This window comes from Homo sapiens, chromosome 2, assembly GCF_000001405.40.
Source record: "Homo sapiens chromosome 2, GRCh38.p14 Primary Assembly".
Taxonomy (NCBI): Eukaryota; Metazoa; Chordata; class Mammalia; order Primates; family Hominidae; genus Homo; species Homo sapiens.
Window position 1 is genome coordinate 78878957 of NC_000002.12, and position 144179 is coordinate 79023135.

General features: G+C 38.5%; 1 long non-coding RNA gene and 2 pseudogenes across 2 annotated transcripts, besides 1 other annotated feature; 2 read left to right on the forward strand and 1 right to left on the reverse strand.

The window, feature by feature from the left end:
* Positions 3491-3596, forward strand: RNU6-827P (RNA, U6 small nuclear 827, pseudogene; annotated as a pseudogene).
* On the forward strand, positions 3672-3778 carry RNU6-812P (RNA, U6 small nuclear 812, pseudogene; annotated as a pseudogene).
* On the reverse strand, positions 21569-52190 carry LOC105374822 (uncharacterized). 2 transcript variants are annotated; one of them, XR_940276.3, is made up of 5 exons: positions 51821-52190; positions 40475-40569; positions 35842-35988; positions 30126-30373; positions 21569-21750 (listed from the first exon to the last, which is right to left on the reverse strand). It is a non-coding gene; the product is annotated as an uncharacterized LOC105374822 (long non-coding RNA). The 2 variants fall into 2 exon arrangements; XR_940278.2 differs by having other exon boundaries at positions 52114-52184.
* Positions 114441-115107: an enhancer, noted in NCBI's record as "H3K4me1 hESC enhancer chr2:79220523-79221189 (GRCh37/hg19 assembly coordinates)". NCBI's record gives its function as "activates a minimal SCP1, AML or CMV promoter by ChIP-STARR-seq in primed H9 embryonic stem cells {active_cell/tissue: H9 hESC(primed)}" and the evidence as "EXISTENCE:reporter gene assay evidence [ECO:0000049][PMID:30033119]".

The window sequence follows — 144179 nt, forward strand, 5'->3', positions numbered from 1 at the left end:
TGATTTCCCTGGTTCCAGCCACACTTTCCCACAGTTCCCCTCAACAAAACAGCTACAATGAGCCTTTTGACCAGAAGATAAACACTTTTTAAAGATACAAGACTGTCTTTCAGTTTTGAAATTATTTATTACATCTGCCTAAAATGTTTTTACCTCCTATGTTCATATGCCTAATTTCTTTATACCTCTGATGCCTTTGCTCAAATCTACCCTTTGCAATGAGACCCACTCTGACCTTTTAATACTACACCCTGCTCCCTGATGCTAGCATTTCCAATATTTTCTGCTTTATGTCATCACTTTTCTACAGCATATATTACCTTCTAATGTATTATATGTATTCATGATTTATTGACTCACCCTCCTTGCTTAAATGTAAGCAGCAGGTCAGGGATGTTTATCACTTTTGTTCAATGAGGAATCCCAAGCACTAGACCAGTTTCCTCCACATAGTATGCACTCAACAAATATTAGCTGAGTAATTAAACAATGGTAAGATTTTCAACTCACCTGGAAAAACACATTCTTAAAATGCAACAATAGGAAAAAGAATCAATCAAAACTCACTATCATAACTTAGAAGTCCAAACACAAACATTTAAGCATGTAAAAAAATAAGTGTTAAACAAACTTTAGTCTTATGAGACATGATGAAACACATAATACATTTATGTGCTGTCTCATGAGGGTGATGGCATGAGTCTCAGGCATGCTCCTCAGCCCTATCTGGGATTGAGCTGAGCACAGAGAAGTCCTAATACAGAAGTGCACTCAATTGTACAGTTTTACACAAGTAGGCATTCATGAGCCTGGATTTAAAACAAACAAATATAAACACAGCAGAGCTACACATTTCCTAATCAAGGGAACATTTTAATCTATTCAAGTTTAGACATGGAGATTGCAGGTAAGCTTTTCTTCTGAGGTCTTCACAAAACCAAATTCACTCTGGTACACTGATACACAGATTATGTAACTCCAATGTGTTAAAATATGGCAAATGATGTATTTGAGAGTGTTATTCTAAAATTACAGACTGTCAAAAATATTAAAAAGAAATGTGACTCAAATAATTACGAGACAGTTTTTTAATTGCCTGAAATAATAACAGACTTATATAATGATCTTTGCTGTCACGACAATAAGATGGGACTTTTAAGAACACCTTCCATATCCATATCCTCAAAAGCTGGTTGTAAATTCAAGCAGTCATGCTTAACACTGTAACTGGTGCATTTGTACTTGTGGCATATTGGCCAAAAGTATAGACACCAACAATGTCCTTCCCTTACCCTTCAGATCTTTCTTTTGCTTTGACAAACATCCAATGGCCAGTATCTACATCTAGCTGCCTGGAGTCTTTTTTTCTAGATCCTAGGAAGGCCCTTTGCCTACAGGGGCAGATCACACCCAATGGTTCAGGAAGCTAAGTGTCCTAGCTCCCTCATTCTTGGAGTAATTCTGACTCATATGGTGTACATTTCCCAGAGTTTCCCTCATGGGATTAAGCTTTCTATTGGCTTAAAATAACATACCATTTATCTTCTGCCAGTACCGTTCAGGCATCACTTGCCCATTCCCCTTCAGATGTTTCCTGAACCTCTCTCTCTCTTAAAAAAAAAAAAAAAAGAAGTATTTTCACTCAAATCCTCCAGTTAACCAGCTAAAGTGCAGCTGGCATAAAACACCACCAGTAGTTGACTATGACATTAAATATTTTATGATTATTTTTCTGTGCAAATTTGACACATTATAATGACATTGTACATATTTTATTCATGTCAATGTGTTCGATATCTTCATTTTGCCCCTCTAGATAGAGTCCCACCCTTTTACACCTTGTTCTATCCTGCTCCTGGGACATATTTGCGTGGAGTGCATTGATCGATAGGCTCCCTTGACCTCTGGCTTCTAAGCTGTCAGTCATGCGAGGAACCTGCAAAATATGACGAGTGAAAGGAGAATGGAGTCAGGGTAATTATTCCATTGGTGTCTTTCCTCTCTTCCACGTCACTATAGATTGGCTGTATTTCTCTTGCACATGCCACCTTCTTGTCAGGCTGTTCTATCCATGTACCTTATATAATATTCCCAGTTCTGGTGACCACTCCCTCCCATCCTTCAGACCTAGGAAGTGTAATGGCCCCTACTGTTACTAAGCCAGGATACAACACTATCTACTGTTTGTAGAGATGGAGAAACCAAAATTATAATAAATAATCCCTTAATTAAATGCTCCATTGTTTACTCAGTTTGAATATGCCTTCACTTCATGACAGGACTCTGACTTTTACAATAAATAATAAATGCACATGATAAAAAAAAATCAACAAACTCAAACTAAACAGATGGTACAAAATTCTTATGTTCTTTCCAATTATCATTCCTTAGAGGTAAACATCTTCAACTATTTCTCTCCAAATAATATATTGTTTTCCATATGTGTTTTTGGTTAACCAATATCTAATAGTAACTATGGACTCCTTACTTTGAAATACAAAAGTTTAGCTCATCTACATTTCTAATACCTCTCTTCCCCATGCTCCAACAGTCTTGGCAAGTGATATTAGAATGTTCAGATCACCTTCTATCTTTAGGATAGGTAATAAAATGCAACTTCTTTTTCTTAATCCATCAACTTCTACAAAATGTGTCTTCAGTTCCTGCCACAGAAAATTAAAAAAAAAAAATCAGTGGCCCCACATTCCCTTGCCTTTCTTTATTTTCCTCTCCACTTCCCAATTGTTTGTTAGCTCTAGCATGGATTGAATACTACCAGGTTAAATAATTGACTTTTTTTTTTTTTTCCAGAATTCAGACATCCAATTACTCAAACAACTTTTGGGTTTTCCTGAAATTTCAATGCCTTGTTTACATTTTTCCACTTTAAAAAAAAGATACTATGCCTGCACCATAGCACTAAGTTCATTCAGCTTTCAAATACATAATTTGTGAAAGTGAACACAATTTCACTTTGTGTTTTGTTGTGAATTGCTATCTAAGCCTACTGCACACCTTGTATTCTAAGCTTTCTTTTCATTTCTCTCCTCTCATAATTATACATTATTTTTTTCTTTTTGATTATATGTTTAGATTATATTTTAATATTCCTAGGACATATTCTTAATTATTTTTCTTGGTCAATAAGTGCATTAAAGGTAAATTTTGTGATATCTTGCATGCAGAAAATTCTTAATTTTGTCCTTGTGGTTAATTGTTACTCAGTTTAAATACAGAATGCTAGTTAAAATAATTTACTTTAAAAACCTTGAAGACAATACATTCAGTGTACTGTTTTGATTGAAGTTTTGCTAGAGTGAATATATTGCATTTTCTTTTTGTTCTGGCAGACTTTTTATTTCATTAAAGCTTTAGTGTTCTTTTGATTTCTCTTTGATAATCACATACTTTTAATTTCTAAGAATTTTTCTTATTCTCCTATTGCCCCTTTTCATTTATCATTCTACGTTTCTTTAAAAATGCAATATGTGTGTTCACTTCAGCTGCACATATACTAAAATTGGAATGATACAGAGAAGATCAGCATGACCCCTGCACAAGATGGCATGTAAATTCTTGATGCATTCCATTTTCTTAAAAAAAAAGCGATATCTTCTTGTGTAGCTGTGAAGAGACTAAGTAGATTATTTTTTTAAAAAAACATAACTTTTGTGCTCGCTTTGGCAGCATATATACTAAAATTGGAAGAATATAGAGAAGATTAGCATGGCCCCTGCACAAGGATGACATGCAAATTTGTGAAGCATTCCATATTTAAAATAATAATAATAAAACATATCTTTTAATGTGTGATTTATTCATTTTTTCAAGGTCTGTATTCTACTTCCTTGTCTTGGGCCTTTTCTGTTTTGCTGTTTCTGTTCCTTGCATACCTATTGCTCATTAGATATAAGTTCATAATTGTGAAGGAAGGATTAGATTGATTAAATTCTAGCAGGATTCCTCTTTTCCTATTAAAGTGCTTTCCCAACAGTCTTGTCATGAAAATGAGACTATTGACCTAAATTTAAATGTCTACTTGGGCATGTTATACGGATGGTCCCATGTACACTGGTTGGGCATGCCACATGGAAGGTCCTATGTACACTCGTTGGGTATGTCATATAGTAGGATTCTCTGTATGCTGCCCAGGTATATCACATGGAAGAACCTATATTCTCTGATTGGCAACGTCATATGGAAGTTTCTATGTATGCTGATCACGTATATCATATTGAAGTTTCCAAGTACAATGGTTGGGTATATCATATGTAGATTTTGTTTATCAATATGGGGAAGAAGTAGGTAAGCTGTGTTCTATAAAGCCAAAATTGAGGAGGGGTTTATTCTGTTGGATTGAGGCCAAAACCAGAAGTCCTAATCCTTCACAGACATATCATTAAATTTCTTCAAAACAACAGCGGGACTTTCAGCTTCTGGTCTTATATATAAGAAACCTGAAAGTTATCATTTCATCCTAATAACAAATAAAAAGCTGAACAAACTAAAACTTGAATACATTGTCTTAGATCCATCAGAGACATGAGGTCATAAGACAAATCCCTGTCCCCCAAATTAGAGAGACCAAGAGGAAAATAGAGACAATCAAAACTTACTAAAGCAGAAACCCTAGTGGAGACTTAAAAATGATGCCCCAAAACATCCTCTTTGGACTTCAAATAAAGTAGGAATAGCAAATAAAGGAAGGGCTTTCTCTGAAGTTACCCTCCCTGCCTAAAGACTGAATCTTTCAGGAAATATCCAATTGTTGTGATACCCTTCCTTAGATACTTCATTAATCAGAGGAAATCAATGTATATTCCAGGAAGGAAGACTGATGTGGACACCACACTCAGAACCCAGATGAACTTTGTCTCAGGCTACTGTTTGTTCTTTAGGCCCATTCATTTCCCCTAAAAACAATTGATTCTTCTTCTAAAAATTGCCTATATCCCCCACTTTCCTCTGTCTTATGAAGATGATATATAAGCTTCAACCATCTGGTCCTTTGTTGAGTCTGATATTTTATGGGACTGCTGTTCACTGGCACATAGTAAATTTCTATGCCTTTTCTCCTATTAATCTGTCTATTGACAGTTTATTTCAGCCAACTAAATTATCAAAATTTCAGGGGAAAATTTGAGCTTCCCTATACTCATGAGCTGAAAATCTGTGGAAACCAGTGCCAGGCAGCAAGTCCTGAACTGTAGTTGACACACAGTTGGAGGCTCAGTATAGACAAGTCTGAGATATAAAAACTCCAGGGGTGCTCAGTCATTTTGGAGTCCAGTCATTTGGGAGCTCCAGTGATTTTTTGAGTTTTTACCTCCTGGAGTTCTACCAGGTTCCTACAGAATAGAGAACCCAGAAATAAAGCCAAATATGTATAGTTAACTGATCTTTGACAAAGCATACAAAAACATAAATTGGGGAATGGGCATTCTATTTAATAAATGGTGCTGGGAAAACTGGCAAGCCTCACATAGGAGAATGAAATCGGATCCCTATCTCTCACCTTATAAAAAAATCAACTCAAGATGGATCAAAGACTTTAATATACGACCCAAAACCAGGAAAATTCTACAAGACAAAGTTGAAAAAACTCCTCTAGACATTGGCCTATGTAAATATTTCATGACTTAGACCCCAAAAGCAAATGCAATGAAAACAAAACTAAATAAATGGGACCTAACTCAACTATAAAGCTTCTGCCCAGCAAAAAGAATAATCAGCAGAGTAAACAGACATCCCACAGAATGGGAGAAACTATTTGCAAACTACACATCCAACAAAGGTCTAATATCCAAAATCTACAAGGAACTCAGACAAATCAGCAAGAAAAAAATAAATAATCCCATGAAAAAGTAGGCAAAGAATATGAACAGACATCTCTCAAAAGAAGCTATACAAATAGTCAACAATCATATGAAAAAATGATCAACATCATTAATCATCAGGAAAATGCAAATTAAAAGTACAGTGAGATGGCACTTTACTCCTTCAAGTATGGCCATTACTAAAAAGTCAAAAAACAATAGATGTTGGTGTGGATGAGGGGGAAAAGCTCATACGTGGCTAGCGGGAATATAAATTAGTACAACCTCTATGGAAAACAGTATGAAGATTCTTTGAAGATCTAAATGTAGATTCACCATTTGATCCAGCAATCCCACTACTGGGTATCTACTCTCCCAAAAGGAAATCATTATATTAAAAAGAAATTTGCACATGTATGCTTATAGCAGCACAATTCACATTTGCAAAGATGTGGAACCAATCTAAGTGCCCATTGTCTAATGAATGGATAAACAAAACGTTATATATATACACCATGAAATACCACTCAGCATAAAAGGAACCAAATAATGTATTTTGCAGTATGTGGATGCAGCTGGAGGCCATTGTTCTATGTAAAGTAACGCAGGAGTAGAAAACCAAAAATTCTATTTTCTCACTTATAAGTGGGAGCTAAGCTATAAGTATGCAAAGGCATACACAGTGATATAATGAACTTTAGAGACTTGGAAGGGGGAGGGTGAAAGGAAGAGTACAGATAAAAAAATACATATTGGCCGGGCGCGGTGGCTCACGCCTGTAATCCCAGCACTTTGGGAGGCCGAGGCGGGTGGATCATGAGGTCAGGAGATCGAGACCATCCTGGCTAACAAGGTGAAACCCCGTCTCTACTAAAAATACAAAAAATTAGCCGGGCGCGGTGGTGGGCGCCTGTAGTCCCACCTACTCGGGAGGCTGAGGCAGGAGAATGGCGTGAACCCGGGAGGCGGAGCTTGCAGTGAGCCGAGATTGCGCCACTGCAGTCCGCAGTCCGGCCTGGGCGACAGAGCGAGACTCTGCCTCAAAAAAAAAAAAAAAAAAAAAAAAAAAAATACATATTATATACAATGAACACTATGGCTGATGGGTGCACTGAAATCTCAGAATTTCCCACTATGTAATTCATCCATATAACAAGAAACCCCTTTTACCTCAAAGCTATTGAAATAAAAATTAAAGATATGTATGTGTATATATACATACATATTTACACACACACACAATAAAAAGATAAAGAGTCAGAAGATAAAAGAACACCCAACTATATATTGTCTAAAATAAATCCATTTTAAATATAAAACACACATAGATTAAATGTTAATGGATGAAGAAAATTATACCAAGCTAAAAACATGAATTGAAAGAAAATAGGAGTAGCAATATTAATTTTAGTTACAGCAGACTTCAGAGCATGGACATTTATCAGGGATAAAAAAGAGCACTACGTAATTATAAAGGGGTTAATTCTCCAAGAATATATAATAATTCTTAACATGTATGTGCCTAACAACAGAGTATTAAAATATGTGAAAGAAAACTAATAGATCTGTGAAGATAAATATATAAATACACTATTATAGCTGGAGACTTCAATACACTCCTATTAGAAAAGAACAGATCCAACAGACACAAAATTAATAAAGACAGTGAAATTCAACAACACCATTCATCAACTGGACATGATGGACATCTACAGACAACTTTATGCAACAATAGGAGAATACACATTATTCATAGATTCACATGGGATATTCACCAACATAGACCACATTCTGGGTCATAAAAAACACCGGAAAATTTAAAAGAATAGAAATCATACAACGTCTACTCTCAGACCGCAGTGGAATTAAACTAGAAATCAATAACAGAAAGATAGCTGGAAAATCCCTAATTCTTTGGAGATTAAACAACACTTCTAAATAACACATGGGTTCTCATTCTTATTAGATTAAGGGTTCACTTGTTACCCAGTTCTGATAATAAGACTTAAAGTTGAGATTCAGAGATAGCTCAGAATAAAGGGCTCTAACATTGCTTCTTTCTTATTTACATTAAATTGGTTAAAACGCTGCATGTGATTACAACTTTTTAGTTCTCTCTATGTATGTAGCACAACTCTTAGCATATAATGAGATTTTGTTATTGCAATCCCTACAACTTCACAATATTACATTGATGTCTTTCTTTTCTGAAATATTAATAAAGGTATCAAATTTTATTTTTCCTATTGAATATGTTTATATATAATTAGACCACAGAGGAAAAAATACTGGCATATGTTCTCATTATTTTTTAATAAATATATATTTAAATATTTTTATCATTTCAATACACTCAAAATGTTGGCATTTCAAATAGATGTCAGTTTTCAAGTAACATACACTTATAATTATACTATTTTAAATAATGGTGATTTTTTTTTTCTAATTGGCTAATGTTTTAATTCAACAAACCTGTAGAAAACATTGTCCTTCTTCAAAGAGCTTCATTCCTAACTAGAAAATATTTTGCCCTAAGGAATGAGAAAACAGCACAGAAAAAATGTCATAATCTTTCTCAGTAGCTGATATTCAGACAAAAAAATGTCCTACATGTTTATATCATTTAGTTTACATCCAAGATTTTGACACTACAATGAAAATTACAATATTGAGAAAGTCAAAAGCATCTACATTTGAATAAAATCAAAGAGAAGGGAGGAAAGAAAAAAAATAAGCAAACACACTCAGATCCTTAGCTTAGGTTTTTAAACAGCTTCATAGCATCAGTCCCTTCCACTCTAAACAGCAGCAGCAGTGGCAGCAATACAGACATTCAACCATGAAATGAGCATGATTTCCAGGTGGCCTTCTTCAATAAGAATAGCATTAAATGACTATTTAAATTTGCCAGGAAGTGAAACATTTCTCAAATAAGAAGCCTATACAATTGAAATTCTGTGCAGCACAGCTAAGGGAAGATTTGAAGCTGATACCTACCTACTACTACCACCATCAAGCGTTCCAACATTTTTTAAATGAGCAAACTAATGATAATGAAACTAATTTTACCACATCACCCTGGGAGAGGAAGATTTTCGATAAACTTTTGCTATTAACAGCTAGGATATTCTGAAAGTATTTACCATTAAGAGATAAGCACAATGAGAAAGGTAGCTTTTAATATACAGCAGAGAATGTGCAAATAAAACCACTGATATAACAGAATCCCAGTATAATAGCGTTTGCAACAGTCAACTTCATAGTTAAGGTTACAACTCAATTTCATATCCCTGCTTTACTTGCTCATAAAAACTTGGTGGAAAGTTCTTCAACATTAAAACTTTTCATACTTGGTCTCCAAGTAAATATGAATGATAAACATGAAGGTTTTTCAATTTTAATAAAAGATTTTTTCTTTCCCTTTCTCCAAGGACAGTTCCTTCACACAAGTACTCCGACAAATAGCATGAACAAGGGGGAATTTAAAATGCATGAATTTCCTAATTAAACTTCAAATGTTTATTATGGACCCTTTTCTCTTAAACAACACCTGAAGTTCAGGGAATTTAAAAACCTTCTGACAAAGCACTAGTCCTCTGGGAGGAAAAATACTGTCTAGGCTTCGAAAACCCATTCAATAACCTGAAACTTATTTAGATCTTAACTAGAGAAAATCTGAATGTGGTTATAGAAATTTTGGTGGCCTCAGATTATAGTAACACTCTATTAAAATTACATACAATTACATTTTTGCTAATAGATCTGCCCTGGAATTTTCCCCATTATATTGTGAATATGTTTTTAATTTACTGTATATTATAATTTTATTATAATTTATTTTAAAAATTCTATTGATATATAATAGTTGTACAAAACACATGTGATATTTTAATACCTGTATATAATGTGTAATGATCAAAGCAGGGTAATAGGACTATCCATCACCGCCAACATTTATCTTTCCTTTGTATTGGGAACATTGCAATTCTTCTCTTCTAGCTATTTTGAAATATACAATAAATTATTGTTAACTATGAATTCCCTCCTATACTATGGAATACTAGAACTTATTCCTTTCTATCAAACTGTGTTTTTATACCCTTTATCCAACTTTTCTTCCTCTCTCCTTCCCTTCCCATCTCATATTATCATTTGTAATTGGTACATAATAATTGTATATATTTATGGGGCGCAGGGTGATATTTTGATGCATAAATACAATGTGATGTTTTAACACATTAAAAAACCTTCTTAGCTGGGGAGAGACTGCCTCTCCCCGGATTAAGCCAATTCTAAGAGATAGTAAAGGACCCAGCAGGAGTATGCCTTTGATAAACAAAATAACCACCAGAGCCATACCTTCTCTACCTGGCCCACCACCCCAAGAGGTAACAGTCCTCTGCCTTAATCATCCCAGGGCCAAGTAGCAGGCAAGTAGGGGCCACCCCTATAGCCCAAAGCCTGCCAGTTATTCAAACAAGCCAATCCTAAATTATTCAACCTGCCCCACCTTGCCTTTCCTGCTGACCCCAACAAATGCAATGGCTGAAACCATCCTCTCACTCCTGTCTTCTGCCCTTTCACCACCCTGGTGTCTTTCCTGTGTGGCCCTGTGTGGCACGTTGTGCCTCCTTGTCTTCTAGGACCTGTGAGTATAATAACCTTCATTTTTTCCTGAACCTCTCCATTGTCTCCTCTTGTGGCCACACCTCACTGACCATCACATAAAAGAATACAAAACACCCTTCTTCCCAGATGTCACCTAATACTTTATTGGCAAGGATGCATCACTAAGTCTGACCAATAAATCAGACATGTAATATCTGACAATAAGATTTGTTTCCATTCCTTTTCATCTCACAACCTCCTTCAAAATCTTTCTGATATCTCAGGCAAATATCTAGCTCTGTTCCCATCAATAATATCTCTTTTAGAAACTGTGGACACCCCTCAAGACCTTCCCCTTCCTTGAAGGACTGCTTAACCTATCCAGTGGCACTAACCAAGAACCACAGCACACCTACCCAGAGGTGGTAGGAAATGTATGGAAATAGTACCTTGGGGAATAAGGTAGGGAAAGCATTGCTTGGCTTTTGTCGGTAGGAGCTAAAGATGCTTATTAATTATCTGGCAACATTCTGCAATGATACAAAATGAATTCTATGGTTCAAAATGTCAGCAGCACCTTGTTGAGAAATAATAGTGTACGTGATCTCTCACTTCAAGAAATTGGTCATCTAGGAAATCATTCATATTAGGCCTGCCCAGTCCTAGATGTCCTAGCAAACTAGAGCTATAGAAACATATTATGTAATTCACATCAGAAAATGGATACGATTGTTCCAATTCTTGAATAGATCTTGAGAAAATAACCTCTCCCTCCACATGAGTATGGAACCCAGAAATGGTCATTTGAGATTTAAATATTCTGTTTCTAAAGGACTTCGGACATTCATAGATAAAATGAAGTCAGAAATACAAATCCCCACACTCCAGGTCTTTATTATCTAGACTGACAGAGCATAAAAGTGGTGGTGGTGGGGGGTGATGTGGGGAAGGTGGTATAGGCACTGCAGCAATCTAGAAAAAGATGACTCAATACTATTCAAACACCAAAACCACAGGAAAGGTAAAGAGAATGTCCTTTAAGACTACAGACTTTCATATCCGACATTCCCAGGTCCGAGTCCTCTGTTTTGTTGCTTAATATGAATGACATTAGGTAATTGCTTCTAGAGGTTGGGACTTCTAATAGATAAAGTACAAGTAAAAATGTGGAAAGAAAGAACTAAAGACCAGTTTAGAATCTATCATCCTGAGTAAAGCAGCAGCATTAGGAAACAATAATAGGTAATATTTATTGAATGTTTATTCTTCATGAGGTGCTAATACATGTATTCACTTCATCCTTACAACTCTAAGAGGTTTTATGACCCATTTTGGCCACAAAGATTATGAAGGTTAGACAGGTGACATCACTTGAACAAGGTCACAGTAGCTTGTACATGGAAGAGTTAGGGCTTGAACCTAGGGCTTCTTTACTTGAAATCAAAAACTCTTAGCCACTACTCTAACCTTCCTTCTCCGACAGCATCATGAAAGGTGCAGTATTATGGTGGTAAAGACACAAAAGCAACCCCAGGACATCAAGACAGCCTCCTTGGACTTCCACTTTGCTAGGGAGAATAAGTAGCATTTGAAAGGAATGATGCTGCCAAGATTTGCTAAAAGCTATGCCAGGCAGAAAGCCAGTGGAAAGGTGGCAATCTCATCACTGGCACAGCACAGAGAAGGAGCTTGAACAAAGTCTCTGTGACAGGCATGGAAATGTGCCACTCAGCTCTTCCAAGTGGAAGCATAACTGACAGGCGGCCCCAGCAGCTGCCTTTCTGACTTCACTATTGTATTCACACCCATGAGCTCTTCCCAGCCAATGCCTAAGAGCTTCAGGAACACCAGTGCAGAGGAGACATGGGACTCCTCTGGCAAGCCACCTTGGCTTGTGGAATTCCAGTTGGCCTGGCTGACACTTACTTAGAACCGTGCTGCAGTCTGAGACTTTTCCTGCCCAAGCCTCCTTCCTTCTGTCTCTCCTTCAATGGGATCAGACCTGCATTAAGAATGTGGCTTGAAGGTTATCTCCACCTTCTTCAGCACCTTCCCATTTCTTCTTCACAGATGTTTTCTCTAATACATTTATTTCATGTGTAACCCCATATTGGGGTCTGCTTCTTCTTGGAGGATACAAACTAACAGTCACAGATTATTCATGACCCCTAGTTAGATGGCTTCTTCAATCTCAAAAAGCAACAGAAAAGATGTGATTTCCTTTGCCGTGATGATCAATGGCTATGTCTCCCCAAAAACTTACTAACCTCAGGCATCTGGGGTTACTAAAGCAAATGGAAAATTATGAAAAGGAAAGAAAATGGAGATAAGTAAGTTAAGAATCGCAGCATAAATCAAAGGACAATTAAATAATTAAATTAATATTTTTATCAGCACAAAGCATAACTGATTCCACAAAAGAGGCTTGATGATACGGAAGATCCATTGAAGAGCTCTCTCTAAGAAAGAGAGTCAAAATCCATGAAAGAGCATATCGCAAACTGAAGGACAGAGACCCAAGAGCCAACATGTTTAGTGATATGTGATCCAGAAGAAAAAGCCGGAACTAATAAATAACAAAGATAAAATAGAGCAAAATATTCCTGAGCTGAGGAAAGAACTAGTTGTACAGAAGAAAATGTTTCCCAAGCTACAGGATAAATTGATAAAAGAGCAGCCCAATTGCTCTAATTTTTCAGTCTAGTCTTTATCTTTCAAGCAACAGAATATTTTTACATTTCTGGAGACTTTGCTTGATCCTCCTTACATCCTTAAAGTGGGGTTCAGACAGTTTTTGTCAAATATTATGAGTTATAGGAAAACCAGCATCACAGCTCTGTGGATTCATTCTTTACCCACGTTAAGAGGGGCAAACTGATGTTAGTTACCAAAGTGCTCTCTCCTGCCCATCAACTATCTCAAATGCTGTTCTTTCAACCTGCTGACAGTCTGTTTTACCCATTAGACCTGTTGTGAACTTAACAGAAACACTGCAGTCAGACAACATATGAGCATGAGTTATTATGAGGGTTCTCCCTAGGATTTATATTTGTTCTCTACTGATTACCTCTGACCGACAACCCCCACAGTTAGGACTGAAATATGCTTGGAACATTTGCATCAGTTCAGGTTTCGGTCATAAGAGCAGGCGAGGAGATAAAGGGGAGGGAGGCACTAGAGGGACTAGTAAGGCACTACTGTCTTGAGAGAGCTCTCTATTTGCTCCTTTTTTTTCCTTTTTTCTTATTTATGCAACCTAAAGCTACCTACATCACTTCTCTACCAGGCACAATTGATATTTTGTTGTTGTTGTTGTTTTGTTTATGATACAGAACCTTGCTCTGTTGCCCAGGCTGGAGTGCAGTGGCATGGTCTCGGCTCACTGCAACCTCCGCCTCCCAGGCTCGAGCAATTCTCCTGCCTCAGCCTCCCGACTAGCTGGGATTACAGGCACCCGCCACTGCACCCAGCTAATTTTTGTATTTTTATTAGAGACAGGGTTTCACCATGTTAGCCAGGCTGGTCTCAAACTCCTGACCTCAGGTGATCTGCCCGCCTTGGCCTCCCAAAGTGCTGGGATTACAGGCGTGAGCCACTGCACAATTGATATTTTAAAGAGCTCGCTATATAAAGATTTCACTTCATGTAGCATGCCTTACCTTTGAGGGATACAATGGAGTGATTGCTTTGCTCAGCCACTGTTTGTGTGCAATTTAATGAGGTTTTCCTTTCTTCCTTTAAACATATAGAGATGGGCTCTTGCTATACTGCCCAGGCTTGTCTTGAACTCCTGGCCTCAAGTGCTCCTCCTACCTCACCCTCAATATATGAGTGTATCAAGCAAGTGTCTTAGTTGCAAACTAATAGAAGCTAGCTGATTAAGCATAAATGAAGTCGAGAAGTTTAAGTTGACATAACTATGGGAAGGGCTAGAGAACCAAGTTTAAGAATAGTCTTCTGTTTGTCAACTCTCGCCTCCCTAAAAGACCACTAGAAAAACCTGTGGATCATGGAAAGCTAAACCAATTAAATCTACATAAGCAAAGGATAACACAACCTTGAAAAATACTTATTTCAGAAGGGGGAAATCAGGGCAGATAGTTGTAGGGTATTTCAAACCCAGGCTGAATGATTTTCATGCCATTGTTTCAGGAGTGGAATTTCTTGGAATTGGGTATGGCTTATGATATAATAGCTTTGGATTGGTAGTCACAGTGAGGTGAGAAGTTTCTTGAAGAAGGAAAATATGATATATCCATACAATGGAAAATTATTCATTCTTAAAAAGGTAAGAAATCCTGCTCTGTTGAGGTTATAGGTGCACCAAAATCTCAGAAATCACCACTAAAGAACTCATTCATGTAACCAAACACCACCTGTTCCCCAAAAACCTATTGAAATAAAAAAAAGAAATTAAGAAATCATATCAGGGCTAGGTAATTAAGATTAAAAATTGTGCAACTACAAAATATGCATTGTGATATAGAATAAATAAGCCAAAAAATTTTTTAAAAAAGAAATCCTGGCTGGGCATGGTGGCTCACGTCTGTAATCCCAGCACTTTGGGAGACTGTGGAGGGTAGATCACCTGAGGTCAGGAGTCCGAGACCAGCCTGGCCAAAATGGTGAAACCCTGTCTCTACTAAAAATACAAAAAAAAAAAAAAAAAAAAAATCAAGCAAGCATGGTGGCGGGTACCTGTAATCCCAGCTACTTGGGAGGCTGAGACAGGAGAACCACTTGAACCCGGGAGGCGGAGGTTGCAGCGAACCGAGATCGCACCATTGCACTCCAGCCTGGGCAACAAGAGTGAAACTCTGCCTCAAAAAAGAAAAAAATAAATAAAAAAGAAATCCTGCCGTTTGCAACAAGATGGATGGAAACGGTAGACATTATACTAAGTGAAATAAGCCAGTCACAGAAGGACAAATACTATATTATATTACTTACATGTAGAATTAAAACAGTCAAACATATAGAAGCAGAGAGAAGAATGGTGGTTACTAGGGGTTAGGGGAGAGGGAGAAATGGGGGAGATGATGATTAAAGGGTATAAAGCTTCTGTTTTGTAAGATAAATATCATGAAGATAGATCCTATTGTCTGTGTGTATGTGCGTTTTTAACAGACAATAATAATAACAATAGTTGTTATAATTATTATTATGATAGAGGAGGCACAAGGAAACTTTGGGAAGTGGTGGGTATGTTTAAGGCCTTGATGGTAGTGATGGTTTCACAGGTGTATACTTATCTCCAAACTCATTGATTTGTGAACATTCATTAAGTAAAATTTTTCATGTCTCAATCAAATCTCAATAAAGGGAGGCCGAGGTGGACAGATCACGAGGTCAGGAGATCAAGACCATCCTGGTTAACACGGTGAAACTCTGTCTCTACTAAAATTACAAAAAAAATTAGCTGGGTGCAGTGGCATGCACCTGTAGTCCCAGCTACTCGGGAGGCTGAGGCAGGAGAATCTGCTTGAACCCAGGAGGCAGAAGTTGCAGTGAGCCGAGATCGTGCCACTGCACTCCAGGCTGAGTGACAGAGCGAGACACCCTCTCAAAAAAAAAAAAAAAAAAAAAAAAAAAAAGAAAGAGAGAAGGATATTGAAAAGAGAGTACATTGATAAGAATTGTGGCTGAAAAATAATGTGTCTAGCAGAAAAATTATGCATCCAGGATGTAGGGGAAAATGGTCTTGGGGGGATAAATTGTTTCCACCACATGAAGTGACTCAAAACTGTATTCCTGGATGGTGTGAGCCCTTAGTGATTCTGATATTTGAGTAATTTTTCATTACTTTTGACCAATGAACACAACTAAGCTAGAAGGTTTCCTCAGAAGTGCCCCTGGGGTCAAGACACACTATTTCCTGCCTTCACTGTGTGTCATCAATGTGTTTTGTCCATTGACAATCAGGCGCATTCAAACATGCCAGTCAGTTTTCTAAACTCTTTTTCACCCTGTGAATTATGTAGAATAAGAAACTCAAAGAATTCAGGTGGTAACCTCCATCTCCCAATTAATTTTTTTAATAATGAAAACCTTCCTGTCTCAGGGACCAGATAGCTAAGTCAGCAGAGCTGAGTAGCTGGAATTAGAAATCAAAATTTTATAACTGACTTACTTAATGTGATAGTGAAGGAAACAAGTCCACTTTCATTTTGTGTAACAATGGACTGCCTCTTTTGTACTCTTGATTTCTATATAAAAATATTAAATAAACACATATTAAAATATTAAATAAACAAAATAATCACACACTTAGCCTCTAGTCTCACCTGATAAATCCTCCCACAAAGTGGAGTGAATGGGTCTGTAATCTGTTTCTTTTCTCCTTCCCCCCTCTCCTCAAGTCAGTGAGCAAAGGCAACCCAGCTAAATGTTTTTCTAGAGGCCATCTTAACTCCTAGGCCAGTAGGTATGGAGTTAAAAGGCCTGTTATGTTTGGATGTTTGGCTTTCACTATAAGATGTGTCCTCCAAGCTGTATTTATCAGTCATAGGAATGACATGTTCCACTTGATCTGCAAATAGCATCTCCACTCTTCCACTTACCCATTTGGTGGGTTCTACCATAGACTGTACCCACTTAGTCAAAGCCACCCTCATCTCTTGTCTTGATTATCATGAAGTCCTCCCCTGGCCATGTACCCCACAACCTCTACTTGCCTCCAGGAATCTCTTCTTCACATTCAGCCAGAGAGAACCTTTAAAAACAAGTTAGGTCATAAATTCCTCTGTTCAAAAGTTCCTAGTGGCTTCAGAGCGCTGTATCATCAAGGCCTGATCCCCACCTACATCTCTTTCATATCTTACCTACTTTCTTTGCTCTGTGTATCAGCCATGCTAGCTTCTTTGCTCTTTCTGGAACATCCTAAACACTCCATTAAGTCTCCTTCATTTGCTGTTCCTTTTGCCTGGAGTTTCTTTCCTACACATAGCCACATGGCTATCTGTCCTGTTTCCTTTAAGTCATTCCTTGCATATCACCTTAACAGTGAGTCTTACTCAGACAGAGCTGTATTAGCTAACACCTTCCTCATCTCATCTAAGCATTTTTCAACTTTTGAAACAGTCAATTTCCATGTGTTAAAATTCTGGTTTCTCCCATTAAAATTAAAACTTGCTAAGAACAAGAGTGGATTTGTTCACTCTTATATTCCTAGGACAGGAAAAATGCCTGGCATATTGTAAATGCTCAATGAACATCGTTTGAAGAAATGAAAACCAAACTATGTCAGACTGGAAAACTGTCGAGGGTGACTGACAGGAACATTGAGGAATTTCTGCAAGATAGAGCCTGCATGGTGACCAGCACACAAGAATTGCCTGCAGATCACATGTCATTGTAAATAAAGGGAAAGCCCGGATTCCCCAGGACTGTTCCTCTGAATAACCCACTACAGAATGTCAGGTGCTTGCAATTTAACTGGCTTTCTGTCAAGGAAGCACTTGCCACATTCTCTCTCAATTGGCACAGGACTCAGGCAGGGAAGAGGGTAGCTGTTTACTGACTCCTTTGAATCTCAACACCCCTATAAGACAGACTCAAACCTTACAAAGGGTTGTCTTCTATCTGGCACTGTAACTGAGTCTTCTGTATGTCTTTCTACCCATATGTTAGGGTCATTTTGATTAGCTACAGTAAATAAATAATGAGATACAGATAAACTAAAACCAATGAATCTAATGAAGATCAGTTCATTGCCCCACTTTTTTCACTGCCTGAAGAATGTCTTGGGCAGAAGTAATAATAGGGTGATATCATGGCAATAAGTAAAGCATGCAAATAGGTCTATCATGGCAGTGTTTTAGGTAAATAGATTTTGTATGTAGAACAAAGGGTAGCTTGTGTGCCACATGACACTTTGAGATGTAGTGTTAAATCTGTGATTCAGTGTTTGAAAACTGAAATTTGACAATTGGGCCATAATCCATTCGGTTGGGTCATGAATACACTCCACGGTTACTTTATTATGTATGAAACCACTGAGCAAGCGCTGGGATAGCTGAGGAAAGAGGCTAAGTGACATTTGGGGAACAAATAATCTCATCCACATAACTGAGCACTTTCTATGCAGTGGGAATATTTCCATGTATTCACACATATCCTCACACTCTGGGCCTATTCTGAAAGATTGAACCACACCACTCTTCCCTAAATGTCCTTGTAACCAATTATGTCATCCTGCTTTATTCAAAACCTTGACCATCCAAGGAAATTATTTACCATTGTTGATTAATCAGCATATCTTTGAACTTCAAGCTACCTCTTTATTCCAGGCAGGGTGGAAAACTAGATTTGCTACTTGGCCGGAATGACTTCTGTTTCCTATTGTCTTTCTGCTACTAATGTGCCTCTCGCACTCATATTCTGAATGAGGCTATACTGTTGCAGTATTCTATTTCTGTGCATAACTGGGATGTGAGGGGTTGTCTATAATGTGGGCTCATTTTCTGCTTCTTGATAACTGATCCTGGGTATTGAGCAAAAGTAAGTCCATCTGGCCTCATTATAATTCCTAGGGTGCCATTTTTTCCCCCAAATAATTCTTTATCTTTCATATAAGAAATATAGAAAGGCTTTGAATTCAGCAACTCACAGCTACCCATGGATTTGAATTTTGAGTCTGTGTTTCAGCTATCTCAGCCCTGTGGCTAGAATTGATACAAGGTTCTTATCACTTAGACACAGAAATTCCATGATTTTCTATCTTTGCCTTGAATGTAAGACTTTGTGCTTGTCATCATTTTTAATTTAAGTTGTCCAGAACAGTTAGAAGAAACCATCTCACACTAGAATCCTTTAATTTCTCATGTCGTTCATGTCAGAATGTGTAGTGTTTAAGAGCATACACCCTGGAGCTAGACTGCCAGGGTTTGAATCTTATCTCTGTCATCAACTAGGTGTAGGCAAGCTGTTAATTATCTGTGCCTCAGTTGCCTCGTTTTAAAGAAGAGAATCGTAATGAAGATCAATTAAATAAATTTCTATGAAGTGCTTAAAGTTGGGTAAGACTCTGTAAACACTACATAAATGTTTAATCTTATCATTTTTTCTATGGATTGGCCACTAGCCATGTCATCATTAGTAACGTTGTTCAATCATTGTCTAGCTATAATTTATTTGGTTGTTTTGTCTTGTGCATCACACACTAACAAAGTTTCATCTCTTGATACTCATTGCATTTTCAGAGCCATCATCCTGAAGCAAGAGAGATAATCTCTTGAATAAACAATTCAAGAATTAATTTTATGAATAGTCAATAGTTTTCTTACAAGAAAAGATACTGACTTGAGTGGATTAATCACAAAAGATGCCTTTTTAAATTCGTTTACTTTGTAAGATAGTGGGTAGCTCACAGAACTGTTGAAATGACTGCCAAACTAATCTTGCCAAAATATAATGCTATCCTCAGTGTTTCTGGCACACTCAGTAGTTTTCCTGTCTAGTACTGATTTTTTTTTCATTTATTCAAAATGTATTAATTGAGCATTTACAAAGTGCCAGGCACTTCTGTTTCAGGACTACAACAGTGATCAAATCTGTCTCTGTTCTTAAGGAGCTTAGAGTTTAATAGGAAGAGGCAGATCATAAACACTTAGGAATAGACTAAAACTTGAAGGATGGTTCGATGAAATGAAGAAGGAAGATGCTGTCATATATTTTGGTCAGAGAAGGCCTCTCTCTGTGTGACTTGAAAGAAGCCAGGAAAATAGTCACGAGTTTATCTGTGAGAAAGGAACTCCCGGCAGAAGGAAGAGCAAATGGAAAGAGCCTTAGGGAAGATCATGTTTAGTCTATTCCAAAAACAGCAATAAGGTCAGTGTGGCTGGGAGAGAGAGGGCAAGAAAGAGCATGGTAGGTTGTGGCATCAGAGATGTAGAGGGGGGTCAGAACTTTAGATTGTGTTCTGAAGTCCCTGGGAGATTTTTAAAAGAAATATAAGATCTAACTTGTTTTTAAAGAATCACTCTGGCTTCTTGTGAAGAATGGACTCAAAGAGATGGTTAGTGGCAGTGGCAAGAGGTTATTACGATAGTCAAGCCAACTAGATTAGTACAGTCTGAGGTAGAGCCCATTGAATGAGTCAGTGGAAGAATGGAGATCCTACTTGCTAAAATGAGAATGAGTAGAGGAAAAGAAAGTTCATGGAAAAGGTAAGTTTGCAAAATGCAAGTGTTTTGGAGGGGGTCATATTAAATTGGATATGTCATTTATATAACTGTTGAAATATCAAGTAGAAAGGTAATAGGCGTTTGGAAATAAGGGGAGAAGCTCCTTTTTTATTATGTATGTATGTGTGTTTGTGTGTGTACACATATACATATATATAACATATTTCTGTCATTTCAATAGGAATTTGAGATAAAGCATAGTTAAATTATTTTAAAATGATTCCATCTTGAAATTGAAACTGAAATTTTATTAGGTACCAAGAAACAAAGTTAAGCAGAAATCATGGAAGGTCATTTTCATGTAGAAATTTTGTAAAGATTTGCTTTCTCGTATTTGATCTCTGGAAATAGCCTGGCTATTTTTTTCTAATTTTCTTGATGAAAGCCATGATTTTGTGTCTGTATATATATACACATACACACACACACAGATATGCAGACCTTTTTTTTCCTCCAGATTCATCTTATTTCAGTAGTTACTTTCAAATAAATAGGACTTGTGTTTGTGTTTGCATCTCACTATGCATATACCTCCTCCTAGGAGAACAATTTTAATTTTACAAAGAATGTGTCTTAGCAGAGGGTTAGAGGACATCTCCCTGCCAAAGTTAGTGGTATAATTAAAATGTGTATGAGGCAGATAGATGGCAATTGACTCCCTGCGGTTCCCTCTAATATAGATTCCCTAAATCACAGGCCTTGGTTATGACTTCAGCAGTATGTTGCCTTCTCCCTAACTACTTTCTTTACAATTGCCTGCACCATGCAGGGGATGTATTTTGCCTTACCAGCTGCAGAAAAGTGAGACACAGCACAAAGCCTGAGTATAATTTTGCCCATTTTCTTTAATTGAGGATATACAATAACATGAAAGCTTCAAATTCACGGAAGAGAAAAATGGTTTCCCATTTCCTATGAAGTAAGCTTTAGAGAGTAAAATGACAGTTTCTTCCAAACAAGCTAAGTGTACTCATTTAGCAAAGACAAGTTGCTTTGGATATCACAGTTTAAGAGAACATTGCCCATACTGAGGTGTGTCTTTTAGAGCTGTACATACTTAGTAGAAGACAGAATTGAGTATTGGTAATTGAACATGAGAATCGTGAAGACAGAATCACACAGGCAGAACATGAAGCTTAGGTCTGCAGAGAAAAAGAAAACTTTGAGTAAGTAATCAAGAAAAAAAAAGTATCACTATTTACTACAGTTGTATAAATGCATAATTGAAGGCTGACAATATCTACTCCCAAATATAATATAAACCCAGAGTAACCTTACTCGTCATAGCCAAAATACTGAAAACAACTTAACTATACATCCTCAAAAGAAGAGAGAAATCATGGTTTCTTCACACAATAAAATTATAAGTAGCTGTTAAGAGTCATGAATTAGCGCTGTCTACAACAATATAAATGAATCTTGCAAACATAATAGTAAAATTGAGAGAAGTTATGGGTTATGTAGGAAGAAAACAAACCCAAATTGTTTTTTCTATTCCTTCGCTCAACAACAATCAATAGAGAAAATGTCTGTGACCAAATGTGTGGAGATTTCTTCCCACCAATAAGTAGGCAATCAGTTCTGCAGTGGACACTAGCTAGGTAGGTGTCCTCCAATTTAATCCAGACACTATCTACCTGGAGACAGCATCAGAACCCACAGGTTGAGGGCTCAGTCCCACAAGACTGCCCCCTACATCTTATGCCAATAGTAGGCCTAGGTTGTTTTACCTGTGCTTCTGACCAACTGGTTATAGATTGAGGTTCCAACAACCCTCTCCCTGTGTTTGACTAATTTACTAGAGCATCTTACAGAACCCAGGGAATCACTTATTTACATTTACCAGTTTATTATAAAGGACAATACAAAGGATAGAGATGAAGAGAGGCATACGGCAAAGCATGGCAAAAGGGGCGAAGAGCTTCCATGTGTGCCAGAAACTTCCAGCTATTCAGAAGCTGTCTGAACCCAGTCTTTTTGTGTTTTTATGGAAACTTCCTTCTGTAGGCATGATGGATTAAGCCATTGGCCATTGGTGATCAACTTAACCTTCAGCTCCTCTCCCCTCCCCAGAGGATGGGGATGGGAATGAAAGTTCCAACCCTCTAACCCTCTAATTCTGCCTTTCTAGTGACCAGACACCATCATGAAGCTACCTAGGAAGTAGTAGCCATCAGTTAGCATCAGTTAACTCATTAGGATACAAAAAGACATCACTTTAGAGATTCCAAGGATTGGGACGAAGACCAAATAAATACATTTCACAATATCACAAGGTAAACCTTCGGGGTTGATGCCAGTGTCTATTTCTTGACCTGGTTGATGGGTATAAGGGTGTTTGCTTCAACATAATTCAGAAAGCTGTATGTTTTTGTTTTATTTACTATTATTTATGTGTGTTACACTTCAGTAAGGAAAAGTTTTAAAAGTTGAATGCAGAAATCTACCTGAAAGGATGAGTTAGTAAAGTTCTAGCTATCAGAAATTTTACAGGAGCCCTATTTAACTTTGATTGCTACTAAACACAAGCTACAGCGAAAGAAAAAAATAATATTCTCCTTAAGCTACATTAATACAAAATCACAGAGGGGGCAAAAACTAGTTTGTGACTGTTGTTAATTTTGCCTACTAGGGGAATGGAAATTCCTCTCTAGGAAAGATATCTTCTTTTTTTTTTTTTGAGACGGAGTCTCGCTCTGTCGCCCAGGCTGGAGTGCAGTGGCGGGACCTCGGCTCACTGCAAGCTCCGCCTCCCGGGTTCACGCCATTCTCCTGCCTCAGCCTCCCAAGTAGCTGGGACTACAGGCGCCCGCCACTACGCCCGGCTACTTTTTTGTATTTTTAGTAGAGACGGGGTTTCACCGTTTTAGCCGGGATGGTCTCGATCTCCTGACCTCGTGATCCGCCCGCCTCGGCCTCCCAAAGTGCTGGGATTACAGGCGTGAGCCACCGCGCCCGGCCAGGAAAGATATCTTCTAATTGAGAAAAAAAAATTGCTATTTTGAATGTAGAAAGAAGCCAGCAGTGGGAAGAGTGTGGAAGGAGACATCAAGAGTGAGCTGAATTGCTCTGCCTAGAAAAATACCAAGAAGGAAATTGGGAGAGATTAAAAACTGGCAGGTGGGATAGGAAGGTGGGCTTGAGAGATGCATCTGGGTACCTATCTTTTCTGTAAAGTTTAATGTGCACACCTTGAGCTGTGTTTCCATTTAGTTCTGCATAAAAATCACAGAAAAGGCAACAGCCGCAAGAGGTATGAATGCTCAATACTGAAAAAAGTTTAAAAAGCACAAACAGGAAATGCAAGGAGTGCAAGAAGTAACTAAAAGTAATGTTAGCCTTTTCAAAACAACAACGGATAAACCCTAGTAACACGAAGACAGACACGAGTAGTCCTTCATATGTGAGATGGGGTTCAGGCCATTTAATTTAAATTTTATAAGACAGGGTTGTTCCAGAAAGCTGAAATATTTAGGTACATCTGGGTGACATAAATGTTTGCATAGTATCTCTGTTAACGTAGCACTTTTCACATTTCATCCTCACCAAAATCCTTTTCGGTATTATTATTAACTCTATGTTACATATAAAGGTGCTGAGAATCAGGGCAGTTCATGCTACTGGTATGTGATGGAGCCAGAGAGATCAAAATAATTCTATTTTCTTTCCACTGAATCCCAGCAGGTCAAGAAAACCAATAGTTTTCTAAAACAAATTCCATGTGAACTAAGTTACCTATCATCTGTGAATATTTTATCCTGTAATTGGATCCAGGTATGATACAAATTTTGTTTCATCCTTTTTAAAAAAAGTGTTTTGGAGAACATATTATATTTGATGTTTGGAAAGCCCAGAAAATAATAAAGGAAAAATTCATTCATTATTCTCATTATTCAGAGATAGTTTATAAAGTACAGAAAGAGAAAGACTAGACTATCTATCACTCTAGGTCCCAGATTCCATAGCAGAGCTCTAAGAGAGCAAGAAACAAAAATATTAATATTACTACTGGAACTATAAATTAGTGAGAAAATTAGTCCTTTAAATGCTCAGTTGTTTAAGCAATTAAATCCCTTTGGGGGTGGTAACAAATTTAGTGAACTGTCACCTTAGAAATGAGTGATTCAAGCCATTTTTAGGAACATAGAAACTGCTGCAGGCTTTGGAACATCACAGACTTTGGTTGGAAAACTGGTTAGAATATCTAGTCTGTCATGTACTTTGTAACATTTTTTAAAATTTTAACTTTTATTTTAAGTTCAAGTGTACATGTGCAGGTTTGTTATGTAGATAACTTGTTGTATAGATTATTTTGTCACCCAGGAATTAAGGGTGGGGTTTGTTGTACAGATTATTTTGTCACTCAGGTATTAAGCCTACACCCGTTAGTTATTTTTCCTGATCCTCTCCCTCCTCCCAACCTCCACCCTCCAATAGGCCTCAGTGTGTGTTGTTCCCCTCTATGTGTTCATGTGTTCTCATTGTTCAGCTCACACTTATAATTGAAAAATGTAGTATTTTGTTTTCTGCTCCTGCATTAGTTTGCTAAGGATAATGGTCTCCAGCTCTATTCATGTCCTGAAAAGGGATATGATCTTGTTCTTTTTATGGCTGCATGGTATTCCATGGTATATATGTACCACATTTGCTTCATCCAGTCTATCATTGATGGGCATTTAGGTTGATTAAATGTCTTTGCTATAGTGACTAGTGTTGCAATGAACACGCACAAACTATATACATGCAAACTATAGCTTGCAGGACAAATCTGGCCTACCACCTGCTTTTGTAAATAAAGTTTGATTAGAACACAACCAAGTCCATTTGCTTACATCTCGTCTGTGGCTGCTTTCACACTACAACAGCAGAGTTCAGTAGCTGTGATAGAGACCATATGGCCCACAAGGCTGAAAATAATTATCAGCCGGCTTCTTACAGAACAAGTTCTTTTTTTTTTTTTTTTTTTTTAGAGGAAGTTGCCCTCTTGTTGCCAGGTGCAATCTCAGCTCACTACAGCCTCTGCCTCCCAGGTTCAGGTGATTCTCCTGCCTCAGCCTCCTGAGTAGCTGGGATTACAGGTGCCCTCCACCACACCTGGCTAATTTTTGTATTTTTAGTAGAGACGGGGTTTCATCATTTTGGCCAGGCTGGTCTTGAACTCCTGACCTCAGGTGATCCACCTGACTCGGCCTCCCAAAGTGCTGGGATTACAGGCATGAGTCATCACGCCCGGCCAGAAAAAAGTTCATTTATAGGGTATAAGGAAAGGACCTTGGCAGCTGGACTCTATAAATATTAGCTTTTGATATTAGAATATTGTATATAGAAGGGGCATTGCCAAATCAAGGATCAATTTCCGTTGCCTTGGCTTTTTAAAAGGGTTATTAAAGTTAGAAATAATCATAATCATTCCATCTTGCTATACGTCTTGCAAATTTTAGCCACTAGCATAAGAGAAGTCAGACGTTAGTTTGAAAAATCACGCAAAGTTATTATTATTACTGCAAAAACCCAAATGTACTGAGCATATAGAGTAATAACATAGGATTTCCTTTCTGTAAAAATCATGACCTTTGTGATTATGCAATATGATCCTTATTGGCAAAAGATGCATCATGAAAATAAAGACTACCATTTTTTGTTACATAAAGACATTGTAAAATATAAAAGTTTGCAGGTATTATTTTTTCATTACTGTTTAATTGCAACAGTGACAGTAACACTAAGCATTCATTAAATGCTTACTGTTTGCCTGATTCAGAGTTATATAGGCAGTCTATGATTTAATAGGTTCTAAGAGTTGGAATATGATCTGATATTTATTTTCTTCAGGTATCTTTATATTTTCTAAAAGTTTACAATCGTCTTCTGTGTTTTATAATTAAGAATAAATCGAAGCACTTTTTTACAAGTGGAAAGAAAAGCAAATCTAGCTACTGAAACTCACCAAACTTATACCTGCCTCAGCTTTCGTCATTAAAATTTGGGGGAGAATGCTAAAGGCAGCCAAAGACAAAAATAAACGAGAAAGGAGACCAATAGTGGAGTTACAGGTTAAAAAAAAAAAGGCAAGAAATAGGAATAAAAACAGCGGCCTAAGGAAACTGAAAATAATAAGCTAAATAATAATGATAATGACAATGATAATAAGCAGACCCAATGTGAGAAAAAGAAAAGATTTGAAGTCATACACTATTTCGAGGGCAATAACCAAGCAAAAAAGGAAAGGAAATACAATTCATACAAATCACAGAGTTTGAAGAAAGCCATGAAAACATATTTGGCTTCATCAGTAAGTGCAGCAAGAAGCTAAATGAAGGTAGAATAAAAGACTGTCAGAAATCAGTTTAGTAAGAACATGATTGATACAAGCAATCTGAAGTTGGAAGGGAAATATATTATTTTCCATGTTTGTATTCTAAAGAGAACTGCCGTATGGCTAGATGAATGGAATACAAGACGTGTAATATATAATTGAGAATAACTTTTATATTCCACACATCTGAGAGAGGAATGAAAGGAAGGTGGACAAATTCCATAAGCTATCATCAAATACCTTACCATTCAAAAGAAATCTCAAGTGGTTTCTTCGAAGTTGATGAGAAGAAAAAACAGGTTTCCACTGGCCACGAACTAAAGAAAAAATCCCCACCAATTATACACTGACGAACCAAAAATATGAAGGCAGATCTAATGTGGGGGACTGTCCTAGTGTCAGGGCTGAAAATCCTACTAAACCCTTCAGACTAGGGCAAACCCTTAGTAGTCAGGTCCTATTGCCAATACTCATACCCAGTCTTAGGAAAGAGACCCACTAAGCAAATCACCTGCTCATTAACAGGGACTATCATACCCACAATGCTCACTACCTTAATGCCCAAACATACAGATAACCCTGTCTTCTCCTAGTCAAAGGTGGCACAGATAAGGACACAGTAGTCATGAGCTTTTGCCCACAGTAAACTGGATGATTACTGAAAGAAAGGGAGGCTGACAAGGAGAGCCTGTGATTAAGGTAGAAAAGGTTTTCAACCAGGGCCCTTTCAAGCAGCACTGAGAACATTTCAGCTTCTTCCTTCCAGCCTTGGAGAGGAAAGTACACACACACACACACACACACACACACACACACACACACACACACACACCCTATCTTTTTTTTTCTTTTGACTAAAGACAGATGATGACATGGTTGACCAGTATTCACACACACTCAAAGAAGTTAAATGCTTTTTAGCTGACAGTCATCTCAAATCCTTCTAGAAAACAACACAAAATACTTTATGTGATTTGCTGGTCACTTCACTGTTTAGCCCTTGTAAAATCATGAACCAAAGTTGTGTCATACTTTCATCTTTCTTTACCTAAAAAGTAAAGTTCTCAAGTTGATCCACTCCTACCTATGATCAGGCAGAACCAGTAATAACTGAACAAGTATTTATTACCTTAACAGGAGTATGCTGTATACTACTTTCATTATTTCATTAATACATGCAAACATACACACACAAGAAAATAAATGTATTATAATTAATTGCACTTTACAGGGAAAGAGACTGTGACTTAGGTTAAATAACTTGATCTCCTTTCATAGCTAATAGAATTAGAAACAGAATTTGTGTCAGGTCAGCCTGGTTCCTGAAACATGTCTCCTTAATTACTCTGCCCTACTGTCAAAAAAAAAAAAAAAAAAGGAAAATATGTTTGCTTGAAAAACAGGAATTCTCAGATTCCTGACTGAGTTTCAAGAAGAAAAAAGTGAAGGAAGAATTTCTCCGTAAGATGCCTTAGACTTCATTATACAGTATTATGTTAATGGTACTTAGTAATTTATTTTCTAAAGGCTAAAGTGAGAGGAATTTGAATGCTTTTACTTTGTGAGAGGTGAAACTCATTACCTATCACAGAATATAAAAACTGTTATTGTTCCAAAAAAATTTAGAGGCATTCAGGAAAGTAATGAATTCTAATTCAACAGGTTATGCCAGGTAAAACTAAGAGGGTCCATTCTTACATGCATAATGATTGACTATATAATCTATGTTGTATAAAGGTTTGTTTAATTTTTCAATGAAGCACTTTTGACTCACAGTCTTCAGCACTTTATGTATGACAGTAGGGAGTTTTTTTTTTTTTTTAAAGAATATTTTTGTTTGCTTCAGAAAAACTCAAAACCTTGTTAGGAATAAAATATACTTGAGAAAAAATCTGAAGAGCAATTTTAAATCAACAATATGTGCAAATTAAGACAATCAGAATGCATAATATAGTCATTATACTAGTTGAAAAAAATCTCTTTTTAAAAATAACCACAGCATCGTAGGCAGTACAATATGAAATACTACAAATACAATATTCTACTGGTACCAAATTAATGACCTGCCACAAAATGAATGGGGAAAAAACTAACCAGTTCATGTTTTTGTTCAAGCACAATGAATCCTAGAACTGAACAAATATTAATTAGCAATTTAAGTCATAAAAAGCAAATCAGTTTTATTTGTCATGTTTGTAAAGCTTAATCTCTGACTTCACCATGTCCTGTAATGCATTCATCTTATCTAACCTCCAACTCTTTTGATAACCACATTATATTTTTGCAACACTCACATTAACATAGTTGCATCAATGGCTAAATTATTTCCCCTAGAAAGCATGACTCTCTAATGCTCACACTAATGCTCGTTCTAACATTTTCCTTACTCGAACTTTTGAGAGGTGTAATGAGAATCTCAGTAGATTCAATTGTGTGCTGGATGTGCAATTATTGGGATCTTTAGCATATATGCAATAAGTAAATAAGCACTGAAGGATCTTGCTGTGAAGGAATAAAAGTAAAATAAATGATGGAACCACAATTGAGGAAACAGATTATTTCTCACCAGGTGTTGTGGGAATATGGAAACACACTGTAATTTTTTTTTTTTTTTTACTGCTTACTCTTCGAAACAATTGGAAAATGCCCCAGGAATGACATTAAGACAAATAATTTATGCCACACAAATCATTAAACTATAAGAAACTTCATTAAGTAGCTTCCCATTGGTAGCCTGAAATAAAACAGCTGGCATGACTGTTGGATATTGAAGAAAATATAAAATTTCTTTTGCAATTAAAAAACCCCCCTTCTCCCAGATTTATAATGAGTTACTTTATTTAAAGTGACCTGAGGAAAAAAAACAGCCAAATTGATGCTGACAATTGGGGTCTGAGAAAAATCCAATGAGATGTTCGCTCTAAAAAGTCCCTGGATGTTTTATGGTAACAATGATAGTTTACATTTACTGAATGCTTACTATGTGCCAAATACTATTCTTAATGTTTTACTTCTATTAACTCATTTAATGTTCATAGCAACCCTGTAAGTATTATTAGGACTGGCTACATCATTCAAGAGGCCCAGTGCAAAATGGGAATGCACAGTCCTCTGTTCAAAAAGGATGAATCTTTTTTTCAGCATTTCTCCTAAGCTATTATGTTGTTTTTATTTGCAATTTAATGCTTTGCTCCTTTGTACCTGGAAAGCCAACTCTGAGTCTTGTCTTCATTTTAAAGATGAGGTAACTGGGGACAAGGAATCTAAAACATTCATCTGGACAAAGTCCACGGAGGGCACATGATGCAATCCGAGCCAATGACACATCAGGAGGCATCGCTGGGAATCCTGGGGCGAAGACAGACTTTTCTCATTTGACTTTAACATGGGAGGATATGATATGAGTTCTGGAGCTGCTGCCACCATTACCCTTTTGTATGAGGCTGATCCTAAAATCAGTAAAGCAGAAGACAGAACCAAACTGAATCTCTGATATGGTTTTAAATTATTGGTCAAGATATATTTCATTTGGTTTTCTCAATTACATTAGCCCCAACATCCCATCTGTGATTGATTCCAGCTTGAGTTGGGTTTTAGGTTTATTACAGACAGAAAAATGCCCCCCCATTCCACCCCACCCCACAAAGATGTCCAGGTGCTAACCGCCAGAACCTGAGACTATGTTACCTTGCACGGCAAAAGGGATTTTGCAGATGTGATTAAACAGGATCTTGAGATCAGAAGGTTATTCTAGATTATCCAAACGGACCCAAAATAATGACAATAGTCCTTATAAGAGGGAGGTACAAGGGTCAGGATCAGAGAAGAAGATGTAATGACAGAAATAGAGGTCAGAGTGATTTGGGTATTACGACGCAAAGAACAGGGAGAGCCTCTAGAAGCTGGAAAAGGCAAGGAAATGTATTTTCCCCTATATGCTCTAGAAGGAACCCTCTTGATTTAATTCAGATCTTTGACCAGAACTATAAGATATAAACTTGTGTTCTTTCATGTAACTTAATGTGTGGTAGTTTGTTACAGCAGCAATAGGAAACTAATATACCATTTATTTCAGAAAGAGTCCTAACCAACACATATTTATACCAGGATACTAGGTAGAAGATCATCATTTATTTAAATATAAAAGAAAAGAAGAGCTTTCTGTTGGCAACACAGACATAAATTTGTTTTCCGTATCCTATGTCCTTCTATCAAAATAAGCTGGTAAGAAAGTGGTTATCTTAATAGCCATTTCACTATTAGTATTTTATTATAATTTTGCCCAACACTCAAGGTTTTTTTGTTTGTTTGTTTGTTTGTTTGTTCTCAAGAATTTATGGCCTGTACTACTCTCAGAACAAGCTGTGATATCTGTGATTAAGTCACTATGGGAGCTTCTAAAGTTTCAGAAACAGACTCATTAGAACAGGCATTCTCAACCTTTGTTCAGCTCGCTACACCCCGGAGGGATAGTACACACACATCAGAAACAGTAAATTTCAAGTATGTGAGCCTGCTCCCATTGTGAATCTCATCATTAGCAATAACTGCCTTATTGTAGTCTTCGCATCAACAGGAGAGCAGAGAGCTGTAGCGTTCCATCTTTGCTAACTTGGCTGCAGAAGAAAAGTGCAGCATATTTATGTGTTGGAAACTTATCTTAAGTGTTAGCCATATTCCCTGCTGGGAATATCTGGAGGATTATTCCTGGAATCTCTGCTAAGAATATATTTGTATGAAGGATGCATAAGATTGCTAATAAAAACGTCATCTTCAGGGAAGAGCTCCCTATGAGTTGTGAGAGGAGAGAAGCAATTCTGATTATAGCATGGAGTGTGTCACTCAGATTTGTGCTCTAGCCCATCCCCATGGGCTAGAATCTGGTTCTGGAGATGAAGAAGCTACAACTCCAAAAAGATTGAAATGGCAAGAAGTATCTTTAGAGGAAATAAACATGAGAAAGTACTAAGATAAACTGGGGCACTGGGACTGGCAATGAGGATTCGGTCTTCAGCAGAGAGCCTTGTGTTACTGTTTTCCTACACTGATGGCTAAGTACCTTAGCTCCAGCAAGGATGGGATCCAGCTTCCAGGGGGACAAATAACAGACACCTCCAGAGGGTTGGTGGCCCTACTGGAATGCCCAGGGCACACAGCTCCGACAATGGCAGGATCCAAGACAGAGCAGGCAAAGAAGACAAGGCCATTCTTGAAGAGGACTAGGGGAAATGGATGATTTCAGCATTATCTGATGGAAAAAAGAGCCAGGAAAATACAGCTTCCTACAGTTTGTGTGTCTCAATGTTTACTTCCAAGGACAATTTAGGTTAAATAAAACACAATGGTTGATGTGTTTATTTTTATTTTATTCTAATTTACCTTTTCCGTATTCACACAAGTAGCCCAAGTCTCCTGCCTCTTCAATAACCCCCTTCCCCCATCACACACACACACACACACACACACACACACACACACACACACACTCTTATTTGAGTCCTTGGTTTGGCTTTTGGCCATTCATACTAGTTTATGATTTCAAGGAGAACTGGCATAAATTGTGAGGGGCAAGGAAGAGAACTTCTCTATCTGCTCCAAGGGTGGAAATGGATAAAGATTGTTAACAGTGAGGCAGGAGAATTTGTCCACATTTGTTCAGAGACACTTTACACATTTCAAGGCAGAGGGAGAAAGTGGCAATGAGTAGTTGTGTGTTGTTAAAGGTTGGTTGACGGTAGGGAGCAAAAAACGATGGGGAAAGACATATAATATATTTTTCCATGTGTAAAATAAATTTATTATTTTAGTAATAATGAGGTAACACCCTTGCTTGGTCACAGTCTAGTAGTACAACATGAGGCCCCTAAGACCATGTCTGTAGGAAACAAAGAGGTATCTTATCAGGCAGTGAAAAAGAAGAGAAAGCCAAGAGTAAATGTTGCCTGAGGACCCAAAATGGTGTCCTTTCCTCTCTGATTTATTAGTAAACTTTTATTTTCCTACATCTTGAGTGCTTAAAAATAGTTTTCCAAATGAAAAAAAGAGTGAGAGAGAGAAAGAGATAAAAGAAAAAGGAAGGAAAAGGAAAGTAGGAAGGAGAAAGGGAAAGAAGGAAGGAGGGAGGAGGATTAAGATGGCCTCAACATTCCCCTCAACTTGACTAAACTTTAGATAGGCCTCTTCCTGTCTATAGGTCCCAGATCTCCTTTTCTTACAGGATTTACTTCAGAAAACTTGCAGTTGTGAATAATTTCTCTGCACCTTTGAGATGTAAATCTTTTAGAACCCAGGAATGACTTTCACAAGAACCTGGGAGCCATCCCTTTGATATATAACTATTAAGAAAGATACGGCCCTTATCCTTTAGTCTCTGTTGTAAGGTAAGAGCCTAACTTTGATAAGAGACAACTAGCAAACACAGATAGTCTAATCACACTAACCAACCTCCTCACTAACTGTCCTGTAGCACTTTTCCATTAGATTGCCCAGCATTTAAACATCCTTCTGCTTTTTCTCTGAGCAGAGTTGAGTTGAATTTTTCTCTTCTATTTATTAGCCTTGACCCCTATTGCAATAGTTTTAAAGTCTTCTTTGCCTTGACTGTTCCGGTGCAGATTTTCTTTTATTAAAGGAAGAATCCTAATTCATAATTTAAAGGTCTGGGTTACATATTCCATAACTTTGGCTTTGTCCTTAGCTCTCTGCATTCAGTCTGCTCTCATCTAATTGAAATGTTGTCTGGGTTTAGTCCTACCTGTTTCTCTTAAAGGCTAAGTGAGCTGCATCTTTAGAGTGAGTGTAAGAAATAGAATTAGAAATAGGCAACATTTCAACCAAGCGGAGCCCTCAGGCTCTCCTTTGTTTTACCTTTTCTCTGGGTATCTGCCTTGTCATCAGCCCCCTTTCATTCATTTCTTTAGCAAGTATTTATTCATCATATGTTTTATGCCATTCACTATAATAAACATCAGATATCCTCCACCAAAACCTAAATAGGTTGACATTAAGGTACATGCTTTTGGGGATCAGGATATTACATAATCTCTTAAGGGTATATGTGTTTCTATAAAAATAACACATTCTTAACCAACAGAAATGACAACCTAACTGAGTTATTAAATCAGTCAAGGGATAGTGAATATTTGAGAGGCAGTTTGCATAAAATACCTGTCTAAAAAACACTGTGTACGCAGTCATGTGTTTGACCCTTTCATCAAAGGGAGACACTATTACCCATTATTAAAGATGTCTACATTAGTGACAAAAGGTCTGGAGGCATTTTCCTATAATGCCCTACTGTCTTGAATTTATTCCTCTTATTTTCTATGGCAAGGAAATGAGAGTGGTTATCAGCTTGGCATTTTGTTGATTAAATCAACTTTCCACAGCACTGTAAGTCAAAAATATTTCCCCCCAAAGAATACCTTTAATAGCCTATCATTCATGTGTAAGGAAAGAAATAAAGAAAAGAAAAAATAAAGCTACATTTTGTAAGAGGAAGATAAAATTCCATTGTGTTCAAGTATTTCAAGCATAAAACCTTCTGAAATCCACTGTCATCTAATCGCCCTGCTCTATGGGAGTAAACTGTTCCCTGTTTGAAAAACAATTAACTCTTTCAGACCTCAAAGGAGAGAACAGTGTTGTTTATCACTCAGCTTGTAGATGAGGCTTGAGGTGTTTAGGACTTTAATACATCCAATTATCCCTCTTTGGAGTTATTTTCTATCTTTAGGAGGGCATTTTGATGTTTTATGATAGCATTTTATCCAAGGAAGAGAAGAAAATATATTGTAAATATTTGGGTGTTTCACACTGATAGTATCTCTGTGGTTTCAGCAAATGGCTTTGAGATGCTTTGCCACATAATGGCTGTACTCAATACAAATACTAAACCCACAGTACCAAGGGCAATGGAGCAGGAACTTACTCCTTCTATAATGAACCCTAACTATTATTGAAACTCTTTTAAAGACTAAATAAAATAATATTTTAAGCTTTGTAAATGTCTCATTTCTAAGAGTTATTGTAGCAATAATAAATAAGGTGAGAAAGCAGTTTAGTGTAATAATTAAGAGTATGGGATTTAGAGTCCTAGGTACCTGAGATCACATTCAAGCTTCTTCATTTCATCCTTCTGTGACTTTGAATAGGTTACTCTCTAAAGCAGTTTTACTATTCATAAAAGAGGGCTATTAAAACCTTCCTCATTCCTCAGAGTATTATTGAGGGAACAGGGGGAATGCCCAACACGATGTCTGGCACATTGTAGGCATTACATGATTGGCAGCTCTTATTACTGTGCTGATATAGTAAAGTGGTTGTGAAGTTGTCATTCTTTCATAAGATAAACACAGAATTGAAAAATAAGGCAAACTATCATCTTATTAATAACATACTAGACTTCTTAGGAAAGCTATTTTGAGATTTGCTTCTATTAAATGATGTAGAATGGGCTCAAGAGTTCAAGTTCCTTCTGATACCAGCCTCATCCTTGAAGAAATTACAGAATCAGACAGTCTAATCTGATAATACTGAAAACACTTGACTGATCTTGAAAGAATATACTTACGTCAAGATGATGTGAAGCCTCAGGATTTAAAATCCTTGGCAAAAAAAACCCAGTCAGAATAAACATAGGACTTAAAAGAGACAAAAAATGTTTTACATCTACAGTATTCAATTTATAAAATAATTTCTCTACTATGGCAAGATGAGTATAATGAGATGCTGGAGGACAGATTGAGAATATAATGCATGACTCAACAGAATAGCATAGCTGGATTTTGTGGGCACCAGACAAGGTCACTGTGAAAGCCAGAAATGCTAATGTCTCAAAAGTTTATTCTATCATATCTCCAGCACAAAAGAAGTCTCAAGCCACTCTTTTATCAAAATGTGTGTTACTCAAACTCACCTCAGAAGAAGTCTTAAGAAAGAATCTAGGATGGCAGTTAAGAGCACAGGCTTCTACACCAAACTTGCTCAGGTCCAGTCTTCACTCTGCCTCTTATCAGCCATATGACTTTGGACAGGTTTCCTATCCTCTCTGATTTTGTTTCCTCTATTGTAAAACAAGGAATATAAAAAAAGAAACATCAAAGTCAAGTGGCTTTTTTGAATTGAATGAGTTAATGTAAGGAGAGTTCTTAGAATAGTACCTGGCACATAGTTAATGCTCATTTAAGATAGTTATTTTTACCATTTGTTTTTTCTTTTTTATCTTGGCCCCTGGTCTTCACATCTACACAGCTGCCATGGTTACAAAGCAATCACAATTACCTGGTCATACGCCCTCCATTTCCTTTTTTACCTATAGCAATGAATAACTCAGACCTTCCTCCAAAACCTTCAGTGATTTTCAGATAAGAAATTTTTGACATCATCTGTGGCCACATTCCTAGTTGGCTATATCTTGTCTATGTCCAAACTAGTCTTTAAATTCCCAGTGTTGGAATCAACCAATGAACAAAACCAATTTTATACCATGAGCTTAAACCATCCATCCCTATCTCTCATCTTGAATTATCTAGTCTTCTCTATGAGCCCATTTGATCAAACTGTCATCAGTTTCTGCCCAATATAATCTAGACATATTCACTCATTTGATAAGCATTTACTGATCCAGGAAACCTACTAGGTGCTAAGGAACCAGAGCAGTGTGAGCCTTCTGGTGCTGGCTAAGGAAGTAGGCAGCTGTCATGAAATGCATATACATATGGATATTTCCGTTGTATAACCTATCCTCAGAACTCTCCAGAGTTACATCTCTGTGAAAGTAAAACTGCCTGGTTCACAACTCCTGGTTCTCAGGAGGCCATGCTTTCTTTGCACAGCATGACTTTGGATCCTTGGTCACAGGTGATTGCCCAAAGACTGGATCTGGCCCAAGAATAGTTAATCCATAATCTACTTGTTTTTTTTGAAATTATGATCTATTCCATGTAATAAAAAAGATAATTTGGGCCAATAAGTCTTCCCTGTAAATATAAGCCACTAATACTTGAGCCTATTAGTAATAGGAGGTAAAGTGAAGGATGCTGTGAAGGAGAGTTTGGGGCCATGGCAAGCTGTGTTAATTTACACATTAATCACCATCAGTGTTTGATTGCTGGAAGGACTCAAAGGGTTTATTACAGGCAAAGGATATAGTTCAACAGCCGGGGAAGAATATGCATTGACAGAGGTCCAAGGAGCTAAGGCACAGGCCCCTTTGTTCTCCCTTGTCTGATTTGTGTTGCACAGGACTCGCTCCAAACCATCACTGGGGTGTGTGCGAAGCACCTCGGTGCCAGAAAGCCCAAATTCAGCTCATGATGAAGCTCTCAAAGAATAAGCTGTCTGACCAGCCATAATCACTGAAGTCTCCCTGACCTAAGTCATAAATCCAATTATTATGATTAAACAATGCTGACAGGCTGGCATATCCCACTCATGGATGCATAGTCACAGAACATCATACGCTTTTAGTTAAAATATTTCATACTGTTGGCCAAGGGTCTGTAGCTCCAGAAGTAAGCAAGAGATCAATCAGACCAGCTGAGGTTAACTCTTTCACAAGTTTAAACTACTTGAGTAGAAACTATGCGTAAGCATAGAAAGCTGCTAATGGAAAGAGATCCACAGAGGAGATAGAAGCTAAAAGTGAACTAGAATGAGCAGAAGGTGGGGAATGGGGGAGATGCAAGGTTTTAGGGCTTTTTCCATCTTTAATGACTTTTCAGATCCCATTCCATTTTCTCTTTATTCAAGCAAGCTAAGTAAATACTTGTTCTTTATAAAACAAAGAAGAAAAAACAATACTCCAGGTTGACCTTTCTAAATATGGCAATTACATTTCTCTGATCTGAATTCCTGAGAGAAATATTAAAGTTTAAGGGAGGCCTAATGAGCCATATCCCTTTGACTACAGATTCTGAAGAAATTCAGAAATTCATGAAAGCAAGAAGATAGACCTTAAAATATCAGTTTTTTACAAGGAAATGGATGAAGTAGAATAAGGGTAGGATGCACACTTTCTCCAAGCAACAGTTCCAAAAGGAAAATCCAGAAATATTTGAGTTAAGCATGTCCTTTGTCAGTCTCAGCAAACAAGTAAATCAATCCTCCTTCCTGGGAAATTATGAGTTACAAATAAAGAACAAACTCAAAGGGTCATTGTAACTGAAGCCCTCTCACATGAGAACAGAAGATTGAGTTGAAAGGAATATAATTGACATGATAGAAAATAATCGTGACTCATTAAAATATCACAGAAACTTTACTTTTGATTGAGGTTCTCTTTGTTCCACTCTTCCCTGTGAGCTGGCCCCTGGAGTTTCCTCAAATTCATTCACATATAATAACCTCCCTTAATAGAAGGGCAAAGGGCACCCCACACCACCTAGAGTAATTCACCTTACATGGCAAAACACTAAGTGAAATTTTGAATAATGAGGGTGGCACCAATCCTTCAGGCATCCAAGGCTCCTTGAGTTTGAGATAGAGACACGGATTTGCTCATGAAAATCAGCCTACCACTTTCCACTTTTGTAGCATATAAAAATCTAGCTGCAAACTCAACTTATTGAATGTTCAAGAATTAATCAGCTTCCCTTCACATTAGTCTGCAATTTATCTCTGTGCCTCCAAGATTCTTTCTGACACCACAATTAGGGAAGCTGAAATACTGAAATAAAAGCATCTACTATAGTCTCTTCTCTCCAGTTAGAAACACAAATTATTAGGAGAAATGTAGGAGACTGCCTGCAGAGATGTGTCTTCCAGTGCCTTGTAACGGACTTTTTTCATTAAATATCATGAGGAGTACTAATTGGCTCTTCTGGTATGCTCAGCCCTGCACCACACCAGAATTATTCTGGTGATAGCCATGTTAAGAAGCAAAAAGTAAAGTTGTGAGCTCAAGAGTGAATACAAATGTTAAATAATATCCATAACAGAAAATTTATGTAATGAAAAAAACTAATCATTTAAGAATTCTGATCAAATTGTAAATTCCCAGCTTATCAAGTATCTGGAATCAAGACAGGAGGTATAGAAATAAGGGAGTGACTTTGGGAGGCCGAGGTGGGTGGCTTACAAGGTCAGGAGTTCAAGACCAGCCTGGCCAAAATGGTGAAACCCCATCTGTACTAAAAATACAAAAAATTAGCCAGGTGCGGTGGCAGGCACTTGTAATCCCAGCTACTCAGGAGGCTGAGGCAGGAGAATCACTTGAACTTGGAGGGCGGAGATTGCAGTGAGGTGAGATCATGCCACTGCACTCCAGCCTGGGTGACAGAGTGAGACTCTGTCTCAAAAAAATAAAAACATAAAAAAATAAAAAAAATAAGGGAGTGGCTAGGGGCGGTGGCTCACACCTGTAATCCCAGCACTTTGGGAGGCTGAGGCAGGCGAATCACGAGGTCAGGAATCCCAGACCAGCCTGACCAACATGGTGAAATCCCGTCTCTACTAAAAATACAAAAGAAAAAAAAAATTAGCTGGGCCTGGTGGCATGCACTTGTAATCCCAGCTACTCGGGAGGTTGAAGTTTCAGTGAGCCGGGAGGTGGAAGTTTCAGTGAGCCGAGATCACGCCACTGCACTCCAGTGTGGGCGACAGAGCAAGACTCTGTCTCAAAATAAAATAAATAAATAAATAAATAAATAAATAAATAAGGGAGACCTAAGGCCCTCAATATAGGTAGATGGAATTCAAAAGATACTATTGCATTCTTACATTTCATATTTTTAGAAAGATTGCATAAATATTTTTTATATATAACCACAGTGTTAATTTAAAATGAGATATACAACTTTCTAAGACTTATACAAGTAAACAAAATATACGCTTGACCCTTGAACACATTGGTTTGAACTGCATGGGTTCATTTAATGCGAGTTTTCTTAAGATAACTGGGATAAAGGCCTTTATGATGATCCACTTCCACTTAATGAACTGTAAATATATTTTCTCTCTTTATGATTTTCTTAATAATATTTTCTTTTCTCTAGCTTATCTTATTGTAAGAATATAGTATATAATACATATAACATATAAAATATGTGTTAATCAACTGTTTATGACATTGATAAGGCTTCCAGTCAATAGTAGCCTATTAGTAGTTACATGCTGAGGAAGTCAAAAGTTATCTGTGAATTTTTTACTAAGCAACAGGTCAGCATCCTAACTTCCACATTGTTCAAAGGTCAAATTAAGTTAAATAACAAATCTGATCTTATTGACTCCATCTCTCCACAGTAGTGGCTGGAGTTTGGGTGACCTCCAGGAATGGAAGACCCCTCTCAATTCTCATGCAGAAGCCAGCCTGGGCTGGGTTTAGTGGCTCATGCCTGTAATCCTAGCACTTTGGGGGGCTGAAGCTGGAACATCACTTGAGCTCATGAGTTGGAGAACAGCCTGGGCAACACAGCAAGGCCCCATAAAAGAAAAAGAATTAAGAAGCCAGCCTGGTGAGGAAGCCCTCTCATGAAAGGGCACAGTAAGGCACTTCCAGTTCTAAAGTTCTCATATCCCATTGATATGTACTTTCAACCCACCTTCCTTACCTATGGTGATCATTTCTTCATTTTCAGTCCTGGTTTAGAAATACTTAATTGTGCTAGACTCTCTGCCATTTACTATAGTTCAATTCTTCTGAAAGCTGTAATCAAGGGTGGTCAGTGGTTCATTAGCCTTGTGGGAATCCCCCTACTCCCCACCCTTTAACCCAGCTGTAAAGTATCTCATTAGCCCAAAGCTCATCTGATACCTATACTCATCTATTTTACCCTGTGATAGGCCAATCCACTAATTTTACATTTTCTTATCTTTTCCCTAAGAAACTGAAAATTTTAACACATCACACTAAAAGAATATCCTGTTTTGTTGTGTCATTAATTCTACTAAATTACGATATCCCTGATGTTTTCTTTCCATACATTTTTGTTCCCATTCTTTTTGATATGCCAAGCTTGTTGATGTAACACATGACATAATAATTGCTACGGCAAGAGAAATCACCTACCAACATTTCCAGTACTTTCTCAAGTCTTATCTAACCCAAATCCCAACATTATCCCAACAAGTCACTCCATATATTTTGATCCAAGTTATGGCTACCTGACCACGTCTGTCTGTACTGTTCATTTATCTTGCAAGCAGGTCTAGGTGTGCAGAGGTAGAATCATGTTCAAACAAAACTAGATACAAGCAGCTTACAAAACTAAATAAACAATGTACAGTACTGAGTTTTGAGATAAAAATGGGTAGAATATACATAGATAAGCATAGAAAACAGACTACAATATACATTTAAACATTATCTGTGTTGCTATTGTGGGGGCAAGATTATCAATCTTTAAAAAATTATTGCTCTTTGAATTTTAGCAGTTCAATATTTTATATGTATTATTTTACGATATAAATAATTCATATGTAGATATAATCTATAAATAGATACAATACTTAAATAAATACAATATGTAAATAAATACATATTTCTCAATAAGTTCTAAAATAGGTTAATAGAAAATCATGATATAAAATTTATTTTATTCATTATCCCAGAAATAGAGTGATTACATTCTATAATATGAAAAAGACATATAGACCTTTATCACTTACAACAAAGTCACTTCTATAATTTCTTTTTGAACATTCATTTTTTCTATCCATCAACCCAGAAGAATAAGTGCACTCAGATTTGTGTTTCTTCTTTGCCAAAATGTGAGGTATATGAAATCCTACCTTTATTAATATTATGAAACATGCCAAAATATACACTTTCAAATTAGTATTATGTTTCAGTCTTCTCAGCCAAGAAACAGGTAGTACCCTAACTGAACAATTTTAACAAAAAGGCCTTTTGAGATGTGGTGATGCTATTAACAGATGCGCCACAACAAAATCCTGAGTTATTGGCTATCTTCAAGTCTAAAGCAAGGCATTCCATATTGTGATTTATAATTTTAAGTGGACTCAGCAATCATCCCTCCCAGGAGAGTTGAAATCAAATCCATCACAGACAATTAAGGTAAACAATCAATGCTACCAAGAAAAATACAATTCCCAAAAGTAGATCGAAACTGCTCACGGACAAATGCTCAAATGAAACATTTTTACTCCTTCTCACTATGTGGAGAGACCAATCTAAATTACCATTGTCATAAAATATTTTATCATCAAAATGCAAAGGATAAGCAATCTGAAATAAGCAATGCAAGAGAAGTCTAGTGTTGCATTTTAATAAAAGCATTAAAAGTAACATCTGGGGTGTGCATATCAGCTTTTTTGATGTCAAAGATAAATTACTATTCCACAAGGACAATAGCTCTAACTTCCACCATTAATGGAGAAAGAAAATAAAGAAAAACAACATTGATTAAGGGCATTATTTATAAATGTGGAGGTAATGTTCAAGTTGAGATTTCACGGCATTTCTTATGGGCTCAGAGCAAATTGTACAAGGTTAAGAGAAATGTTAATATCCAAATAGAAATACTTTCCAGACTCAGTCCCCTGCTGCTACCATCCCAGTCTTCTTACTGAACTCTAAGCCCACTACTGCTCCCATGCTTGGTCCCTATTCCTCTCACTCACCTTGCTCCTCCTATTCAAACCTTAGTCATCTTCCAAAACACAGGTTAAGACTTACCTCTTTCCTAAAACTGTTCTCTTCCACAGCAATATTTGCCTTTTATAACCCCTTCTGTACCCACTCTCTATTGTTTATAACCCCTTATATACTTTCTGTGCAGATGGAGAGATCTTTTACTGGTTTCTATGTATTGACTATGTAACCACAATTAAATGGTAAGCTGCTTGAAGGCAAGCCCTCTGTTTATTCACTGAGCCCCTGAATGTTTCCTTCAACATCGTTGTTATAATATTGATGAGAAAAAATTGATTCCGGGCCAGGGCCACGGTCTGTGTGCAGTTAGCACATTCTCCCCTTGTCTGAGTGGGTTTTCTTCGGGTACTCTAATTTCCTCCTACATCCCAGAGATGTTCCCATTAGGTGAATTGGTTTGTCTATATAGTCCCATTCTCAGTGAGTGTGAGTGTATGAGTGCACCCTATGATGGAATGGTGTCCTGGCCAGGGCTGGTTCTGTTCTTGTGCCCTGATCTGCTGGGATAGGCCCTGGCCACCTCCACCCTGAAATGGAATAAGTGGGTTTAAAAATGAATACAAATGATTGACAAGTAAACATTTGTCAAGTATACTATAATTCTACAAATGCACTACAATAAACAATGTAGTCCAAGAGTGCTTAGCAAGCCACCATATTTGTTATTGGTTGTTTTCTAGCTTCTTGGTGGAAGGAAGTGATCTTTAAAATTTTTGTTTTGTAAACACCGATTCCTTGATTTAATTTATCACCACCATGACTGCTCTCATTCACCAATTCACCAAAATTGGGTAAATCCTTACCTTACTTGTTTTGATTCTTCTTTTCTTAAATATATGTATAGCTCAATTTTTAACATTAGAAATGTGTTGGGTCTTTATTTAGAAGTTTGGTGATGTTTTTGTGACCAGAAATATGCCACTGGAGTATGTTTTTTTTACACCAGTTAGCCCATGGTAAAATTGGTTTTGTTTTACATTGTTTCACTTAAAGTTGTTAATTCTGAGACTAAAATCAGTGTGCAGGAAGTTTGAACTCAGAATCAGAACATGCAGGGAAGGCAGAGAGAGAAATCAGGTTATGGTAAAGGCATAACAAGAATTCAGCTGACCCTATAAGGAGCTCTGAAATTCAGCTGGAGCATAAAAGCTGTTCCCCATTGCAGTTGGGAGCCGGGCCTTTATATTCCCTTACCCACATCACAGGTCACAGGATGCTGGCTACCCCAGAAAGGGACGTGATCTTGGGGGAGATAGCCAACTCTGGCCAAGGCTAACCAGGTGAGACTGAGAGCTGAGGACAGTCTCCCAGAAATTAAGCAAACAGGCTGTTACTTCCTGGGTGGGGAGTCCATGCAGCACATCACATCACTTGTCTAACCTTCCTTTTATATGATACATTGTTGTGAATGTCACCTAGTTTGTTTGTTTGCTTACATTTAAACTTTCATTTCTGCATTCCATTCTCCTTTTCGCTTTGAGGTGACTTCTGAGAGGAAAAGTAATAGGGCCTTCTGGAGAGTGAACTACTATAGTTCTACTACATTGGTGCAATTGCATGCAATTGTTGAGGACCATTTGAGGATCCCACAGAAAGGGTCTAGCTCTGCATTTTCTTGAAAAGATTCCACCCAAAAGAACTTTTTTTTTTTTTTTTTTTTTTTTTTTTTTTTGGGAGATGGAGTATTTGCTCTGTTTCCCAGGCTGGAATGCAATGGCGCCATCTCAGCTCACTGCAACCTCTGTCTCCCAGGTTCAAGTGATTCTCCTGCCTCAGCCTCCTGAGTAGCTGGGATTACAGGCATCCACCACCATGCCCAGCCAATTTTTGTATTTTTAGTAGAGATGAGGTTTCTACTAAACGAGGTTTGGCCAGGCTGGTCTTGAACGCCTGACCTCAGGTGATCCACCTGCCTCGGCCTCCGAAAGTGCTGAGATTACAGGGGTGAACCACCACACTAAGCCCCAAAAGAACTTTTCCTCAGAAACCATAAGAGAATTGAAGATGTACTTTCAAATACCAAAGCTGATGGATGGCAGTGGGGCAGATTGGTAATTGATCAGCCAAAAAGACCTGATACTTATGCCAGAGAACTGTAGGCTGAAGTCCCCAATTATCTTACTGTGAAATTTCATCTAGCTTTAATAATCATGTAAACATTCGAAGTTATTACCACCAACCCCTACACAGGCCAAATTTATCCAAAAAACACCTCTCCCATATGAACTATCAAATCTGTGTCCATAATGACACAACATGCATACTGAAGGCACTTAAAACAATAACTTCAGGTCCACTCATAGGTGCCATGGGCTCCATTAGTTGCACTGAAATACTAATTTTCTAAAAGATACCACAGAGACTTTTAGAAGTCTATTGACCTTCAAAAAATGAGTCTTCCCACTGTATCCTCTTGCAGATCAGATGTAATGTAATGTATTTCAGCTCGTTTCAAGAATAACGGCAGGTCTACTCTTAAGAAGTAGTGTAAGTAAAGAGACATTTAAAAAATTAAAGCAACATTAAAAGTGGAGGCTAAATATTGGAGAGCATATCTTGGAAAAATAAAATTTGTTGCATCTTAGCAAAATCATTGAATCAGTCAATACCCCTGCTCAAGTAAATAAAGGATTTATGGCAGATCTAATAATACAGACAATAAGCTCAGACAATAAGCAAATGGACCAGGAAGTGCAGGAAGTTGAAGCTTCAGGACACCTCATTGCCACTCGACCCTAGGTCACTTTAAAGACCCTATATTTACTTTCAAAGTTCTGTATTATTTTTCATAAAGAGGACCCCCAAAGTTGTATAAACCTGTTGCACAAAACCTGAATACTCCTCCTGCTAAAAGCCTATAGAAATACAAAAAGCTAGTATTATGTGAAAAAGTAAGAGGTATTTGTGTCTCATGGTGATTTCCATCCCCCACATACAATAGTCACTCTTTGGATATCCTGAAATAAAATGTCACAAAATATGCATCTATGATATGAAACACCTAACTCAACGCTGAGAATTGTCATCATAGCAACCAATTTAGATACTCAGCTTAAAAAGCGAATACATGTGAAGGTAAGTAGTATTTTTTAAACAATTTTTTTTGTTTAAACAGGTATTGAGTTGAACACATACTATGGGCTATGCACAGTATTAGGCCTTCGGGAAATAAATTTCAAATGAACAGCAGAGTTCAAACGAGCAGAAGCACTTTGTTTGAAATATGAATAGGCAATGTGCAAAAATTACAGCTTTAACCAATAAGCCTATAGTCTTTATGAATTTGGAGGAAATAAAAATAAAAAGACTTCTAAAGAAACATCTATGTGTCATAGGATTTTTTATTTATGTCATCATAGAAGTTTCATGCTCTGTAATGCATTTTCTATCTCTTCCATCTATTTGGCCTCACACACACATAGGCCATACTTTTTATTGAGGGTTAATGACTTTGGGGTCACGATTCTGCAAGATGGACGTGCCAACAGCATTGGAGAGCAAGTAGAGCAGTAACAAGTAAATCATTCATTCATTCATTCATTCATTCAACAAGTGTATGTTAAGTACAGCGTCTGCCATGTGCCATGCACTGTGCTATGTGCCAGACACGCACTAGTGGGCAGAGAATGAATAACAATTTTAATACATCTGATTACAGATTATAAAATGAGATAAACAGGATGTCTTGAGGATATATGGGAAAACTATGGAATCCAGAGATAACTGAGAGGAAGTTCAGAAAAGACTTCCCAGAGTAAATGATATCTCACTTGAATCCCCAAAATAGCAAAAGTGTTCCACGGGTTGAAAAACAGTCAAAATATTTAGAACATAGAATGGATTGAGAGAAGATAGAATGGGGTAGGAGAAAGCCAGATCACCAAAACTCTGCCTTTTCATTTTAAGGGATTTGCAGTTTACCTAAGGACAATAAAAAGAAAGATACTATGATATTTGGAAGCAGCCCTGAATCAACATTCTGTCTCCAATAAAAATTAAATGATGTGAACTAAAGCGTAATATTTAACTTGTCAGAGCCTCAGTTTTTTCATCAGTAATGGATGAATAATAACTTATTAAATGATGTTGTGTGAAGCAAATATGATAATAGATGAGAAAGTAGTATGGAAAAAAATGTATAGACATGTTCTACAACTATAAGATGCCATTATTGCATGAATGATTGTGAATTGCGTTTAGGAAATGACATCAAAATTGAAGACAAAGTGCAATGATAACCAAAGGCCACTCAACCAAGAGGAACTATGCTTTCTTCAATGCAGTTGATGTATGGCAGAGGATGAAGTGTGACAGCACAGCCAGTGCAGTCAGCACATTCCACTGCATCACAGCACGCGGCGTGGCAATGCAACCAGGTCTTTTTCCAACTCCACAAAGATCCAAGGGTATTCAGAAGGACTTTGCTGAATTCACACATTTTGCAGTGCAGTCATGCATGTTGGGAAGGTTCTATGTGTAATCCTATGAAGGTTACTTTTCTAAATTAAAAGGATAACACTGAGGGACATATTAGGATTCAATCATCATAAACATACTAGCAGATTGAGAGCTTCTCTCTGTCTCTCTAATCAAATGTAACACTATAGTGATCCTGTAAGTTTGAAGTGAATATTAACTCCATTTGAGAAACTGAAGTTAAGACAAGTAGCTTGTTTAATATTATACCACCAATAAGTGTTTGAAATGATATTTGAACCCATTATTGTCTGACTCCTCTATCATGTACAAACTTACGTAGTAAGATACAGCACCATGAGAAATATAGAGACTTGTACTTCTGGGTTAAAATAGTGTCTCCAATGCAATGCAATCATCCCCAAATAAACACTCTCCTGTCAATTAGAACAAGGGGAAAGGCAAAAAGTACTATCAAAAAATACTGCTAAAAATTAAGATATATACATAGAATAGCACTAGACTCTAGGAGGATTTCCTTTCAATGTAAGATTATTTGGATTTTGATTTAGAAAGACTCATGAAATTGAATGTAAATCAACCGAAGTTCAACCAGGCCTTACTGCCATAAGCCTCCTTTGAAGTCATAAAAATGCATCCCTATGTACCCCAAAGCTGTATTTCATTTTGAAAGATAATTAGATTGATAAGATATTTGTGTAAACATAAAGCATTTGGATTTTAGCCAGACATTGGACAAGGCCTGTTTATTAGACTTGTGGATAAGTTGAAGAAACATGAATGAGTAACTTTAAAGTATACATAATTCAACCATACACTCAGTGGGAAATGCTTAATGGATTGATAGCCACTTGTACAACTAGTAGCTGCTTTGTATTAATATCCCAAAAGGGAAAATGTTTACCAAATTATAAAATGGCAGCAAATGAGAAATAAGATCTCACTGGTTTGACTGCAGAATCAGCGCCTGCAAGTACTGAATAATATGAAATGTTAATAGGGACAAATAAAACTCCTCTGGGAACCAAAAACTAAGTGCAACAGTATTGGAGTGAAAATTACTGACGGTCAATTATCCATATCAAGAGTTCACTTTAGAGAACACAGTGGAAAGGAAGGCAATAGGTCTCTGCAGACCGTGGCGTGGAGATATCAAAGTAGGCAATGACAAGTCAGTTACTGAAATAAAATCACAGTGCCTATAACCTCGAAGCAAGATTCTCACTGTCACATGCAATAGTGTGCCCTGTTCAGTACTCCACCTCTAAAGACACCACTGGCGAATTAGAAGAGAACAGGTTGATCAAGAGCTGAAAACCAAGTACATAATTAAAATGCCAAGAAATTCAAGTCAAAAGGCAAGATCTTTAAGTCTAAAATCACCAGAAGACTCTCTTGCTTCTTTTGATAGTAAATCTGTCGTTTCATTATGGGTAAATGGTGGTCTGGCAATGTTTGTGTGGTGGCAGCAATTGAGAGGACGTGGAGAGAATGCGTTGTAATAATGAGTGAACACCTCTATAAAATCCCTGAAATTCCTCCTCTGAATGAGGCTTGGGACATCACATTGCTTGCTCTCATGAGGTTCACAGGCTCTGAGGGCTCAATAAAACCTTCTAAGTTGTACAAATATCTTTGCCTTTTTTATATTACCCTGAGCCCCTAAGGAATTGTGCAATAAGAGAAAACTCCTTATCTTGGTAACAAAAGACATTCGTAAACATTTGATGAATAAGTTAATAAAAGATAATTAATTCTGCGAGGGTAGAGAGGCAGAGCATTCTTACCAGACTACCCTAAAATTAAATGGAGATGTTAAGATTCTAGCTGAATACTTGTTGAGTATTTTAAAAAGGAAATTAACGTTAATAGATTAAGTAGGGTAAGGTAACTATCTTGAGATTCTTGATTATAAATACTTCTAATGACTTTGAAAGGAGTTCTGAGGAACAAAATACACACACACACTCTCTCTCTCTCTCATACACAAACAAATACACACACACACAGTGTGAGCCAATTAGTATAACTAGAGGGAGTCCTCAGGACAGCCCAGTGCCAGCAGCATAGAACCTTCTCCCTAAACAAAATCTCATCCCAGGTCTCCAAACTTCCCCTCACGATTTCCTTGCTCTTTCCTTACTACCAAATTTGAACCTAGTTTTGTCCCATTTTAAGACATTAAATGGGTGCAAGACATTTCCCTTTGAAAATGTGTTAAAGGACTAGATGCTTTAGGGAACATCTTCCGTTTAAAGACATACGTGTGAGGTCCACGCTGGAGCACTGAATTGGGGGAAGGCAGTGTACTCCTCCATAGCACTGCCCTACTTCCTTGCAGAGTTCTGCCATTCCTCCATTTAAAATATACCCTTCGGCAAGAAAATGCAATATGATTATGGACAAATCACTTTGATTTGCAGTCTTTGACTTTTCCTCAGTCAAGTACACAAAAGCTAATGCCCTGCTTTCCTTGTGAAGAAAGAAAGGGGAGGGGAACTTTGCCTGTCAAAGCATTTCATACAGTAGCTGATTAGAGTAGTATGTGTTTTGTAAAGAAATGGGGTCCTTTTCTTCATCCTCTCAGCAAAGCTTTATGCCCACACTACCTCTTGGAGCCTGGCTATGGATAATTTAGTAGCTTCAAATTGTATACTGCATCAAAAACTCCCATTAATCTTATATTCTTATGGCTACCACTATTTTATTTTTCTTTGTGTCATGAATCTCTCAACTTATACTTGGCAGCAGAAAGGAAACCAAAACTGACATTTGTTACTGAACGCATTGGCTAAACCTTTCCCCAGGGTTACCAAATCAGAAGAAGGACTACACTCAAAAAAATTCAAAGCCACTTCCATATAAAATCTTCCCAACCTTAAGGTCTTTCTCTCAACCTGGTTCTAGAGGGATTTATGCTTGCAAGTTTTACCTCCCTGAGTAAAAATAACTGCAAAGCAAGCAGTATCTAAATAGCACATACAGAATTGAAAGAGAAACAAACAGAAATTAGGAGAACTAAGAAATAAGACACTCGGGAAAAAAAGCTAATGCTCATATGTTATTCAAAGGGAAAACATAGTTGGTGTGCCTCGGAAAAACCTCTTTAGGAATATAAAAGAAATGCCGTGAACAGGATGCCACATCAACAGGAGATACATACTGTTAATAAACGTTCCTGATGGTTATTAAAGTAAATATCATCTTTTGTTCAATTTTAAGAGGAAAATGTATTTCATTTTAAATAAGTTTTTTAAAATTCAATTTAGTGATACACAGAACTTACATTTAAATAATATAAAATGCTGTTGTAATAGGATATTTGGCTTATTATCAATAATGTCCCAAACATCATTTATTACTTAAAGGTAGATTTACTAAGCAATTAGCCAAGAGAACATTCTAATTAAAAATTAAATCCATGTTCAAATAAGCATAATCAAATATTCACTATAATTCTCTAAAACACATTAATAGCTACAAGAGTATGTGGTTTTATCATATATTTTTTTTAAAAAAAACTCATCATCTCTACAGCGAAACTACTCTGAAAATATACTCAGAAATCACCTTTCTTGGGAGGCTGAGTAATACTTTGAATCAACGTGGTTGCATGGCGTGCCTTTAATTTCTTCTTAATGGAAGGTAGAAATTAAACAGCCATAAATAGGGGAGTACAAACCTGGAATGTGTAGAAGACTCTGGAGCCAGACTACCTGGTTCAAGACCTTATTCGCTGCCTGACCTTAGATAAGTTACTTACCATTTTCACAACTCAGTTTTCTTATGGGTAAAACGGGACTCATAACAGCAACACTTCACAAGGTTATTGTAAAACTTAAGCTAATATATGTGAAGCCCTTAAAAAGATACCTGGCACATCACATTCTTTGCAGCAATGTGGATGCAGCTGGAGGCCACTGTCCTAAGCTAATTAATGCAGAAACAGAAAACCAAACACCACATGTTCTCATTTATAAGAGGGAGCTAAACATTGAGTACACATGGACATAAACATGGGAACAATAAACACTGGTGACTACTGGAAGGGGGAAAGAGGAAGGGAGGCAAGGATTGAAGAACCACCTATTGGGTACTATTCTCGCTACTTGGGCGATGGGACCATTTGTACAACAAACCTCAGCATCATGTAATATACCCACGTAACAAACCTGCACAAGTCCCCTTGAATCAAAAATAAAAGTTGAAATTATTTTTTAAAAAGATACCTGGCACATAGTCAGTGCTCAACAGATCTAAGCTGTTATTGAGATAGGAAGATGGCCTACAGCAGAAAACTGAGTAGGGTTAGCATGAAGCTCCTGAGAATGCGGTTTAATCCTGTGTGACTAGCCATGCTTATTTAACCTCTCTGGGCCCCCACCTTCTCATCTTCAAATAAAGGTAACTCCAGTTTATACCCCACAGATTGTTAAGAGGATTGAATGGAGGTAATGGGGCTGAGTTCATTGTTAGGATTCAGCTGGGGAAGCTCACACTAAACAACGTGACATACTTCAAATGCAGAGGGACAGACACACTTCAGATGTGGCACAGGGCCTTGGTACTATCTGCTCTACATGTGAGAAAGACTTTTTGCCCCTATGCTTATTGGAAATATTCAAGGCAATTTTATTCATCTTTATTTTTTCTTTTACATGAAGTTAAAAGCAAAAGATAGTGCTCCCAAAGACCTGCCAGTAATATCAGCTGTTTTGTCTAATACTGCAGCTTTCAGCAAATCATGCTCAGACACCAAAGTAAAGGGGGCATGGTCTGGTCATCTCATTTTCTTAGCTGGATGAATTTACAGCTATTAGAATATAGTCAAATGTAAATGAATTACCTGTGCTTCATGGAAAAGAAGTGGAAGAGGTTTTGCATCTCTGCTTACTTATCCCTTCACAATGCACTCACTAAAATGGTGACACCACTTGGAACTGCAATCACCTTCTACCAACTATCGAAGATGGCAATGAGTGAAACGGCATTTTATTCAAGTTCTAAAGGCCAGTGTGTCTCAATCCAGGCTGACCCAGAAAAATGCTAGGAGAAGGAGTTCCGACGTGGGCACACCGTGAGGCTTTGGTTTGTCTGATCTGACTGCTAATGTACATGATTTTGAGTCATCTCTGTTACCTGGGCACTTTCTCTGCAGAGGAAACACAGCAAAGCCTTTCCTCACAGACTTAAATATCAGTCAGAAAAACGGTTTCAATGGGTACCAACTTGGACAAGATTCCAAACAGAGGTGATGCGGTCTGATGGTGGGATTGGGTGGAGACCCTCAATTTCTGCAACCTTCTTCAGGGCTTCCTGGACTTTGTCTCCCTTTGATTTTAGGTGGATAACACAGGTGAAGAAAATGGGATCATTTTGTCTAGAAGATTTAGGTATCAGCTAGTCATGGCAGAGAACAAGGTGGCATGGATATGAATGAAGAGTCAGAGATTTGGCAAATTCTACCACTCTCATTTGCAAATGTAAAGGCAGTGCCTCACTCTGCTGTTTAGGCCTGAATCAGTGACCTTTCTCTTTGCTAAAGATTATCATTCTTTAAGGAGGCTGTTCCTACTCATGCCTGCACTCCGATCTAAGTTAGATATCCTATTTATATACTCCCTGTGGTAGGCAGAATTACATAACGGCTCCCAAATTTCCCCCTAAAGTACATGCTGTGTATAATCCCTGGGACCTTTGAATATGATAAGGTAGTCTGTTCTGTGATGGGGTTATATGACACAATCCACTTTAAGAAAAGCAGATTATCTTGAGTAAACCTGAGGTACTCACATGAGCCCTTAACAAGGACTAGACTCTTCCTGAAGAAAGAGATTTGAAGGATGTGGGGCATTTAAAATGAGAGATCATCCACTGCTGGCTTTGGAGGTGGAGAGGCCCCATATGGCATGGAATATGGGCTGAGAGCCACCCCGTCATTGACAGCCAGCAAAGAAATGAGGACCTTATTCCTCCAGCTGCAAGACACTGGGTGCTGCTATAACCAACCACATGAGCTTGGAAAAGTACCCCAAACTCCAGATGAGAATGCAGCTTCGCAATGACTTGATTTAGCCATGTTATGAGACCCTGAGCAAAGAACCTAGTCATGCCACACCCGGATTTGTGACCTACAAAACTGTGAGCTATTAAGTGGATGTTGCTTTAAGCTGATGCATTTGTGGTAACTAGTTATACAGCAATACAAAATTAATACATGTCCATAGGACCTTGTACTTACCTTCCAAAATACTCATCCATGGCATTCATCCTTAGGGTGTGTGTGTGTGTATGTGCGTGTGTGTTCTGCACTTGACAGTAAGCTGTATGAAGGCAGGGAATATATCTTTCACTCACTCTTCTGTCCTCAGCACCTAGCCTAGTGCCTACAATAAAATGCTCAATACCTGTAATCCCCGCAGTTTGGGTGGCTGAGGCGGGCAGATCACCTGAGGGTAGGAGTTCGAGACTAGCCTGACCAACATGGAGAAACCCCATCTCTACTAAAAATACAAAATTAGCAGGGCATGGTGGCACATGCCTGTAATCCCTGCTACTCGGGAGGCTGAGGCAGGAGAATTGCTTGAACCCAGGAGCTGAAGGATGCAGTGAGCTGAGATCGTGCCATTGCACTCTAGCCTGGGCAACAAGAGCAAAACTCTGTCTCAAACAAAACAAAACAAAACCTCAATGAACATTTGTTTGTGAATAGTGCATATATTAATGAATCCTTTTAAATCACATTATTTTTCATTAGATAAATCGATGTATTTCTATCATGAAGTCAGAGTGATACAGTTTTCATTTACATTAAATTGTATTGCTTTCATTTACATCCTAGTTTCTTGATCTAAAGTGTTTCTTTCATTAATGTTTTTTGTTTGGTTTTTGAGATGGAGTCTTGCTCTGTCACCAGGCTGGAGTGCAGTGGCATGATCTCAGCTCACCGCAACCTCCACCTCCCAGGTTCAAGTGATTCCTCTGCCTCAGCCTCCCAAGTAGCTGGGATTACAGGCACGCGCCACCACGCCCAGCTAATTTTTTGTATTTTAGTAGAGACAGGGTTTCACCATGTTGGTCAAGATGGTGTCGACCTCCTGACCTCATCATCCAGCTGCCTTGGCCTCCCAAAGGGCTGGGATTACAGGTGTGAGCCACCATGCCTGGCCCATTAATATTAAATAGACTGAGGCTGCTCAGAGTCAGAAGGCATACCCATCATCTATGGGACATGCTCTATGGGGTACATTCTGCCCACTCTTTGTTTTCTCTCCAGGCCCAAGCCCTACACTCAAGCTGTGAGCAGCATACTGAGTGTCAGAATGCAAAATAAGTGTACACAGGCGGTCCAGGCCATTTGAATCAAAATGATGTATGATACTTTTCTTGGAGAAGGCTTCTTTTTTCATTACCTCCTACGTCTCACTCTTTTCTCCTAATGTTTCTTTCTCATCTGCCCTGTAATTGTCAACTCACCCTGCCAAGTTATATCTTGCTGAATACCTTAACTTCTGCCATTACCCAAGCCTGTCCCAGACTATCTTTACATTTAGGATTCTCGTCTGTCTATAGTGACTTTTGACATCTTCACTGCATAAAAATGTCATCGTATTTACCAAGACCTATATTAAATGCCAACTATACTTTAAAACTCTCCTTGGTCTTCCTTCTCCATTCTTTCCTATGTAGTACCCTAATTTCTGTGATGCCCATTCTATGAGAGGACTGCTCCCACACATATGAAGTCCTGTCTGAAACATGAGCCTTCAGGTTCAGGAATACGCCTAGAGTGCCAGTACCATTTAAGTGTTGATATATTCACCTACCGTTATACCTTTGTTTAAAGTTGAAAACAATTTACGGCAAGGCCATCAAAGAGTATGTGAAGAGTTAAATAAGAAACCTTGAAAGCAACAAGCCCTATTCTCTGGTTTAAGGGGGAATTTGTGGTTGGTGACACTGAAACTTCCATTAACCCACTTTCAATGGAGGCAAATGAATGGACATCAGAGTCTTGTCTGGTTTCATTCATGACACTTGAGCTGCTCCTCAGAACTTTCAAAAAAAGTTTATCAGCCCAGAAATACATTTTTAAAAGTAAAAGCAAAAACATGTGAAAAATTCCTCTCATAACAGTAAAACAACATTGTGATATTTCTTTGTTATATACCTGGTGGGGATGAGGCAGTGAAATACAGAGATCAGAGAGAAAAATGACCTGATATGAACTGACATTAATATATTTGGGGATACAGTGTCAAACCAATGTTTAATTTTGTTTTCCTAAGTAGGCCAAAGCAAGTTTACTAAATAACCAAAAATATCTAAATTTTACTAAGCACTTGCTATGTGTCAAATGCTCTGAAGGCTGTATTTAATTTAATCTCTTTATGGCACTTCTGAGGTAGGCAAACATTGTCATTCCCATTTTACAGTTGAGTTCAGTACTAGTCCAATGCCACATGGCTAGTCAATGTCAGAGCTGGCACGCAAATCCAAGTTTGATCCCAAAGGCTGTTATCTTACCCACTATGTTACAGGGTCATGAGAAGTGGAAAAGGCATGATTCCAAACTGATACAATGGGGCTTCCACACTGATCCCACACTGATACAATGGGGCTGCTCTGGGTGTCCACAACACCCACTAAAAGATAAAAGGCTTCAGAACTGGGCTGCAGCACCATGTTATGGAGTCATATGCTTGCTAATGTATGTTCTTTACCCACAAAAGAGAACTGGGCTAGACTCTCTGTGCTAAAAGTTATCAGAAAATAAATATTCTACCTTCCTTCCTTTGCCCTAATACACGGTTTCTCATCTTTGGCCTTATTTGCATTTTATTGTGGAAAACTGTCCTGTCCTATACACTGTACATTGTTTAGCAGCATCTGTTGGCTCCACCCACTAAATGACAGTAGCACCTTCCAACCAGTTGTGACCACCAAAATGTCTCCTAGAAGGCCAAACATTTCTAGTGGAATGAGAGGGAATAGCAGGGGGAAAAACACCCTCAGTTTAGAACCATTGTCCTAGTAGGATAAGTACTGAAATAGAAATTTTAAAACTCTGTGCTCAAGTCCTGCTGCAAGTCATAATTTTTCCTTGGTCTCCTTATCTGAAGAATACTGGTATATGTATTATCTAGAGCCTAGGGCTGTGGTAAGAGAAAAAAAATACAAAAATTAAGATGAGATAATGCCTATTAAAGTGGCAGCAGCAGCAGTAGGAATAGTAATATTTTAGCTCCCTTTATGAGTGATACAGACTTCAGAAAGAGTTGTAAAATGGAAAAAGCACTGAACTGGATATTGAAAAAGCTGGGTCCTATTCCTGGTTTTGACTCCAGCTACCTGTGTTTCCTGGGGAAAACACAGTATTATTATTACCACTATTATTATTATTATTATTATTAATTTACCTTACAACTTTCATTCCTCACATAGTAGTGCCCTATTTGTTTTGGAGAATTCTCTCTCCCTCACTGGCTGTAGTCACAGTGGGAAGGTAAACCCAGGTGCCTAGAAGCCCAACGGGCAGGTTCCTCCTCTCACCACCTCTGCACAACCATGAGGACAGCATGTGATCCACGCTCAGCCTACTTGCTCTTGCCCAGAGCTTTGACTCCTGATCAGGGGGACATGGATAAAAGTATCAGATGAATCCCATTGCATTCTCCCTAAAGACCATTCTTATGATTTTACCTCCTAGCCTTCCAAAATTGCCTTTTTCCATGCCTGGTTCTCCTCTCAGTTCTGTGAACTTCTAATATTCTTCTGTCTCTGTGTGTACCAATTGTCCCCAGTTATTATTTGTTCTCTTCTTCTGAAGTAATAGGGCCCCAATTTTAGTTTGCCTTGTTGCCAAGCAGAATAAAATCTGTATTTCTCATATATATTTAGGCATCTAGGTTGGGCTGTGCAATTAAGTTTGAGTCGTTTGGATGTAAGCACAAGTGATATGCATAAATTCTAAAACGTGTCCTCACGACGAAGGCATGCCTTCTTTTTTCCTCTCTTTTCCTATTTCTTGGAAGGTAGACATAATGGCTGGAGCTCCAACAAGCATCTTGGACCATGAGGTAATCTTGGGAATGGAAATTTTGCATGACAGAGCAAAAGATAGAGGATCTTGGTTCCCCGAGAGCATTATGCCAGACCTGGATTGATTATTTCTAAAATTCTTGAGTTTGATAGGAAAAATAACTTTCTGTCTTGATTATTATGACAGCTATTTCTGTCTCTTGCACTGAACATAAGGAATTCACCCTTTGCTTCAGTTATCTCTGGTTACTGTCTATTGCTTGCGCCTCTTTCAGGTGAAGGTGATAGAAAATCCAATTCAAACTGGCTTAAACAATAAGAAAAAATTACTGGCTTACAGAACTGCGAAGTCCTCAGGTAACCCAGGCTTCAGGCAAAATTCAATCAACATTTCAAACAATGTCACTAGAGATCAAGTTTCTTTTCCATCCTGCCTTCCATAATTTCAACTTCACTTTCAATTTTCATATGTTGATTTCCCAGCAGCTCCAGCAACTTTTTCTGAGCTGATTAGAATGGTTGACACAGTTCAAAAACTCACATTTCTTTTTCACACCTCTTCACAGGAAGAGAAGAGTCTCCTGCAGTCGTCCCTAAACAAAAAAAGAATCTCTCTCTCTCAAAACCAAAACCCAAACAAAACAGTCCTCAGGAAATATACCTTTACATTTTATTGGCAATATCTAGCTTATCATCGTCTTGTCCGTGAGCCAATCACTGATGCTGATTGGCTTCTATCAATTAGGCCCCACTCCAGAGACTGAAAAGTGGGTCATTTCTATACAAGCCACATAGCTTAAAATAGTTAAAATGGTTCCCCAAAGCAAAAGGTAGAGGTACTGGTCCGTCAAACAGAAATAGAAATATTTATTCAGCCCACGTGTAAAAGTTATGATAATTATGTCCAATAATTGTGGTGAAGACGTTTTGAAAATCTTTAATTGCTACGTAAATATGGAATACTATTAGTAATATTATAATGCATTGTTTCTCTCTTTTGTTCTTTTCCAACTGAACTTTCTTGGAGTTTGTGGCACTACATTAAGAGTAATAGGAGCCTATAATTTTATAGACTGCCTCAGTTTTTCAAAGCTAACATTTATGATATTATAATTTATTCTTTCAGCTACAACTGAAAATATTCTCCCCATTTCCTCTGATTGTAGTTTCATAGCTACAGCCACGGTATGATCTTTACCTCCCTCTAATGTCTTGGAGGTAGCTCACTAAGCCAAAGATTTTGAAATAAAAATATTACCAGAGAATAGGAGTGAAAAGTCATAAGAGTCTCTAATATTTTCTCCCTTTGTAGTCAAGGCTATCCTTTCAAGATGCACTTCTAACCACATCACATATGGAATTAAAATCCTTCAGTGGCTGCCTTACACTTGAGGGTTAACCGCTAGCAATGGTTAACCCCATGTAACTCCTAGCATGGCTTATACGGCCCAGCATAAGGCGGCCCTGGCTACGCCTCCACATCAGTCTCCCACCTCTGTCCCTTGTAGGCTTCTCTGAGGTCACATTGAACTACTCTAGGCTCCTGTGCCACAGTCTCTCTGTGGGCCAAAGTTATGGCTTGCTGCTCCCTTTGCCTGTAACATCCTTGCCAATCCTAGAGGCCCTGCCAGCACCACCAAGTGTCCCATCTAATGCATTATTTCTCATTCTTCCAGACTCAGCTTAGATGTCATTTTCTTTTTTTATTTTATTTTAATTATTATTATACTTTAAGTTTTAGGGTACATGTGCACAATGTGCTGGTTAGTTACATATGTATACATGTGCCATGCTGGCGTGCTGCACTTAAGGCAGCTTTCTTTCTGGAGCAGTGAGGCCTAATCTCATCTCCCATTATCTGGCTCACTAGTACAGTAGGCATCTATTTTCATAATCCTGACACTCACTCATTTAATGACTCTGTTTCCTAATATTTCCCCAAAAGTCTCAGGTCTGGGAGAATGTCTTTTTCTCAGCACTGTATCTTCAAAGCTTAGTACAGTGTCTAAAATATAATAGTACTAAATTAATATGTATTGAATCAATTAATTAATGAATCACCGAAGGCCCAGAGCATTTTTTCATTTCTATAATTGAAAAATTTATAGAGTTCTATGTAAGAAATTATATCTCAAATGGCCACCTACTAATGGTTAGAAAAATGAATAGCCATTTGGATAAAGGTTTCAGAGTAGAGAGGACTTTTTGAGTTTTAAGTTATATTTGTGACATCTTCAGTTTGATGTGCCGTGTTTACATCTGTGATTCCCCTCACTTTTTAGAATTTGAAAATATACTATTTTCTTTGATCTCATATTTAAAATGATTTTTCTAATACAAAGGATTTAGGATTTATTCTTCTTTTGATAACATTTATCAGCATTTTCTGAGATAACTGATAACTCCCTGGGCTCAAAAGCTTAGAGCTGAGATTCACTCAGTGAAATTTTAAGATTATCTATAATCCACCAAACCAAACCCAGCCCTAGGAGGTATGGATTGATGCCTTGGCTGTTCTGTCGCAAACCTCTCTGGCAAAGCACAGCAAGGAGACAAGTGTGGGAGGGCAGGAACAAGCAGCTCAGGACAGATCATAAACGACATCTAGGGTGGGAATAGGTCTTGAAGTTGTCATTAATTCCAGTTCAAAATAAGACACTTTTTCTTTGTCAACATTTTGCCTCTAAAATTGGGCATAAGAGGTTTCTAACCCTAGGACAAGGAATTCAACCATGATGGATAGGTGTTCCTGAAAAGCCATAAAGGGACAATTTGAGTCGTAAGGTTGACTCTGAGGCTGAACATTCAGGAGTCTCTTGTGACCCTTTAAATCTACTTTATAAGAGGAACATTTTAAGTTGATTTAGTGAGATGGTTAAAACTTAATTAGTTATCAAATAATTACCTAATGGACCTTTTTTGAGATATAAGGTTGAGCCACAGCTCTAGCTGCAATGCAATTAATTTTAAATTTTATAAGCCATAAAAGGTAATCACAGCCCTACAAATCAGCTAAGGTGCGAAGATAATATTTAGATGCTGCACTGACACCAAGACACCTAAAGCAGGTTAATTGGGTGGCAATTAGTAAGAAGAGTGTTAATTGCCATACTAGTCTTATATTATGCAAATGAAATTACATTTCAATTAACAGTCAAGAAACCAAACAACTCAAAATGTATGGGCAATAATAGCAATCAGCATGTTTCACAGAAGCCAAAGAAATACTCTCCTTAATGGGAAATTTTGATCTTGCCCTCAATTCAATAAGTTGTGATCACTTTCTCATTTCTGTGCATAAATTTAGTAGGGCAATCTGATAGTTTAGAGTTGGTGTCTGACATATGAAAGGTAATTTATAATAGTATATGCTGGGATTACATATGAAAGAAGAAATTCGTGGTTCATTTAGTTCAGTTTTCTCTGAATGTTAGGCCTGAAAAAGCATAAAGGAATTGGCTAAATTCAAGCAGGAAATTAGACACAAATCTGGATCAGGATCCTGATATAAGAGGACACTTTCTACTATATGAATGTCAATAGTAAAATATTACCTGCCTTCAATAGAATAGTATGTTCTAAGAGATGGGATTTGGAGCCATACAGATCTAGATATTTCACTTACTGTGTGACCTTGGGCAAGTTACTTAACTTCTCTAAGCTTAAATTTCCTGACCTATGAAATGATAAATGTGCCCACCACATTGTTCTATCTGGGATGTTTATTGAAATAAGCTATCCAGAGTTTGGCTGGATGGCAAGCAGACAATTAAACACCCCAAAATTAGTAGCTATTGTTATTAGCACTAGTTTCATAAGAAAATACATTTGTATAGTTTGAGGAGTTCAGGAAAGTAAATCTATCCCCTCCCATGAAGTCACATTACTTAAAATTATCGAATTGATAATTCTTTATTTTTTATTGTTGGCTAAATGCAAATGCTACTGGAAGCAGCAACACTTTAACTTATTTTCAGCTAACACCTTAGCAGGAATTAAGGTTCTAACAGTAACTGCAGTCAGAAAGACCAGTGACTTCAGACTTTTGAGATGGAATGCATGAGTGACTCAGAAGTAAAGCAAAAGGAGGTACAGAGATGTCGGAAAGGGAAATAGAAGGACACAAAGTAAATGTCACTGTCTTTATCATTTTGCCAGGGATGTCTCACCACGAAAATCTAGGTCGAAAGCTTGCCTCTAGGGGTATAACCATTGACAAAGGAATTATTGGGTTTGGTAGTTTTGTTTTCAAGCTGTGTAAATATACACAAAGATAAATAGTGATTTTGGTTATTTTGACCACTATAAATTACTTGGCTAAAATCATCCACAGTGAGGCAAAGGGAATTGGGTTGATCATGCTTCTGTTTTAGCCTGAATTATCAGTATAAATACAGTGTCCATTGCTGGCAGGGGTCTGATGTGCTATAAAGAATTCTGCCCATGAGCAAAAGTGACAGGGGAGAAATGAGCAGCTGAGGCTTTGCAGTGTTTTCTCGGAACATAGAGGACACGGACCATTTGAAAATCTTGTAAAAACTATGGCTTACATGATTGTAACAACAGATCAGGCTCAAGGAGGAAAATAGGGAAGCTGGCACAAGAATTCTTTAAGAGAGTGTCACATTTTGAACAATACGTTTATACTGCATTTTCACTTGGCGTTTGCATTGGTTAAAACCAAATCAAACTGGAGGCCTTACATGTGGTTAATAGGGAATCATTAGTTGTTGCTTCTCCCACTTTATTCCACAATTTCAGCTTCTTTCAAATCTTACCTCTCACCCTCAGTTATTTTGTAGTTCTTCAAATGTGCCTCATGCTGGCTTTTGTTCTAGAAGAAAGTGGTTTTAGGTACTCTGAACAATTTTTCTGAGAGAGTTAAAAAGCAGTTGTGGCAAACGGACACTAAGGTGGCCCCTCTGATCCTCACTTGCTTTACTTTCACCTTTGTGTCATCCCCTCACCTTTAGTGTGGGCAGAATCTGTGACTTGCTTCTAACCAACCGAATATGGCAAAAGTTGCTTCTGTGAACGTGGTACCTAAGATTGTATCATATGTTTGCTAGGAGACACTTTCCCTCTTTGGCTTTGATGAAGTTGGGGAGGGCAGTGAAGCAAGGAACTGAGGGCAGTCGCCAGGCAACAGTCAGTGAGGAAGTGAGGGCAGCCTCTAGTTGGCAGCCAGCGAGAAACTGAAGCCCTCAGGACCTGAGTCCTGCTAATGACCACAGGAGGTTAGACGTGGATCATTCCCCAATTCAGCCCCATCTGAAAACTGGCCCTGGTGACACTCTTCAGGCTTGGAGAAAACGCAGTTGAGCTAATTCTCACAACCACAGGAAACTGTGAGCTAATAAGCGTGTGTTGTTTTAAGTCACTGAGTTTGTGATAACATTGTTAGGTAGCAATAGATAACTAATACACTGGTAGTGAGTAAATTTTTGTAAAAATTATGATTTTAAATGTATTGCTGAGCTGCTACAGAAAGAATCCATAGATCAAAAATAAAAATAAAAATAAGAACCTTCAAATTAAAGCTGAATTTCACCCTGTGGATTTATTTAATACCCTGAATATGTTGAGTTTTGCTTTGACTTTTGCATGGGGCACTGACCAAGAAAAAAAAAATTCTAGGGATTTGCCATATAGAGAAATACAACAAGACATCCTTGAAAAAAAAAAAAAAACTAGTTGAATCTGCTATGTAAAAAGAACAACAAATAAATAGCAACTAGTTGAATCTGCTATGTAAAAAAGAATAACAAACAGCAAGAGCAACAAACAGAAAAGTGCAATAAAGAAAATTGCCTTTCTCTAACTTGGCACTTAGAATAAAAGTAAATAATCTTTTCTGAGCCTGTTTCCTGTGAGTTTTGGGTCCAAATTCATGTTAGTTACGTAGTCTGAAAATTCTTTAGTGGACAACTCACAGTAATCAAGATAGTTAGTTTCCCAGGAGACTGGAACATGTAAATCCTATACAGGAAATTGAACTTCAATCTAGGCATTAAAGAATTTTGATAGATAAAATTCCAATGAAATGAGCTATTCGCAGTAAAAAAAAAAAAAAAAAATACAAAAACACACAGTGAAACAAAACACAAGGAGGGAGAACCAGCAGAAACAGCAATAGTGAAAATAGAAAAACACTTCAAATATAAGGGTTGTCAATTACAAAACATTACACATGATGTTTAAAATAAAAATACAATGTCAAAATTTGAAAATACAAGCAAAAAACAAGAAACTGTAAGTAAAAAGCAGATTTGAGATACAAAATAGATTTTCTAGAAATTAAGCACATTAAACTCATTAGATTAAGAGAAATTGGTGAACTAAAAATAGATCTGAAGAAATACTCAGAATAAAATCAATAAAGAGAATACAATATGACAGCTTAGTGATAAAGAAAATAGAATGAGTAGGTCTAATATATTACTATATTAAATAAAAAACTAGTAGCATGCAATTAAAGCAGTACTTTAGAAAATATATGGCCTTAAAGCCTTACATTAAGAAAGAAAAAAAGACTCAAAATTTATAAACCAAGCCTCTAGTATACAAAGAAGTTATAAAAAAATTACTTCAAAATAAATTCAAAGAAAGTAGAAGTAAGGAAACAAAGAGAAATATCAACACTTAATTTTTAAAAAACCCTAAATGTATTAAAAAAAGATTATTAAATCCAATAAGATAAGTTTATTAAAGATTACTAAATAAAAAGATAAGATTGTTAAAGATAAGATTATTAAATCCAATAAGTTTATCAAGAAAATAAACTTGATAAGAATTCTTGTTGAAATGTATCAAGAAAAAGAGAACTCAAAAACGGTAGAATAAGAAATGATACGCAAGAAACAGGTATTGCCAATGCTAAACAATTAAAGGATATTATGAATAACCTAACATGCCAAGTAATCTGTAAAATTAAATGAAGCTAATAAATTACCAGAAAAATAAAACATAAACAAATGTATGTCAGAAGAAATAGAGAACTGTCTTTTCAGAATTATATCATTATTTAAAATATTTCCTGAAAATCATTTCAGGCCCAAATACCTTTAAAAATAAATTTTATCAAATATTTAAAATACATATAACTCCAGCCTCACCTATTTTTTTATTTTTTATTTTTTATTGAGACTGATTCTCACTCCATTGCCCAAGCTGGAGTTCAGTGGCACCATCTTGGCTCACTGTAACCTCCACCTCCTGGGTTCAAGCAGTTCTCCGGCCTCAGCCTCCCGAGTAGCTGGGATTACAGGCACGTGCCACCACACCTGGCTAATTTTTGTATTTTTAGTAGAGATGAGGTTTCACCATGTTGGCCAGGCTGGTCTCAAACTACTGACCTCACGGGATTTGCCCACCTTGGCCTCCCAAAGTGCCGGGATTACAGGCGTGAGCTATCCCACGTGGCCCAATTTTCCCTATATTCTTGAAGGAGATAGAAAAAGAGAAAATACTCCTTCTTTCACTGATGAGGCTAAAATAGGTTTTATAGCAAAACCAAACAAGGGCAAAGCAAAAGAAATTACAGGCTTATCACACTCATGAACAACACTGCAAAAATCCTATGGGGAATACTGAAATCTTGAAGATAATGCATTATTACCAACTTGGGTTAACTGCACAAATCCAGGGATAATTTAATATGTTAATATGTGAAAACTGAAGAAACTGGTTCACTATATTAATAGATTAAAGGAGAATAAATATGTAGTAATCTGAAGTGATGTGACAAAATTAAACTTCTCATAAAATTTAACATCTACTTATAACAAAATTCTTGAAAATTAGATGGAAGAGAATTTTCACAATCAAAGAGGATTCACAAATACAAAGAAACAAACAAAGCTACAGAAAACAATGTAGGTAATGCCCAGTGTACTTCTTCTAATCAATATTATGTTAAATGTCCTAGCAATGCAGTAAAGACAAATAAAAACAAAAAAGGAAAGATATTGACAAGTAAAAATGAAGTAGTTGTTGTTTGAAAGTAATGTAGTAATCTAAACAGAAAATTCAAAATAATTCAGGGATAATTTATGAAAATTTACAAATGAATTTTGTGAAGTTGCTGCATTCATGGTTAATTAATAATTTATTACATTTCTGCATGCTGCCAGCAGTAGTCAATGATATTACTGATATGCGTGTGTGTGAGTATATACACATGTATATATACATACATATATATCTGTACATACAGATGTATATGCACATACATATATATATACATCTATATATATACACCCACACACCCACCCACACATATATGTATTTAAAACATAGACAATAGTCAATTACATTACTGATATGTGTGTATGTGAGAATACATATACACATTTATATACACATATATCTGTATATACAGATATATACACACATACACATATATATACATATGCACTCACACATTCACACACACATATATATATTTAAAACATAGGCATAAGTTTTAAAAAATATGCCAATTTTTCATGGAAAAAACATAAACCTAAATAACATTTTAAAATACCAAAATAAGTTTGTATATAAAGATAGATGTCCATCTACAGAAAACATTAATGATACAATGATATCAATATTCCCCAACATAATATATGGGTTCAATGCAGTTCCAATCCAAACAGCAATAGAAATTCAAAAAGCCAAATTAATGTAGTATTTTTGTAGATAAAGACAAAAGACCAATAGAACAAATTAGAAAGTCCCAAAACAAATTTTACATATTTGGAAACTAGATTTCTATCAGAGCAGGTATTCCAGATTTATGAACATAAAATTAACTATTAAATTATTGAAGTGTTAATGTTTGCAACTCATATGGAAAAAAGTAAAATTGTGCCCCTGTATTGCACTGTATACAAAATGTAATTTAAGATGAATTAGAAACTAAAAAATTTTAGAGGATCTATTATTACCTACAGATAGAGAAAGATTTCTTAAAACACAAAAGGAAAGGTACAAACCATTAAGGAAAAAAAAATATATGTACACATATATACATACACACACACATATACATATATGTATATGTGTTTTTTTGAGACAGAGTCTCACTCTGTCACCCAGGCTGGAGTGCAGTGGCACGATCGTGGCTCTCTGCAGCCTCTGCCTCCTGAGCTTAAGCAATCCTCCCACTTCAGCCTCCTGCGTAGCTGGGACAATAGGTATGTGCCACCAGGCCCAGCTATTTTTTTCATCTATCTATCTATCTATCTATCTATCTATCTATCTATCTATCTATCTATAGATAGATAGATATATGAAAAACATATATGTTATGTATATATCAGAGACACAGTCTCACTATGTTGCCAAGCTGCTGTCCGTCTCCTGAACTCAAGTGATCCACCCACCGTGGCTTCCCAAAATGCAAGGATTACAGGCATGAACCACCACTCCCAGCCTAATAAACGTATTGATAAATGCTAGTAGAGTAAAATTAAGAACCCTGTTCATCAGAAAGCAAATAAAGGAGTAAAAATGCAGAAAGAAGGTTTTTGCAACAGTTATAACTGAATGTATGTGGAACACCTGTGAATATGTAAGAAAAATATAACAGCTCAATAAAGAGAGAAAAGCATCTCACAGAAAGGGAAATGCATGTGGCTCTTAAATATATTTTAAAAAATTAACTTCATTTAAAAAAGAATAATCATTCTAAGCAAAAACACCACAGTGAGAATCACTCTAAACCTACCAGACTGGCGAAAATTAAGAAATCAACAATCTAACTTTAGCAAAAATGTAGAGAAATGAGAGAACTCATACACTACTGATAAGTATATAAAGTACTATGACCATTCTAGAAAACATTTTGACATTACCCACTGAATTTGAACATGTGCATGCTATAAGAGCCAGAAATTCTGTTCATATCTATATTCTTTAGAAAATATATTGTACATCATAGGTAAATACCTTACAGAAAAAATCTTGTGATATGTATATCAGTGACACCCACAAGAATGCCCATAAGAGCAGTGTCTGTAAGAACAAAAAACCTGAAATAATTACTGTGTCCACCATCAGTAGAATAATAAGTAAAATAAATATTTATTCAACAGAAAAAATAGAAAAAAGAATGGGTTGCTAGTGCATGCATCAACTTGGGTTAACCTTCAAAAGATAATCACCATTTTTATGGCTGCATAGTATTCCATGGTGCATATGTGCCACATTTTCTTTATCCAGTCTATCATTGATGGGCATTTGGATTGGTTCCAGGTCTTTGCTATTGTGAAAAGTGCTGCAATAAACATACACGTGCATGTTTCTTTAGAGTAGAATGTTTTATAATCCTTTGGGTATATACCCAGTGATTGGATTGCTGGGTCAAATGGTATTTCTAGTTCTAGATCCTTTAAGAATCGCCATGCTTTCTTCCACAATGGTTGAACTAACAGTGTAAAAGTGTTCCTATTTCTCCACATTCTCTCCAGCATCTGCTGTTTCCTGACATATTAATGATTGCCATTCTGACAATCATGAGATGGTGCTCATTGTGGTCTTGATTTGCATTTCTCTAATGACCAGTGATGATGGGCATTTTTTCATATGTTTGTTGGCTGCATAAATGTCTTCGTTTGAGAAGTGTCTGTTCATATCCTTTGCCCACTTTATGGTGGGGTTGTTTTTTTCTTGTAAATTTGTTTAAGTCCTTTGTAGATTCTGGACATTAACCCTTTGTGAGATGGATAGATTGCAAAAATTTTCTCCCATTCTGTAGGTTGCCCGTTCACCCTGATGATAGTTTCTTGAGTTCATGTCCTTTGCAGGGACATGGATGAAGCTAGAAACCATCATTCTCAGCAAACTAACATAAGAACAGAAAACCAAACACCGCATGTTGCCACTCATAAGTGGGAGTGGAACAATGAGAACACGTGGACACTGTGGGGGTGGGGGGCATCACACACTGGGGCCTGTTGGGGGGTGGGGGGCTTGGGGGAGGGATAGCATTAGGAGAAATACTAAATGTAGATGACGGATTGATGGATGCAGCAAACCACCATGGCACGTGTATACCTATGTAACAAACCTGCATGTTCTGCACATGTACCCCAGAGCTTAAAGTATAATAAAAAAAGATATTCACCCATACATTTGAAATAATGTTGAACAAAAAAGCATATCTCAGAATAATGCATATAGTAAAAGATTTTAAAACAAGTAAAGCTAAAGCAAAACCAAGTAGTATATTCCTCAGGAATACCTACATAGGTATTAAAATCTGTAAAAAAGAGCAGGAAAACGATGCTAATTCACAGTTGTGATTAACGCTGGAAGTTGAAGTGAGAGAGATAACACAAGAAGCCTTACAATACAAATAATGTCCTGTCTCGATCTGGAAAGTCAGAACCAGTTGGTCATTTATAATTATTCTTGAAACCATAAAGACATATTTTCAATACACTTTACAATTTTAAAAAGTTTCTCTAAAGTTGTATTTACTACCACTTGGGACAGGTCATGCTCTTCATCTCCTGATCCTACCTCTTGAGTTATATTTGTTTCTAAGTGCATGGCTCTCTGAGAATGTTAAGGGAGAGTAGACTTGTTAGGATTCCATATACTGCCAATAAGCTGCCACGTCTCTGGACATGGCTGCCATCTCCCAGTGCTGCCAATATGCTGGGAAGGATGAGCACCAAAGCTTCCCTGTGGGCTTGTAATCACCTGACAGGACAGGGTCTTCGTTTGTTGCACAGGTAGGGCTACTTCACTGAGACAGTGGTATTGCAGTAGAGAGAGTTTAATAATTGATGGGCTTGCCAAGTGGAAGGCTGGAAATTTATTACTCAAATCAGCCTCCCTTAAAATTCAGAGGCTAGGGTTTTTCAAGGATAATTCGTTGTGAATGTTAATTGGTTTGGTCAGGGATGAAACCATAGGAGGTCAAAGGTGTCTCCTTGTACTGAGTCACTTCCTGGGTGGGATCACAAGACCAGTTGAATGAGTCTCTTGGTATGGGTTACCAATTCAGGTGGCACCAACCGGCTGGTCCATCAGAATGCAGGGTCTGAAAAATACCTTAAACACCAATCTTAGGTTTTACTATAGTGATGATATGTATTGGAGCAATTGGGAGGTTATGAACCTTGTGACCTCTGGCTAACTGACTCCGGAGCCATAAATCTAAACTTGTGGCAAATTTGTCAGTTTTAAAAAGGCATTTTCAGTCTCTAAGCAAGATGGGGGTTAGTTTCAGGAAGGGATTGTTATCATTTTGGTTTTAAACTATAAACTAAATTACTCCCATAGTTAGTTTGGCCCTTGCCCAGGAATAAACAAAAGCAACTTGGAGGTTAGAAGCAAAATGGAGTCAGTTAAATGAGATTTCTTTCACTGTCATAATTTTTCTATGTCAGATTTCTCTCACTGTCATAATTTTTGCAAAGGTAGTTTCAGGCTCTGGAGCCTTCCTTGCCCTGTAGCAATCATACGTTCCCAAAAAAATTCAGGGAATGTCTTTCTCCTCCTAGTTACTCTCTGTCCCCTTGGATATCCAACAGTGTTGCTTGCCCAAGGTCTCAGTGAGATTTAGTGCAAATCAAGCCTGCATTTTGTGCCAATATCCTTCTCCTTAGAGTTCCACCTAGAGTCCATGAGATGCACTAAGGGAAATATTTGAATCCAAAGAACTGAATTTATTCTGAGTTCTCTTGACATTTTTTTCTGAAATATTGGTCCCTAACTAGACCAAGATGGTCAGCTTCATTCCTTTTTTTCATTGGAACATATTTTCTTCCCAGGGATTTTAGTCTCTTCTGACAAGTAAGCTCCCCTCCCGTCAAAAATCCCCAGAGCTTTCTAAATGTTGGAAGAGGTAGTCTTTCTTTAAAAATAGAGCCTTGACATACTGTACATGCAAAATACCTTGATTCATTACTGTTGATAATAATACATCAAAGATGCTCCAAATTTCAAAGAGTAGGGAATTAGTGAAATTAATTATGGTATATCTACATCATATAATTTTTTCACACTAATTTTTTTCTATGTAGAAGAATTTAAAGATTATGAATCATACAAATTTAAGTATAAATGCAAATTACATAGGATGGATACTGTTTGTGAGGCCTTGTGAGTGTGATATGCACGTTTGTGTGTTTGGTAGGATGTACACAAAATACACAAAGTACACAAAGTGTGCATGTGTATTTGTGTACACAAAGATATTAACAGTAATTATTTCTGGGTATTGAGATTACTGGTAATATTTGCTTTCTATTAAAAAATAAGATATAATTAGTTATTTGATTTTTAATTTCTCTTTACTACTAACATCTCTTAAACATATCAAAAGTTGAATTGCAACTTCAAAAATATGATTTGTATATTTTCTTTAATAAACACACAATGATCAATGTTTTATTAAGTATAGTCCCTATATACCTAAATATTTATTAAATGGATGAAAAGAGTTAAAAGAAAAATTAGTAACAAAAAACTTTAAACCACCAGTAATACCCAAAGGCTTGAAAGAACATCTAATTTTACTGTTGCTCAATATAAAAAGATTTTTTTGTTATTTAACTGAAAGACAACAGGCAAATCTGCTGAAAGCACTGAGATTAGAATGACAGCATCAGTTTTACCCTTTCTCATTAAAAATAACAATTATTCATGGCACAGAAGTATTTTTTGTGTTAAAATTAATAATCAGGTACTCTTGTCATTATCATATATACAGAAAAAGAACAATAAATTGGAATTAAACAAATATCAGCCTTGCCCAACCAAGATAATTTATATTATTAATATTGATTTTAATTTTTTTATTCTTCCTAATTTTTTTGTTCTATTTTAACAAGATCTTAATCAAGTCAAATATAGAAAAAAAAAGATTCTATAGCAAAAAAATACAATTGCAAACCTACACCCAATTACATCTTTCTCATGTCCTGTGAATCCAAGAAGGGCATGAAAAAAACTTGTGGTTGTGCCCGGACTCATTTTTGCCATTGTGCAACAGCAGAAGGTACCAAGTAAAAATAAGAAACAAAAAAACAAAATACAACTTTTAGAGCTCTGCCCACTGATGTGCATTCGGGTAAATATCTACACTGTAAAGTAATGTATTAGATGTTAGATCTAAACAGGTGACAACTGTCCCATGATCTAGGGTAAGCTCTGCCAGAATTTCCTATTAAACTATCAGTCACCAGACACTAGGTGCCAAATAGACAAAGCTGTACATTTCGTTTCCCAATATGTTATTTCTCAAAACTATAACACACAATGTGTCCTCATATACAAGTGCCTAGAAATCATAATAAAAAATGACCACATTTGTCTATATATGAGCCAACATATCAGAGAAACACATGCAATTCGGGGAAAAGAAAATCTTTCATTCGCTACTGATTATAAATGTGAGTTAAAATCTAAATCAATAAAAACAAACAAATAATACTGTTCTCAGTGTTTCCTGACAGCTATGAATCATAAATTAAAATTAATAAAATATACAATATGGATTCTTTTCAAAGTTTTGAATACTGGTTATTAAGAAAGGTCTCTTAAAAGAGGAGCAAGCAATGCTGGAAGTTCAATGTGGGTCATAGTCAATACTTTAGTTGTACGGAAACATCATTCCATAGTTATTAAGTCACTCAACAAAAGCATCTTATTGTCCAGCACTGTGCTATCTATGAGACATACAATGATGAGGAGAGTAGAGAAGATCCCTGCCCTCTAGTCTAGTGGGGAAGGCAGACTATTTTCAAATAAACAGATTAAAATCTGTTATAATAAGTCAGTATATAACAGGAGGATTTCTTTTTCTTTCTCCTCTGACCTTTTCTTACCTTTTACATTCCCATCTCTACTTCTACCTCTACCAAGTCAGCTTGTACTTGTGAGAAGGCATACTTGATAAGACAGAAAAAGGATATAAAGACAAAGTTACGGCACACAGTGGCCAATGTTAAGAAAAAAAAATTCTGTTTTGCAAACAATTTTCTCTGAAAAAAATCTAACAGACCTCACACATCCTCCTAAGACAACAAAACTGAGGAGCTGCTGCTGTCTTATCTCCCTGGGGACAAGAGCACAGAGCAGGGAAGGGGTGTGTAAAAGACGCTGTTGTGATGGAATGATCGCGAAGGAAGGAAGACCTTAGAATGAGATTCAGAGATATCCAGTTAAAGTCAGGTAACACATTGAAAATAAGCAACCTTTTGACATTATCCTTTGGTTTCAATGTGAACATAGCAGAGAAACACATATAACCAGGGAAACAATACTTTCCCTATTTTTTTTTCTGGTTTTGGATCAAATATTGCAGACATAACTAAAGGCATCAAATGTCTCATCATAAAGTAAATACCAATGATTAAAATTAATGGGTTATAGCCAGATAAGTCAGGGAGGTTTCCTACAGGAAGGGATGTTTTATCTGATACCTGAATGAGAGCAAGTTCAGAAACTAAAAAAAAAAAATTACCGGGAGGTAAAGGAGACAGGATGACAGGATGAAACTAGAGTCAGTCAGTGACAAGACAACACAGTGCCTTGATGACTACACTAAGGACTTTATTCTTCATCCTGAGAACAAGAGAAGTCTTTGAAGATTATAATAGGAGATATGACAGGATCATGGAGACTCTATATCCATATGGTCATTCGACTCCAGGTGGAGAGCACTATAGAGCAAGCTCTGGCTGGAGGCACATAGGCAGAGTGAAAGGTTAGATTGTTGCCCAAGGGAGATGATGGCCTCATGCAGCAAACATGTTAGCAGTGGATATAAAGGAAAATAGACTCAAGGGGTATTTGGAAGAGAATTTGACCCAAATGGGTAATGAATTGGAGGTATGAGGAGTAAGAGAAAGGGAAGGCGTGAAGATGATTCCTCACTCCTGCCTTATGATCTGGATGAATGCTGGTGCCACTGAGTAAGATGAAGAAAATGAGGCAAGAGTGCATTTGGCAGGGAGATTTTAATCACAAATTTGAATACAATGAGCTTAGATGCCTTTGAGATAGCATATCAACATAGAAATGTTGAGTCTGCCACAGAATACTAAGCTCAAGAGTGTTGTGTACAAGTCAAATGAGGAAGAAGTCAAACGGAAAATTCTGAGATCTGGGTCATGTCTACTGTCCAAGAAGCACCTGCAAAGCCTGGCATTCAGACACCAAGTAGGAAGCCAATGAGAGAACAATCGAAGTGTCTCAACCTTCATTCTGCTCCCTCTCCTCATCCCTGCTGCCTCCCTATAATCTTCCAGAAGATCCTGCTCAGTCTTTAAGAACTACTTAAGCACTGCTTAAGAAAACTGAAGTTTCAGAATATTGTCTGAAACTTCGAGAGCACTCTTGCACACTCTCTATATATACATATTATGTACATGTAAAGATGAAAAGTAATGGCAAAAACCGCAATTGCTTTTACACAGTGTGTGTGTGTGTGTGTGTGTGCGCGTGCCTTCAGTTAATCACATTTAATTCACTTAATTTTACTTAGAGGCAGGACACATTTGCTAAATCAAAAATTTGAACAAAATGTGTGCAAGAAGCTCGGTTAAGGACTGTGGATGGATAAAAAGATATAATAATAACAAACATTTGGTGAGTTCCTTCTCTGTGACACTTACTGATCACAGTATTTTACATGTATAAATTCATTTAATCCTTTTAACAACCCCGTGAGTTGAGTGAAATTGTCCTCTCCTTTTTACAAATGAGAAGAATGAGGAACGGAGTGACTCTATGACTTACACAGCTATTGAATAGCAGATCTGGGATTTAAAATCAGGCAGACTGGCTCTGAAGCCCATACTTTTAATCACCATCCTATCATGTCAAATAAGACTTGACAAGTCTTATGATCTTACTAAGAAGATGATAAAAACATAAAGGATATAATAACATTGAAAAGCCCCTCGTTACTTAAATCGAGGAAGTTCAGGAGATTATTCATATGTATTTAAGTTTAAATTTTCAAGTGACTGCACATTATCTTAGTCAGGATAGGCTAGAATAAGCTGCAGTCACAATTGACTCGAAAATATCAAGAGTAAATGTTTATTTATTATCAACATTACATTTTCAACATGAGTCAGCAAAGGAGCTCTGATCATTGTTACCACTCAAGTACCCAGGAGGGAAGAGTGGACATCTTGACATGGGATTTAATAATCTTTCAGAAGAGTACTGAAATGTCTAATATCTTTCCCAGAACAGAAAAACAACACTGCAACTTCTGAACGCATTTCACTGGCCAAAGGCAGTATGGCTACATCTAACTTGAAGGGGATGGAGAAGTAGAATAAGTGAGATATTTGTCAATATCTCTATAAATGACCCTGCTGGACTTCTTATTAACTCTTGTGATGGTGGCTCCTCATAGCTAGACCAGCAGTAGCCAAAGGAGAAGATGGTGAGTCTTCTGCCAAAAGTATTTCTTGTTGTTTCCTTTTGTTGAACTCCAGCCACAACTCTTTAATAGAAGATCTCAGAGAATCATTACCTTGTTGGGAGCTACCACGAGTTAGAGATATTCATTCCAAAGGAAAAAAGCATTCTAACTCAAGATGTAATACTGAATATGAATCCAAAGACTAGTAGAAAAGAGACAGGGATAAATTTAAAAACTGATGTATTAAAATGCAAAAAACAACTTTCAATATATCTGAAAGTTATTTCTCATTGCCAGTGACAAGACATGTTTTACTGTAACCATAGTCCTTTGAGGGTGCTGGAGTACCTCTGAAAGTAAAATAAACTCACCCCGTATTAGAGAGAAATGTTGTATTCTACCATACCCCTTTTCAATCAGAGAGATATTTGAAGTAAAGAGCCCTCCTGAGTTTTTCTTATTACCTTAAGACACCCGGAACATGGGACCAGAACTTTATTGAATATCAGGGCCCATGGGTCCTTTTCTCATGTAGTACCAAGGAGTCAGCAAACAACCAATAAAGGAATGTAAATGCCATCAGAAGAAGGGTTGAATAATACTGAGCTAGTGCTGTTTACAATCAATAAATGATAAGTGAAGCAGCCAGGTGCAGTGGCTCATGCCTGTAATCCCAGCACTTTGGGAGGCCGAGGCAGGTGAATCATCTGAAGTCAGGAGTTCAAGACCAGCCTGGCCAACATGGAGAAACTCCGTCTCTACTAAAAATACAAAAATGAGGCAGGAATGGTGGCACATGCCTGTAATCCCAGCTACTCAGGAGGCTGACACAGGAGCATCACTTGAACCCAAGAGGTAGAGGCTGCAGTGAGCCAAGATCACTCCATTGCACTCCAGCCTGGGCAGCAGAGAGAGACTCTGTCTCAAAATAATAATAAAAATCATAATAATAAAAGTGAAGCAATTTGACATCTCATTCCAATGTAAAGTAAAGGGAAAATTAGCACCTCATGCAAAATTTCCTATTGGTGTCATCCTAAATTTTTAGTGAAAATAAAAATAATACATATAAATTCATGACAAGCCTGGAGGAAAATAAATGTATAAACTTAATCCCTCAAACACAAATATGACACAAGAAAAATTAAAACAAATTAAGGAATACTATGTGCAATTACAATTTAACAAAAATAAATTTGAAAAATGTGAAAAGATTACATGCATATATACATAGATAGAAATATATCCACACACTGTCTATGCATGTATATACATAGAAATATATCCACACACTCACACACACACATAGAAAATACACACACACACATACACACACAAAATATTAAAATTACGCAAAAGAGGTAGATATTCTGAATGAAACCAGTTACCGGGAAAAGTATTGAAAAAGTTATCATTTTTAAAAAATAGATAAGAAAATCCACCTCTGGAAAAGACTGAAGGCATGGGTGATTTAATGGGACATTACTTTTAAATAGTCATGCACCAAAGAACTTCCATCATATATAAGTTTACCCAGAGCACAAAAAGCAGTGAAGCTTTTTCAATTAATTTACTCAAGTTAGCCTAATAAACCAGTTACAAAGCACAGTAAAAGAAAGCTGTGTACCAATCTCATATCGCAATGTAGAAGTTCTACATAATACACAAGTAAATCAAATCTAAAAGTATACTAATAGAAAAATATACATTATAAAGAATTGTTTGGAAAAAAAGAATATTTTTGCACAAGGAAATATGTTGATGTAATTCACACTATATAGTATCATTTCAGATTTCCAGATCTAGAGTTGGACAAATGGGGCTTCCAATGCCAGCTCCACAAATTACTGGCTGTGTGACCTTGGGGAAATTACCTAACCATTCTGTGCCTCTCACATCTGACATAAGCTGCAAGTTCAGTAGGTTCCCAAAATCACTTACAATTTGGATAATTTGCTAGCAGGATCACAGAACTCTCTATAGGTTTCTAGTTTTTGGACAAATTTGAAAATATTCTCATCATTATATTTTTAAACACTTTTCTGTTCCTTCTTTGTTCCTTCAGGAACTTCAATTACACATTTATTAGGCTCTTTGACATTGTTCCACAGCTAACTGATGTTCTGTGTTTTTTTTTTTTTTTTTCAATATTTTTCTCAGTGTGTTTCATTTCGGATTGTTTCTACTGCATGTCTTTAAGTTCACTAATACATCTTTCGGAAGTACATAATCTGTTATTAGTTAAAATTTTCATCATAGAAGTTCAGTCTGGGACTTTTAAATGCCTTCTCTGTCTCTATTTAATATGCTAAGTCTTTCCTATACATTTCTAAAAATATTTTCATGCTTTGTCCATTTTTCCAGTTGTGCCAGGCAAGAGCGGAATGCAGCTCTTGTCACTCCACCTTTACCAGGCGCAGAAGTCACGTATATTCAATTTTCATTTCTTCTGCAAAGAATCTTAGATCTCCATTCAAAGTATAATGGAGCTACGCTCTCTGTTTGTTCATGTGCTTGTTAATATAATGAAATTAATTTGAAATATTTACATTTTTAATATTCTAGAAGAGTGAGGATCAATATTAGAATATAAGTTATTGGGTGGGGAGAGGGGAGGGATTTAAAAAAATTATGCTAAAATACATATATGAAAAAAATAAAATATAGACAAAGATATATTTAAAAGAAAAAAAGAACTGAGTTTAACCTGATGAACAATAAAATCTGACATCAGATCTGAAAGACAGATAAATAAGACAGCACAGAAAGCTCTGAAACAGCCTATTCTAATAAATAATTTAATATAAGACAAGGATAATATGTCATGAAGTAGAAATGGATAGATTAATAAATTACAATGAAATTAAAAGTTAAAAATAATAAAACTATAGCTGTATCACATACCATTGATCAAAATAGATTCTAGAATGAGTTATGTAGTTAAAATAAAAAGTACATGTAAATGAACTGGTAAAGAAATTCAGATGAATCTCTGTTATAAAAGCAAGGAATCAATTTCTAACTGTAAACTCAAAATGTGAAAATCACAAAGGAAAATTGTAATAGATTTTAAAACATTAAATAATATTTCTTCTACCTGAGGAAAATATTAGTAAATTTAAAAGACAAACTAGAAATCTGTAATGTATTATAAAAAAGAATAAATTATTATAATAAAAGAGAGCCTTATAAATCAATAATAAAATTACCAAAAAAATTAAAATTACAATGTATATTTTCAATAATTCGTAGGATAACCAAAAGCAATAAACATATAAAATATTTCTTACTAGTAATAAGAAATAAACATTATAAAAACTTGAAGTACATTGTCACTTCAAACATTGTAAAGGTTAAAATACAATTCCCAGAATGATGAAGGTAGTGGAAAAGGGGAATTCCTACACTCATGACAGAGATAATATTTAAGATTTCTGGACAATAACTTGGCAATGTATATATTTGGAATCTTAATAATGTTGTAGCATTTAGCAACTTACCATATTTTTAAAGCACATTTAAGGAAGTATAACACTCATAACATAGTCTTAAAATAGACTACAAAATGCATGTCCTGTATGATATACTAATTTAATTTTTAAAAATACTAAACTGTAAACAGTGGCTATCTCCAGATTTTGGGAGTGTGTCTAATATTTATGAAACAATATTACTTTTATTGTCATAAAATGAATCAACATCTATCACTCTTTAACGTGTTATTTATTGTTACTATAATCAATCAGGCACTCCACTGAGGAGGTAATGGGGAGCTTTTTCCATCAGAGACTGTAGAATAAAGTAAACTACTCCCCCAAATGTTGGCACTTACTCTGGAATGGCATAAACTCTATAATAAACTCTGAGGCCAAAAGAATGTCTCTTTCTCTCTCTCTCTCTAAGTCTGTCACCGTGAAGTTTAATCCTTCTGCTGATAGTCAGGTAATTTCAGTACTAAGGTCTTAAATCTAGAAGGGGGCGAAGGGAAAAAATGCTTTTTCCTGGACATATGTTCCTCATTATGTCAGTCCTTTTATAGCTACGGCTTCAAGGTGACCTTGAAAGGAAACACCCAGCAGAGCCAGAAGTTGGTTACTGTTCACTAGAGAACAGTGTTGCAGTGTTCAGTGTGTAAGGAGAAGTTACTTTACCTCTCAGAGGTTGTGTAGCAACTCCTCTGTGCCTACAAAATGAGTAGAGATATTTTTACATAAACTTTCCAAAGAAGTCCCACCACTGCAGAAAATGGATTAACTTATGAGGTTCCTGAAAGTACATGTGTTAAATAAGCAATAAATAACTGCTAAACGAATACATAGAGAATGAATGAAGTACCGCAAGCTTCTTTGCCTTGTGTCTATGTAAGAGCCTGTCATTCTTCCTTTGCATCTTCATCACCTGGGGAGAATTTTTATAATAGTTTCCCAGGTTCCACATCCCAGAAATAAAGCAGCATCTGGTCTGGATAGGGTCATGACAGAGCTTTCACAGACATATACGCTGTTCACCATACAAAGATCCTCAGTCATAGAGGCAACTTGGGCCTGAAGTCCAGCCTGTACTTTTGGATTAGGCTAAATTCGCCCAGAAGAAGGAATGCTTTCTTCTAATTCATACAAAAGTGTGCCTGCTGACCAAGCCTTGCACCCAGGAGTGCACCTTCTCATGATACGTGTGTGTGTGTGTGTGTGTGTGTGTGTGTGTCTGTGTGGGTGTGTGTTTTCATACAAAGATGCTATATCGACTACCTGCAGCCTTAATCCAGGCCTCAGGATTTTTTAACCATAGTTGCTTGAAAACTATGGTTGAAAACCACAGAGCAACATCAACTATTACCAACACTGAGCTCAAATTCTTCTCTACAGAATCCGGTTTCTACATTTTTCCATGCTTACAATTCCCCCTCTCTGCAGTCTGAGAACCTTACCTCCACTGTGCTTGTCCCCTGACTTCTCACATACATACCCATGCGGACCGTCTGCCCACATTCCTTCTATGAACTATACTTCCATAGTTTCTGTATAGTAACCGTGTTCAGAATGTTGAATTAAATGTAATAAATTAAATTTATTAATAACAATATAATGAGTTAAATCTAATAATGCAAAACTTACAAATTGAAATTCTAAAAGTATGAAATTCAAAACTCTGAACTTGATTACTACAGCTTGTGAGAAACAGGAGCACGAAGCTGTGGAAGGTATATACGTTGAGATTAGGAAGGTGGTGGCCTCCCTGCAGCTGCACAATTGTCACAGTGAGAATGCTGGTGAGCATGGGGACAGTAATGGGTGATGAATCTGCTGCTATATGGATTTTAAAAGATATTTCATTATCCAGAAAAATCAAGCCAGCACAGTGGCGTGTGCCTGTAGCCCCAGCTATTCAGGAGGCTGAGGTGGGAGGATTCCTTTAGCCTAGGACTTGGAGGATAGCCTGGGCAACACAGTGAGATCCTGCCTCAAAAATAAATAATAAGAAAAAGTTACTCAGTTAAGTCCAAACAAAAGTAACCTTATTTTTTGCAATCACCTGCATGTTAGGAAATGTAATAAAAATAGGAGTATGACATAGCCTTTATCATCAAATTCATGTAATCTAGAGGTACTAAAGAGGAATTAAAAACCATGGGGAAAGTCCCCTTTAAGAGCTCCCCTCAGTTTCTCAGCAACATGCCTGAGAAGGCTAAAAAAAATTAATAAATAACATCAAAAGCTGGGAGAAATGTGCATCAAATGTAAGACACATGGAAGAGAAAATCCTCCCAGAAAACAGTCTAGAAGGAGGAATGATGGTATAGAAAATTGTCATCTGCATTATGCCTTAACAGGTAAGGATCTGTAGGAGAGGCAGAAACAGAAGTGTTTTGGTAAGTGTACATACTGGCACTGTAGATCTCCAAGACTCATTTTAATAAGAGTGAAGGAAAAAGAGAAAAGTTGAAAAAATATTCTTCCATCAGGCATGAGCATGATAAATATGATTTTCTTTCTTTTATTTTTTTTTTCAAAACAGTAGAACTTGAAATAAAGGCTGTGCATATCTACTGCGGGGAACAGTTCTCTAAAGGGGTTTACACCTGCAACCATGTTCATGCTTGAGGATGTCTTGTGTTAACCTAGACAGCTCAGCAATTTGGTATTCTGTCCAAGGAACAGGAGGTGATATGAAGGGACTTGTTTGTAAACATGCTCACTGTCTTGGAAATGGTGTTTTGTTTGAAACAAGGTGACAAATCCCTCTCAAGTTGAAAGTAAGCAAAAGTAGAAACTAAATAGATCACTTTTGAATTCAAGATGAGCAAATAGGAAACTTAAAAGTAAATCAAAATATGGTAAAACCTACATGTGAATATATAAAATACAGTGTGAATCAGGGAAAAGAAGCAGTATTGTGTAGTCAAAAGGGAAAATAACACCTCTAAATAAGTTTGGAAACATCAAACAGAAGAAAAATGTCACATACTCATTGTAATGGCTAAAATTAAACATCAACAATACCAAGTATTGATAAGAATGTGGCGTCACCGGGACTCTCACACATTATGAATGGGAGTGTGAAATGGTACAGACACTTTGGCAAAAGATGAGCCAGTTTCTTATACATTTACACGTGTAACTGTCATATGACTCAGCAATGCCACTTCTACAACTTTAATATAGAAAAATAAAAATATATTTCTGCAGAAACACTCATAAGAAATTGTAGGCCAATTTTCCTTTTTTTTTTTTTTTTTTTTTTTTGAGACAGAGTCTCGCTGTGTCACCAGGCTGGAGTGCAGTGGCGCGATCTTGGCTCACTGCAACCTCCGACTCCTTGGTTCAAGAGATTCTCCTGCCTCAGCCTCCCGAGTAGCTGGGATTATAAGCATGCACCACCACACCTAGCTAATGTTTGTATTTTTAGTGGAGATGGGGTTTCACCATGTTGGCCGGGATGGTCTCGATCTCCTGACCTCGTGATCTGCCCGCCTCAGCCTCCGAAAGTGGTGGGATTACAGGCGTGAGCCACAGCACCCGGCCGCCGGTTTCCTTTATAAGGGTGCAAACTGAAACCAACGCAAATATCTTTCAACAGGTATATAAACAAGTTGTGGTATAGTCATACAATCGAAAACTCCTCAGCAGTAAAAATGAGCAAACCTCTAATAAACACAACTACATGGACAAATCTCACAAACCATACAGTGAATGAAATGAGCCACACAAAAATAGTACAAGTTATACGATTCAATTTACATAAATTTCTGGAACAGACAAAACTAATTTGTGACTCTAAAAATCAGAATAAATGTCATCTATGAGATGGGGCAGAAATTGACTAGGAAGTGTTGTGTGGAAAATTTCTAGGGTTGATGATAGAGGGATCTGAGTCGCTTACTATGTGTATTAGTCAAAGTGCACTGAATGGCTTAAGATTTGTGCATTTTATTTTTATGTAAAATTAACCTCAAAAGAAAACAAGAAATACATATTGAATTCTTGTTAATTCTATTTATGCTAAAAATATTTAAGGTGAAATGCTGTATTAGTTACCTATTGCTCTGTAACAAATTACCCCAAAATGTGGTACCTTAAAATAAACATTTTTTCCGGGCTCGGTGGCTCACGCCTGTAATCCCAGCATTTTGGGAGGCCGAGGTGGGCGGATCACCTGAGGTCAGGAGTTCAAGACCAGCCTGGCCAACATGGTGAAACCCTGTCTCTACTAAAATGCAAAAATTAGCCTGGCATGATGGTGGGCACCTGTAATCCCAGCTACTCAGGAGGCTGAGACGGGAGAATCGCTTGAACCTGGAAGATGGTGGTTGCAGTGAGCAGAGATTGCACCACTGCAATCCAGCCTTGGTGGCTGAGTGAGACTCCGTCTCAATAATAATAATAATAATAATAAAAAGCATTTTTCATATTACAGTTTGTATAGGAGAAGAATTTTGTATCAGCTGATTGGTTCTAGCTCAGGTTCTTTTAGGAAGTGGCAGTCAAGGTGGTAGCAGGAGAAGTGGTCACCTGAAAAGTTGACTGGGGTTGGAGGATTCTCTTCCCAACTCACTTACATGGCTGTTGGCAGGAGGCCTTGGTTCCTTATCATGAGGGTTTCTCCAGACGGCTGTTCGTGACGTGATAGCTAGCTTTCCCCAGAGTGAGCAACCCAAGAAATACTGGAAAAAGGAAGCTTTAGTGCCTTTTAAATCTAGACTTAGAAGTCACATGCCATTATTTCTTCCATATTCTACTGATCACATAGACAACTTTGATACAATGTAGGAGGGGGAAACACAAGAGTGAGAATATCAGGAGGTAAGGATCATCTCAGTGCTGTCCACCATGAGGGTAGTGATGCCTGCAACTCACTTTAAATGTTACCCTAAAACAATGGATTAGTAGATGGATAGATGGATGAATATATTGATAGACATAAGATAAAACATATATTACAACATATTAACAACTTTGGGATCTAAGTGATAGGTACATATGTGTTCACCACACAACTCAATAAACTTTTCTATATGTTTGAAATTTTTCAAAATAAAATGTTGGGGAAAATCACTTAATTCTAAGGAGATATGAGAAGACATGGCTTCCTCTAAGTAGGAAAGGTCATCAAAAGAGCTCAGTCTAATTAGAAGGCAGAGCTGCTAAAGGGTGATGGGTGAAATGCAAGATACATGGTTTTGCAGGGGGCAGCACTGGAAGAAATGTTTGCACTAGGTGTCCAATGTCTGAAAGGGCCTCAGCATAGCCACACCATCTGCCCCCAACATATTATGGGGGAGAGCAAGCTATTTCTTATGGATGTCGGTCACTCAGACTGTGGCAGAACAGAAGCTTCTTTGGAGTTTGTATTCAAGAGAAGGCAGCAGTGACCTTTGTTACTGTGAACCGATATATGAAGACCAGATGGGAACAAGTGGCATCTCAGTGGATGCTCATGCAGATTAAGGTTTGGGATTGTGCCTATATTAGATACAGAACTATACCCACTCCTGAATCCAAGCACAATCCCAAGGCCAAAAGAATTGGGTTCATATTGAGAAAGGGGGTGAAAAAGAATGGTTGGAAACATAGAAAATCATAATTAATGGCTAGTGATTTTCTCTGTGCATTGGTGTCTTAAATAATTTTGAGCATTTTTAAACTTTCAAAAGGGCTAGGAATTATTTTTCTATAATTAGCATTAATAATAACAATTAATTTTAAGAACATGATAAACAGTAATTGTACAGAGAAGAAAATATCCTCACTCATACATGACTGTCGGTGTTATTATAAACATGGTTCTTTTCTCAAACTAGTATGACTTTTCCTCAAAGGATATATTTCAAAGTATTTTCTTAGGAATACAAGTGTTGTTACCTAAAGCACAACAAACAATGAAGTGCAACTCTAGGGTCTGTGTTTGACTCAGTCCTTTTTTACTTTTTGGAGAAAAAAGAAAAAAAAAAGTAATGTAAACCATTCGATATAATTAAATCACATACTAATAAGGACAAACAGAAACTAAAATACACATGCACCTACACACAGGCTCAGTGACTGAAATGGGAAGAAAGTCATGCCCAGAAGAGCTGGAAAATGGAGAGCAACAGGCACAAGCTAAAGGCAGTCATCAGGCTTTTGTTCTGGCTGCCTGTGCCCTGCCCCTATAGCCTCTCCACAGTCTAGACAGTTATCTTGGCAACAGACAGAAGAAAGAACCATATGCAGACACGCAATTTAGAGCAATATGTACGGGACAATGTGGGAACTTGAACTGCCCCTCCCCTCTAACGTTTAGCAAATTTGGTGAAATCTGAATGAATATGGGGTGCTGGTGGTCGGAGGGAGAGGAGGATGACTCAGACTATCTCTCAGAAGCCAAATTTAACTCCAAGAGATCTGTCTCTCACCTGTTAAGGGATTCAGGAGGGTTTGGTAACCTTGATCTGATGCACTTTGGGAAAGCATAAACATCAAATAAAAAACAGCAACCATCGAGTTTGTGCTAAAGCCATCATTTACTTTTTAAATTTTGTTCATAGATTATCTTCTCTTCCTAACTTTCACTGTTTTCTTTTTCAAGGGACCTGCGTTATCTCCTTAAGAGCAAGTAATGGAGCCTCAGAGGTTACCCATTTCCTATTATCACCCTTGAGGAAGTGCAGAGCAAGCTGGGGAGGAGAAGGACAGCCTGGTACTGATGAGAGAGCAGTGTGCCCATGCAGCTGAGAGGCAATTCAATCCCTAACTTGATTCATCAACCTGCTCACAATCCGCAGCCCTGTGAGGATGGTGATCTGCGGATGTGACAGGATTTTCTAGAACCCAGAGGGCATGTCCCTGGAATAACTGACACAAAAATCATCCTTACTAATTATTCTATAATAACATAAAAAAGAGCACTATTGTAGAATGTCAAATTATTTTGTTTGTTAGAAGGTAAACTCTTTTTGTAACATGAATAAACCCCTAATATACTTTAGTTGCATATTCTATCTTCCAGATACTAGGATTTCTTAAAGCAGGGTCTACCTGGACTTAATGATACTGGTTGCTACAGGCAATTCCCACCTCCTCACTCCAAGATAAGAACAAGATCTCCCAAGGAGCATCCCAGCTATGAACTCCAGTGTCTAAGGACACATTACGACAGCTGTCTGTTAAGAAGACAAGCAATAAAATGTTCTATAAAGGCACCCAGTTAAATTTCCAATTAAAATGATATAGTGCCTTCATTTTTTAAGTTTTCCCAAGGTTTGCTGATGACTAAAATTATGTAATGACTCTTTCAAGATTTTAAATCTGCTAATTAATCTCTGCACCTTTACAATAACCCAGAGCAATAAAAGGCACAATGAAAAGGAGCAGAATAATGTACAAGCGGATTAACCCTTGGGAAGCTGATCTCTTTCAGCCTTGCTGGCTGGTGATTTAAAGTGGGTCAGGATATCACATGGTCACACAGGTAATTGGCAACCTCAGAAGCAGTCTCATTGGATGGCAGCTGTGTCAGAACTGGTTCTGCTTCTACTGCAATCCCTATTACAATGCCTGGTGCATGCAAGCCTCTGCAGTTCAAAGTACAAGATGAGTGGGGATGTGGGGAAGGCAGAGACACTGCAGAGTCCTGAAGGGCAGAACTTCCAAAAACAGTTTAGTGAGTGATCCTGGAAAAGGTCAAGGGCTGAAACTCTCTAAGGGGGACCCAGGAGGCCACAGTCTGTGTGCTGAACTCATGCAATGCCAAGTGGAAAGTCATTGTTGTTACCAAACCAAACTTGGATCTGCACACCTGAAACAGCAAACACTGACATTGAGATTGAAGCTAGAGAAAGTACGGCATTTATTGTAGGGCGTCAAGCAAGAAGAGTTGGGCAGCTCATGCTTAAGACCTGAACTCTCCATTGGCTCACAGGTAAGGGTTTTTAAAGGCAAGGATGCAAAAGTTACAGGTAGAGTCATCAATCAATACATAGAGGCTATGTATTGGATTGACCTGAAAAGGTGAGACATCTCAAAGTGGGGTACCTACAGGTCATAGGTAGATTCAATGATTTTTCTGATTTGTGATTGGTTAAGGGGATGAAGCCTTGTCTAAAAATTTGGGATCAGCAGAAAGGACTGTTAGCTCTGGCTCCTGGATGTGACCTCCTCCAAGACCCTCAGGAAGAAATTTAAAACAAAGAAGAGCAGTCAAAGTTCAGTCCTCAGATCCCCCTTCTCTGAGGTCTATGTGCCAGCGAATCCATTTAGTGGGGGTCTGGGTTTCTGAAAAACAACTTAGGGACATACGTTAAGATGTTATCTTTAGTTTTTACAGGGAACCAAACATTCTCATGACTCTAACTTCCTTGGCTATTGTTTTAAGTTACTATTACCTACTTGTTTATCAAGTTGTTCATTTCCTTCTCAGGGGTAGCTAGGTGCCTAAAATTTCCCTTGAAGGAACTTAGAATTTTCACTTATTTCCATGCTTTGGGGTGGTACCCAGCAGGCCCCTAAAATGGGTACTTGCTGTAACTGTTAAGTGGCCCAATAGGTCTGAGGGGAAGACAGAGAGATACCTTGGAAGGAAAGAATAATCTGTATTTGTGACTTGAAGCTAACTTGTACCCGAAGAGAATGTTTCTTATCCCCAACTGGGCCTCAGATGTATTTACTCAACTGTGTTACCATTGCTTACAATAGGTAAATAACTGTGCCCATTACTTACCTATTGTCTCTCAGCTCCATGCCCACTTTCTATTATGTTGTTCAGGATGCTGGGGCTGGAGCCTGCCATCTGTATTTCCCAGACTCTCTTGCCAAACAGACTCTCTGTTTAGGGTCTGCCAATGGAAGTTACTAAAGGAAGAATGAAATTGGGAAATAGAGAGGAAGAAACTCCTTTGCATTTGCTAATTCCTGGCAGCATCATTGAAACAGCAGCAGCAAGCAACTTGCAGATGATTCCTGATGAGAAGCACAGCCAGGATTAAGACTAGGTTCTGTTTGGTCTCAAAGATTATGTACTTTCTCTAATCATACACTACCTCTCTGGTAGGAAAATTAGGAAAAAGCAACATTAGAAAACTTTAAGAAGGACTGATCTGGAGAGTAGTTAGCAGCGGTCCATACAGAAAGAGAGATCTGAGAAGAGGCTGCTGGAGTTGGCAATGAGTAGGATCCATTATTCAGAGTAATGGAGACCATGAGAGGTGGAATCGTATGATTGCCCCATGATCTTTGGTCCCTGGCGTTACAGCCTTGAGTGCAGATGAGAACCTGTAGTTTGCTTTTAGTCAACAGACTATGGCAAAGGTGAAGAGATTTTGCAAATGTAATTAAGGCCCTCAATTAGTTAGCCTTAAGCTAATCAAGGGGTAGATTGCCCTGGGTGGGCCTGATCTGCTTAGGTGAAGCCTTTATAAAGAAGTGAAGCATTGGAGATATACTCCTGCTGGCCAGAAGCAAGAAAGCAAACTGCTATTGTAGGTGAATTATCTATGAAAAGCAGTAAGGTAGCCTCCAGGAACTAAGGGTATCATTACTACAACTGTAAGAAACTGAATTCTGCTATCAACCATATGAGTTTTAAATAGGTTTAAAAAAATCTCAGATGAGAGGACAGCTCCAATCAACACCTTGATTTCAGCCTGATGGAACTAAGCAAAGGATCCAGTTAACTCCTGATCTGTGGAAACTGTGAGGTAATACATTTGTATTGTTTTAAGTCCCTAAGCTTGTGGTAATTTGTAATGCAGCAATAGAAAACAAATACAGGAACAGAAGTCAAATTTCAGGCAATTATAAGCACACACACACACACACACACACACACACACACACACACACACACAGTGCTCTTCTAGCTACTGGCTGAACAGACTCCTGATACCAAACAAATCCATCATTTGGAATCATGCTGTCATTCCCCACCTGTCTAAAACAGCTTACTGCTAACACCCCACCCTCATACTGCATCCCACTAGACAGCAATCTCATCCCAGATCAAAAGTGGGTTCATATTCCCTTCTGGAAGCTTGTATTAAATTTCTGGTTATAATCTCTGTGCTCCAGCCCATGTTCTTTTCATTAGATCTTTAGTGGAAAAAAAATCCAAAGAAGCATCTGAATATTTTTATTATTATTTGACTATACACAACAGAGAGACAAAAAGAGTTCTTTAACTCGACTAGGGCATAAGGACCTTTACTAAACAAAACAAAATAAAACCTGTGAAAAAAGAGGCAACAATAGCAACATGTAAACAAAACGGCACCATTATAATTGTTAGGTCTTAGCAATTGAAATGGAACTTAATGGTGGTGATGAAGTTTTCCTACGTGACTGGTTACTTTGTTTCCTTACTAGGCAGTACTTTTCATGTAGGCAGTAAAGTCAAAAGCATCCATGACAAATTCTCAAGGGGATACACAGATACCCCTTATAACAAGCAAGCAGATACAGCAACTGGTAACATCATTATATACAGCTGAGTTGAAACTCCTTAAGAAGGCAATCTAAATAACCTTGTCACATCCATTCTCCACACTTTTCCTTTGGCAAGTGCTCCATGTCCCCGTGAAGCCTCATTTCCCCATCTATTGCCAAAGGCTACCATTTCATATCACACATCAAAGCGTGAGAAATGTCAAGGTAATGAAAACTGACACCGTGGCAAAGAGAAGGTGAGTCACAGCCATTGTGGGGAAAGCTGGGTCAAGGTCCTTCTGAACAGGGTACTGGATCATCCCAGCTCTCCTGTAGCTGTGCTCACGGAAGAGCAAGAGCTGGGCTCCACAAACACAAACACACCTCTTGAATAGCAGCCACAAAACACAATTTGTGATTCAAAGTGAATCCAATGGCAAGACAAGCAAAGAAGCTTCAAAAAACCTCCTTTGTCCTCTCAAGTTTTATTATGAATTCAAAATATCCCTGGCTTAACTTAATAAATCGGCTATTTAGCTGTTACCCATGCATCTGGACAAACTTATTTAAATATTTCTCAAAGAAATTTATATGTTAAATCATGAATTTGGCTTTCTAGCCACCTCTTGCAGAAACAGAGCCATATAATTAAAGACTTGGGGAGTCTGAAGGCTTTGCTTCTTGTGCAGATCAAACATGGATGTACATTGGTCTTTGGTCAAGTCACAGAATTTCTTCCTTTAGTTTTCAATTTCAAAAAGTGAACTCTATTTCAGACCTTGAACTTTTTCTAGCCCTACCATCAGGGATTCTCTTTTGCAAGGAGTAATGTTAGCGCATGGTCCAAAATGGACACCAAGACTAGCGAGGTAGTTTAGGTTATCAGAGATGGTCACTTGGAATTTACTGATTTAAATAGTGAACTCATGGGCTCTGTTAAAAAGTGTCTTAATGCTGCACAAAGTCATTGACGAGATGCTTATGTAGCTCGAAGGCAACATAATTCTAAAAGAAGAATACTTTTTGGAGTAAGAAGGTTATTGCTCTTATCTAGAGTAAGGCTTCCATGTGATTGAATATATAGATGTCATATCTGGTATAAAACAGTGTTGCAGCAAAACAGGAATGGAGATAGAAAGCTAACATTCAAAGGAGTAATATACTGATAAAAGAAGAGTCCATGACAGCCCTTTCATTAGTGTTTTCTGCCAATATTGTTATTTGGTTCCTTATGAGGATTATAAATAGTATCAAATTTCTGGCTTTGATACATTCCATTCCTTTGTCTCGTTTGGTTGCAATCCACAACTTCACATCCTTGGCACTGGATATAGAACAAGCTACTGGAAAGTTCTTCATCCCCAGACATCTGGACTAACTCGCCATTCCTCAGTTCTGTACCCTGTGCATAATCAATGACTTCAGAAGTGCCAGGCACAGCCGAGATCGCCACATTCCTCCCAACTCTGAGTTCATTCCTCTCATCAAGCATCGGGAATGGCTGAACAAGGAATCAGGTTCTCTATCATAACTCACAGTAATTACTACTCTGATTTATCTGGGTTCTCAAATATTTCATTTGCACTTGCTTTTGTAGTTCTTTCTTCAGGGCTATGACACTACTCCACTGCTGAATGCCCCTCACCCCTCCATCCACAGCAATCTACCTGCTGCTAAAGCTACTATATCTTTTACTACATCAGTCCACTCTTTCCTATTTTTCCTCTTGGCTCACTAAACTTTCTGTGTTTCACCTACATGAATATATGTGATTTCTATTACGTTTTATTCAGCATTGGATAGAAACAAAGATGAACACCCTAATATTTTTTCTTTTTCTTTTTTTTTTTTTTTTTGAGATGGAGTCTTGCTCTGTCACTCAGGCTGGAGTGCAGTGGCATGATCTCAGCTCACTGCAATCTCCACCTCCTGGGTTCAAGCAATTTTCCTGCCTCAACCTCCCGAGTAGTTGGGATTACAGGCACCTGCCACCATGCCTGGCTAATTTTTGTATTTGTAGTAGAGATGGGGTTTCACCATGTTGGCCAGGCTGGTTTTGAACTCCTGACCTCAGGTGACCCACCCGCCTCAGCCTCCCAAAGTGCTGGGATTATAGACAAGGCACCACACCTGGCCAATATTTGTTTTTTAAATTAGGTCCAAGCAGGCAATCTCAGGTATTTACCTACATAGTGGAAAGACAAGCTGAGGGTAAAATGAAGAAACCAAAAATGATATCAGGGACAAGTGTTTTCACGTGGTACCTAAAATGACTGCTACTCAAGCAACCTTGTAAAGAGTGGAGGTCACACAGATTGATGGGAATGAGAGTGGAGCGTAGGAACCAAAGAAAACCAATCAGAGGTTGCGTGTTATAAGCTGCCAATGACTGCCTGGGCTAAAATTCTCTACTAGAGAGTGTTTTACCCCAACACAAGATGTTTATAATGTGCAGCTAGAGTGGATAACTACTCAGTTACCCAGACTGTTGAAAATCCTCCTTTAGGGGAATTCAGTGTATGTGTAGAAAGAGACTGACGAGGCCAGCTAGAGACAGCACAGGAAACAGCTCTTGGCAGCTGATTTTCCTTTTTTGTTCTCCTTATTATTTCACAGATTTTGTTAAAATGGAATTTCAATGACAAATGAAATAGAGCTTTGGATATTTTATCATTACAAATATTTGACAATCTTTTATTTTTCTAACTTGTGGAAGCAGGTCCAAAAATCTCTGTTTCAATTCTCATAAACTCTCATGTTTGAACTTGTCAAACAAACCAGCAAAAATATGCCCATTAGCTGAGAGGGATATGACCAGAAGCATAGTAAAAATTACAGTGATCCCAAACTGAATATACTCCATGATGATAAACCATGTGAGGATTGCACTTAATTGAGTAAATCATGGTGCGTGACTATAATGCTTAATTGGGTGCACTTGATTTAGGTTTTTCTTTGTAATAGCTGAAGATAATCTTCTAACTTATGACAGTATTTGAGAAAATCTGAGCCTACATAACAGAACAAACAATGGGCCAACAATTAGCCTAAGGATAAATGTTAAGGAGGGGATAAAGCTGTTTTGTACCCCTTATTTATGTTGCAAGTATCTGGAGTCAGTCCTTCATTGATTAATACATGCACCTCATTGTTCTCCCAGACCCTTGCTATTCTTTATCAAAGAATAACCTACAAATCCATTTTATTTATTTACATGTAGGACCTATATAATCTCAATTTTTTTTTTAAGACAGAGTTTCACTCTTGTTGTCCAGGCTGGAGTGCAATAGCACGATCTCAGCTCACTGCAAGCTCTCTCTCCCGGATTCAAGTGATTCTCCTGCCTCAGCCTCCCGAGTAGCTGGGATTACAGGCACCCACCACCACGCCCAGCTAATTTTTTGTATTTTTAGTAGAGATAGGGTTTCACCATGTTGGCCAGGCTGGTCTTGAACTCCTGACTTCAGGTGATGCACCCACCTCAGCCTCCCAAAGTGCTGGGATTACAGGTGGGTGTGAGCCACCGCACCCAGCCCAATGTCAATGTTCTAATCTAGGAACTCACAAACTACAGTTGGCAACCCAAATCTGGCCATAGTCTGTTTTTGTAAAAAAAAAATTTATTAAGACACAGCTACACTTTTTCATTTGTGTAGTGTTTGTTGCTACTTTCATACTACAATGGCAGAGTTGAGTAGTTGTGACAGAGACCATGTGGACAAGAAAGCCTAAAATATGTATTACCTGTTCCTTTGCAGAAAAACTTTGCCAACCACTGTTCTAATCCATTCTGGATATGCAAATGTAACTATTAACACACATCACTCATCAAAGTCGTTGTTCCTCTAAGCACACTGGGATGTCACAGAATGTCAAGAGAAAGGAAATAAGGGTCCTCCCTGGACAGTCAAAGGTTAATGGGAAAATGAGGAGTTTTTTTTTTTTTTTTCTGATACAAAATATTCAGTTCTGAGATAAGTTTCATCTGTATTTCAAGTTGCCCATCCAGACACTGGAATATTGATAAAAAAATTACATAGGTTGCAGAGTGATATGAATGTATTTAATGACAATGAACTGTATACTTAAAAATGGTTAAATAGTAAATTTTATGTTCTGTATTTTATCACAATTTACAAAAAATATATAGAAAACTGGAGCTACACAGTCTTTACCTTCTTTGTAATTATCCCAGGGACCTGATACCATAGCAACAGACAGTTCTGGGACCAGTAATGAAGTGACTATAGAAATGAACATATTAATTTGATAATCTGTAGTTACAACTAAAGTGTATATCTAATTCACCAACAAAAAATTTCCCTGTCTTCCAGGATTTTAACAGCTACAAAATGAAACAAATTAGATAAAATAAACAAATACCTTAGTAGACACAAATAATCAAAACTGACAAAAAGTAGAAAACCTGAATAACATATATCTATTAAAGACATTTGATTTTTATATAAAAAACCTTCTCATGAAACAATGCTTGACTAATATGGCTTCTTTGGTGAATTGTATATACATTAAAAAAATACCATAATACCAATAGTATACAAACTCTATTGAAAAATACATGAAGGAATACTTTACAATTCATTTAGTAAAGTCAGTATTATCTTAATACCCAAAGGCACAATTAAAAAGAAACTATAGTTTCCTATCTCTCATAAATATAGATATATACAAAAAAATTCTTAAGAAAATGCTAACAACTTGAATTTAGTGATATGTTAAAAACATAATACATCATGACTTAGTGGGACTTATACCAGGTATCTAAAACTAGTTTGATATTTGAAAGTTATCAACGTAATTCACCATACTAAAAGAATAAATAGAAAGACCACCTAATTATTTTAACAGATGTAGAAAAGAATCTAACAAAATTCATTGTGAATTCATAACAAAAACTCTAGAAAAGTAGGAGTAGAAAAGAATGTCACCTGGTAAATATGATCTAAAAAAAACTATAGCTAACAGAATACATAATAGTGAAAGACTGAAAAAAATGAAGAAGGAAACAAGGACATCCACCCTCATTATTCTACTCAGGATAATATTTTAAAAATTACACTAAAAATTACAAAGCATTGTTGAAAAAAAATTAAGGTTGTAAATAAACATATAAATACACCATGTTCATGAACTGACAGACTTATTATTGTTAAGATTTCAATTCTCCCCAAATTGATTCACATATTCAACAAAATCCCAGTCAAAAATCTCAGAAGGTTTGTGTAAACAATGATGAGCTAAAATGTATATAAAAATGAAAATGACCTAAAATAGGTAAAGCAATTTTGGAAAAGAGAACAAAATTGGAGGACTCACACTAGCTAATTTCAAAACTTACCATAATGCTACAGAAGTCAAGACTACCTGAATATAGGTATATGTATAGAAATTGAACTGGACACATATAGTCAAGAAAGGCATCCCAAAATTTCAATTGATAAATGATAATCTTCTAATCAACTGTTGCTCTATAAACTTAGAGAAAAAGTAAACTCTGATTCTTACCTTATACCATACACAAAATCTACCTCAAAATAGATTATAGTGCTATTTCTAAGAGCTCAAAAAATAAAAAGTAAAAAAAAAAAATACATAGAAGAAAGTATCCATCAACTTAGTATAGGGAAATACTTGTTAGACCTCACACAAAAGACAAACAAACAAACAGGAATCATTTAAAAAATATTGAAAATTCCAAGTTCATAAGAGCTAAAAAAGTTTTTTCCTTAGACAAAACCATTAAGAAGTAGGTAAGACAGAAATTGGGCAAAACATTTGCTTTACATCTCTGACAAGGAACCTACAGCTTCTTTGACAATACAAAAGAATAGACAGGAAGTTAGTTCAACTTTACAATGAGAAGATACATAACCCAGAATTAAGAAATAGACAAAACATATTAACAGACATTCCATCAAAAAAAAGATAAGCAAATGACTATTAAGAACATGAAAAAATGCTCAACTTCCTTAATTACAATGGAAATGCAAATTAAATTCATAATGAAAGACCTCTACAAACTTACTTAAATGAATTAATTTTTAAAATTATAAATATCAAGTGTGGCAATGATGTAGTGCAATTGGTAATCTCATACATTGCACCATCTCATACATAGTGGACATGTAATTTAGTACAAATATTTTCAAAAATAGTTTAGCTATGCCTTATAAAGTTAAACATACATGTAAAATATGACTCAGCAATCCCATTTCAAAGTGCTTACCTTAGAGAAATAAAAACATAGATCAACACAAATACTTGAACACTTTATTCATAATAATAAAAAACTGGAAATTACCTAAGTTTATCAGCAGGTGAATGGATAAGACATGGTGGTAAATTCATACACTGCAATACTATTCAGTAATAAAAAAGGAACAAACTGTTAATACACACAAATGCATGAATAAGAGCCAAAATATTATGCCAGGTGGAAGAAGACAGATACAATTGAACACATATGCTCTGATTCCACTTATGTGAAGTTCTAGAATATGCAAAATTAAGCTACAGCGACTGAAAAATAGATTACCGGCTGCCTAAGGCTGAAGATAAGGGTCAGATAGACGAATAAGAGGCATGTGGGAAATAATCAGGTAATAGAAATGTTCTATATCTTTCCTGGAACAGTGGTTACATGGATGGCTAGTGGTTACACAGATGTATATATCTGTCAATCTCATTAAACTATTCACATAGAATAGGTCTGTTTTTATAACTTTAGACAAGTTGCCCATTAGTCACAAGTATGCTTGAGCCACTATGTTTGCAAACAGACATTTTTTTTTTTTTTTTTTTTTTTTTTGAGACGGAGTCTCGCTCTGTCGCCCAGGCTGGAGTGCAGTGGCGCAATCTCGGCTCACTGCAAGCTCCGCCTCCCGGGTTCACGCCATTCTCCTGCCTCAGCCTCCCAAGTAGCTGGGACTACAGGCGCCCGCCACTACGCCCGGCTACTTTTTTGTATTTTTAGTAGAGACGGGGTTTCACCGTTTTAGCCGGGATGGTCTCGATCTCCTGACCTCGTGATCCGCCCGCCTCGGCCTCCCAAAGTGCTGGGATTACAGGCGTGAGCCACCGCGCCCGGCCGACATGTTTTAATTATGGTAAAATATACACAACAGTTACTATTTTAACAATTTTGAAATAAACAGTTCTGTGGCATCAAGTACATTCACATTGCTGTGAGATTATCACAGCGATCCACCTCCAGAACTTCTACATCTTTTCCAACTAACACTCTGTACCTGTTAAATACTGACTCCCCTTTCTCCCCTTTCCCCATCCCCTGGCAACCACCATTCTCCTTTCTTCCTCCAAGAATTTGATTACTTAACGTACCTCATAGAAGTGGAATCATACAACGTTGTCCTTTTATGACTGGCTTATTTCACTTAGGATAATTTCTTCAAGGCTCATCCATATTGTAGCATGTGCCAGTTTTCTTTTTTTAAGGCTCAGTAATATTCATTACACACACACACACACACACACACACACACCCCACATTTTGTTTATCCATTCATCTGTGCATGGACATATGGGTGGCTTCTACTTTTTGTGTATTGTAAATAATGCTGCTGTGTACATGGGTGTACAAACACCTGTTTGAGTATATCATATTTCATTTTCTTATAAATCCGGAAATGAAATTGCCAAATCATATGGTAATTCTATTTTGAATATATTGGGGAATTGCCATACTGTTTTCCGTAGTGGCTATACCACCAGAAATACACAAATGTTCTAATTTCTCCACATCTTTACCAAATTCAAATACATTTATATATGTATAGATATTATATACATGTAAATATATTATGCATACTTATATATCTATGTATAGTTCCTATTCTTATGGGCTTGAGGTAGTATCTACTTGTGATTTTGATTTGCATTTCAGGTGTTTAGCATCTTTTCATTATTGGCTATTTTGTGTATATTTTTTAGAAAAATATACATTCAGATCATTTGCCCGTATTTTAAGTTGGTTTGTCTGAGCTTTTTGTTGTTGAGTTGTTGAGTTGTAGGAGTCCTTTATATATTCTGGATATCAATTCCTTGTCAGATATATGATTGACAAATATTTTCTCCCATTCCGTGGATTGTCTTTGGGTTGCCTTTTCACTCAGTTTGAGTGTCCTTTGATGCACAGAATATTTCAATTTTATCCAACTTACCTATTTTTTTTATTTTGTTGCCTGTGCTTTTGATATCACATCCAAGATGTCATTGCCAAATAAAATGTTATAAAGTTTTTACCTTATGTCTTCTTTTAAGAATTTAATAGTTTTGGGTTTTGTATATGGGCCTTCCTTCCATTGTGAGTTAATTTGTGCATATGGTGTAAGGTAAAAATCCAACTTTTTTATGTGTGAATATCTAGATTTTCTGATGCCATTTGTTGCAGAAAAAGACTACACTTTCTTCATCATATTTTTGGCAGTCTTGTTGAAAATCACTTGACTATATATGCAAGGGTATATTTCTGGATCTGTATTCTATTTCACTGGCTTATGTGTCTGCTTTTATATCAGTACCACGGTGTTCTGATTACCATAGCCTTATAGTAAGTTTGAAAGCAGGAAGTATAAGATATCCAACTTCATTTTTTTTTCCAAGATTGTTTTGGCTATTCAGGGTTCCTTGAAATTCTATATGAATTTTAGGATGGATTTTTCTATTTCTGAAAGAAAAGTCATCAAGATTTCTATAGAGATTATATGAATCTGTAGGTCTTCATGTGGTATTCACAATTTACCAATATTAGTCTTTCAGTCCATGAACATGGAATGTAGTCCTAATTATTTGTGTTTTCTTTAACTGCTTTCAGCAGTGTTTTGTAGTTTTTAATGTACAGGTCTTTTTCCTCTTTGGTTAGGTTTATTCCTAAGTATTTTACCCTTGTTGATGCTATTATAAATTGAATTGTTTACTTAATTTTTTCTAATTATTTTCTTAGTTTCAAATTGTTCATTGTCACAATATAGAAACACAAGATTTTGTGTCTTGAATTTGCATCGTGCAAATTTGCTGAATTTGTTTATTTATTGATTTATTTATTATTTCTAACAGTTTTTCTGTAATATCTTGGGGTTTTTTAAATATAAAATGTGTTATCTGCAAACAAAAATAATTTTATTTCTTCCTTTCCAATGTAAATACTTTTTATTTTTTTTCCTTGCCTAATTGCTCTGGCTAGGACTTCCAGTACTATGTTGAAAAGAAGTGTCAAAAGCAAATCATCCTTATCTTGCTTCTTAGAGGAAAAGCTTTATAGAATGAGTTAGAAAGCATTTCTTCCTCTTCAAATTTTTGCAACAGTTTGAGAAATATTGGTAGTAATTCTTAAATATTTGGTAGAATTCACCAGTAAAGTAATTTAATATTGGACTTTTCTCTCTTGAAAGGTTTTGGTTATTAATTCAGTCTTTTTAGTAGTTTTAGGTCTATGTCTATTTAGCTTTTCTATTTTTTCATGATTCAGTCTCAGTAGGTTGTATGTTTCTAGGAATTTGTCCATTTCATCTAAATTATTCAATTTGGGTGTACAATTATTCATAGTACACTCTTAAGATTATTTTTATATTTCTGTAAAATCATCCCCTCTTTCATTCCTGATTGTAATTCAAATCTTCTTTCCTCTTAGACAATCTAGCTAAAGTTTATCAAATGTGTTGATCTTTTCAAAGAACCAGCTCTTGGTTTTGTTGATGTTCCCTATTGTTTCTCTATTTTCCATTTTTATTTATTCTCTCTAATCTTTGTTATCTTGAAAATATGTTTGTATAATATAAAATTATATCTCAATATAATTCATTTTTAAAGTTAAGAAATTACCACGTTGTCATTCAATAACTGTACCTAGCTCAGGTTTTGTAAAATACTGTGTGTGAGTGCGTGAGCGAATGAATGAAAGAACAAGTGAGTGAGCAACTGGCCTGCCATTAAAAAATAGGACCGTTTCTCCCTCTCTTCTCAATGGCAAGCCGTTTTCAAGTGGCCTTGCCTCATTGGTTAATATAACTGTTATTGTTTTATATTAAGCAACTATTAAATGGCATGTACTACTCTAGATGCTTCACAAACTTAACATTCCCTCATCCAATCCTCTTTAACGCTGATGTTATTATCCTCACTTTGCACATAGGCAGAAAAATGAGATCTGATGTGATATGTAAGCTCAAGTGACTAATGTATGCCAGTATCAAGAATCAAATTCACTCCTGTCTGATTCTAAAGCTATATATTTTTCCATTCTACCTTTTCTGATTTTGGTATTTCAAGGAATAAAATACCTAGTATATGACTTAGTCTCAGGATTTAGAGAGATAGATACAGGTTACTTTTTGTGATGCAGATTTATGACAAGATTCCCAGAAATGTAGTATAACACATAAGTGTGACCTTATGAGCAGAAAAATCACCTTAGTTTCACTAGTCCACCCTGTTTGGGAACTAGGAAACTTTCAGTGTTACTCAACACAGTAAATTAACCACCGATGGCCCACTTCCTCTTTCTTTACCTAGAAAAAATACTTCCTCAAAAAGAGACTTCTACTGTGCGTGATGATGGTTGCCATTCAACATGCAATTCCTTTGTTGGGAGGAGTTAGCTCTAAGCTACTCCATTGGTGACTGAATTTTAACACGCCAGTCCACATATGACTGCCTATATAATCTAAGTCACTCTGGTTTTGCTATCCCAGGATCCACCTTCTACACAGTGCACACTGCATGAATTATAGAAACTAGACTATGGGAAAGTTGACAGTTGCTTCATTTCTCCAGAAAAGCCACATGCCTGCAGCTGTCAAGGGTAGCCCGACCAATGTACCAGGTCACTAGTTCAACACTTGTGGAGAGTTGAGGGCACTGATCCCCATTCTAAAAGATTCTCAACATAGAGAACTAGAAAATATCAGTCTTAAGAGAGTATTATCAATGTTCCCTGAAGGGATTCATTCTATTTTTGTAAACCCCAACTGGTTTCTTAAATATTTAATCCATCATGCAATCAGAATAGTTGTAATCACCTATCATCAAACTGGAAGAAAATATTATTTTTTACACAAAGAGATCATTGTTTCTTAAAAGCAGTAAATGATACATGCCTGATAAGCAAAAATAATACATTTGTTCAGAGGATTAAGCACTTTGAGATGGATTGTTCAGAGAAAGTTTTGTGGGAAGATTCCAATGTAAAATGGGACTGGGGAAAGCACAACATGAAAGGCAGAGTAGTATTTACAAAGACAAAGGAGGAGCCAACCTTTGATGCTGGTCCTCTAATCCTTACACATTCCTCCCTGCTCAGGGCTTAAAGACTTCTAAAAACTGACTCTTGCTTCTCTCTGCAAGTGTGAGACACAAATTTCTACCACCATTTACTAGCCAAGTGATTCAGGCAACTCATGCAACCCCTCTGCACTTCAGGTGATGAATATATGAAAAGATAATCACATCTGCTAGCAGCTGGGGATTGAAGGACTGTGCGTACAAAAGAAAAAAGCACAGTGCCTGGAATACAGAAACCAGTCAACAAAAGCATTTCCTTTCCCTTGACCTGTTCAGAACTTTTTTTTTCTTTTTTCTTTTTTTTTTTTTTTTGAGATGGAGTCTCTCTTTCTCACCCAGGCTGGAGTGTAGTGGCGTGATCTCAGCTCACTGCAACCTCCGCCTCTGGTGTTCAAGTGATTCTCCTGCCTCAGCGTCCTGAGTAGCTGGGATTACAGGCACCCGCCACCAAGCCAGGCTAATTTTGTATTTTTAGTAGAGATAGGGTTTCACCGTTTTGGCCAGGCTGGTCTCGAACTCCTGACTGCAGGTGATCTGCCTGCCTCAGCCTCCCAAAGTGCTGGGATTACAGGCGTGAGCCACCGTGCCCGGCCGAACTTTTCTTTGCCTAATACCAATGCATTGTAAACGTATGGGAAAAAAGATTAATTGGGTTGCAAGGAGACTTGAGTGCTAGTCTTGCCTTTACCACATAATGAGCTGGGTGGTCTGGGGTGGATAATTTTGGTTTGCCATTGTTGCTTTCTCTTTGAAATGAAGAGGATAGCCAGGAACTCCAAGATTCCTTCCAGCTTATTCATTCATGTCTTTGCATTGCTGAGCATCACCCCAGGGATGTTTTATCATCTCAGGCAGTGAGGAATTGGGATCCCTTGTGTTCCCCTAGCACCCTTTCTATTAACCCGAGAGTGTGCTGGAGGATACTGCTTTTCTGGAGAGCACACACTTCATATTGGGCGACTGTGACACAGGCATCTGAGTGGTCTCTGGCAGGACTTTGCAATATCCGCCCTGGGAAATGGCAAGGGCACCCGAGGACCTGTGAGCTGGCAGGGCCGTGTCACCCCAAAAGACAAGGACTCTGAGAGGAGGTACTTCACCAACACTCTACAGCTGTGTGAAGAAAAAAAGAAAATGGTTGATGAATTTCCACTTTCCACAGAGTAAAGAAATATTTTTATGTTATTTGTTTCCAGCCTGAGCGGGGGGCTTTTCATGCATGACCAAGGAACTCTCCTCCCACAGGTGGGGATACACTGCCACCTGCTGGTCCTCTGCTTCTTTACACAAAGGAACACCTTCCCAAACCAAAGCAATGGTGACTTTCTCGGACAGCATACTTAGATATATCAGAAAATATTGATAGTTACTAACCTATTAATTGTGAATGTCTGATTAAATGTTGAGGGTCTTGTAGAGTTAAATTTCAAGATAATTCCTCTGTGTATACTCAAGCTCACGCAACTAAAAGAGATCTTGACTAAAATTGGCAGCCAAGATTCTTAAGGCTTCCTTCAGCAATTCAATAATTCACTTACGTGTACAAGGAATCTTTCAACATGTGGAAGTATTTTCAATACATTATATCATGTGGGGTTGTTAAAAAAGCTTTATACTTGGAACTTACTACTTAGTATTTGTATATATGCCACATGAAAATAATAAAACTGCATTCTTGTTCAACACTTTTGGCATTGGTATTCTCAGTGATTCAGATTTTCCCTCATTAATCCGCATCATTAGTCTGTGTGATTAATCTTTTACTATTGGAATGGTGCAGAGGTTAAAAGTTAATATGGATATAAATGGAACAAGCTCAGTAATTTTATCAACAAAGTGATTTGAGGCTAAGAGTTCAGGAACATTTTATTTGAAGTGGCTTTTGTGTTTCACTCTCACAGATGGTGTTCTTTGATTCTGGAACCTCAAATTGTTTTAACACATCCCACCATCCCAATGTTCAGTGTATGTGATTGATATGTGTGTCTACCCTGGCAAATAATACTTAAGAGTGAAATGCCAATCTTCCCTTTTCAACCTGAAGTTTGGTCCACAATAAAAATGGCATATAGATTATTATGTAAGCAAATCATTTAGTTCCACATTGTCTTAAACGTTTCCATTTTGAAGCTAGATTTTGGCTTTGGCTTTGCATAAAAAAGGGTCCACTGAAATGTTATGTTTGGCTCTAGGGGGTGCGGATTATTCCATCCCTACAGCAAGAAGAAAAAAAATCATGACATTTCTAGCCAACAAGGCTTTTAAAAATATTGATATCCAGTCTCCGATCACCCTACTTCATAAGCCTAATGGGAGATGAAACGGAACTTACCCGTCTTCAACTTCCCCTCCCCTTTGTGTGCTCTTCCCCTCTCTTTCAAGTACAGTATTCTCCAAAGTTATTGAACCTTAAAGTCAGACTGATAGATGCTTCTGACATGGTGAGAGGGGACCAGCTCTTTCAACCATGTCACATGACAGGAAATCCCACTTCCTCCAGAGAGAAACCTCCATGTGTCCCAACAAGACAAGAACACTCTCAGTGGATGGTCAGGCTACCCATGGGACTCATTTGGTACATATTGCACGTACTCATATTAATCTTCTGATGTGCACCAGCTCCTTATTTTCAAGACTAGGCTGCATGCTCTGGTTTGGGAGGCAGTGCAGTGGGACGAAAGTACTCCCAGCTTTGGAGACATGAACATGGGGTTCCATGCCCCTTCTGTTACTTATTGTCTTTACGGTCCTGGAGAAATAACTTAGCCCCTTTAAGCCTCCATTTCCTCATTCATAAAATTAGGATCACATTACCCACCTCACACAGTTATTGAATGCACAGCAATAACTTTGGTTATATGCCAAGCACTGTCTAAACACCTTATATGAATTAGCTTACCTGATGACCACAACAACCTCTTTAGGATCATCTTCCCCATTTCACGGATAAGGAACCGAGACAAAGGACAGATTAAGTCATTTCCCCCAAGGTCTCAATGCTCAGATATGATAAAGCCTCATATCAAAGCAGGTCTGGCTCCAGAGTTAGAGCTCATCTTGTGACATGGACTCTCAGCCCAGATAACGCCTGGCAATTAGTATATGAGAAATAAATCACAAGCATTTTGTTAGCCAAGCACACAGACCAAGTTTGTGACTTTGCCATCACTCTTGGACATTGTGTTCTATACACAGAGGGCTTTAGGCATTATGTGTTGCTTGCTCATTTTAATACATTTTCCAATAACACGTGTATGCATATGCCTTTAACCCAAGAGTTTCCTTGGGTTGCTGTCACAAAGTACCACTAATGCTGAATGGTTTAAAACAATTGAAATGTATTGTCTCACAGTTTGGGAGGCTGGGAAGTCTGAAATCGAGGTGTTGTCAGGGTCATGTTCACTCTGAAGCTTGGTGGTTTGTGGGCAATCTTTGGCATTCCTTGGTTTGTAAATGCTTCACTCCAATCCTCTGTCATCTGTGTCTGTCTTCACATGGATGTATTCTTATAAGGACACTAGTCATATTGGGTCAGGGGTCCACCCTACTTCATTATGAGCTCATCTTAACTAATTACATCTGCAATGACCTTATCTCCAAAAAGGTCATGTTCTGAGGTATTAGGAGTTGTGACTTTAACATATCTTTGTGGGGAGACACAGTTGAACCCATAAAAAGAGCCATCTCCCCTAGCCATATCTGGATGATCTTAAGCAACTGAAACCAGAAGATAATGAATCAGATAAACCTGAGTTTAAGCTAAATGTGTGTTTTAGGGAAAGATAATGCAGTGACTAAGGTTCAGTTTACTTATCTGTTAAATGAGGATATTTACAGCACCTGCCACAGAGAGTTGATATGATCTTTAAATAAAAAAAAAAAAAAGATACATGAAACACTGAGCACCATGCTTGGCACATGGTAACCCCACAGTCCTACTAGTTGCAGGGGATACATTATGCCTAGTGTCATTGTTTGGAAGCACCTCTACTGAAATTGCTATATCCCCAGCTTTTCTTCCAGCCTCCTTCTGCTCTCCTTTGAAAGACAGTGAACACCCGCCTACCCATAACAGAGTCAGAATAATCACTCTGATTTAAAAGTTAGAAGTTTCACTAGGTTAGCATTTTCCTTGGAGATTTAGCATCCCAGGCTAAGTCAACTTTGCCTCTCATCATTGTCAAATCTGGCTTCTGAACACCCCACCGTGTGAAACAGGAATTGGCTGCAGCATGAAGGTATTGCTGGAGCAATTGCAAGGCAAAGGAAGTGAAAGAAAAAAAAAAACAAAACAAACCAGTGGCTTCAGCTACGTCTGCTGCAGAAGCCAGCCGATGAAAATTAACCCAGCTCTTTAATCACAATCTTCTATCCCAGAATTTTCAGCTGAGAGAAATGATAATCATTTGGTTCATTGATTCTGGGATTAATCACTGAAGTTAATCTTGGCATGTATTGATTCCATTTCTGCTGGCTGTAACTAAAGTGTTCAAATTACTTATTCCAACTCTGACAAGAATAGGTTCCCAAAACAAAGGAAGTCAAAGATGAGCTATTACACCTGACAGCTCTGCACAGCACCCAGTGACAGCACTGACTACCCATCCTTCGGCAAGATGGGCCCCTAATAGGGAAGAATCAAGCACCTGTTCTTGCTATTATACACTGGTGTTTTATAAAGTTGATCCATCAGTGTCTAGAAGAAATGGAGGTGGTTTTATCTTGAAGAATCTGAACTCAAAATCTGGCTGCACAGACAAGCAAATTATGTAGGCAACACAGTAGAACAGGCCGATTTCACCAACTTGACTTTTATCAGAAAACACCAGTATTTGTTACCTTGCAATCCTCCAGAGTTTCCTGGTGCTGACCATTTGCCAGCATAAGCTTCATTGCAAAGCACAATTTGCAAAATAACATGGTGCATTCACCCCTTCCTTAACCTGTGAACTTCAGGCATGATAGTTACAATGAAATATCTTTTATTGAGTATACTTTTGTATGGCATGCTAAAAGAGACAGAGGGGACTTCTATCTTGGTGTTACAGTTGACTAGGTATTCTAAGTGGCCCTGTCACTATAGTACACCTAAATCTTAGGAAGGATACTGACTGCATTTGTAGCTCGGCTGGTTTTAAGAATGTAGGGAAAGCTTCAAAACCTATAAATAGTAAACAGGAACTAGAGGGATAAAAACAATGGGTGTGTGAGTGAGGGATTTAACAATAATACAGGACAGAACTAAAATACTGGACAAAAAGAGTATGTAAATAAGGAAGGAGAACCATTCTAAGTGCCTTATATTAATACAAATGGGGGATTCAGTTCTTGTTTAACTTACGTTTTCTCAACCTCGCACCAATGAAATTTGGAGCTAGCCCATTCTTTGTTGTGAGGGACTGCCCTGCACACTGTAGGATGTTTAACAGGATCTCTGTCCTCTATCCACTACATGGAAGTTGCAGAAAAATGTTTCCAGACATTACCCAACATACCTTGGGGACAAAATCACCACCCCCACTTAAGACGACTAATTTAATTTGACACTTTTTAAGCTAAACATATATGTTAAAATTTCAAAGATAATCAATCAAAGAAATATCCTATATACATTCCATACAAATTGAGAGAAAATTCTATAAAGCAAGAAACGAAAAAACAAAAAAAAAATCTTAACCCAAACAAGGCAAAATGCATACAAAAATGGAACAACTATATATCAGAAAGATGGCAGAAAGCAAGTTCAAATATATCCAGCATAACATCGAGTTCCACTTCCAAAAAGGTGACATGCAGAGCTCTATGGACTCACTTTCCAGCAAAGCAGTCATAACTGGGGAAATTTACATAATGAGAAGCATTTTAAGTCTCTGAAAATTGTACTATGGGCATACAGCAAATAAAAACCACTTTTAAAAAAATCTACTAAATCAGAGTAAAAATAAAAATAAGATATGTGGCACTTGAGTCATGATCTGCTTCCTCCCTCACCCCCACGCTGATAAGTGGCATACTTGACTCTTCATTCTTTGTACACCACTCATCATCACGCTCAGCACGATGGAATCACAGGGAATTGGAAAGTGTGTCAAATAACACCTTGAGGATGCAATCGGCCAAATCAAGAATCGTAGAAATTTTCAGAACAAACGGCATTATTTCTCCAACATATAAATGGCAAGAAAAAAAGAGGAAGAAAACGCCCTGATTTCCCTTCCTCGCCAATATTGTTGCAAGAAATGTGATTCCATTCTCAACTGCCAGGAAAGAATACTGAACTTTGTCTAAGCCTGTCCACCCAATCCTTTTCCCTCACTCCTACGAGTGGTCCACAGGTGATCATGTGATCCAAGGCTTCCAAACAAATAGAACAAATAAATTTCAAACCTTTTTCTGGGAAATGTAAGTCAATGATACACTCTATTCACTCAGACATTTCAGTACACACATGTAAGAGTTCAAACTGCTGAAAATGTTTTAACCATAATAAAAGTAAATCTGAGAGATAAGCTAATAAGCATAGAAAAATGGACAGGGCAACAGCTTCACAAAAGAAAGAAGCTGAGATCTTGAACAAACTGTTCCAAAACCCTATAAGATAACTCTTTATAGCTCAGTTAGCTACTATTTTCCTTTTATTTCAAAGCCAATTTGACTGGAGCTGTTCTATAACTTGCAGAAATACCACCACAGCATTTTAACATAGGTAAAGCCACAGCATTTAGCCACAGCATTTAACGTAGGTAAAAGTCTCTGGAAACAAAGGCACTGGGCTTAAAATTGTTAGGCAATGCCACCTCTTCAAGGAATAGATCAAAAATGAAGGGTCTCTGTCAGAATCTGTTTCATAGAAAAAAAAGAAAAGAATGAAAAGTCAAGTACACCACTTATCAGACACCAGTGTTCCTGATTAAGTCACCCATTATTTTTAAGGAAGAAGAAAATAACAAGCATTCAAAGGCATGAAAACAACTAAGTAAAGAGTTAAACCAGTTGCCAGGTGCATTTCATTTATTTTTAACCAATGTATGTGTTTGATAACTTTTAGGTCTTTGGTACTCCTTATGACTGTTAAGTTATTGTTTCCACTTTTCTGATAGGTTTTTATTCCTGTTTTCAGATTAATTCAACTGTTCAAGTCAATGAATAGATATTGCTTTCCTACTGTGAGGAAGTCAGCACTGCTCAAAAGTGCTGATGGCTCAAAAACAAACATGACTGGTCTCTTCCCTAAGGAACTCATGGGTTAGAAGAGCACACAGACACCATATCAAAACTATCCTCAAACTGTATTCTAACTTCCACGAAAGAGTTACATACAGAGGAGAAGAGTTGGAGATCCTGACTGATACATCACTCAAGACTCATAGTTTATGCAATTATTTTTCCATAAATTGAGCCATCAGCCTATCCCAACAAAAAGCAGTAGGAAAAAATATGACACAGATTACATACCACTTTCCATTTGGACAAGAGAAGCCTGCCTGCGCTTCTCATGTTAGACATCTTATTTGCCAAAACATTTATTTTAAAAGAGGGGAGAAAAAGAAAAGACAGCAACATAAAAATTTGCCTGCATGTCCAAGTTTCCTCTTATCAATAACCTCTGAAAATTTGGACGAAATTTTTATGCTTGCCTCAAACCCTGCCATATTTTCAGTTTCTAAGTCTTGGTTTTGGTTTCTGGTCTCCTCAGATCAGAAGATATCTCATTCTTATACTTTCATGAGATCTAGTAATAATACTAAATTCCATGCCGTCTTCTGACAAAGAGCCGGACTTGGATATGTATTTCAACTCCTCTATATTTGTCTTTTCAAGACACTTCTCAATGATCACTTAATAATCTGTTTTGCAGAGTGTAGTCCATTTTCACACTGCTGATGAAAATATACCTGAGACTGGGAAGAAAAAGAGGTTTAATTGGACTTACAGTTCCACGTGGCTGGGCAGGCCTCAGAATCATGGCATGAGGCGAAAGACACTTCTTACATGGTGGCAGCAACAGAAAAATGAGGAAAGAGCAAAACCAGAAACCCCTGATAAGCCCATGAGATCTCGTGAGACTTATTCATTATCACGAGAATAACATGGGAAAGACCAGTCCCCATGATTCAATTACCTCCCCCTGTGTCCCTCCCACAACACGTGGGAATTCTGGGAAATACAATTCAAGTTGAGACTTAGTTGGGGACACAGCCAAACTATATCACAGAGCTTGAGCAATTGATTCATTGTTAAGATTTGCTAATAATTCAATTTTATGTGTGTTTTATAATTTCCTATTCTACCTAAGTGTCCTCTCCCTAATATATTCTAAAATATTCTTTTTCAAACTTTTCATTTTATATCACAGCCCTATACAAACACACACACACATATGCACACATACATGCACACACACAAAATGAAAATATCATAGAACAGTTGCTGTTACTACTCTAATATTTGCTGTCTTATTCAATGTTTTAAAATTCTGGTTGCAAACAACCAAACTGATTTCTCCACCTGTAATGTTTGGACAACACAGCTCTAAAGAGTTTAATGAACTGTATAACTGTGGAAATCTCTTCCAAGATTCTAGTTTCCAATTTCAATTTGGTTATTTCTATTCTTTAATGTTTTCTGTTATTAACTGAGAGGTATATGAGACATCCTCAAATATTATCTAAGACCTCTCTCAAATAAAAGAATGATGTCATAGTACTGGGTCTTCCTTATGGTAAAACATTTATATATAACTATGCATATAACAAAATTTAGTTCATTCTATTAATTTTCTAGAAATGATTTTGATAATTGTAAGTTATTTGTTATTTCCAGTTTGTCACAATATTAATTCACTGCCCTTTGCTTTTTAATAATTAACATTGCTAGTTTTCTGCTTGCTTTTCCTCAATGCCCACACATCATTACTGACATGGATTTGGAATCCAGTGAGTGATCTTCATTTTCGTAATTATCACCTACAATCACAAAACATTGCTATCATAAATTTAATTTACAAATATTATAGAAATTCTCTCATCCACAAAGTTGTTGACCTTTTCTTTCTAATTTCATCGAACTACATGTATATACAGTCAATAAATCTGAGAAAGTGCACACAATGAAATATTCATTAGAAACCCAAGTAGTTTGCCAGACTTTGGTTTGTAACCATATGGTCCATGATCTCTAAATTCTTTAGCATTGTAACCTTCATGCAAATTCTAATATTCTATCCAAAGAAATCTGCCAATCCATATCTAAATTAAATTTAAAAATGAATCAAAAGCTTTCAGCCTTATTCCTGGCTCCTAGGCCTGCAAAGTAAGCAGCAGTCAAGCTGGCTTGCAGTGGATTGACTAAGTACTGGTTCAAAGGCCTCTAGTAATCACTAGGAGTCTAACAGATCCTGACCCCCTGGTGCCTACAGGAGGCCAGATAGCATGGAGCCTTTAGGAGCAGGTTCGGGTGGCTCCATGTCAATACTTCGGTAGTCCCTACAGGGGTTGCTCTTTTGTTCTCAATAGCATCTTCCCAAAGATTTACCTTTTCCTTCCAGCCCCATCTGCCTTCTTTCAAAAATTCTCAGCAGATGATCTAGTCTTAGATTTTACCATCTCTGCTGCCAATAACAGCTAACATGTATTGAGGGTTTCTTACAGCCCCATGGACTGAATATTTGTGTCCCTCTGAAATTTGTATGCCAAAACCTAATCTGTAATGTGATGGTATTTGGAGACGTGGACTTTGGGATGTAATTATGTCATAAGGATGGAGCCCTCATGACGGGATTCATGCCTTAATAAGAACAGACAAAACAGCCTGCTCCTATCTCTCTATACCATCTGAAAATACAATGAGAAGACAGCAATCTGCAGGCCAGGAAGAGTGCTCTCACCAGGCACTGGATCTGCCGGTGCCCTGATCTTAGACTTCTCAGTCTCCAGATCTGTGAAAAATAAATATTGCTTAAGCCACAAAACCTATGGTAATTAGTCACAGTAGTGCAAATGGAAGAGGCCTATGGCTAGGCTCAATTTTAATTAACTTACATGTATGAATTCACTTAGCATTCCTGACAGCCCCAGGAAGTAAGAACTGTCAGTATCTCACTTTTAAAGATGAAGATACTGAGTCACCTTAAGGTTAAGCTAACTACTCACGATCTCACCGTCGTTTTGTGGAAAAACAGAGCTATTAATCAGAAAATGTGACTCCGAAGGTGGAGTTCTTGACAATTACATTAAAGTACAGGCTCTTGGGGAAAGGCTTCCTCAGTCTCTCTCTTCTTCACATCTACAGATATGTACACTGTACCACTGACCATATCCCACCTATGTGCCTAGCTAAGGTTACCTTTCAACTTGTGTTCTAGAATTGTCCCCCCTCCTAGAGGCAACCGTCCCCTTTGTCTAAACCTTTCCAATTATGTCTTCCTAGTCCTTCAATGTAAAAACTAAAGCTAAAGTAAACGAAACCTACATTCAACCCTATTTAGTCCTGAACTTAGAGACACATCTTTCTTCCGTTTACAGCTGAGCTTCTTGAAAAAGTGATCTATTCCTCAATCCTAAATGATTACATTTATTTGTCTCAAATTTACTCAGTAATTTACTGAAAGCAATTTTGAAAGGCCCTGAAAGATCTCTCCCTGTGGAATTCAGTGTTTGTTGTCCTGTTCTAACTTTTCCATATGGTCAGCAGAATCTGGCAGAGTTGAGTGCTTTGTTCTAGAGGCAGTTCCTTTCATTTCTACAATCCTCTCCTGTTATTCCCTTCCTATCTCCCAGTGAGCTCATTATTGAGAGATTCTCATTGGGCTTTTTATTCTACCGGTTCCTTAACTGTATCAGTGGCCTCAACATCCTTACCTCAACCTCTTCTCTTTTTCATTTGGATACTACCCCACAGTCTCAATGATCACTCTTAGGCTTCTAACTGCAAGACATGCATTTAGCCCTGATTATTCATCTGAGCTCCAGCCTAAACTGCCTCAAATACCTCTGAAACAAATTCAAATGGATATTTTGCAGGCCACTCAATCTCAAAGCTAAAACGAATCCGCCACCCCCACCATAGCTTTTTCTCCTAATTTTTCTATCTTGACAATGGGACCGCCATCCATCACTATCTACCTTAAGCCTGTAACCTCAGACTCTTCTACTTCTTTCTCTCCCTCATTTTCCCTCTTTTCTAGACAGACTTCATCTAACCTTGTCTCTTCAATCAATCTCCTTTTCACCAGGTAACCAGTAAGCCAAAGTAAAGGAAGATGCTAGGAAAGACACTAGGTTTCCAACTCCTACTCTTAATACCTTTCCCCAACTCTACAACCTAGCATGGAGGTTCTTACCATGCGCCAAGCATTGCACTGACCACTTTATATATTTTATCTCATTCAATAATCCCAACTATCATTAGCCTCATCTTAAAAAACAGAAAACTCGGATAAAAGAAGTTAAATAAGTTGTCCAAAATAATACAGAATTAGAATTCTTACTGGGAGTTTATCTGACACCAAAACCATTCTCACAGTGACTGTCTCTCACAATGCTTGTTACAGCTTTCAGCCACTCTATCTGAAACAACATCCAAATGGCCCCTCTTCTGCCAGCCCCTTCTCTACCTCATCCTCAAATCCATTTTCATAGTGCCCTAAGATTTCACAAAAGAAATAAGTAATAAAGCCTAGCTAATTATGTCTTCCTAAAACATCAATTGGTGTCCCCTGCCTTATAGAACAAAATCGAAACTCTCTAGCCTGCAGTACAAAACCCCATGCATCTTTTGAACATCATCTCCCCGTCTTTTGCTCCTGTCCTCTCTCTCACATTCCAAGTTCTAGCTCTAATTAAATACATCCCATTATTGTACCTGTATCAACTACGTATTTTTTTATTTACTTTTCTGTGCTGCTCCCTTTCCCCTAACCTTTGCCCTGGCTCTAGTTGTTGTATTTACCCTTTAAACCCAATTAAAAGTGTCACTGCCTCTTTAAGACCAAGTTATACCTGCAAAGGTCAAATTATCACTCCCAGATAAACTAAAATGTCCCTTTACACAGCTCCCATGACACCTAGCTTTATTTGTACATACCTTTACTCATTCATGTGTCACAACTACTGCAATTGTTTTATATATCTGTTTTCCTCATCTCCCTCAATAGTTTTCTGATCTCAGCCCCTAATTCATGAGGAATAGAGAGTCTCCATGTTTTAAAAGTTAAAGGACAAATAAATGAAGTGATCCTAGCTGAAGGAATTAAAATAGAAGCACCAAGACGTTAAGCCGACACTAAAAGCATTCAAGAAAGATTGAACTGATTCAAAATTTACAGAAACAGAGAGAGAGAATAGAGACATGGCATTTGGCCAGTACAACACTATCTTACCTCTGCAGAGTGGATCTTTGCTTCTGGATTCTAAGTAGATAGGGAAAGAACTAACATTCAGAAAATTAGGGGTGTGGTCCACAGAGCATCACTGATAATGTGTATCTCCCTAAAAAAAATCATTCATGGTAGGGATAGGCAATGATACTATCACCCACAGTCATTTTCATGGGCACCTGAGATGGCTACAGCTGGGGAACGGTCCAGGGCTCCCACTACCTTGCAGAGGAAGATAAACAACTACTGGATCAACACGAAAAGAGGATGTAGATCCAACTGGATCCCTTTCCTCCTCTCAGGGCTGAGTTCTCTCCGGTATCCCTTCTCATTTCAGCGCTGTGTTTTCAGTTGCAAGGGATGGTCCAGGGTCCAGAAACAAACTTCATTTTCTTTCTTTTCTTTTCTTTTCTTTTTTTTTTAGACAGAGTCTTGCTCTGTCGCCCAGGCTGGAGTGCAGTGACGAAACCTCGGCTCACTGCAACTTCTGCCTCCCGGGTTCAAGCGATTCTCCTGCCTCACCCTCCTGAGTAGCTGGGATTACAGGCGTGCACCACCACACTCGGCTAATTTTTGTATTTTTAGTAGAGATGGAGTTTCACCATGTTGGCCAGGTTGGTCTCGAACTCCTGACCTCAAATGATTCACCCACCTCGGCCTACCAAAGTACTGGGATTACAGATGTGAGCTACTGCGCCTGGCCTGAACTTCTTTTTCAAAGCGTGCTAGAGAAAGGACGCAAGTGCAGCCCTGGACTGGACTCCCCTTTGTATATTACATGTGATTTGGCCGAAGTTATTTGAGTGAAAGCGGTTGGATAACCCTAGAAATTTAGTTAAAATGGCATTTGGGTAAGAAATGAAAGTCCTCACTCACTTGTTTTACATATATGCAATTTGGGTGTTGATGGTGGTTTGGAGGTGGGATAGTTTTTGCAACTCATTCTACACATTTGGCTATTTTTCAAAATGAATAATTTTTTTTTTCTTTTTGCTTGTCTTTCTTAAATTTCTAAATCATTTCAGCCAGTGTTCTGTTCTGCACAGTACATGATAGTTACAAGTGGGAACAGCTCATCCGAGCATGTTCCTGCAGTCCTGGAAACTGCGGGCGTCGGGGGCGGGGGGCCGGTTTTTGTGTGGGGCGGGCCTCCAACCTTGGGTTCAGGCGGGATGGTTGCCTCTGGATCCTGCTGCAGACCAGCTTCCCTCTGCTAGTTCCTATCTCACGTCTGCTTCCTTAGGTTTTTTTTTCTTGAGAGAGTCTTGCTCTGTCGCCCAGGCTGGAGTGCAGTGGCGCGATCTCGGCTCGCTGAAACCTCCGCCTCCCGGGTTCAAGCGATTCTCCTGCCTCAGCCTCCTGAATAGCTGGGATTACAGGCGCGAGCCCCCATGCCCAGCTTTTTGTATTTTTAGTAGAGACGGAGTTTCAACATGTTGGCCAGGCTGGTTTCGAACTCCTGACCTCAGGTGAAACAACGCATCTCAGCCTCCCAAAGTGCTGGGATTACAGGCGTCAGCCACCACGCCCGGCCAGTCTTCATATCTTTTGTCCTGTATCGTTGTTCTTTTTTCTGTTTGTCCCCCAGTCTCTTTCTAAAAAGGTTATTTGCCTCTTAACATTTAAGCATTGGAACTATTTCTGCGCTTTACCAAACGGCCACCAGAGGGGATCCTGAAACTCGGCGGTCCATTCTGTGGCTCTAAGCGCCCTAGAAGGACTCTGCTGCACTTGACCAATTCTCTTCTGAATTCCCCAAGTTTCCATCTCTCCGAGCCCCAAGAGGCTACCCTGTGCTTCTCTAAGCCCCACCCCATATTCTGCTCCCCAGGTCTCTAAAGACCCTTTGTTTCCATTCCGGCCCCATAGAACCCGCACCTCCTCAGGGCCAAAGGCACTGGTTTCCCCACTCTTCTTAGCCGCCGAGGCTAGCTAGAGTCCCGGTGTCAGCCACTACCTGCCGCAACTCACTAAGAAATGACCTTGACGACTGTCAAGACCATATCCGGGACTCCGAGGCGCTGAGTCCCCGCCCCGCAGCCCTCCACACCTTGTCACTTAAGCAAAATGCCTGCCCCTCCCTTCTCAGGGAAGGCGGCCAAGGATCCACCTGCCTCCCCTCAGACGCGCTGCTGTTTACCCTGCCCTCCGGCTCACAGCACTCCGCCGCCAGCTGTCACTCAAGACACCTGAGACGCGGAGATCAGGGCCGCTCTCTGTCCTTCCACAGAGGCACTGGCTCCCCTCTGAGCCTCCCGCGCCCTTCTCCGCGCCTCGGGGCCCCGGAACACCCCCATGTCATATGCCCGACACCGGCTCCAAATCTCCTTGTGATGTCGCAGCAGTCCTAGGCCTCCTCGTGTCCCGCCCGCTCTGCGTCCAGGTCCCTGGACAGGTCCGGTTGCTGGTCCCGTGCCCATGCTGCTAGGGGAGCATGGGGTGCGCTCCGCCTCCAGCCAACGTCTCCGCATCGGTGCCCTTGCCATCGCCGGGGGATAGAGCAGCCTTGCTTTACCGCTTTACCGGGTTCCAAGATCTACCTTCCCTCTCGTCCCTAACTCACACTGTGACCTATCTCAGGTGCACTCAGATGCTGTCCCCCAGCCCCATTCTCCCCTCTTCTCCGTAGTTTCAAGAACCTGGCTTCTCCCTGCTGCTTGCTCTCCCTGCTGTCTTCCAACTTTCCATTCTAAACCCCTCAGGGATGCTCTAACCTGCCCTTCCCGGGAGCCCCAATCCTGCTGTAGGCGTCCGAGGGTCCTCAGTCTTTTGCTCTAGAGGAAAGTGTTGCAGAGCCCCCCTCTCTACTACAACGGGGTGAGCTGTTCTTGACCGCTGCCCGGCTTGCCCGCTTCTGGGGCTCCCCAGGGTTCCCCCTTGTCGGCTGTTCTCAGGTGCTGGCACCCGCGCCCTGAGCCCGGCCCCCACTGTAGCGCCCTCATTTGGACCCTCCCTGGTTCCCCTGGTTGCGCCAGCACGGGTCCCGGCCATCATCGTCTGTCCCCAAACTTCGCTTTCTGACCCCATCCTGGAGGCGCCATTCTGAACTACTGTTACGACGTCGCCACCCCTAGGAAATCAATCCACTGACACCCCGAGAGATCAGTGCGCTCACCTGTAAAATGCTGTGCTAGTGCCTCCTTCCTCACAGGGCTGCTGGGAAGATGAAATGTAGTAATTTGCATGAAAGGTTTACAACGATGCCTGACACATGAGAGGTGTGTAGCATGCATTAGTCATTAGGATTATATCTTACCGTCCTAAAAACCTGAGTGACACACTTCTCTCATCCTCCTCTTCCGGCCTCAGGGGATGCCCTTCTCTGTCCACTTCCAGTTTTCCCCAAAGATACTAGCTCTTTTGGTCAATGCTTACCTTGGCTTATAACATCCTAAATGCCCACCTGCAAGAACTCTTAATCCTCAGAACCAACTCCAGGGAAAATTGTGTGCTTCACTGAAAAACTAGAGCACGCCCTTCTGGTTCTCATTCAGAATCTAAGAGGGGTCTGTCTGCTCCTTCATAATCTTGGAGCCATTTTATAAATCTGTAAATAGCCCTGCTTTTTTTTCCCCCTCTTTAGACCTCTTGTAACATCTTCCTGTCTCCCTTACTTAATGAGCTAGGTAAAATGTGAGACAAATTCATTTTGTGTCTGTAGTCATGATTTTACTTGCTTAAAAAATATTCATTGACTAAACCTATGAGTCCATTACTATTGTTTTCCCCTTCTTGTGGAAGAGAAAATGAAAGCTACGATTTGATTTGAAAGGAAGCTCTACTTGGCTTATCCTAAGGGGGTTCATGTCCTCTTAGCCTAGCTATGGCTAAAGAACCTCCAGTGAGGCTCCATGGAGCTGCTTTCCCAGCCACCAGGGGAAGGGAAGAGGTTGCAGGAGTCTTTTGTGCCTCACCTAACCCCACAGAGCCTTCTCCATATCCCACAGGCTACTGTGCACCCTGGCTTCCAAGAATAAACTGTCTTTCCTTCCAGCAGCTTCCATCCCAAGCCACCTACCTCCAGCCCTTAGAGGACTGGGGATCTGGCCTCCAGAAGAGGGCCTCCTAGACCACTGCTGTGAGCAGCCACCAACTGTTCCAGTGTTCTTTTCTGTAGAAGCGCCCTATCTGCAGTTCTGGGTTTCCCTCCTCCTTCTCAGCTGCTTTGACACCCACTCCACTTTCTGCTGTCATCTCAGAGCCAGCACCTTTCTCCTGGACATCATGTCTTGGTGCTTCTCATTAAGCTCCATCTTCATTCTCTCCCCACTTCCACTGCCATCTCCCAATTTGAAACCACATCTATTGGACTCCTCCTGTGTTCTTTTCCACTTGATGAAGTCTAAAACCTGGGGACTGATTAGTGGAAGCCCTAAGATATTAAACAATAATGATAATGGTAATAGTAATAGAAAAATAAAGCTTAATGCTATCAGGGAGAGTGTAAAGGTAACATCAGAAGGCATTAATTGTTAGATAAAATCAAACAATCGCAACTTTAAATATTTTACCGACATCCAATAATTTTGTGCCTGTTTCACATTTTTGAACGGTGGTTGGTATTTCTCACTCGATTAAAAAAATTTGAATATCTATTTTTGGAAACTATAAGGAATTTATTCATAAGAATTATTACATTTTAAAGTATGTTTTAAGAAAACTATTCTTGCCAGGTGCAGTGGCTCACGTCTGTAATCCCAGCATTTTGGGAGGCAGAGGCAGGTGGATCACAAGGTCAGGACCATCCTGGCTAACACGGTGAAACCCCATCTCTACTAAAAATGCAAAAAATTAGCCGGGCATGGTGGCGGGCACCTGTAATCCCAGCTACTCAGGAGGCTGAGGCAAGAGAATAGCTTGAACCTGGGAGGCAGAGGTTGCAGTGAGCTGAGATCACACCACTGCAGTCCAGCCTGGGCAACAGAGCGAGACTCCGACTCAAAAAAAAAAAAAAAAAAAAAAGCTATTCATATGTCCGTAACCTTCTCCAGTCTCCACCCTTTGGTCTCTAACTACACAGGGAGTTGGAATAAAGACAAATACAACCTTCCTTTAGATTCTTTCATAAGGAAAAAAAAGTCAATCAAATAAAGTTGAGAGAAGGCGGCATATTTGATGTATTTGGTTTTAGCAAATAGACCAGATGAGTAGGCTTTGCTGCCACACAAAGGCACTTAGTGAACATTTGACTCTGAGCTAAGTAAAAAATAACTATGTCAGGTAATGCTAGATTTAACCATTCCACAATATACAGTCTGTACACTTCAAAACATCATGTTGTCCACAATAGATACATATAATTGTATCTGTCAATTAAAAAATAAATTTGAAAAATGTTAAAGAGTTTTTTTTAAAGGAGGGCTGCTCCAAGGGTTGTTGAGGTCCAAGGGTTGTTGATTTGCTTATTTTGAATTCTTACATCAATAAGCTGCATTGATTTGGGGGCCTGAAGGGCGAGTTGCATTATTTTGCTATAAAATGCAGAAGAATCACAGCATCTTAAATTTGGGAGGTGCTCTAAATAGTAGTGAGTCCATCTGCACATCCTCCACCAGAGCCTCCCTCAGAAACTCCTCTGAGTGGTCATCCAAACACTCAAGGCACAGGGTCAGGGAGGTCCTCTCTGGACATCTACCACAGCCTTGGATATGAAGAGTATGAGTGGTTAATAATCCGTGTTAGAGGTTTTGCTTTACCCTGAGCCAAATACGGACTATAATTCTCACAAACCGTCTCTGGTAAATCAATAAAACCACTAGTAAATGTAGAAGGAAGATTTATCATTGGATTAAAAAATATGTATGTGTAAAAGGAAGTTAAAGTCCCAAGGAGACAAGTCAATAAAACCATCTCCTTCATTCCTGGCCAGGTCCTCCCCTTGGATAACAATGATGTTATTACCTTCATCCATGTGTCCCGGGCATCACCAGAATATCACAGCCTCTGTCTAAAGTGGAGCAAACAAATGTCACTGTAATTAATCTGAACTGCAAGCCTTCAGCCTGCTGCTCCTTTCTCCTTTCTTGGGTAATTAAAGGAACAGAAGATAAGGTGCATGAGTATAGACTGGCATTGTGCTAAATCTGAGTTGCAGAAATCCTTTGGGAGCAGCGTGCAATGTCTTATTTTCTCTTCACTGCATCACTGAATCTTCTTTTTTTTTTTTTTCTTGAGACAGGGTCTCACTCTGTTGCCCAGGCTACAGTGTTGTGGCATGATCTTAACTCACTGCAACCTCTGCCTCCCAGGCTCAGGTGATCCTCCTACCTCAGCCTCCCTAGTAGCTGGGATCATGAGCATGGGCACCACACCTGGCTATTTTTGTATTTTTTGTAGAGATGGGGTTTTGCATGGTCTCAAACTTTTCTGCTAGTCTTGAACTCCTGGACCCAAGTGATCCACCCGCCTCAGCCTCCCAAAGTGCTGGGATTACACCGTGAGGCACCATGCCAGCCCTCACTGCATCTTCTAATCCTTCCTAAGGTTTTGACTCCACCTACAGCTTCTTTCCTTGGATATGGTAGTTCACACATCCTAGTTGAAAACAAATCATGGAAATTTGCCAAGAGTAGATTTCAGGTGCTTTCAACAGACACCAAAAGGTAACTCTGTGGGAAGACGGCTATGTTAATTTGTTTGACTGTGATAAGCACTTCGTTAGGTCTATGTATACCAAAACATTATGTTGTACACCTTAAATACTACAATTTAAACATTTTAAAACAATAAAATAAAGAGAAAGCTTGCCCTATTCTTCAGGCTTGAGGTGCTTGAGAATAACACCTGGCAGATACAGCCACCTTGGAATAAGAGGAGAGACACTGGCTACACTACAGGGAAGGGGATAGACATCAGGAGCAGGTACGCAGCATGATAAAACACACAGCTGCGCACACACACATCCTCCTCACTCACTTGCAGAAGCCCCAAATGCTTTCAGAGTTGGGGCCAACTTCCTTTCTTGGAAAACATGACACTTGGCATTCAAATGCATGTGGGAGATGAGATGTGTCCAGCAGGCAAGAGTGAGGCAGGAGCATAAAGACACAGCACTCTCCAGGTGACCTGAGGTCTACCTCATCTCTGTTTTCTTCTGTCCTGGCCCCTTCACTGCTCTGAGAATCAATATCCTCATCCTAAAAGGGAGATCTAGACTAGACCAGTGGGTAGAATACTTTTTCCATAAAGGGCCAGATACTAATATTTTAGACCACACGCCATATCGTCCCTGTTGCAACTACTCAACTCTGTGGCAGCAAAAAAGCAGCTACAGACAATACGTAATAAAAGGAGGGAGGCTGTGTTTGCAGCTCGTAGGTTGCCATGCTCTGAGCTCCACATTCTCTTGGTTCAGAAGTTCAGCCATTATAGCCCAGGGTTCAAATTGAGGCCCAACAGACCTTGTTGGTCTTCAGTTCTGTGAGCTCAGTCCTCTTGATCTATTTTCTGCTCTGATAACCTGTCTGGACCCAGATTTCGTGCCAAGAATGGGAGCTTGCCATCATCCTGCTAGGCTCCCCAGACTAATTGGAAGCCAAGTCACTGTAACTTACTGATGCCATCACTGTATTCCCGATGCCATCAGCAAGTAGAATTGATAGCAACACCCTGTTCACACTAGACGTGCCTCCACCCTGAATCCAAGTCCATCTTGCTCCTACCCCCATCAGGGCAGCTGGGACCATTTGCTGCTGTCTTGGTTCCTCTGTGTGGAAGGAAAGTCTGACCTATACTGCACAGCCTCAGCTTCAATTGCCCAAACCTGACCATCTCTCAGTACTGCCGTTGTTCTGTCTCCCAATCTCTGACCTGCCACCACCACAGGGCTTGATTCTAGATCTTGGATCCTTCTCTTTCCCCTGTCCTGTGTAAGTCATGAGACCTTGTTCAGCAAAGTTTTCTGTCAATTATCAGATGGACAGAGATTCAGGTACATGAAGGAAAACAGGGATCTCAGATTTAGAAGTGGAAAGAAGTCTTCAGCCCACTTCATAGAAGTATTGCACAAGGTCAGAATCAGACTGAGTCCAGATGATACTCCTCTAATAAACTTGACCTTGTGAATCATTACTTGGAAAACATCAGTAAAGCAGGGTGGCACAGAAATCTAAGCTAGCATTAAAATCAGAAAAGGGCTGGGTTATGGTGGCTTACACCTGTAATCCCTAATTTTTACTTCTGAGAAATGCAGGATTCTATCTGAACTGGGCTATTTTTTTTTTCTGAAGTCTCTTATATTCTCTTTTTTATTTGAATTGACTTAATCTCCAACCAAATTATAAAAAAGGTGAACATGTATAACCCCAAATCTCAATCCCAGATCTGTCTTAAGTCTACATGTTATCCCAGCACTTTGGGAGGCTGAGGTGGGTGGATCACCTGAGGTCAGGAGTTCGAGACCAGCCTGGCCAACATGGTGAAACCACGTCTCTACTAAAAATACAAAAATTAGCCGGGCTTGGTGGCATGTGCCTGTAATCCCAGCTACTTGGAAGGCTGAGGCAGGAGAATCTCTTGAACTCGGGAGGCGGAGGCTTCAGTGAGCCGATATCAGGCCATTGCACTCCAGCCTGGGTGACAGAGTGAGACTCCTTCTCAAAAAATAAAAATAAAATAAAAAATCAGAAAGTAAAGTCCTAGGCCTGCACAAGCTTTATGACAGGCTTATAGCACCCTCTTGTGTTTACTTCTGAGAAATGCAGGATTCTATCTGGACTGGGCTTTTTTTTTTTTTCCAGAAATCTCTTATATTCTCATTTTTACTTGAACTGACTTAATCTCCAACCAAATTACAAAGAAGGCAAACATGTATAATCCCAAATCTCAATCCCAGATCTGTCTTAAGTCTACATGTTATCTCATTCCATTTTCAAAATATCCCTCTGAAGGAGGTCAGGTAGGTTCTGACTCTCTTGGGAGCAGGTGGAAGCAGAGACTGAAAGTCTTGCCCAAGATCACAAAAAGGATCCACAGCAGAACAGCCTGTGCCATCACCCAGGGCTCCTGGCTGCAACAGGCCTAATATTCTTAAATGGTTATTTCACAGGACTTCTCAGGTTGAGCAGGTTTCCATCTCTGCGAGGGTCAGGTCATCACCAAAGCACACAGGGGTCAGTTGTGTCACAGAGTGTGGGGAAATAGGGCAAGAAGTAGGAAGCCAGTGTCAGAAACAAGGATGGGCTACAACTGGGTGCCAGGCAGGCAGACTATTGAATCCTTGCTCTCCTGCCTTTCTTACCAGTGCTGTGTAGCTAAGTAGCAGTGTCCTCCAGGGGACAGAAGCAGGGCGGTGCCAACACCTGTGCTCTATGCAGTTGAAGGGCCAGGAGTGTGGATCAGGGATCCCACACCAGGAAGGCGAGTAGCCTGCAACCATGTGAACTTCATGCCAAGGTCCTCTTTCGAACTCACTGTGTCCCAGACAGCCTGCTTCTCCACCACAACCACACATGTGTGTCCACACTTCTGCATTTTTTCTTCCACTGTTTATGCTGCCTGGAAGCTTTCCCTGCTGCAGCCTTCAAAATGTCCCTTGTCTTCAAGGCCATGATGAAATGTCATCTCTTCCCTCTGGTTTTCCCTGATCTTCTCATCTCCTCTCACTACCCACTTCCCACCACATATACACCTCTCACTGTGGACTTTTGTTTTGCACTGATTTACCAGGTGCGCATTGTTTTCTACTTATTCATCTTTCCCATAGTCTGAGCATTTTTCAGTCATAGACCACTCCTTCATTTTATTTGTTTTTTTATAGAAAGGCACAGGAAAGCATAGTAGAAACATACGTGAGCTTTGAACCAGACAAACCTGATCCACATCTTGACCCAACAACCTCACCTAAGTCATGTTAACTTTTTATGGTAGATTCTTGCATCTGTAAAATGTGATAAAATTACCTGTTGTTCTGAAAAAAATAAATGCAATAACATGCATAAAGCTCTTACACACAGAAAGCAGTAGCTTTAATAACATCCAGTTGAATCTCTTTGTTATACCAATAAAGAAATAAATCTAAGAGGGAGGAAGTGACTTGCCCAAGGTCTTAAACAACTTTTAGAACCCAAACCCACACTTCTTAATTCAAAGCCAGTACTTTTTAAACCAACCAAAGTCCTTTTCAACCCATTTGCTATTCCGCTACCATCAGCCAATAAAATTGCTACCAACACACTCTGCATATTGATACATACTATACTATATTTCTGCCTACTGTCACTTTCTTTTTCCAAATAAGGCCATGTTCTCCAAAAACGGAGGTTAGCTCTTCCTCTTCCCTATCTTTTCCAAGGCATGACCTAACACAGGAAGGGGCACATGGTAAGAACTCAAAACACACTTGCAAACTCTGAGTGATCCTTAACTTCCTCAGTTTCCCTCAGCCTCTGTATCCAAGTCATCATCCCATCCTGCCAATCCTAAATTTGACATGTGCCCCACATTTCCTCCCCTCTTCTCTTCATTCCTATTGGCACTCTTGGAGTTCATTCTGACTGACTTCCCACCTGCACCTGTGTGGTTCCCTGAGGGTGACAATGTGACGAGACAGACACACAGGCATGGTTCCCAAGAGCAGAGTAGGACTGAAAGGTACTTTCCTAAGTGGCCAGGTGTTGGAAGCCAGTTTCTAAGGCCAGGTAAGAGGGATAATAACATGGTGAAAAATAAAAGCATAGGCAATAGAGCTAGAAGCCAAGTTGACATAGAACAGAGGAGGAAGTAAGAGGAGGGGTAGGGATGGGGTGAGGCCAAGCAATTGCTACAACTGAGTCTAGGGACACAGATGCACATTTATATTTATTTATTGGATGCCATCCACATGGCAAATGAGTAGGCTAAACGGAAGGTAGCACAGAATTGTCTCTGTCCTCAACAATGCCCGCTGACTCCAGGCAAAATCCTGTCTGCACACTTGGACTTCCAGAAAACAAAGCCCCTACCTTCCTCTGGTTATTAGAGCAGAAATTACCCCAGACCCCACATCCTTCCAATGACTTCAAATCATTTCTGAGACAAGGCTCTGAGGGTGCCCCTTGCTGGTGGTATAGCTAGATCCTCTTTTTCCAACCAGTCTCCTTAGTTTTTCTGACTTATAAGCCAGGAATTTTTCCAGAAGGGCAGCCCCTACACCACCTATCTGGGCACCAAGCACAGTCCTACACAGGCAGCTAGGGCGTTCCCTAACCTAAATCATGATTCCATCCGTGGTCCAGGCTCAGAGCACAGGCCTCTTCATGCCTAAGACAAAAATTCCTGCTTGCCAGGTGTATTAGGCCATTCTTGCATTGCTGTAAAAAATACTTAAGTCTGGTTAAGTTATAAAGAAAAGAGGTTTAAGTGGCTTACAGTTCTACAGGCTTTACAGGAAGCATGGTGCTGACATTTGCTTAGCTTCTGTGGAGGCCTCAGGAAGCTTACAATCGTGGCATAAGGCAAAGGGGAAGCAGGCACATCACATGGCCAGAGGAGGAGCAAGAGAGAGCCAGTAGGGGGAAGGAGGTGCCACATACTTTTAAATGACTAGGTCTTACAAAAATTCAGACTGTCGGCCGGGCACGGTGGCTCACACCTGTAATCCCAGCACTTTCGGAGGCCGAGGCAGGTAGATCACGAGGTCAGGAGATGGAGACCATCCTGGCTAACACAGTGAAACCCCGTCTCTACTAAAAATTCAAAAAATTAGCTGGGCATGGTGGTGAGCGCCTGTAGTCCCAGCTACTAGGGAGGCTGAGGCAGGAGAATGGCGTGAACCCAGGAGGCGGAGATTGCAGTGAGCCGAGATGGTCCCACTGCACTCCAGCCTGGGCGACAGAGTAAGACTTCATCTCAAAAAAAAAAAAAAAAATAGAATTCACTCACTGTCATGAAGACAGCACCAAGTCATGAGGGATCCACCCGCATGATCTAAACACTTCCCACTAGGCCCCACGCCCCACCTCCAGCACTGGGGATTACAATTCAACATGTGGTTTGGATGGGGACAAATATCCAAATTATATCACAAGGACTTTAAGCTACTGTAGTCACCAAAGGGATAGCAGGGAAGGAGTGATCTGGAGAAGCGTTCCTCAGCTGGTAGTTCCTCCCTGCTGCAGACACTGTGCATGACCCAGGAGTGGACATGTCAGGGCCCTCTCATGGTGACCAGCAGCCCAGAGGGTGATCCCTTCTCTGCCTTCCCTGCTATAAGTGCCTAGATTTCTGCTGGTCTGTCTCTCAGGGCCTGGCCTCCTCTAGCCCCTGAGATGAGTGACTCTGTGACTTAATTACAAGATAAGACCCTGCTGTAGTTCATCCATACTTTCCTTCAGCTCTTTATGCTTTTTTTTTTTTTGGACATTCTAATTATTTTTACTGGATACTTATTAAATAATCACAAAAAAGCAATCAGAGCTATTAAAAAGACTAAAGTTTCTTTTCAAAGACTACCTATTCCTGAAAATATTGCCTGATTGTCTCAGAACATACAGTCAAATTATTTTGTAGAGATTGCTCTCAGAGCAGTTCACATATCATGGGGGTTCAGTACTTAAATGATAGTCTTCTGAGGTGGTAGCCCCTGGCATCCACTGGCGAGGGAACAGGAGGTCAACAGAGAGCAAAGGACTGGAGCCGGAGGCCAGTCATCACTCTAGCATCTTGTCCAATTTGAGAGGTCATAACCAGAATGGCAGAAATATTGATCATCCAGACCCTGTGCTTGAAGCTCGACCTTTGAAGAACGCCAGAGAGATGAAGACATTTTTTTTGCAATAATAACAACAAGCATTTACTGAAGGTGTGTTATATAGCAGGCACTCTACTAAAAATATGATCTTATTGAGGAATGTCCATCTCTTACCTAATAAAAGACAGAGCTAGTGTGCAAGCATCAATCTGACAGATTGCAAAGCTTGTGCTTTTAAACAACATGCTGTATTGTCTCTTGTAAAACAGCATTTATATAAGAAAGGGCCAAGCCAGCATTAAACCCAAATACACACACACACACACACACACACACACACACACACACAGACACCACAGACTCACCTACTCACTGGATAAATACATGACAGATAGATCATCCTAACCTATGCTTTAGGCTTCACTGAATCCTTGCCAACTATTAACCCTTCCAGTTGGGCTTCAATTTTGGAAATTCATATTAAAATATTAGTTATAAAGGTGGGCCCTTCTAGAAGCATTTGCTATTCAACATCTGATAAAACCTACTGGTAGGGCCATAGGCCTAATGGTTGACTGTCAGGGAGGGCTGGAAGATGCACCCATTTTTGGACAGCACACTTAGCTACAGAAGCATGCAAAAACATCAGGATCCTAAAATAAAGAGCAACATTGCAAATCTTTTTCCTAGTTTATATGATTCATCTACACTGTGCTTTGAACTCCTCTATCATCAAAGTTTTCCAATACACAAGGAACTCTCTCTAGAACTGAATTTCACAGAAAAAAGGCTATCAATGGAAAGCTCTCTGTTTTACGTTTTGAAAATGCCGTTTGTCACTGTACTGAAACAATATTTTTTGCTCTAAAATATTTTAAAAATTGTCCATTTGATTACAAAAAAGTAATTCTCTCTTTACAAATAACAACCAAGCCATGAATCAGATCAGTGTTGCATTTTCCCCTTCCATTCTTGCTTTGTCTTCATTAAAGGAAACACACTGTCAAATGTATAATTTTCCCTCTTTGCTCCTTACGCTTAATTGATTTCCAGCATAAAAAAAAGAGTATTAGCCAGAAAAAAGGGAAACCAAGTGATGCCCTCGAATCTCATGAGCTCCTCTTAATAACTGTTTAATCTAAAACTGTGTTCACAAATGCTAATTATAAACATCCTTAATTGTGCATGTCACCCACCACGGTTGAGTGCAATTCAATTTCTTGGACTTTGACATGATGTTCTACTACTACATCACCAGCCAAGGAACTGTCGGGAGCTGAGCCTTTTTACTTTCCACTCAGGGAAGCAAAATAGGTCAGCAGTCCCAGCATGGTAAATCTGTATTCAACGAGGAATGTGTCTTGGGATGTAAGAGCCCTTACCAGAGCATAGGATATGACCTCTTGCAGCAACAGCTCCATATGGATTAATAAATCAATTGAATTAACTCATTTAATTACCCTGTGCCGGCAACTGCTTGTGGTTCTGGAGCTTTGGAGATGAGTTAACAATAGACAGAGAGACATTTTCCAGTTTACTGCTATGCAAGCTACTCCAAGAGTTGTGATACTGGCTCTTGCAAGAGTGGTAAACAGCAGAGAATTTTACAGGTGGAAAAGGGCAGGGAGAGATGGAGAAATGCATTCTAGACAGAGAAAACAACATGACCAGAATATCAGAGGCATTACCTTGTTCTGGGGTTTTGGGAAGGGCCTGTGGGGCTGTTGAGAGGATTGTGCCAGGGAAAATGGCTGCAAGGTCAGAGTGAGATCAGATTAGAGAAGACCAGCTGTGTTTTCATAAGGGATCTGGATTTCGTCCCTTGGACAGGGAGTCACTGAAGTGCTCTGAAGCGAAGTGATCTTACCTGCAATTTAATATGATCACACTCTCACTCACAGACAGTTCAGACTGGCCTTTGGCGCAATTGTGTAGGCAATGCTTGACATTGAAGGCTAAAGTCTACTTTTCTCTGCTTTTTGTGCCACTTCTCCCCAGACCTAACACTCTTGCCTCCTTGTAGAAAGCCAGCTTGAGCCCCTTTCAGAATAAGCATTCTCTCAGCAGATCCTGGCTCATCACCCCCAATACAGTAGCAGAAAACTGCCCCGGGGCTTCTCACCTTTTCTCTTGACAGAATGCTTTCATTTCTTCATTCTGGAAGGAGGCAGCCCAATAAGTGAGCAATGTGGGGAGGCAGTTGCCTGTGCATATGAGATCAGAGAGCCTCAGTCCACCCTCCAAATGCAGGGGAGAGTGTTTCCTTGCATATTCAGAGGCAAAGCTAGAATAGGTGATATGTCTAGAGCTGGGAGTGACTGTTGCCACCATGTGGGGGAAGGGGGCAAGATTTGGAAGAGAGAAATGCCACAGAGTGAGTAAAAACACCATTCAGCTCTGCAAAATGCTGTTGACTCTTTACGGCTCAGAAGTAGAAAATCGGGTGGCTTTCATTGTCTGTGAACGTTCTCACCCATCTCTTGGCCTCTCATTCCCAGGAGAAAAGAAAAAGGAAATCTTAAACTTGTCAATCAGAGATATTTTATTTATTTCTAATGTAAAAATTACCTACCAGGTAAATAGGCTATCAAGTTGTAATGAGCATTTGCTTTTAGAGAACATTCATTTCCATTACTGAAGACGAGTTGTAAGACTTACTCATCTTTGATAATAGAAATATTTTCAGTTATGTTAAGTATAGATAACAGGTTAGTTTGTAGGGCATGTGTGTGCTGAACACAGGAAGGGATGGAAGGATCCAACGGTACCTAATAATCATGAGGTGCCTGAGAGCTAAAAGTTTGTTGCATACTAAGTATTCAGGAGGTGTTAACTATAAAGAAGCACTAAACATACATGAAGACTTCATGAATATGAGACCTTAATTTGGCTGCCTATTGGAGACACTCATTCTGACTCTAAGTGTCCTTTACCCAAGAAACACAAATAAAATAGAAATTAGTCGGCTGTCATCTGGCAAGGTGCAACTGTTGACAAGGTGTACATGTCTCTGAGTCTTTTCCATAGAGCCAGTGTGTGTTGTTGGCCCAGGGTGTCTTCCATCTGTCGGCCTCTTGCTTGCACTTCAACTCTGGTGCTCCTAAGTCCATCATCAGTGGGGAAGACCAATCCTTAGAGACAGGCAGGATATGTGAACATCATGGATCCCAGGATTCAGATATTGTGGTCCTTGTTTCTCACCTGCAGCCTCTCCAAAGTCACTTTGAAGTGTTAATCTACCCAGTCATTCTCTCCTTGCTTCCTTTTGTGTGCTTCGATCTATTAAATGAAGAGTGTGGTTGGATCTGTGAGTCTTTCTGTTCAATGGCCTCCGGAATAGGCGGACAGTGTATTGCCTGGTCTTGGAGTCTATGGCAACATCAGGCTAATTTCCCACTCAGTACAAGTCAAGGTTTAAACTAACCAAGCTATCTCTACTGTCTCAGGAGGTCACTTTTTATCTACCATCTCATTATATGCTCTGGGTATAGGCAAAGATTGAGGAGCTTCTTGGCTGTTGAGGAAGGGTTTCTTGTCCATACACTGCTTTTGGGTCTGCTCTGCCCACCTTGTCTGGACATGGAGTGTTCTGGTGGCTAAAGAGGCATGGCTGCCCCTGTTCAGTTTCTCTGGGGTTAGCTTGGCTCCTACCAATGGCAAACATGTTCCAAGTTAACTATTTGCCTCCAGTCACTAGGTTGCTACATACCACAGCATGCTCAGCTCAGCCCCAGGCCTCCTCCAGTCCACCCAGGCCTCTTGCATATCCTCATCCTGCCATAAACACACAGGAGCCCCTAAGTGGATCCCTGTTTGCCCCCACAGGCCGAAGGCATCCGGAGAACTGTGGGAGGTACATCCGCCTGGACGCCTCCCTTTTAAATGAATATGCAACTTCCGCACCATGCAGAGTGTGGCAGGAAAGAAGCACCACATTGGAAAATCTCATCTTCCTGGGTTTCTCCTCAGAGATTTTATAATATTATCCCTAAAAACAGCACAGTGTAAGGCCTAAGGGAGCGGGGTGCTGAGATCCTTCTCAGGGATCAGACATCATAATACCTTAGTCCCTGCCTGAAGATTTAGTTCCGTTTTCAGTTTTGGAGACTCTGTTCTGATGTTATATCCTGTATCGAACTATGCTATTTTTATAGTAAAAATCATCACTAAAACCTCAAGGCATTGCTCTTAAAATTTTAAATTTAGAAAATCCTTTTCCCTTTTAACTAATCTTGGACTTGAGGATGACTGACTTGTCATGGACTTTAAGCCTCAACATAGAGCAGAGATGTCCCTAGTTCTAGACCAGGAGATGCTACTGATTGACCCAAGTAGATACCTATGCAAAACAAGGGATGATCAGGAATGTAAATATATTGATGTTTAAATCTCACTAATATTAGTCCTATTTACAAGGTACCCTTATGTTGGCATTTCAGATACTACATCATTCAGTTCAATTCATTTAACAAATATTCCTTGAGGAGGACCTACTACAGTCCAGGAAATGAGCTAAATATAAAACAGTGAAAAAAAATGATCAGGGTTACTACCCTAAAGGGGCTTTCATTCTAGTAGGAGAGATTGACAAAAACCAGGTTAGCGTATAAATAAACAAGTATCAAGTATTAGGAGAAATAAGCAAATTTTTTTCTACAGATAACCTCAGAGGCTCATTCCTAATAACCTGGCAAGGATTTATCTAAGAGTAGTGTCTCCCTCTTTAGTGGCAGAGGCTGCTCCCAAACTGTTGAAAATTCCCATGGGGCAAGGAACTTCTGGGCAGCTATAGTTTCCCATCACCTGACAAAGAACCCACACCTCAGTTCAGAATGCCTGGTGCCTCATAAATAGCCCAAAGAGTGCATCTCACACTATAAAGTCACTCTTGTGCCAATTTCACAAAGGAGAAAAAAATAGCATGAGAGATTTCCTTTAAAGGGGGAAATAAGCAGGGGGTATCCACAAGGGCTGAGAGAACAAAGACCCATGAACTTGGGGACCCTTCTGCCTTTGAATGCCAGCCTGCACTAAGCATTTTCACTAGTATCATTTCCAGTCTTTTACACGATAGCTTTGAGATAAATAGTGTAATGTGATAGACAGTAACTGAGGACAGAGACTATGTGCCAAGAGGAGAAAACTCCAAGCAGACTTCATTGAGTGAGCCACATTTAAGCACAGACCAGAATGATAAGAAGGAGCAAGTCATGCAGAGAGCAAGGGAAAAAGCACGCCAGCCCAAAGGATTAGCAAGAGGCAAAGCCCGGAGGTGAGAACAATCTTGACTTCTTCAGGATCCAGAGCAAGTAGACAATCAGAAGCAAGGGGGTGTGAGGTGAGGTTACAGCCTCAGGTAGAAGCAAACTAAATCAGGCAAGTAGTTTGTTGATGTGTTTGCTCTTCCCAAGTGCAACCAGAGACCATAGAACAAAAAGGTAGGCAGAGTGGGCTAATGTCATTTATTTCTTTCCAATGTAATCTCAGCTTCTGTGTAAAGAACACAGGGAGTGTGAATGGAAGCCAAAAACCTGATAGGCTGTTACTGTCAGGTTCCAGGTGATGTTGACCTGGACCAGGATGATGGTGTTGGAGATAGAGAGGAGAAGATTGATGCTAGATCCATTTGGGAGGTGGATTGACCATGTTGGAAATAAGAGGCATCAAAGAGCCCTCCCAGGGTTTGTCCTGGCATCTAATAGGTAGATGGTAATGCCACTTATGAAAATGAGGAAGACTGGCGATGGAAGGGATTAAATGTATTGGTGGGTCATGAGGAAAAAATATGCTTTGGACACACTATCTTTAAATGACTTTTGGAAATTCCTATGCTGGGGAAAAATTGTGTGAGAAAGACCTTCTTGGCTCATACTCCTACAAATACCCTGCACGTAAGCAACATACCACTCCATCTGACCATTCATGGTCCCTTTTATCACAACACTCTCCACTTCCTCTGAGGGCAAGTCAGTCAGCAGTTTGCACAGATGCATTTCCTCCCATGATCTGTCCTGAGCTTGGCCACCACTTCCATATTATGTCAGACATTTTCCCTCTGTGTGCCTGAAAGAGTGGTTCATCATCCAGATGCCAACCTGGCAAGCAGAGAGACCCTGAATCTTCAGGCATGCACCTGAAGCAAAGCGAAACAGCAGAAATCTAGAAATCCAGGTTGAATTCAGAACCCAGCTGTCCTGCCCTGCCTGGGAAGAGTTGCCAGCAGATGACTGAGTTAACGTTTCTAATTGAGGGCTGCTTTCTTTGTCTCCTTCCAGAGGAGGAGAAAGGGGATAAGGAAAAGGAGAGGGAGTGATTCCATGGTGGGAAGAAATAAAGAAGAATTGCTACACACGCTGAACTTATTAGTTTCCTCCCAGGAATTTTCTAAGAATGCTCTCCCCTGCCTTTATATGAGCCCCACTTATGATCAGAATGGCCCAACTGGGGCCATTCAACTGTGCCAGGAAATTGTTATTAATTACTGTTTGATTATTTCCTAGGCAAATGCTTTCTCTTTTCAAATATATTTATTGAGAGTCAGCAGGTTCAAGGCACAACATTCCGTACTGATGAAACGACACTCAACTAGAGAGACCAGACCCTTGTTTTCTTGGAGCTCAGAGTGTAGTAGGGTGCAGACAATAAACAAACAACAAACACACTCCTAAAGGTAATCTCAGATAGTGATGAGTGCTGTAAAGAAAATAAGACAGCAAAACACAGTAAACAGAGGGTGGGGTGAGGGCAAATTATATTAAACATTTAAAGGAAGGTTTGCTGAGGAGGTGACTTCTGGGTTGAGAAGGAATTAGCAAGCACAATTTTGGGGGAAGGGTTTTCCAGGTCATGGAATGCAGGGACAAAACTTCTCAGGTGAGGTTAAGCTTGGACAATGGTCAGTGGGCCTGCAGGCTGCTGCATGGTAGAGAGTAGTCTGAGGTCTGGTCACAGAGCTGGCCTGGCCCCTTTGCTTCCTGACTCTCTGTTTGTGCTCAGGGTACCTGAAAGCAGAAATCACCTTTCACATGTGTGCCATTTTCCCCACAGGCTATAGTGCAAGATTAGGCAAATAGGAGGCATATGAGACACAAATGAGATGGGATTGAACCAGATTTAAATGAAATTGGAGAGGACTGATTTAGGAATTGAGTGGCACTTGATTCAGCTGCTCTTCCTTGCTTCATATTTTATACATCAGCTACACCAAACAGCTTGTTGCCACCTGCATCCACCTGCCTGTGCTCTTGATGCCTGTCTGCTTGGAAAAATCTTCCTATCCCCCTCTGAATAGTTAGCTCCTCCTTACCATTTAAAGCTTCTCTCAATATTGCTATATCCAGGAAATACCAGTAGCATCCTTACTTGATTCCTGACAACCGCAAATGTCTCTAGATATTGCCAAATGTCTGTGGAAAGAGTGGGAAAAATCAACTGCAGTTGAGAATCACTGTTCTATTTCTCCCTAGATACACACACAAAACCTTCTTCCCCAGTAAGGAGAGAGAAAAGGCAAGAGGAAACAAAATATTGAAAAACACAAGCAGCCCACATCAAGCCTTGCTGCATTGCTATAAAACAGTTCTAAGTTAAATCCACCTTAAATTAGTGCATCCTGTACCATTTTAACTTGCACAATGGAATAACTATTTAAAAATCAGAGAAAGGAGAAAACCAGGAGACCCATTTAGGAACTGAGGCTCTGCTTTTGTATCTAGAACTCCAACAACACTGTTAAACTTCACGTTGGTGAGATCAGGACTATACTAAAAAGACATCATCATTACTTTTTAATTACTGCTAATTACTACCTACTATTGTTTGCATGTTGCTTGGTTGGTTCAGTTTCCTTGAAAATAAATGAACTTTTCTACCTGGCCCTGATAACATTTTTGTGTTTATAGCTTGACACCAACCCAAGTTCTTGGCAGATATTTTTCACCCACACCCAGAGAAGTGGGGCCATCACCCCAAAAGCAGCTGTAAATTTGCATCCAAAGGACACAGAGGCTTAGAGGCTGGAAATAGAACCCCAGGTGCAGAGAAGGGCACGAGGGATATGCCCTAGATGACTGAGCAAGGAAATACATTTAATTCAAGCCTGGCAGTCACCCGCAAAAGTAATGGCCCCAGGGACTGAGTCCAGTGCTAAGCTATTCACTTCCTCTTCCATGTTCCCCGAAGAATAAATGTGTATCTTCAACCAAAGGTGCCTGGGTCTTCAGGAGCTGCCTGCCATGTAGGCCTCTGCGCATTGAAAAACACAAGCAGCCCACATCAAGCCTGTTGCATTGTTATAAAACAGTTCTAAGTTAAACACACCTTAAATTAGTGCATCCTGTACCATTTTAACGGCACGATGGAATAACTATTTAAAAATCAGAGAAAGAAGAAAACCAGGAGACCCATTTAGGAACTGAGGCTCTTGACACTGGGACGTTGACAAGGTTTTCGCAGAGTCCCTCGGCCTGTCTTTTTTGCCTGCTTATTCCACCTCCAGGCTTTACTTCTCTCTAAGATTTTAATGTTATTTCCCTGTTCCTCTATCTTTCTGTCCCTTAAAATCCAATTGCAGGAAGAGCTCTGAGAGGCCTATTCCCTGAAGAATTAATAGCTGCTAATAACTTACTGTACCATCCTTCTCAAGTGAACTCATAAATTATTCTTCCACAGTTGAATTTATCATCTTGGGGGAAAAAGGAACATTTCCTTTTCTCTTAATTATTAAAATATCTATATGATATTGATGACTTTTTGTCTCTTTTCAGGGCCCTGATGTATATTTTCTTAAAGCATAATTAATAATTATGTAGCGCTGTACTGTCTAATACTATAGCTACTAGTCATGTGTGTCTGTTGAGCAACTGAATGTGGCTAGTCTGAATTGATTTGGGTGGTAAGTAAAAAATACAAACTGGCTTTCCAAGATCTAGTGTGAACAAGCTATAAAATATCTCATTCATAATTTTCATATTGATTATATGTTAAAATGATATTTTGGATATATTAGATGAAATAAAATATAATATTAAAATTAATTTTACCAGTTTCCTTTTACTTTTTTATGTTATTACTAGAATATTTTAATTTCTATACATGGCTTTCATTTTATTTCTATTTGGCAGTACCTCATCAATGTGCTCTTATAGTCATTCGACATCCAAGAGATTGATACTTAACACATCTTACAAAAAAAAAATACAACGGAAACTAGCAATTTGCTCATGATTACACAGCTAGCAGCAAAAATAGACCCTGAGTCCGCTAAGTAGAAAAACTGGCCTTTACGTAAAAATCCAAGTTTGACAGCAAACTTCAACACAAAGCCTTTTTTTCCAAGAACTTGTATTGCTCTTAAAGCAATTTTTCACTTTTTGAGTTGAAATGACAGACAGCTAGAAGGATAAGGAAATCGCATCCTTCTGGGGGCTCAGGAGTTCCTCATGCCTGGTGAATTGTACTGTGAGGCAATGAAACAAAAAGCATTAATAAAGAAAGCTCTGTTGTAACAAACCAAAAAAAAAATGTTGAGTTATTTTTTTCAAGGGAAACAGACTAACTGAATTGCCTGGTTACTTTGCCCCAGTTTCTCCTCCACTCTCCAAGCTCAACAGAGATTAATTACTCACATCTTGGATTTTGCTGTTACAGTCTCTGAGCAGACGCACTTTGCTTTCCTTCTCCAGAACACCTGCCACATCCTCCCTGCATCAACAGTGATGGATATAAGATTAGGCTCTTGCCGTCTCATCACAAAAGTCATCCTTGTATGTCCTTCATCACTGGCCAGAGCCTGTGATGTCCTGTTTCACTGTAATAGGTGATCCCAGAGTGTGATGCAGCAAAAAGGCTGGGGCTGGGGCTCAAAACACCTAGCTCAGGTGAGTGAGCACCTCATCATTGGAGGTATTTGGTTTAGGCAGAGTTGACTTGGATGAAATTTAGGGTATCTTTCAACCCGAAAGAAGAGTCAGTAGATCGATAGCAAAGGGATCCTGCAGAGGAATAACCCATCTATAACTTTGTCTCTATTATTGGCCCCTGCCCATCCCCTAATTCTAACTTTGATCGTTGCTGTTGGGATATCACCTCCACTTGTGCTAAGGTATCTCTTCCTGGTTCCAGGATAATTGAGTCTCGAAGGCTGAAGAAAAAATGCAGTAACTCATGTGGATATACTGGCAGCCCTGATAATGGAGCTCAATCGACAGCTGTGCCAGGAATTACTTAGGTGTTGAATGTAACTTCAAAGGTCAATAAACGTGCAGTAAGTTCAGCCTGAAGCTGAACACACACCGATACCAGTGTGAGGGACCTGGGGTTGTTTCCCCTTCTCCTTTGCTAAAAGAGTTCTAACAGTCTACTTTCAGGTTAACATAGTATTTCTGTATTTTTGCTGCAGGGTCACGTTCTTTTTTTGTATATATATTTTTTAATAATTAGAGGTTTTCTTTGCAACATGGCAAGAGCAATAAATCACATAGCCTTTATTTATGATATTTTACATGCTGCAGACAGTTTTATTTAGAGAAAATTTGCAGGGACTAAGGAATTGTCTGATGTCTATTTCCCCCTCAATTTAAAGACCTCTGTACCTAGCCCCATGTTAGGCACTGTGATATTTTAAAAAGATAAAGATACAGTCCCTGGACTTTCCAAGTGTTAATGTACTTGGAGAGACATGAATGGGTGAAATTATGAACAATACAATATCAATGCGGGAAATAGGGGTATAAACATTGCTTCTGCAGGTAGGACTGTATTCTATGCCTTCTCACTGAGTATAAGGCTCTGGCCATTTTACTATGCCCATTTAGTCCTCTTGAAATTCTTATCAAAACTTAAGCTAAAATATCCCAAACCAAAATCTCCACTTCTCATAATCGAAATTGTCCTGCAGGTGTACGTATCACTGTTACTTAGATTGTAACAGGGCTTTATATCCCATCAGATTTTTGCACTTAGGTCATGTCTCATTTCTGAGATTCAATTTCTTCATATGTAAATTTAGATTACTAACATCCGTATGACTCTAGCTTTCTTTGATCCATATTATAAAAATTTTTTAAAAAATACACCGATGAAATGAGTTGCAAATATTGAGCATCACTAACATTGTGATGGTGGTTTGGATACACATTCTCTCCTATCTGCATAGCATTTTCACCTCCTAACTGGTCTCCCCATTTCTGGCACCTCTCTCTGCATTTTAATTTGTATTCATGTCGCTTCTCTACCAAGGTGAGCACAGAAAATTTATCCTGGGTTTTGGTTTCAGCTTTATTCCATAAGCATCAGAATGAGCCTAAACTGTGTCTGTATCTCAAGTTCAAACATGCCTCAGCATCCATCTGGGACTGCTCCAGCCCATTCTGATATTACTTTTAGCGGGCTGAGGAGTCTTTTTGGAGATAACTTATAAAGAAAACAAGGTCAGGCAGAAAAGTCTGACTCCAGTACAAAGTGTGGGCCATGAGAGAAAAGGAGTGACTATGAGTAGAGTGTGGTGACATCACACAGAACCTGCCCCAGCCCTATTCTTGAGATCCACATCTTCTTAAATAAGAAAGAGATGGTGTCCAACCAGAAGTGGAAATAGCTGTTTCAATAAAATGCACTAAAATAGTGGGGTTCAGGCATAATGGATGCCAAAACAGCAAGAGACCTTTGTACTTCTTTGGGAGTTCTCTAACCGGGTGTAACGTGAGATGGGGAGATCCATCTTCCTCTCCTCCACTCTGCATGGACGTTTTCATAGTCCACAACTGGATACCATGGGGGCTTTATGGGAGCATCAGTGCTGACATTGCCTGTGTGTGAACTATACATCAGTGGTGGTGTCTGGTAGGAGACCTCAGTGGACAACCTACTGGGAATTGAAAATGCAATGTCAGAAGACTTGCCCAGAAACCCATATCAGATAACCCAGTGAATCTGCAGAAATTCTTGAGGTGGCAGGAAGCAAGATTTTCCAGCAAGCCCTGCATTAGAAAGGTGGTCAAACAGTCCATGAAATTCAAGTCTTTATTTCTAATGGAACCCTATTTGAACCCACACTTATAGAAATTCAGGTTACACTTATATGTCCTGCCTACACTCCCTACCCCAAAATCCCCACATACATACAAACATAGCTTAAATAGGATGAACTACCCGTTTGTTAGCTAAATAAGTGTTGAATGATCTCCAGATCTCTGCTGTCATGTGAGCATTTTGTGTGGTCACTTTTGAATGTCTACAAAAAACATTCCCCTTCAAAAATGTGTAAATAACCGAACACACACACACACACACACACACCACACACACACACACACACACACACAAGGAAGAAACAAAAATATATCCATGTAGCTTATCATGGTGCAATAAATAAACACACTTGGAGACTGTCCTTGCTTAAAGAATGATAACCCATAAAGACCTTTATATTTTTCTAGTTTTTTTCTCATTGTCACGTAGTTTGCAAGATTACTTGAATTTTACCCCAAAGAAATAAAAGAGGGGTCTAGAGTTCTGGAGCAAAGAATAAACAAAATAGTCCCAGGCACAGATTATAGATGGAGAAGGTTGGACCAGATGGTGGAATGTGATGGATGGCTACGGTCCTCAAGGATGCGGCCCCAGCACCTTACACTTAAGGCAAAGGGGTATAGGAAGTAACAGTGAGTGTCCAATGCTAGACAATGGGTCAAGATTCAGAAGCTGTTAGGTTGTAGCAAATATTTGCTTATCCCCCCAAAAGAACCTAGATGGTAGATATTAACATCACCATTTTATGGCGAAAAAATATTTACAAACTAGAGTTTGAGATGACATGAGCAGAATTCATAGGCACAATCAGTAGGAGAGTGAGCTAGAATGTGAACTTTGGAATGACCAGATGTAAAAGGCCTGTGTCTTTATTCTCATGCTGTGCTAGGAAGGTCAATGTTTGCCTTTGATTCTCGGAAGAATCTTGAAATATTTTATCACCAATGAAATAGAGAAAAGTTAAATGACTTGCCCAGTCTCGCATAACCAGAAACTCTTAGAGCTAATATTTAAACCCATTTATGACCTCAAAGCTCAGTTATTTGCTCTTCTCCAAAACTGTATTATGAGTATGAATGAGGCTGCTCTCCGAGAAAACAGCATCATATCCATGGCCTCCTGTCGCTTGCTGGTGAGAAGTGTTTGTGAATATGCTGTTAAATAGAAGACCCATGGCTGTTCTGTTGTGGCATTCCTGACTTTATACAGTGAAAGAAAGGGGCTTACCACTTTGTTTAAAACATATATAAAGTATATAACCAGAGGGATAAAAACCACTTAGTTTACCACAAACCTCCCCCATGTGAGAGGATTAAAACCCATTTTAGGGTATCACCAAGATATTGTTTATGGTAGAGAGAGGGGTGATTAATGATTAGAATCTGTGATTTGAGGATCTCTATTTTTGCTTTGAGCTTAAGCCAAGAACACCACACTAAGCATGTTCTGCTAAATAATTCAGACACTTGGAGCTTTTCCTGCTGCCTTCCATGTTTGAAGGCAATATCCCTGACCACCTCTCAGTCCCCATTAGTAGTGATAAACTGTGAGTCCTATCCTCTGCAGAGAAGAAAGCTTTATTGATTCATGCAACCCCCTGAATGTTGAGTACCTGCATTTATGAGCCAGGTGGGGTAAAAGGTCAGATTCTTGACTGTCCTCAAACCAGATGTGTTAAGCTGTAGGAGGCTAGAGAACAAATGTACAAAGACTGAAGGTCCTACTGCTATTTCCCCTTAATGCAACAGAGTAAGTGGAGCTGTCCACTGCTTTTCATTTAATGGGAAAACGTAAATGTTCAACACAAGAAGCTTCACTTAAAATTTTATGTAGAAAAAAATTGTTTTGAAGGAAGTAGAAGACATTTCCAGTTCTCTTGATGACCTTGAACACGTCAAGAGTTTTTTTAAGTAATATGTATATTTAAAGGTGTAAAAATCCAAGCCCAAGAGATCTAATAAGAATACAATGAAACTTGTGATATAAGCATGTTGAAGAGAGAGATGTTACTATCATCCATATGCATGTTCATGGATACATCATAGTCTCCCCAAAGTATTTCTACATCATTGGTCTCACCAGATTCTCCTATTATACCCTTAAACTAGAAAGGGTAAATATTTAGTTGGAGTAAATCCTCAGGTCCCTCATGACCTTGGAAGAAATTGTTGTTACCATACTGTTGGCTTATTCAGCTTGCCTGAGTTTCAGTCTTGGTTTTATGATTTGCACTCGAGTTTTGCAGGGGAACATAGCCTAGTTTTGAAAATCTACCCTCTATGATTCTGACAACAAGATTGCTGATATTTCCTTGTATTGTCTCAGATCCCCCAAACACAACACAAATTTCTGAGCACCACTGTAGCTCCCAAGCTTGACATGTATCCTCAATCCATCCCCTTGGAGAAAGACAGCTTTATTTGATGGACTTGGGTTTGTACCCTTCCTTGGATTTACTGTCATGAATTTGAGTTTGTTCTGTGCCCTTTAGGCATATGCTGATTTTCTCATCTCCCCACTTCAGAGAATTTCCTAGGATATACTGTGATCAAGCTCTTGTATTACCTGGAGGTAGACAACTGAGATAAAAGATACCAGCTAAAAAACACTTGAAACATGTTAATTTTCACAAAGAAAAACCACCATTCTAAACCTATGTCCCCATACATGTGCACCTAAATTCACACATGTGGGTATATTCACATACCCAAGAAATCACAACCACATTTTCAAGGCTCATGCTTCAATTACAGACAAGAATGACTTGGAGCAATTCTTATTTGCTCTCAAAAATTAATTAGACCAACATACCATGCAGTAAATATCTTTGTATAAAATGACATTTAAATTTTACATGAGGCTTAGAGAAGGTAACCACCAATCACCTTCTAAGAATTCCATTAGTGGAAAGCAAAGAAGGTGTTCTAAAATTAATGAATCTATCAACTGGAGTGAAACATTCAAAAAACCTACCAAGTCAAAGAGCAATTAATTGGGTCTTTTCAGAATTTAATTCGTTCCTGCTGAATGCCTGAAGAATGTTACTCAAAATGAAATAATGTGGAGTTGAATATCAAGAACAAAGAATTCAGGAATAGAATACACTTCTCATCCTGACTTGGTCACTAATGTACATTTTGACATAAACTAAGTCCAGTTTCTACATTTCTTCCTTGTAATATGGAATGGATTAACACCTGCCCTGCTTAACATATGGGATAATTTTGAGGAAAAAATGATATAATGGATGATATAGACAATTTAGACATTGTATAAGTTAGAGGGAAGTTTGAGCTCACAGTATCCGAAAAACTTATAGAGAAAACAGGAACAATATCAGCCGTTTCCTAGAACCAAGGAATTGACGGTATTGTACTTTGAGTAAGTAAAGAGGATCTGATAACTCCGCTGAGCACATTATTTTTCTTAGTATGCATTAGGTTAATGTAGCTTAGCAAATAACTACCCTTGGCTGTTGGTTATAGAATTTCCCTGGTGTTTTCGATACCCTCCATGTAAAACAGAAATCTGATTTTCTGGGCTTAGGTCTTCTAAATATTAGATTCATCCCAATGGTAAATTAAATATCTTAGAAAAAAACATTTCCTCTCTCATGATGTCGAAGTAAATAGCCTTGCAGCAAAGGCCAAAACTCTATTTCTTTTTTATTCCCCAATCTCTTCCCTCCAGAAGAAGCCGGTAGCAGTGATTACGAGCACAGCTTTGGTGTTTGGGTTTCAAGCCCCATTCTGTTACTTTTATAGAACCATGACCAAGTTATCCTATTTCTCCAAATTTTCATTTCCTTGTTTGAAATATGAGGGTAAGCATAGCTGTCGCAGAATGATGTTCTGTATATTAAATATGATAATTTATGTAGATATCTTAGCACAAGGCCTGGCACAAAATTAGTGCTGAATAAATGGTAGTTATACTCAGATGAGCTCCTGAAAATGTTAGTCTGGCAATTCTCTGGTGACACTGACTTTATGACTAAAGTGATTTCCTTAAAGTGATTTCCTAAATCTGTAACAACTGAATACCTTCTTAAAAAGAAAATATATTGCACTTAAGTTTATATAGACAATGGAAAAGGCTTGACAAGTATTGCTTGCTTGATGTCCCCCAGGGTAGATTGTTGAAGATTAAGGTTAAGAAACAGAACAAAATGATTGCAACTAATAGGGAAGCTGCAGAAATAATTCAGAGGAGTCATTTCACCGTAACCATCATCTGCAGATCTGTTGTTCTGTTGTTCCACTGAAAATTATTGTCTGTTATGGAGCTACCAGGCACTGCATATAATATTATTATTCGCTCTTACTATGTGATCATATGAGCTAGGCACCATACTTAATGATATCCATGCACTATTTTATTTAATTTCCACCACAACCCTGTGAAATAGGTCTATTTGATTTGCGAGCCCATATCTGTAATCACTATGCCTTCCTCTGGCCCACTGTGTAGGCTGGCATGAGGCCTGGTTTGCATGAGAATGGGTATCAGAAGGCCCAGTGGAACATCATGAGTAGAGTAAAGAGAGCAGCGCAACCTTAAAGCATTCCTACTCTCTCAGATAATTTATGACCTAGGAATCTTACTGGGAAGCCCAACCCAGCACTCCCCTCCACCCCGCATACCTGGGTTCCTTGCCCTGGCTGAGTCACCTAGCTGCAAGTATTTCTGAGTGCTGGAACCAGCGCTTTCCCCTATATCCCCTTGAATCTGTCTTAGGAGCACTCTGTCTCCTGATGAGACACACTGTTCTACCTTGGCACTCCCCAGTTGTCCTGGATCAACCCCATCTTGCCACTTCTTTTCTGCCTACAGCTGATTTTAGCATGTCTTGTTGCCTTACTTCCCTTGCCTAATTCTCACACTAGTATCTCCATTTTGCTTCGGCCTTGACTCCTGGTCTTCCCTTCAATTACAAGGGGATTTTGTTCATGTCTTCACTCACCCCTAAGCAATGACGATTGATCTATGAAAAATAAAGTGAAGAGGAGGAGGGACGTGTGTAAAGAGGAAAGCCTTTGGTGTGACACATTGTGTTTTTGAGAAGTATTTTCTATAAAATTCCTTCTTTTTCCTTGTTGTTCTCACTTCAGGCCATGAAATGTGATGCCCAAGGAGCAAAGTGTCTTAAAGTTCCTAACTCCACTAACCCACAAGATCCGATATCTTGAGAGACCTCAGATTATATGTCCTCTCTTCTTCCTGCTCTTGATTCTATTTTTTTCTTTTACTGTTAGTAAACTGGTCTCTCAAGATTAACCATGAGAGCACTCTCCTCCATAGAACATATTTCTGCATTGACCTGTGGTCTCTATCCTGCTCCTTGATTTAAATCAAATTCCAGTGTCTTAAGTATATAAGTTCCAACTGGACTCAGATTAGTCCCTAAATTAAAAAGAAGTTAGAAACAGAAAACAGCCCTCAAATTCTACTAATTTTGAAAGATTTTCTGAAGGAACGTGGTTTCTTAGTGAACAGATTCTTCCTTGGTAACTTATCATACATATGCCAAATGCCACGTTAAGTCCTTTCTGCGAAGTGCTCTTTCTTCTAAAGACTCATAGGAAATAAGCTCACAGAGCTTAACAAATAATCATTCTTTGAATAAAGTTATTTACCCTAAAATGCTAGGTTATGATTCTTTAAGCATTTATGCACATATGCAAAGAGAGCTTAGTCTATGTGTTTCCATTTCAGAAACAAGTCATTTCTAATAGCCAATACAAAATAATAGAGTGAAAAATTCTCTGTAATGGCTCAATTTCCAGACTGTTTTATAATAGTTTACTTTTTCCAAAGCTTGCTCATGAATAAACTGTCTGATACAATAAGAAGATGGCCTTCCCAAAGGTTGTCTGAGTTTAAATATGGAAGCAGTAACTGTTTTCCAGGAAATCTCTTAACCCACATTCATAATATTCCAGCATTCCGATCAATAATAGGAAAATTATAGAATATATCTCAATGCTGTCTTTGTCCAACATCATCACTGGAAAATTAAGAAACACAGGTCCAGGGGGAATAAAGTCACCTACTCAAAATAACAGATTTAATGAAAGAAATAAAATTAAAAGTGAAGTCTTATCAGCCTGTAACATTTTGAGGTTAAAAGCAGCTGACATAATTGCTAAAATCATTGTGAATAAAAATATTAATTTATTAAATAAGTATTGTTGAGAGTTTAATGTGCTAGGTCCTGAGAATACAAACTCATGCTTGATCAACAGAGTATGATGGAAATAGCATTATGTTATTTCATGACCCAGCCCAAAAGGACCAGCAGCTTCTGCTTTGCCCTCTTGGAGCCCTGACCAACAATAAAAGAAATTCTACTATCCTGACACCTCCATGCTGTAAGATGTAAGAAGTTCAAGGCACAGGGCCACTGCATTGTAGTTCTCTTTAGCAGTCCCCTCTTTAGCAGAGATCTCTCAGATCAACTGCTAAGCATGTGTGTAATCATCTTCGAAGACCAGTCCATTTGATGCTTCATATGACTCCAGTTCCAGCCATTATATGCAACTGCATGATTTCCAAGGGAGAACCACCCAGACAATCCTAATCACCTCACAGAACCATGAGAAGTAATAACAAACTGTTTTATGCCACTAACCTTGGGATAGTTTTCTGTGTACCAATAGGAAATCAGAAGAGTAGATAATGGAGAAATCATCAGTAAAGTTTGAAGGGGAGAGTAATGATAAATTCATATTCATAACTGATCATTTTGAATAGGTAGGGACATAGAGTCAGGTAATAGAAGATAAACACCCATGTCTTCTGCTCCCACCATACATTCAAGTTTATCTGGAATTTGAGGACTGCTGGACAAAATTGAGTGAAGTTCATTCTCCTGTGTACAATTGGTATTATGGAGATTCAAAACGATCTACCAAGAGGAAGAGAGAAAGGGCCAAGCCCTTGACGATTAAAGTACCAGTTTCCAATTCTGATGGCCAGCTATTAAGATAGCCTCCAGGCACACCTCCGGCATTCATGGTTGGGCAAAATCATCTGAAAACACAGTACACTGTGGAGTATCAGCTGTTTACTTTCAAGATGGTATTGCCACCAGGGCAGTGCTTGCTGCCTATGCTGAGGCAACATGAGAGAGTACCGTACTGCATACTGCTAGCCCAGTAAAAGACCAGTATTCAAAATCTGATATAAGCCTTCTAGGGAATGCATATCACTTTCCCACCATGATACGGTAGAAAAATTATAAGTAGAACTATCATAAATCACAGACCATCTGTGTAGGGAAAAGTAACCTCTTCAGGATATTGAATCTGTCTCTCTAAAACATGATATATTTCTTCGTATATTAAAGTCTTCTTTAAAGTTTAAAAAGTTTTACATGGTCTTGACTATTTTTGTCGGATATATTTCTAGATCCTTTATATTTTTCTTCCTATTAAAAACAGTATCTTTCTTAAAAATACCCTTTCTAACTCTATTGTTGGAATACAAATGTTCATT